Raw genomic sequence first — 110,300 nt, forward strand, 5'->3', positions numbered from 1 at the left:
GTATATCGATGGTTTGTTTTGTAAACTATCAAAAAATATATAGCTTAAAGGGGCAAATGATTTTGTCATTAAAATGGTTTTTAAAAAAACTAAAAGCTGCTTTTATTCTAGCCGAAACAAAACAAATAAGACTTTCTCCGGAAGAAAAAATATTATGAGACATACTGTGAAAATTTCCTTGCTCTGTTAAACATCATTTGGAAAGTATTTAAATAAGAAAAAAAATGAAAAGGGGGGCTAATAATTCTGACTTTAACTGTATATGTATACATTAATCAGTAAACAGAATCAATCAACATAATCAAATCAATAAACAGGAACAATATCACATCAATGCTCTTTTAATGCTTTGCAATCTATATTTACCCTTTGTATTGTTCAAGTTGTCTACCATTTCGTTATGCATAGATTTTGCTTCATTGTCTTTCATTATAATGATATTTTGTGATTGCTAAGCTATAACACCATATAATCATGCGTTCTTGGTTGTTGTTGGGTAAAAAAGGTACAATTTGTCATTTTTACTGTTAATCAACAGTTGGCACCATTAACTCTTTTAGTATGCAAAAAAAGTTTAAAACTTTTATATGGTGTTTTATGGAGTAAAACAGCTAATTATAGTGTGCATGCATAAAAACACTTAATATGTTTGAAAAAAAAAATCATTAAAAATATAACAAAATATAACCAAATATCTTCATTCACTCTCAGAAATAAAGGTATGCAAGCTGTCACTGGGGTGGTTCCTTTTCAAAAGGTACAAATTTATACCTAAAAGGTCCATATTAATACCTCAACAGTACATTTTAGTACCTAAAAAGTATGAAAGTGTTCCTCCTAAAATTTGTAATATGTACTTTTGAAGAAAGCTAGAACCTAAGGTTTTTTGCACTGCAACTGATGATCAACAGTAAAAATTACAATGTTTTACCTCTTTCTAACAGGGAAAACCATCAACAACTAGGAATACATAATAATGGCTTTTCAATCAAAAATGTCATTATAATGGAAGTAATTAGGGCAAGAAAAAAAAAAAAAAAAGCCATCAAGGGTAGTCAATTTTAGAGGAGTTGAGTTTTTGAAAATGTTTAAAGAATTTCCCAAAGTATGTATCAAAATAAGATTTGTCACATAAAATCATTCCATTGCTAATACACAGAGAATGTTGTGGACAAATTAGGACGTCCCAAACAGCAGGATGGGCAGTATTTACTATACAAAACTTCAAATACGTATTTTAAATACAAAGTAGTATTTTGTCATTTGTATTTGATAGGGTTGATAAACATGGGTTAATATTTTGTTTAAAAATACTTTAGTGTATTGTATTTTAGTATTTTTAAAATACTGTAAAATACTTTGTAAAAAGTCTACATGATGACATCATAAAAATGCGGCCCCAGAAGGATGCTTCCTCGGTTGTTTTACAAGGTTTGTGATCAGACTGGAAAATTGGTTAGAAGAAGAAGTTGATCAATGCAGTATGGATGGAAATAATGCATCACATATAAAGAAGGTAACAGACAAATAGCAGGGTAGATTTGGGAGCAAGTCAAAAAACATAAAGTCCTACAGTGGCGATACCTACAATACTTCATTGGCTGTTTCAAATGCCAGTAGGTAATCTGCAGGTGCTCTTTGTAGTCAATTACAACCTTTGACTAAGTTAATCAGTATAAGACAAAAATATTTAATAATACCCTAATCTACAGAATGGTCAAAAGCACCCAACTGAGGTTTTATGGCAGCAAAAAGAAATATTGATTTTTAAAATTTTTTTTTGAGATATTGTATTTATATTGCGTATTGAAGAGCACAACTGCAAAAAAAAAAAAAAAAAAAAAAAAAAAACTTGTATGGAACTGACTAAAACGGGAGATTTTAGTAGTTTACCGAAATCGTGATTTTACATTGAGTGTTGAGGATTTCAGTTGCAAATATTTTGAAGCATAAGACTTTTAAGAGACGGTGGCAATTTTCACAATCAAGAGAAATAGTGAGCTATATTCCAATTCATTATCTGCATTAATGGTTAAAAAGTATTTTGCAGTATTTTCAAAATCAAAATATAGAATTTATTTTGATACATTTGTGGCTGCTGTATTTTGTAGTTTTTGTAGTTTATTTTGAGACAATTCATTTTCCTGGTCAGCTTAGTCCCTTTATTAATTTGAGGTCACCACAGTGGAATGAACCGCCAACTTATCCAGCACATGTTTACGCAGCGGCTGCCCTTCCAGCTGCAACCCATCACTGGAAAACATCTATACACACTCATACACACATCCACTACTGACAATTTAGCTTACCCAATTCACCTGTAGCGCATGTCTTTGGACTTGTGGGGGAAACCCAAGCACCCGGAGGAAACCCACACGAACACAGTGAGAACATGCAAACTCCACACAGAAATGTCAACTGACGCAGCCGAGGCTCGAACCAGCGACCTTCTTGCTGTGAGGCGACAGCACTACCTATTGTGCCACAGTGTCAACCCTAATTCTATCTATCTATCTATCTATCTATCTATCTATCTATCTATCTATCTATCTATCTATCTATCTATCTATCTATCTATCTATCTATCTATCTATATATATATATATACACACACACACACAGTTGAAGTCAAAATTATCAGCCCCACTGAATTATTAGTCTTTCTGTTTATTTTTTCCCCCGATTTCTGTTTAACAGAGAGAAGATTTTTCAGCACATTTCTAAACAGTTAATTAATTAAAATTAAAGATGTAAATTAAAACAAAATAGTTTTAATAACTTGTTTCTAATAACTGATTTATTTTTATCTTTGCCATGATGACAGTAAATAATATTTGACTAGATATTTTTCAAGACATTTCTACATTTCTATACAGCTTAAAGTGACATTTAAAGGCTTAAAAAGGTTAATTAGGTTAACTAGGCAGGTTAGGGTAATTAGGCAAGTTATTGTATAACGATGGTTTGTTCTGTAGACTATCGAAAAAAATAGCATTAGGGGCTGATGATTTTTTACCTTAAAATGTTTTTAAAAAGAAAAATAAAACTGCTTTTATTCTAACTGAAATAGAACAAATAAGACTTTCTCCAGAAGAAAAAAAATATTATCAGACATACAGTGAAGATTTTCTTCCTCTGTTAAACATAATTTGGGAAATAAAAGAAAAAGAAAATTCAAAGGGGGCTATCTATCAATCTATCTATCTATCTATCTATCTATCTATCTATCTATCTATCTATCTATCTATCTATCTATCTATCTATCTATCTATCTATCTATCTATCTATCTATCTATCTATCTATCTATCTATCTATCTATCTATCTATCTATGTTTTTTTTTTAATAAACATTTTTGTAAACAAAAAATTACAAACATTCAAACATACTGCACAGTCTCGGGATGTGCTGTGTTGCTGTCTGGAGGCGGAGCTGCGCGAACAGCTGGACTGCTTTAAGTTCGTTTTCAGTCCACACGGCGGGACACGAGACAGCACTGATCTTCCGAGAGCAACGAGGCTCCAGAATTCCGCCGAAAAAAAAACACCGACGAGCGAAGCCAAAACATCCCAAAGCCGCTGTCATCTGGATGCTTGAGGAGTAAAGATAAACTTGTATCCGCTACCGATGATTGACGTTTCTTTTCTGAAGAGTCTGCGCTCCGTCTGAGGATTTAACAAAGGTGGGAGACGCGACCGCGGTCCCCAAAAACAAGGGGGAGGTGAGAGACACACTGCCCGCACTCGACACCGCACACACGGCTGTTACATCGAACTTCAATCGGCCATTTTGCTGGTTAGCTAAAGAATATTCTTCTGCACAGCAGTTAGGGTTAGAGATGAGCAGACAGAGTTATTAATGTTAAAACAAACAGAAAAAATCCAGTGTGTGTGCAAATAAGAATATAAAAGTGCAGAATATATGCATAATAAAACAAAACCATCAAATGCCAATTGTAGAGAACTGTTTATCATGGTGTCTTTAAAAAACAATTTCTTTTTCATCTCAGGTATGATCTTTAAGATAAGCCTATTTGGGGTCATGCAACGGCTATAAATGCACATTGATGAGCAGAGGGAGACAGGCTGGCGAAGGCGAAAGAAGTGGCTGTTTTGAGGGGAGCAGTAGAGGATCGTGTGCTGGAGATGTCTCTGTGGATGATCTTACCCGTCAGCCTCCCAGCTCTCACCATCACTGGAATATGGGTCGTGTGAGTGCATGGTATTTAAGGTCAAATGTGGGTTTTTATCCATTCATGCATATGTTTGGATGAGCATAGATAATACCTGTGCAGATGGCACGCATGCTCTGGTTTAGGATTACATAACTGATTTTTTAACTGGATGCACATCAGCTTAACAGTGTGTTTGGGTTAAAAATCTAATTTTGGTGTCTGCAACAAATTACCTTCATGGTATACACAGTTTTGTATACATTGAAAACATGAAATTAAGGTGTCACTGCCTACGCTGAGGTTTCAAATAACCTTTGTGGAAGTGAAAAGTAAAAAAAAAAATTAGGTGTCAGAAGGATACTTTGTCATTCAGTGAAAGTGATACATTTATTTAAACATAAAACTATAGTTTTTCTGAACTGTGTTCAATAAAATGTATTAATTAATGTGTTATTACAAGATTTTATTATTTTTTATTATAAATTATTGCCAGCCTAGTAGTTTGACAAATAGTTTCAAAATAAAAAACAATAATAAATTGTTTAATCAATACATAATCAATTTTATTATTAGTTAATAGTTTACTGAGTTCCCAAACTTCTTGAAAGTGCTTGAATTTCAGACATATGGATTCAAGGCCTGGAAAGTACCTAAAAACAAACACAGATCCTTGAAAGTGCTTGAATTAAATTTGAAAACAAACAAACAAAAAGGTTTATGGTGTTATTTCAACAATTGTACTATGCTGCTGTCAAAAACAGAATAAAAAAGCTGAGAAATGCTTTATTAAAAAATCTTACATTTAAATGTGCACAATAACAATGATAAATAAAGCATTTGATAGATTTTTTCAGAAACAGCATTTGAATATTACCAGTATTGTAATATAATTCAACACATTTTATTAAAGTTCTGTTTAAAACAATCGAATTACTCTGACATTTTTAATGTAAATATTAGGTGAAATGTTAGGTACAACAAGGACTTTCATAGCGCTACATTAGCTGGGGTATGAATAACTAAGAGGCTTGATTTAAAAATGAATAGTATTTTAAAAAGTCATTTGCTGCATCCCAGTTCACATACCTATACAACACCCTAGAAGTATGCACTTGTTTTGTGAAGAAAAAACTATACACTTTTGAGTGTGTAACAGAAGAGTGTGGAAGATTTGGGAAATACTATTTCTTTTTTATTAGATCGTTGTGTTTCTTAGTTACGAGCCATGTCAATCATCCACACATCATCCACATTTCTGTCATATTTAATTTCCTACCTTATTGGACAAACAGCAGCAGGTTAATCTCCCTTTCACGAGTCTTTCATGCAAAGAAATCACTCAGGTCTTTGTATGATTATCATTCCGACGTTAATGTCCAAACACGTCTTTATATAAGTTTAATATTGTTGTTCCAAATGGGATATAACACAGAAAATGTGATTTAAATATTTTCCAGTTGGCTAGATATTACCTGATAGTCAGTCAAGCAACTTTACCAAAGCCTCTCTACTAGACGTTTAATCTTGTGCGTCCATCATGTTTGTAGTTTATTTACACTTTTGACCCGCTTTTGTAGTTCCAATCGAATTCATGTCCAAAGCTCAATTTTCTGTGGGAAATATCAGTGGTTTGATATGGACGGTTCTACACTTAAACTTTTTTACCGCAAATAGTAAACCATCCTGGCACCTTTACTTTAAAAAAAAAATACTACGATTTGGGACATACTAATTCTATTTTAAAATACTATTCAGGGTGGATAGTATGCAAATTGAGATGCAGCAATTAAAAGTGCTTGAATCTAGTGTCCATGAAAGAGTGGGTACCCTGATTTTAATATATCATCTAATGCAATGTTTGTTGTTGTCTTAAATAAGCTTAGCAAGTTTTGTAGATATACAGTTGAAGTCAGAATTATTAGCACCCCTTTGATTTTTCTTTTCTCTTATAAATATTTACCAAATGAGGTATAACAGAGCAATGACATTTTCACATTATGTCTAATAATGTTTTTTCTTCTGGACAAAGTCTTATTTGTTTTATTTTGGCAAGAATAAAAGCAGTTTTTAATTTTTTAAAAAACATTTTAAGGTCAATAATATTAGCCCCTTTAAGCTATATATTTTTTCAATAGTCTGCAGATCAAACCATTGTTAATATTTGTTAATAATTTGGTAAATTATCCTAACATGCCTAGTTAACCTAAACAACCTAGTTAAGCCTTTAAATGTCACTTTAAGCTGTATAGAAGTGTCTTGAAAAATATCTAGTCATTATGGTAAAGATAAAATAAATCAGTTATTAGAAATGAGTTATTAAAACTATTATGTTTAGAAATGTGTTGAAAAAATCTCTTCGTTAGAAAATAGTGAAAAAAATAATTAGGGGGCTAATAATTCTGACTTCAGCTTTATATTGGAATATATTGTTAGACTCAGTGACATTTTAGTGGTTTTTTTCTCTAAGAAATATCAGTCTTTACTCAGAATTTATTTTTAAACTAACTGATGTATAAAAAATGCTGTATTACCTTTTTATCATTTAACCAAATACACAAATTGTGTGCTTGGTAAATTTCTGCATTATGGTTTGTTTTCACTGTGTGGTGTAGCTAATATATAAGAATATGTTGAAATGTGGTCTAATTTTACATTTGGCTTGCATTGAAATGAGTTTTATAGTATATACAGTGACCAAGAGATTGCCCAAGAGTCTGCTGTGCCTCTAGTTTAGTGTTTTGACACCAAAGTTTCCAGTGTAACTTATAATTAGTTGCGGTAAAGGATACATTTACTAGCTAAAGCATCTGAAACGCTGCCACTTTCAGCAGAATTCATAATCAGACACCTGAACTTACTTTTTTTTTACAGCAAAACTGCAATGTTGCCTGAACTTACCTGAAAAATGTTAAAGACTTTGAGGTCATTTTAAATAATGCTTTCATACTTTAAAAAAAATGGAGAGAGCGACCATTACTGCCAGCATGTGGCTTGAATGAAGAATAGTTTGATGTTATTGAAGTTGTAGGAAGACGGGGCTATGGAAAACCTTTTATGCAGTTGTATTTTCTTGAAGGTGCACTTATGTATTGCCGTCTTATTCCTTGTCCAAACTTCCTTCCTCTGGAATGCTTGCAGGCGCCCTGTTTCTACAGGGAGTTCAAGATTCCCTTCCTCTCCTGGAGAGCCTTGAGTTTGAAGTGACTGAGGTGCTTACATAAAGCCTCAGCGAGTAAAACAGAGGAGGGCAGCATCAGCGACTTATCATTTACCATGAGAGAGAGAGAGAGAGAGGTAGAATGAGAGAGAATGTTTGGTTTATTCTATCCGTGACTCCTGTAGTGATGGTCTGGGAGAGGTTCCCAATACAACATGAACTAAACTTGCCTCATTTCAGAGACTTTTTCTTCCATTATGCATGCAAGACAGAGCATGTTTTTATAGCTGAAAATGGAACCTCTAATTTTGACCTATAAAATAACTGAGTTACATTACTAAAAACAACAACTAAGAGTTCAAAGCACAACTGAGACAGTTTAGTGTGTTTTCTCAATTGACAAAGTTTTTAAATTGTATTTATTTGAACACATAGAGGCAGTTTTGAATAGTATGCCTCCCCAAGTTAAACCCCAGTGGAATGGTTGTTCAAATTATTCAGGCTACAATATAAAAAAAAAGTTTCCATTTAGTCAAGGGTAAGTTTCCAAGTCAGAGTTTCCATTTGGACATTATTTCTATACGTTGAGGCTGTTATTCGTGGTAGTGCTGCATGGTCCCACAATAACGTGCTCCTCCCTGCACAGTTGTGTTTATGCAAACAACACAGAATATTTATTCATAACAAAGGCTTTATATTTAAAAGCTTGTGCACAGTAACAGAGGAAACTGCCAGTGCTTGCTATCAAAGATTCGGATGTACAAGCAGTGTGCCTTGCTGTTTGTTGATGAAGCACTGTCTTTTAGTCAAATCACCTACATGATAAAATACTATAGTAATTTATAGTAAATACTGTAGTGTTTTTGAAACCTTTGATGCTAAAGTGAATTATACTGTATATATTTTACATTCAAAAAGATTTGTTAGTGCTTATTCAAACAGCTTATTTGAAATGAGCTGAAACAACACAATTCTTGATTTTTTTAGGACAACTTAATTGTTTTATGTTCAATTCACTTAAATTTATTAAAACCGTTTACAGTTCATGTTGGGACTAGGCCTGGGCAGGTATACGATTCTAATGGTATGATAACCTTGGATAGAAATATCACAGTTTAACTGTATTGTGATTACTGCTCTAAAATATGTTTCTTTTAAATGCTTGGTAAAAAACACAATAGATCTTATTTTGAGAAACATTTAAAGTATTTTGGAACAGTAAACATGTCAGGCTAAAAACATATAGGAACAGTATAGCAGAAAATTTTACCGATTTTAAAACCTTGACTTTTCCAAACCGCGGTATACCTTGGAAGCGGGTATTGTCGCATGCCTAGTTAGGACAACATGAAGGAATTGTGTGGAAGCCAGCATTTTTTGCAGTGCAGTTTTTACAACTCTTTGTTAATTAAAGCTACAACATAAGGTAGTAATAACTAAAGTGAACTGACAAAATGTTATTAATTCTGTAGCATATTTTTGTTTTTTACTACAGTAAACTGTGGTGTATTGTTGTATAATTTATATAGTTGTAGAAAAGCTAGTACAGTATTAGGTCATTTATTACCACAGCAGCAACAGAATTGACACAATAGATTAATTCAAGTACTTCACTATAGTATGGTTCAAAACCTCTATAGTATTTACTAAAATTACTATAGTATTTTTGTTCATGTGGCCCAGTTCGTTTTATGATTTTACTGTACACTGTAAAAATGCTGGGTTCTACACAATTGATTTGTGTTGAGACAACATGAAAGAATTAGGTTAATTTATATATATATATATATATATATATATATATATATATATATATATATATATATATATATATATATATATATATACATACAATATATATGAGCAATATCACACAAGAAGCAGTGCGATATCGCTGTATATCGGCACTGGTGGAAGGCGTGCGTTGGCTCAAGGCCGCAACTGAACTGATTTGTTTTCAGAAAATAAATACTGTTTTGGTGTGGATGGAGTGGCAAAATAGAAAGATAAAAAGCATTCTTTTTGTTTTTACAATTTTTATTTTTACTCATCTGAATCAAGAAGGTTCTAGCATGTTTCATCAGGCATGCATTACTGTTTCTTTCATTAATTCATTCATTTTCTTGTCGGCTTAGTCCCTTTATTAATCCGAGGTTGCCACAGCGGCATGAACCACCAACTTATCCAGCACGTTTTTACGCAGTGGATGCCCTTCCAGCCGCAACTCATCTCTGGGAAACACCAATACACACTCATACACTACGGATAATTTAGCCTACCCAATGTACCTGTACCGCATGTCCTTGGACTGTGGGGGAAACCGGAGCACCCGAAGGAAACCCATGCGAACTTCTTTCTATTCTTTCTAATTTGTATAAGAAGTGTCTTACTCTCACCAAGGCTGTATTCATTATACATGTACGGTATACTAAAACAGGTTTATTACAAAAAGATTGCGATTTTAAAGTAATAGTTTGTATTTTAATAGATTTTAAAATATTATTTATTCTTGTGTTGCGGGCGAGGCAGTGGCGCAGTAGGTAGTGCCGTCGCCTCACAGCAAGAAGGTCGCTGGGTCGCTGGTTCGAGCCTCGGCTCAGTTGGCGTTTCTGGGTGGAGTTTGCATGTTCTCCCTGCCTTCGCGTGGGTTTCCTCCAGGTGCTCTGGTTTCCCCCACAGTCCAAAGACATCCGGTACAGGTGAATTGGGTAGGCTAAATTGTCCATAGTGAATGTGTGTATGGATGATTCCCAGAGATGGGTTGCGGCTGCATAAAAACTTGCTGGATAAGTTGGCGGTTCATTCTGCTGTGGCGACCCCAGATTAATAAAGGGACTAAGCTGACAAGAAAATGAAATGAAATGAATTCTTGTGTTGCAAAGCTTAATTTTAATTTTAATTTAGCATCTATACTCTAGTCTTCTGATATGCCAAATTTGTGCTGATGTTTCCAAAGATAAAAAAGCATTTTTTTGTGTTTCTTTTTTAAGTGTTAGGCCTTAGTCAAATTTGTGGTAACAAAACAACGCAAACAGAAGTATATAATTTTATGTTAATTAATAACTGTCAAATTGCTGTTTAAATAATTTCTAAAAAAAATTTTATTAAAGAAAATGTTCATCAAAGAAAATGTCAATTCTGTCCTAGTGCTGGGCGATATGGCAAAAAATGCAATCTCGATAATTATTTTCCATAATGAGCGAAAATGATATATATAATTCTCTAATATCAAACACACTTTTAGATTCCCATTGTTGTACGTACATTGCTGCTGTGTGTCTTAGATCAGTATAGGGTGAAAAAGTCCAGAGCTAGGGCTAGGTGATTTGGTCTTAAATCTAAATGTCAATTAATTTAACATTTTAGCTTGATTACGAAGGGTGCATTACTTGATTTTAAAATAATTGAAAGAAACAAACACTCTATACAATAAAAACTTCAGGTAACCTGCATTCTTTAGTTTGGAGAGTGAATCAGTCATGACAGAATTACTGTGTGTGTGAGCTATAAGTTTCTTGTGGCCTGTTCAAAATCACAAATTATGAAAGTAACAAACATTTAGCAGCTATTGATTCCTGTCACTCCAGGCTGGGCCTGTTGGCATTTCTGAGTTGGCATGTTCTCCTTGTGTTCGTCTGGGTTTCCTCCATGTGCGCTGGTTTTCCTCACAGTCCAAAGACATGCGCTATAGGTGAATTGGGTAAGCTAAATTGTCTGTAGTGTATAAGTGTGTGTCAGTGTGAGAGTGTATGGGTGTTTCCCAATACTGGGTTGCAGTTGGAAGGACATCCACTGTGTAAAACATATGCTGGAATAGTAGGTGGTTCATTCTGCTGTGGCAACCTCTTAAATAGAGACTAAGCCGAAGGAAAATAAATAAATGAATGATTCCTGTCACAAGGTATTTTAGAAAGCCCATACAGATCTTCTGGTGAACTGAAGGGTTTTGCTATCCTAACTGGTTTTCTCTGAAGCAGGCCTGAGCGTGTTTGTGTGTGACTCTAGGTGATGTTGAGAGTGACCTGGTAACAGCCTGTGTGAATATTCACAACACCAGCCAGGGCAGATGGCAGAATGTTTGTTTACTAAATGTAATTTCCCTCTAAGTTGTGCTAAGTGTAGAGCAAGGCACAGGTGATCTGTCTTATAATGGACACACACACAAACACACGCACACACACACACACACACACACACACACACACACACACACACACACACACACACACACACAAGCACACACATTTACTAGAGAAAACAAGCCTAATTGCTGCTTAGCCCACTTTTGACCCTGCGTGTTGTCAGAAGCAGTTACACCGGACAAATGCAAATGTGTTTGTGTGTATGTCAACAGTGAGATCCGCTTGAGAGAAAGACGGGCTGAGATGGTATCCAGTGGCAGGTGCTGAGTGTGTTTACCTTCTGCTGAGTGCTTTATAGCACTTTCTTGTGCCGTTGTCCACTTGTAAGCAACTTTTGCTTGCTTGGAAATGCTCTTTCATCAGATTCTGTAAAAGTCGGTCTGCAAATGTTTGCTTGGACCTTTATCTGATAGTCCTGTGTTCATTGACATCTTATGAGGGTCAGTGTGACTGGATTAAGAGGGTGTTGACCTTATTTCATCAGCGTGAGTAAAGAATGTCACATAACGATGGTGTAAGCTAAAAATGCACAGGTCATATTGACTAATATTCCAGAGCTTGTTGGTTTTTGAGTCTGTGCATGTCGAAAGTCTTGTAAGAAGAATGTTTTATCAGTGAACGAACGTAGAGGCAGTTGCAGGTGTATAGGATGCTGGTTCTTCACACCGTTCCACCACCTAAGTGGAAGGTTCATCTTCAGAACACATACTATATAGAAGTCAAAAAATAAATTATTAAGATAGAACCAAAGAGCTTTTTTTTCCTCCATTGACAGAAATGGTCCCAAGATGTTACAGTTTTTTTGGATTGCTTAAGCTCGATTTTCAAAACAGGGCCCGTGTTTTCAAAACAGTACACACAATTAGCACAACCACACACCCAAGTAGCAAAACACTACACATCCTTTGCATAATTAAACACTCTTATAAAAACTATACACTTTTGTTTAAAAACCACACTTTTTTACCATAAGAAACACACATTTTCACATTTACTATACACTGTTTGCACGAGTTACACACTGCTGTGATAAACCTAAAACACTTTTAGCACTTCTACTTCCCTATGATTAGAGTAGGCTTCCATCAACAAAGTACAAATATAAAGTAAATTCACCAAACACTACTCAAGAACAATGTTGCACACTGGAGAAACTCATTTATTCCTCAACATGTCCAACATGTTGGCATGAAGATTCAAAGTACTGTAATATGTCACTTTACTGTATGTTTTGAACTGTAAGTTAGACATTGTCTCATCTCATGCTTGATCTCTTCTTCATCCATTCGTAAAACTACCTGAAGAACAGTGTCAGGCAAAATTGTGTAGTTCAGTGTAGATCTAGTATTACATATTACAGTACAGTAAAATATTATGAGACAGTATGCAAGATCACACTGCTAAAGTGAATACATTCCTCTGTATAATCATGCCACAGCCTTTTCACCCTTTCAAAATAGTGCTCGAAAGGCACTCCATAAATTTGCTTCATTTGAACATGTTTTTTTTTTTATGGTGTGTGCCAGTGTTGATATTGAGACCTGATGGTTTTCATTGAAACTGGCATTTTATAGTGCTTAAACACCTGATTGTTGTGTCTACAATAAATCAAACAAGTGTTTGCACACCTGATGACTGTGTTGAACCAGTTGGTTGAACGGTGCAGTAATTTGACAGTCAGTGCTTTGGTATTGCAATGATGTGACTTCATGATAGATTTAAGTGTGTAATGTATGCTAAGTGTGTTTAGTGTTTTGAAAATCACTGTGTGCAGAGTTTTGCAACAAGTGTTAAGTTGACAATGTGCTTATAGTTGTGCAAATATGGGCTGATGTTTTGATACTTGTGTGTAAGGTTTTGCTAATAGTGTACTACTTTAAATTTTAGTGTGTAAGCAATCCTAAAAAACTGTAAATGTGCAGAAAAGGAACCTAAAACATTCATTTTGCTTTGGCTTTATTTATCAGGGGTCACCACAGCAGAATGAACTGCTAACTATTCTGGCAAATGTTTTATGCTGCAGATGCCCTTCCAGCCGCAACCCAGTACTGGGAAACACCCATACACTCTCACAATAATTTATTTTCTTTTTCGCTTAGTCCTTTATTTATCAGGGTCGCCCCAACAGAATGAGTTGCCAACTAATCAAGCATATATGTTTTACGAAGCGGATGCCCTTCCAACCGCAACCCAGTACTGAGAAAAACTCATACACTCACATTCATTCATTAATTTTCTTTTCGGCTTAGTCCCTTATTCATTAGGGGTCACCACAGCGTAATGAACCACTTACTTATCCAGCATGTTTTACCCAGCAGATACCCTTCCAGCCACAACCCAACACTGAGAAAAAACCATACACTCTTGCATTCACACACATACACTACGGCCAATTTAGCTTATTCAATTCACCTAAAGCGCATGTATTTGGACTGTGGGGAAACAGGAACACCTAGAGGAAACTCACCCTAACAAAGGGAAAACATGCAAACTCAACACAGAAATGCCAACTGACCCAACCAAGGCTCGAACCAGCGACCTTCTTGCTGTGAGGCGCAGCTGTTCTAACGCCTGCTCAGCTGGAAGGGCATCTTCTGCGTGAAACATATGCTGGATAAGTTGGCGGTTCATTCCGCTGTGGCAACCCCTGATTAATAAAGGGACTAAGCTGAAAAGAAAATGAATGAATGAATGTTGGAGTATGATGCGTTTACTATGGCTAGTACATGCTTGCATTTTGTGCTGCCCATAGTAAATGCACACCCGGATATAGGCAAATAAAGTCTTATTTATTTATTTATTCATAAATTTTGCCAATATTGTTCTTGGAGCGGGCAACACGGTGGCTCAGTGGTTAGCACTTTCACAATTAGGCATGGGCCTGTTCTTTGACAGAATCATGGCTGCATATTTTATTTTGATTTAATTTATTGGATTTTTTTTTAGATATGATGATTTTATAAATATATTCTCAAGTATTAAATTACCCTTATTAGCAGTTTCAAGAAATTCTATAGAAGTAAATAAAAAAAAAAAAAAAAAAAAGTTCTACTGATGTAAAAGTACTGCTGTAAAAATGTATAAGTCATAATCGATTTAAAATTAGATGTCTTCTTGCGAGTAGGAATATGATTCACACTAAAATACTTCTTTGAAACTTTTGCTCTGGTTTGTGCTGGTTATATTACATTGGTTAATGTATTATTTCTATTTTTCCAGGTATGCTATGGCCTTATATAACCAGCATGTCTGTCCTGTGGACAACTGGTAAGTAATTCTTTAAAATTATGTTATAAATTATATTATGCTGTGATTCATTCATTCATTCATTTTCTTTTCGGCTTAGTCCCTTTATTAATCAGGGGTCACTACAGCAGAATGAACCGCCAACTTATCCAGCATATGTTTTTTGCAGCGGATGACCTTCCAGCTGCAGCCCATCACTAGGAAACAATCATTCACACTCACTCACACTCATACACTACAGACAATTTAGCTAACCCAATTCACCTGTAGTGCATGTCTTTGGACTGTGGGGGAAACCGGAGCAGCCAGAGGAAACCCCCTCGAACACGGGGAGAACATGCAAACTCCACTCAGAAATGCCAACTGACCCAGCCGAGACTCGAACTAGCAACCTTCTTGCTGTTGGATGTTTCCTGTGTTCGCGTGGGTTTCCTCCGGGTGCTCTGGTTTCCCAAACAAGTCCAAAGACATGTGGTATGGGTGAATTAGGTAAGCTAAATTGTCCACAGTGTATGCATGTGAATGAGTGTGTATGGACGTTTCCCAGTGATGGGTTGCAGCTGGAAGGACATCCGCTGCGTAAAACATATGGATAAGTTGGTGGTTCATTCTGCTGTGGTGACCCCAGATTAATAAAGGGACTAAGCCGAAAAGAAAATGAATGAATGAATAGTTTCATTTGCTTAAGAAACAAAATAGTTTTTTTGTTTTAACCCTAATGCTGACTAATGATCCTGGTTTTAACACATATTTATCTTTAATATTTGCATGTTTATTAATGTTTGCTTGTGCATATTTTCAAATTTAGACAGAAATGAATTTGTATGCTTTTACTTTGAGGCTATTAATGATTTACTGATTAGAACAAGCAACAGAGAGAGGGGGAGACCTTCTGGCTCTGTACCTTCACTTTTTCTTCCGTAATCTGCTCTAATGAGGGATGCATTTCAAATGAGATGCTAAACGAGTGTCCAGATCTGCTCTTATTAACTTTATTTGCTTCAAGAAGACCTGAAGCCCACTTGTTTTCATTGCTAATCGCAGGTTAAATTGTTCTTCATACCAAGAGAGCTTTTAGTCAAACATTAGCATATGACGGTGTCTGTGAAGTGTCTATCTTAAATGTTAGCACTGCTGTCTGGCTTTGGGGAGGAACCACACTGTGCCTTATTTATTAAAGCAGGAATAATGGCATCAGTGTGTGAGTCTGTCTCATCATATATATGTGGAATAAACTGTCTCAGAAATTCACAGAAAAATAACTATCTTTCATGTGTAGAGCAAATAAAGCATTTCTTTTCTAACTGCGCATAGTGGAGCTGAGGCTGAGCAAACAAGATCAAATTCAGTGTGTTTAATGAAACAGAACCCACAGGCTGCTTTTACCTTTTCTGAGTGCTTTGCATTCCTGTGTAATTTTTACACTCTGGAAACAACAGTGGTCTTTCTTCTGTTTTTTTCCCCTTGGTAGGAGGAGTGTTAGCGCTGTAGTGCGGGGTGTGTTTGCTTTAGTAATGAAGTGTAGCCACATTATGTTTGCCCGGAGTTCTGCATGGTGGAGTATGAATTGAAGTTATGGAGGCTGTCAAAAGCACCTTTCTGAGATATAAGGCCAGTTCACACCAAGGACTCTGATTGGTCAGATACACATAATGTTCTGTGATTTGTGGATCGGTTCCACGGCACCACAAAAAACATCACACGCTTTTAAGCATGCTCTTTTGCACTGAAACAATACGTAAACTTCCCATTGTTTACATACTTGTTTATGTCCTCCTACAACATACAGTTAATGTTAGTAACTCTGCATGTAATAGATCAATTTCAACAAATAAAAATACTTACAGGTTGTGGCTCACAATCCACAGCTTTGTCGGTTGGAGGAGATTTTAGTCGAATTCAGCACTGAACTACGAGAGATTCTGAAAGCTGTCCTTTGTCAAATGCTAGCTATATATTTTTAAATAATTATCTGGAACATAATTAAAATAAAACTGTAACCACTTCTGTCTTTGTGTTGTGTCCTTTAGAAGCCCAAACACAGAAAAAGAACAAGCTCTGTAGAAAAGCTCTATTAGCTTTCTCTGCTACATTATAGTATTGCAGCGCCTCTGGCCACGCCATTTTGCTGTGCGGGGTGTATGCTCATGGCAAAGAGCTTAGAATCACCAAGTGTCGACTCTGAAAAGAATGTTCCATTGCAACAGCAGCGCCAAGCAACAGCCTCGGGATTCCGCCATTTTGGATCAAAAGCGATTGTCCATCCATTGGATCTTATTGTTGTCGTGATGGCAAGCAGCTGATATAGGGGAAAGTGGGGCACAAAGTAACTTTCTGGTTTTAGTCAAATAATAACTAAAGTAATCGGGTTAGTCAGACTATTTGTTTTTTACCTACAAAACACAAGCCTACAAATGAGCACTGAAAGTATGATCGCTGGACCTATGATTTCTGTGCAGTAAAAATTTGACTATTTACCCCACAACAATGTCGCAAGTTGTAACAGAACGAGAGTTAGTTGTAACACATGTTTATAAAGGCAGATTTCACACAATTAATTTAAATTTTGTTTACTTTAAATAGTAGCTAAATTTTCTCAGTACCTTGCTCAATTTATTTTTTATTCTACATTGCACAGCATGCTTATTTATTTATTGGGTAAACACATTTGAATTTATTTGTATTATTATCCATTATGCATTTATTTGCAGTATTATAGCAATAAAATATATACATTTTTTAATTATTAAAATAAAAAATAATATTTTTTTGTGTTTAAAAAAAATTCTATTAAAAATCATTTTATTTAAAAGTTCTCAACATTATACTTAAAATTTTAAAATTATTTTGTTGGTTTAATTGGTGTGGTGTTTTTTTTTACATCTTTCAAAATTGTTTTATATTTTAGCCTAGAAGACAATGATCACAACAATATAAAATTTCACTAGCATACTTCTACAGATTTTTTTTTAAATAAAATAATATTGACCATAATAAAAAATACTTTTATGCTGCAAAAATAGTTTCACCTGTGTTTCTCATCCAAATTTCGCTGAACTTTTTCAATAATTGGCAGGAAAACGTCTGCCCACACAGTGGTGAAAACTCCGAAAGCATGCCATGATTAACCCTGAGCAAACACCTTAAAACTCTGTTACATTTTATCCTGCGCTACTTTGTGCCACGGTCAATTAAATTAACATGACTTTCAAAATGGGATGTTGATAGTCTGACAGTACACTTTTTTTGCTGTATTATGTTATAATTGTATATAGTATTTTTTTTATTTTTATAATAATAAATTTTTATGTCAAAAGCTACTTTGTCCAATGTGATTGAATTCTGACACATAAATTCATCATATATACACACACATACACATCTATGGTGATATTATTATAAATATGTCTCCTAATCTGATTCCACTTAAACACAAATGGGGAATTCTGAAGAGACATCACGTTGAGTATCTCTTTGAGCAACTCTAAAAGAGGGGTCATAATTGAAGAATAGAAAAGATATGTTTAATACTCATTTTTGCATCACCCTAATTTAAGTAAAACTTTTAAAAAATTGTAATTTAAGTTATTTTGTTACCTTAACTTTTATAAGTTAAACAGATATATTAAACTTAGTCTTGTCAGTATTTTGGAAATTGTTTTCTTTTCATTGAGATATTGTTTTAAATGTTGCTTTTCAATGGGGGTGGATAAATATATAATATCTTAACTTGTATTTAATTCAAAATTTTAGTTCATTCTGTTTAATGTTAGTTATCAGTGCTGTTCTATTGGAATTTTCATTCCATAATGGTCGCTGCTCGACACTAGCGGCATCTAGTGGCTGTTTACCAAATAGCAACAGAGTGCGGCCTCTTGATGATTCTATGCTCTTTGCTTTTTTGTACTCCTTAAACTTTGTTTCCTGTAGGCTTTGCACTGTAAAAGCCAACATCTCCCTTTGTATTGAACTTTGAGCATCTTTCAGAGATTTTGTTTATATTCACACAGCTACATTACACATCAACTAAAGTGTAAATATGTAGTGGACCACTCCTTTAAAAAAACAGATTCTATAAGACATTCAACATCGCAGTCTTGCTCTGAAATGCACAAATATTCTGCTCTGGATTTGTTTAGAACTTTTTTCTGACAAAACGAGACAAAAAAAGACAGTATTGCGTCTAAAATGTTTACAGTATTAGCTTTAAACAGTAACAGTGTTAACACTTTTTAACAGTATTAATCATGTAAATCTATGAGCTTGATCAGGGTTAGAGCTAAACTGCAGAAAAGTGGATCTTACAGGCCATTTTTGAGGATCCCACGTATAAACACTAACATCTGACTGAGCACATGAATGATCATGTGAGACGTGGGATTACAAACTAAGACTTCCATCATGAAATTATCCTCATCTGAACGCATGCGAGAAGCTATAGAGATTTAACTTGTCCAGACGTCCACATGAGAAACAATGTAATTAATATAACAGATAACCCATAGTATCAGTCTAATGATGATCTATGATTGACATTTATGCTAAAGTTAGCTCGCACATTGTTAAAACATTATTAACAACTTATTTTGCAAACTTCTACCAAGGTTAATAACTTTATTGTCAAAGACGTGGATTTAAAATTCCTCTAAATTTAAAAGAATAGCAGACTCCAAATCACAACTACAATGAAAAAAGAGGAACACTAACATTGAGCTAATTGTCTAAATTAATAAATGAAAAAAAGAATCTTTCCTTCTTGAACATTTAAAATGGTATACATGCTATTGTAGCTACTGTGGTAACACTTTAGTATAGGGTCCAATTCTAACTGTCAATAACTAATGGCTTTTACCTGCTTATTAGCATTATTAAAGTACATTTTCTGCATGATCTTTTTCCTTGTCTTTAATCTTAACAAATATCGTAATGCCAAAACAAAAACAACACCTTTATACCAATTAATATGCAGCAAATTATGCGTTTATAAAGATAAGACATAGTTAATGATTTGTTAATAGTGAGAATGTTCTTTAAAATATAAGTGGGACCATCATGGTTATATATTTTTTCATAGTTATCTTTCTTTGTGGTGGTGGATTGGTGCAGCAGCAGCAGTAATGTGGTCGATGTATCGGTCCATTGTGGTAAAGAAGGAGCTGAGCCTGCAGGCAAAGCTGACGATTTACCGGTCAATATAAATTTCTACTCTCACCTATGGTCATGAGCTTTGGGTCATGACCTAAAGCACAAGATCTCGGATACAAGCAGCCTAAATGAGTTTCCTTTGCAGGGTGGCAGGGCGCACCCTCATAGGGTGAGGAGCTCTGTCACCCAGAAGGAGCTCAGAGTAGAAAAGTCAGCTGAGGTGGCTTGGGCATCTATTTCGGATGCCTCCTGGACACCTACCTAGGGAGGTGTTCCAGGCATGTTCCACCGGAAGGAGGCCTTAGGGAGGACGGAGGACACGCTGGAGGGACTATGTCTCTCGACTGGCCTGGGAACGCCTGGGTATCTTCCCCGAGAAGCTGGAAGAAGTGTCTGGGGAAAGGAAAGTCTGGGTTTTTTTCCTAAGACTGCTGACCCTGAGACCCGGCTCTGGAAAAGCGGAGGAAAATGAATGAATGAATTAATAAATGAATATCTTTCTTTGTGTGAAGGGGCCTTAAATCTAGTCATCCAGTTCAGAGGTCTGGTCTAGTTGATTGTTATCTATTATTATTGAGCAAGAAGTCAAACTTAAACATCCACAAACCTGCAAGACTCACTTTGTCTCTGTTATAACTTTATGCTGTATGTGTTTATGTATTTATACATGGCAGTGTCTGTGTTTGTTTGTTTATAGGATGTATAACCAGTCATGTGAGGAGGATCTGGTAATGCAGAGAGGACCAACCTTGTGCTGTACTCTGGACAACGTCCCTCTCATAAGGTAATGACAATTCAAAAACTTTGGTATTTTAAGAATTTGCTGTAACTTACTAATTATTTAGGTACCAATTTTCACTATTAACTACTGTGTTATTAACTGCCTGTTATAAAGATGTTGTATGCTTATTAGTACTTGTAAAATACATATTCTGCATGATCTTATTCTACATTCCTAGTCCTACCTAATAAAAACTCCAACTACTATTTAATTCAATTCAATCAAGTTTATTTGTATAGCACTATCCACATTAGTTATTGTTCCAAAGCAGCTTTACAAAAGGTGCATGCATTAAATTACAGTCAAAATCAGAAAGTGTTAAGGTGTTGTGCCTTGGGTGGACAGTATACATCTGAAGTCAGAGGTATTAACGCCCTGTTTATTTTTTTCCCCAATTTCTATTTAACGAAGAGAAGATTTTTTTCAACACATTTCTAAACATAATAGTTTTAATAACTCATTTCTAATAACTGATTTATTTTATCTTTGCCATGATGACAGCACATCATATTTTACTAGATATTTTTAAGATACTTCTATACAGCTTAAAGTGTCATTTAAAGGCTTAACTAGGTTCATTAGGTTAACTAGGCAGGATAGGGTACTTAGGCAAGTTATTGTATAAAGTTTTTTCTGTAGACTATCGAAAAATATAGCTTAAAGCTATTATTGAAAAATAAAACAAATAAGACTTTCTACAGAAGAAAAAAACATTATCAGACATACTGCAAAAATTTCTTTGCTTTGTTAAACATAATTTGGGAAATATTTAAAAAAGAAATAAAAATTTAGGGGGAGCTAATAATTTTTGACTTCAACTATATAACATTTAGTTATACAATATATAGTAATGTACACTGTTAGACATTATATAGTATTTTTGTGGTAACTTACTGGCAGCACTTGCTGCCAGCAATTTATCACAACTGCCCCTTTACAGTATCTTACCTGTAAATGTGTTTTACAGTAGCAGGGCCCTACTGCGATTTATTAACAGTAAAAAGTGAAACCTGGTTTATACTTGACGCGTCCACTAGTTCGCTTGAGTGTGCGCGGCGAATGTGACATCATCGATGTGTTTTCTGAGGTTCGCTTTGGGTGCAACATGCATTTCACGATTGCAACGTGCAACATGATTTCAGCTGGCGTTCCTAGTTCCTATTATTGCCATTTTAGCATAAGTAGATGACAGAAACCAGCCAGACAGTAATGTGTTAATTTAGCGGGCTAAATCTAAAAAAAAAAATAAATCTGTATTTTTTAGTGGACCTTTTTTGTTTATATTCTTGCCACAATAAAAAATATATTTCAAAGCAACCCATGTTCTGTTGTCATTAATATTTTAACAAACTTTAATAGGTAGAACTGTCCGAGATATGAACAAAAGCTTGAATGGTAATAAAAATCCTTATAATCTTTAAAATAATTTTTAAAAATAATAAAAATTATTAGTTTAAAAATCTAGAATGTTATTAATGATATGACGTAGTTCCGGAAACTTTTTACTTCTCAGTTTATTTGTTAACTTTACTGTCTATTTTTTTTTGACCGCCCACTGTTGGTTTTAAGAATATCACAACGGCGAACGTAACAAGTAAAAAAGCCTCGTTCGTTTCTTAAGGTAAACGCACAGTCAGAGGAGGTGCTCGATGCGGCGCCAGGCAAAAGTATAAATCTAGCTTTAAGCCTCTCCACTGCTCACGACATTTGCAGTTCTTGCAGTGTCCGAAATAAAGGAGTGCAAAAGCCTTTTTTCTCTGTGCGTTCACCATGATTGAATGAATGAATACTAGAAAGTCATACACCACTAAAAATTTTGGAGGGAATGTGGAGACAACATAAAAAAAAAATATTTTTTATTACTCATTTATGAAAAGAAAAACAAAAAATACAGAAAAAAACTACTGTTTCTCATCTCACGTGCACGTGCAAATATTTCAACGTATCCGCAGCTCAAATCAGATCCAAATTTTCCGAATACCAAGATGATCATAACTCCACTCAGCTCCCGGACTCACTATTGTAAATGAATGACTTCCAATCTGTCGCTTGTCGTTTGTTGTGTGCAGTGGAAAGTCGGCTTTACCGCAACTTTTTTTTTTTTTTTTTTGTGGTAAAACGGCCTTTATCACATTTTAAATTTACAGTATGACAGTACTGCATTTTTTACTTTTGAATTTAATAAATTCCGAACAAGTGACGAGATCATGTACAACAGTATTTTTATTATTCATTGTTATCATATCCAATATAATAACAATGTATAACAACGCAATGTATAGTCATCTTTTAAATATCTGTTTTAAATACATTTTGTGATACAATATGTTAATTACAATTTTATTTTTTTGTCTTCAACTACAATAGAAGTACTTGATTACATTAATTACAGTCAAAGTCCCTTTAAGGCAAGTCATTTCACTTGGTGGGCATCTTTGAAATGCCTCTCAGGCCGTATACACAAGCATTCTGTTTGAATGAGGAAACTTAAATTTTCCAAGATTACGATTACATTACATATTACGACAACTGTCTATTTAGATTCAATTCTGAATGATCATATCACACTAAAATCTGCAGAAACTCACGTCTGGTTCGAGCCTCTCCCCCGGAGTATCGTCATTCTATAACGATTGGCTCCTGTACTAGAAGGCGGGGCTTCATTCGCCATATTGACAGTTACACTTTTCCCCATTCAAAAGTATACGAGTGACATGTCTTGTGTATTCTATAGGCTGATTCTCAATATTAATTACGCAATGTTCGGACTTGCATCTTGTAAGTTCAGACTTAAAAGGTCGAATTACCGAGGACACAAGTCAGGTACTTGTTCAAATGGAATGGCAGTGTACTTTATAACGTCACTTACCTCATCATGAATTAATCGGTTTCACTGTACATTAACAATAAAATGATTTAATTATATAAAGCATTGCCTTATAATTAATATTATATTGATATTATAAATCTATACATTTGATTTAAGAAAATGTAAAAAAACATAAATCACCATAAATGTGAAGTGTAATGGGTTACTATACACAGACTCGTGTCTTTGATTATCAGATTTAATAAATGGCAATGGACATTATACAAGTATAAAGGACAAGATGTACACAATAAGAAATAAATACAATGTTAAGCATTTTGGTAAACAAAGACAAACCTTGTACAACATGGTAACATATTTAAAGACAATTATAAAACATAAAATAACACTGACAAAATAATACACCTGAAAACAGATAATAGATTTATAAGACCAAAAACTGTTCATTAGATTTGCATAAAATGTATTAAATATCATGTTTTAACTACAATGGATAGATGCAACTCAGTGGTACATCCATGATGCACTGGTTGATGTAAAGCTGCTCTCGGCGGGGGAGGTGATGACGAAGATACCGCTGACAAGCTAGGGGTCAGAGTCCGCATAAGCTTAGGCTCATCACCAAAGACTCACTATTTTCATAAATAAACTGCTGATTCGAGTTTAAAACAACTACAACTACATTCTAGTGCATAACAGTGTCATAATAAATAAATAATTCTTAAAAATTTTATTGTTTTGTTTATCGCATATAGTTAACTATTTATGTGCTGTGGGTAAATGGTGTGTTTCATCCCAGCTACCACCAAAAGTATATTTCAAACCTGTGGGAAGCACTGCCTTGCATTTTACAAAATGTTCCTCACATTTTCAGAATTGTGGTTGTAGTTTTGTCCTCAAACACATTGTTTTCTAATTTGACTGTGTTTCATCATCAAAGTGCAAAACTGCAGAACGTGGAATAATTTACAAGATCTTTGACCTGAGCTGCTCAATAGAGCGTCTGTCTCCATTGCCTTCAGAGCTGTGTGCTTTATGGAGTGTGTGAGCTCAAGTTATAAGTTAAGTCTTATTTATGTTTGCCTTTGGGTGTGTCTGTAATCTGCATTTTCACTACCAGCAGAGAGTGTGTGTGTGTGTGTGTGTGTGTGTGTGTGTGTGTGTGTGTGTGTGTGTGTGTGTGTGTGCGTGCGTGTGCGTGTGCATGGGTTTATTTTGACTGCTACCCACCATAGTCTACAGCTCTTAGAGGTGCTCTGAAGTGGGTGAAAGGTTAAAAAATTGCGCACTCACACAATCTTGGAATGGCGTACACATTTCTAGCTTATCATTATAGAGCTCAACACCTCAGTGATGTATTTATAGAAGGAATAGCTACATGTAATCCAGTCGAGGCTCATTTGGCAGAGACTCACAATATGGTTTAGGGCAGTTGAGTTTGCTTCAGGGAGTTTTTAGAAATGAAGGCTTTTCAGGAGAACATGGCTTTGGGTTTGGCATTAAATGTTCCTTTTTGTTACACAATTATTTTTTTATTCTTCATGCATGTTTTTTATAGTGTCAATGTCATATTTTATTTACTTACAAATTTTTTTAGTGGGTGACATAGTGGCTTTGTAGTTAGCACTGTTGTCTCACTGCAAGACTGTCACTAGTTCAAGTCCCAAATGGATGTGTATGGATGTTTCCCAGTACTTGGTTGTGGAAGGGCATCTCCTGTGAACATATGCTAGATACATTTGCACTTCATTCCACTGTGGTGACCCGTAATGAATAAAGGGACTAAGCTGAAGGAAAATGAGTGAATGAGTTGTTCAACTTAGATTCATTCTGAAAATGTAGCCCGTATATACGTTTCTGGAGATCGCAAATTATGTAGCCAAAGCTACATAGGGCTGCATTTCAACTTTAAAATGAGCTATGACGCCGTAACTTTTCACGTTTACAAGCTGACCTCTTAACTGCATGTGGATGGCTTTTCTGCCTTTACCAGTTTGTCCGGTAGCTTGACATGTATGTTGGTGGACTTGAGATACAGAGGGTAGTTGACTGAGACGAAAGGGTTTGAGTCAGGTAAAGAACGGTTCCAGAAAGCAGGTAAGACTAAAACAGAAGCCAAAAAATAAAATGAACAAGTAAATTACAGAGTGAGAATTTTAAAATGTGATAAAAATCAGGGGCCTTTTCTTTTTCTGGATTGCTTTTTAAAACCCTGCGGTTGAGTTTAGGGAAGGGGGAGGGTGAAGGGACCGGTCGGTTGGTCAGTCAGTCAGTCAGTCAGTCAACAGAGGCCTCTGGTGGATTTACATGTGAACAGCAGACGTGAATAGCAATCACGAAAAAAAAAAAAAGTACACAGCGGCCTCTGGTAAATTCGACAAAAACTACAAAAAAAGTAGCTCCTGGGACATATTTTGCATTCTCCAGATATGTATATAGGGGTACATAATCAGAATGAGTCTGGGTTGGAATTGTTTTAGTTTTATACTTTTTGTTTTAGTTCATGAGAATAACCCTGTTTTGAAATTCTTGTAAAAAGCACATGAATATAATGAATCTTTTTAAAAATCCTTTTTAAAGGCAAAATTTTGCAATATCTACAATAAATCTAGCATTTTTGGCATATTTCAAAACAATTATAAACAATACTTTGCTGAGCGTGTTTTTATGCTGGTAGACCACTTGGATTTATAAATTCGACACCAAAGCAAGTCATAATGAATCATTCATTCATTCATTCATTCATTCATTCATTCATTCATTCATTCATTCATTCATTCATTTATTCATTCATTCATTCATTCATTCATTTATTCATTCATTTGTTTATTCATTTATTTGTTCATTCATTAGTTCGTTCGTTCATTCATTAATTCATTCATTTGTTCGTTCGTTCATTCATTCATTCATTCATTCATTCATTCATTTATTCATTCATGCATTCATAAATTTATTCGTCCATTCATTCGTTCATTAATTAATTCATTCATTCATTCGTTTGTTCATTCGTTTGTTCGTTCATTCATTCATTAATTTATTCATTCATTCATTCAGTCGTTCGTTCATTCAGACAATTCATTCAAAACAGCTGATTCATTTAGAAATGAAGCAAGTGACTGTCTCTGAGGCACCATTTGCAATACGCTTTAGTATTAAAACTGTTTCAGAACGAAAACAATCCACGTCCACACTGGAGTTTCATCTACCGGTACTATAAAGATCTCTGTCCACACTAAACCGCTAAAAATGCACATCACATGACCAAACACTCTCTGGCATGAGCTGCAGCATAGGCACACGTCTGAGCTCCAGGCAGTCAGTGGGTGCATTGAGCACACCTTCCCAGGTGACATTTCATCAAGAATCTGGATCTCATCTCACTGTAGTTGTTAAATGTGATATGTAATTTATCTAATTCTATCTAACTTTAATTCTATCTTTATTTCCTATAAACGTATTGTACGTTATACTCTTATTATGCCCATTATTGATTATTAAAACTGATATTCAGCAAAAGAGACAGGGTGTGTTTTATATTTTTCACTAAAAGTGAAAGGAGGCAGTTATGTTATAGGCTCCGTTTTGCTATAAATATGCGGACAGTGAAGATGGAAGTCATATAAATACAGTGTATGTAGCTACACAATGCCTCAACATTTTTGGTGTCTGTTAAGTTGTTAATATCAAAATGTTTTCATTTTATTGTTAATATAGTGAAACAACATAGCCTGAAGGGTGATGTGAATACTGTTATAAAGTACACTGTTCCCTTTGAAGATTTACCCGAGGTCTTCTTTGGATTTTGTTTTCCATATCAAACAATATCCAATGTTTGCAGCCATTTTGTCTGCCTCAGTTTTCAGATGTCTCATTGTTTTTAAAACCAAAATGGCCTCTTCAGTGTTTTCAAAATGCTCCATTTTTGGGGCTTCAAAACACCGGGTTAGCAAAGGTGTAACCATAGAAAAACGTATGTGTTTTAAAACTAAAACGTATTAGTGTTAATGGGACCTTAAATATCCTGTGCATTGCTTTGAAATATGCATTTTTATTTAATGTTTGACGTAATCTCAACCAAAACACAAAGAGAGGGTGGGCCGTAGCTCCTCCACTTTTAAAACAACAACAGCAACAAAAAACAATAGTGTTTGTTTTATCACAGCTCTGCCAGTGAGATTGGTTGAGCTCAACCACTCTCACTCGAGTCAAATGAAAAGCAAATGTGAAGCGTCTTGAAGGGGGTGGGGCATGTCAGATGCTAGAGAGCATTTAATTGGTTATGATTTAATGAGAAACTACAAGTATGAGGTGACGCTAATGAAACTTATTTAAAATTACAGGCTTCACATGCTGATATGAGTTTTATATCTTCTAAACGCAAATTTTGTCACTATGTTGGAGCACACCAGCTTATAGATATCTTAAAAACTAACAATACTGATACTACTAACATCTAAAAAACTTTATTTTGATTTCATGGGACCTTTAAAATAAATTATTGAATTATTGGCTCCCTCAGTTTAATCCAAAATGGTAAAAAAAACTGTTGAGATCCACAACATTTTCAATTAAGAATTTTATTTTTTTGGCTGAACAATCAGTTTAATGCTCAGTAAGAATCAAAAATGCGCTGCAGTCTTTGGCTGATTGGCTGCAAATAAACTTTGTTTAAACCATATCTTTACAGTCGCACCTCCCTTTTTAACAGCTTCATACCACAGTGACATGTTATACAAAGCTGAAACGCTCTTCAGTGAAGATCACCTGAAGATTTCCTTTCATGGAGAGATGCTTGCACAATCTTTCTTACTTGGAGGCCCTATCTTTGCTTATCTTTTGTCATTTCACATACATGGTAACAGCTGTGTAAGAAAGGCTAAGGGCCCTCAAGCCCTCTTCTACCTCAGTCTCTCTTTCCCCCCAATAATCCAGCGAGCTCCCAGACGGGCCTATTTTAGTCAGCTGCCAATGGGAATTCATCCCTCGGGAGTTTTGCTTTGGATTGTATGTGTGTGTTTATGTGTGTGTATGTGTGTGTATGTGTGTGTGTTTATTAATGTGGTGTGAACCGTGAGCTTCTAACCTCTACTCTGCTGTTCTGATCTGCAGTAAATGCGGGACACTGCCTCCAGAGAGCTGCTTCTTCAGTCTCATCTGCAGCACCGGATCCTTTATGGGTGAGTTTACAAATGAGGGTATCACACACTTGCACTGTCATTCATAAGATTGGGCACATCACGAGTTTTAAAAGAATATTGTGATTTTTTTTTTTTCAATTCAAAGCAAATGTTTTCTTTTTCAAATCATTTTACGTAAATGATACTTCATCACTGCATTACATTAAGCTTCAATTGGGATCTTTCAGAAATCATTCAAATAAGATAAGTTTGCTTTTGAGGATTTTATTATTATTATTATAATTATCATCATTATCATCAATGTGTATAATTTTTTTGGGGATAATGCTACCTTTTTCAGGGTTTGTTAAGTATAATGTTAACAGTTGTTATTACATTTAGTTCTTAAAATATGTTTTTGTAGGTTTTAACAAGGACAGATAAGAATCAGTTTAATGTGTATTTTTTAGTAAACAATTTCTTTGCGTATGTAAAATTACTTTTAATTTAATTTTGTACTGGAGCACATTTTTAACCCAATTTAAATTCTGACAAAATAAAGAGAAAATGTGAAAAAAGTATATAAAAAGTCCAAGGCACTTGAAAAGTAAGTAAAAAGATAAAAAAGCCTTTATTAACATGGCTATTGCTTAAAAAAACCCAACTTACTGCTCAATTGACTAACTAAAAGCTGCTCTAAAGTCCAGCATAGAGAGTGTTAGTTATACACCTATGCAGGTCCAAACGCTTACACATTGCTTAACAGGATGTAAAGCAATACACAAATATCTTTACAAATTAAAAAATTAAAGGATTAAAATGTTACATGAATATAAAAACCTCTGCCTGCATGCCTCATTTCGGGGGGAACATTACTGTTCATGTTTTAGTTTGCTGGAAATTAGAACTGAAATAGTTTTGAAACAAATCTTTGCGCTTAACAAACGAAATTAAATATGTAGGCTAATGGATTTCACAATCACCAGCGATCACAACTCCTTAGATCGCTGGATCTCTAACTTGATATACAGAATGTTACGTTTACTCACATCTACAAATTTCATTTGAATGCATCAGCTTTTTAGGCTACAGCGTAATACACTACTCACTACTCTTGAGTTCTTTTGAAATGTCTACTTTTACTTTTATAATACTTGCACTACATTTTAGGCAAGTAATGGTAGTTTTACTTGAGTATGATTTTTCAGTACTCTTTCCACCATTGCATATGACACAAATATCTAAACTATACAGAAAATTATATATCCAAATAGACTTGGTCAGTAATACGGTAATATGGTATGCCGTGGGATGGAAAAATAGCAACGGTGTCAGTTTCAATACCGTCTTAAAAAAACAATGCACTTAAATAAGAGACAAATATTTAATAATAAATATTATTTATTTAATGCCTACAAATGTGTATGTGCGTGATTGTCATCACGGGACAGTGTGGAGGAGAGAGAGAGGTGAGGTAAGAGGGCGAGTCGCGCACTAAGTGACCTGCAGTTTGCCAGTATTTTCAGTTTTGACCGCACGAGAAGGGAGACGAGAGGCCTGCATTCCCACTGCTGTACGGCGGGAGTTGGGGGATCCGACCAAATTTCTTGCGGTGTGTGAATAAATTTTCGAATAAAGCGGAGCGGTCGGTAACTCTAGTGTATTTGAAAGGGAGCAGGCGCGCGGTCTACTAATATTGCTCCCAAACCAGCGAGTGAGCATGTGTGCATCCTCGTGGATGCTGTTTATGTGTGTGTGTGTGTATGTGTGTGTGTATGTGTGTGAATGAGAGAGCGCATGGTGCTGTGTGTCGCTCTCTCTCTATGTGTGTGTGTGTGTGTGTGTGAATGAAAGAGAGAGAGCGTCTCTCTCTCCCTCCCTCCCTCTCTCTCTTTCTCTCTGTCAATTTGTCTCTCTGTCTGTGTTTGTGTGTGTGTGTGTGTGTGTGTGTGCGTGCGTGGGTGCGTGTGTGCGTGCGTGTGTGTGTGTGTGTGTGTGTGTGTGTGTGTGTGTGCGTGTAAATGAGAGAGAGCGTCCCGCGCAGATCTCTGATACGAACAAGACAAACAGGTAACCGTAAAGCTAAGGTCGCATATACGGTATTTAGTTTCTAAATGGTTTAGGCACAAGCCAACAGTTTGGTGATGCTGTCTGAGCCTTACGTCATTAATTATTTTTTTTTATTATGAATGGTCATACCGGATACCAAGGTAGAATAGGGAGGAGGTTTGATGGTATAAAAATTTGGATACCGCCCAAGCCTATATCCAACACAATATAGTCAGCTCAACAGTAATTATCAAATTAGTAATAGGAGAAAGAAAAGAAGAGAGGGAAAAAGTTCCTTGATTTTTTTTTTGTTTATCTTTATAAATCCCTTATCCAAAGAACACCAGCACAATAATTACCTCTGAAGCACTTTTTGTTTGGTTTTAGAGAGACAATGTTATTCAATAATGCCAAATAGTCACCATATTTAAAGTTTTCAAGTTAATAAACCTGTATGCGTTTATAGTTTTCTACGCTTGTATAGAAGAAAATAATGTAAAACCTGCTAGCTGTGGTCTTCACCTTTATGTGTTTTTACCATTTACATCATTCCTGAACTTTATTTTGTTATTGGCGTTTCGGATCAATCTCTGTTTCACTTCCCAGTAAATGATTCCCATCTGCAGCACAATGATTCACTGTCTGGGCCACAATTAGTTCAGGAAACTGCGGGCTTAGTGTGTTTTTGTATGTGTAATCTCAGTGCCACTGGTTGATGGACTAAGACCAACTATCTTAACCGATGTCTTCATGTTTACTCATGTCAGATTTTTGGAGCAAGACATTATCGTCTAAAAGAGGACGATGCACTTACTGCTTATTCGGTCACACTTTATTTTGATGATCCATTTGTTCAATTTAAGTTACATTGCATCTACATGCCAACTAATTCTCATTAGATTATAAGTAGACTGTTAAGTTAGGGTTAGGGTTAGTGTAAGTTGTCATGTACTTACAAAGTTTCTTATAGTCAGTTAAATGTCTGTTGAAGGAGCAGTATCAACATATTACACAGACAGTCTACTAATACTCAAATGGACTATTAAAATAAAGTGTTGCCACTTATTCTCTCACAAAAGCAGTTCTTTGATTGTCACTTTGATATTTCACAACTCAAAAGTTAAGTGCATTCAGGCATTTATAAAAACTGATCAGCCACTGCACATTAGCAACTGTTGTTGTCAGATACCAAGAGAGATTACCATTCAGGATGGATGAATCATCTCCTTAAAGGATCTGAATTCAATTTGAATCATGTCACATGAAAGCTAACATATTCATATTTGAGGTATATCAGGTCAGGTCTCCAAAAAACTGACATTGGGATATTTTGATCTTTCACAATATATTGTAATATGAATACAATTTTACCAGAAGGCTTGAATATCTTTATTTGGAAAAAATGGGTAATTTTAGATTTATTGGGATTGTTTTTGTAATGCAGTGCAGCTGCATAAAATATAATAAACTAATTACAAACATGGTTAAAACAGATCAAAAATACAAATGTATATAGTTTTATATTTGTAATATATACAGTCAGAATTATTAGCCCCCCTGTATTATTTCTGTTTAACAGAGAGAAGATTTTTTCAGGGTGAAGCAGTGGCGCAGTAGGTAGTGCTGCTGCCTCACAGCAAGAAGGTTGCAGGGTTGCTGGTTCGAGCCTCGGCTCAGTTGGCGTTTCTGTGTGGAGTTTGCATGTTCTCCCTGCATTTGCATGGGTTTTCTCCGGGTGCTCCGGTTTCCCCCACAGTGCTTAGCTTTGCACTGTTTTTGCACTCAAATGTGACAGGATACAGGCTAACCTCCACTGCTGTGTGGATATCTGTTATGTTATTGTACAAAATAAACCTAATTTAACGTCCAATAACCAGGATTGAAGCGTCTTCTTTTATACAATAATTGTTCTGACACGCAGCTGTGCTGATGAAGTAAAGCTGAAGTAAATCGCTGTACTTCATTACACTTGCGCACTGTTTTACAACACTTTAAACATGTGAAACTTACTCTTAATCACATTTGATGATGATTGCTGATCCTAGCGAACAGAACAGACCTTTTATTCCCGGTTGCTTTGCGTATGTCTGGTCTTGTTGACATATACACGTGACTACCGGGACATGTTAATGCGCGCAGCTGTCAATCAATTCGGTGGGCGGGGGGACTGCACTCCTATGTAAAGTTGCGGTCGGTCTGAAAACCGATCCAATTGGTCCACCGTTTTTATGTTGTTAAATTGAAAAAAAAAGGACTGGGTGTGTTTATATCACCCCAATATGATGGTATATACACTATTTATACACATATGTTTGTCCAAATAGCTTGAAAAGTAGATTTTTCACCATAAGTGCCCTTTAAAACTATCGTTCTCTCAATGTTTGCAAAATGATGAAGTAGAAAATGTCTTGTAATGTTTTTGAGATAAAAGATTTGTAAACATCTAAAAGCTTGAATGAATGTTTTAGCTTAGTGGATCAGTGAAACACATTTTGATTACTTCGGGTTTTTTCAACTGTCCGAAAACATCAATTCTACTGTATCTCGTGCAACCGCTGCCTTTTACTTCATGTAGGTACTGTCAGTTACAGTGGAGTGTGAACTCTACAGCAGGTCCGTGAGAGCAGAAACTCATTGGTTCAGTGTGACCTGTGACCTGAGCGTCTGGGTTTGATGGCGGTGTCCATGCTGAGAGCTGAAGGGTTGTATTGTTGTATTCAATCCTCCACCCTGCGCTACTAAAAGTGAGAGTGTTGTCCCGCTGAGAGACTCGGCCTCTGCCTGTTTGCACAAGGAAATTATTATTGTTCACACAACAATACAAGAAAGCTACATTTTGAAATATTTTTTGATTGTGTGTTATATAACACAACTATCAAAGTAAAACCACCTTGTATGCTACGTGATGATCTGCATCACTGTTTGAGCTTAAAAGGGACAAAATAAAGTTCTTTAGTACAAAAAAATATACAAAGCGTTTCATCACAGGTGACCGGTAGGGATGGACAATATGTACTGTACTTAGCTGCAGTTGAAGACAAAATAATTACACTGAGATATTTAAAAATATACATTTTTCAGATATTTTTATCTTTTTTATATTTACATACTTACTCCCACAGCCATTTATATCAAAGTTTATATTTAGCTTCACCATTTTGGTGTTTTGTAATAATTATTTTACGAGGTGGGTTGTTAGCCCAACGCTCAACCCCCAACCTGGTGGACCAGGACATGCACACATACACTACGGACAATTTAGTTTATTAAATTCACCTATAGCGCATGTCTTTGGACTATTGGGGAAACCAGAGCACCCGAAGTTAACCCACGCCAACACGGGGAGAACATGCAAACTCCACACAGAAATGGCAACTGACCCAGCCAAGGCTTGAACCAGTGACCATGTTTCCTCTTCCTCCGGATCATAATATGTACTTTAAGTGCATTTAAAATTGTTGCCTCATTTTCTGTAGTTTGCAGACTTAGTATTTATTTGTGTGTTGTAACTTGTAATCGATCCGCGCGGCTTGTAATCACTTATCTATTATAGATCAGTGCTTGTACTGTATCTCTCAGGTTAAATCTGTATAAGACTATTTACATATGGCATCCAAAACTATGTTAAAAAGTAATACTGGATTAATACTGAATATGTCACTGTTATTACTTGGGGTTAGGGTTAAGAGTAGAGTAGTATGCTGATGTTTCACTGCATTGTTTTATTGCATTCCTGCATTGGGCTCACACATACTCTGTGTGCTATTTCATAAACGGAGTGGGCGTTTCTCTCTGTCTCATGCTGAAGAATGTCAACTAATCACAACAGACTGGGTCATCGGACCAATCGGCTTCAGAGTTGAAGTTCAGTTTAGTTCAGTTCAGTGTGGTTTAATTTTCACTGCTAAAAGTCCAAACACTGAAGAGCAAATCCATCAATGTGCAGCTCAACAAGTTCTGAACCAAGCAAGCCAGTGGCGACAATGGCAAGGAACAAAACTGTATTTCTCAATAATTTAACGTGTATCTACTGAGAGCAGGGTCTCCGCGGGGTCTTAAATTTAAAAAACTGTAGGCCTTAAAAAGTCTTAAATTGTAAGTCTTAAGTAAAGTTTATTTATAAACTAATTTCGAGAGGATCATGTGCTTATGATTGACATGGCTTGCCCCGAGTCAAGCTAATGTAAGAACTACCAATCAGATGATTCCTAACTCAGTATAAATAACCAAGCATCTTACTTGTAGTCATCTTTGTCTTGAAGAATCCTCCCTTCCATCCCCTCTCCCTTTTTCCTCTATAGGGCAGCATGGCGGCCCAGTGTATACAAATATAGTAGAAATATAGTATTTGTAGATAATCTCCTTGCATTGGGATTTTTAGTAACAGAAACACAATATATAGGTGTTTCTTAATTATTGTTGTCCTCTAAACATTGAATAGGTGAGAACTATGTCTATTATGTCTGTTAATATTCATAAAACGTTCATTCAAAGTTATCTAGCCTTTAATGACCTTCTCAAAATGTTAGCACTGAATACTTTTATGAGATGTTTTATTTGGACTACGATCTAATGTTTTTTTTAAATATTAAACATCACTACTAACTCTTGATTGAAGTTGTTATTACTATTAACTTGGGATAGCTGATTCTTATTGTGCAGAGAATATTTATCAGTTTATCGCAAACAATAAGATATCACCTATTCCTGGCTACCAACAGTTTCCCAGAGCTGCATTGTTTTTGCGGGGCTTATATAACACTCGCTGTTCATAAATTGTGCTTTTGAAGTCAGCATGGCACTAGACTAGAGGAAGCATCTCTCAGCAGTGTAGCACTGTAGTCGAAGGGAAACAGGGTGGAGAGAGTTCACCGCAGGAACTGAGCAAAGCTAGTTTAGGCTCCCGAAGACCTTGTGACAGTACCACTGTTTACTTTTTTATCTCCTGCTTTTCTAATGTTTCTCTTGAAGCAATGCTGCACTGAGGTGGAACCTCGTGATCCATAAATACACAGGTGTTGTGGCGCTAATGTGTTTGGGCTGCAGTATTTCCGCTAGATTTCACCCCTCACAAACTGGAACATTCTCTAAGAAGAGATACAGGGAAATTAGGGCAGATTGTGTGACTGAGATACTGTATGAGCCTGTTTTTGATCCTCAGTGTGTTGAATGTTATTTTTCCACATTTTCAGTCCTTTAAACCAATGGTCCCCAACCTTTTTCTCAACATGGACCAGTCCACGATTAGCAATTTTAGGTGGCTGGGGAGAGGGGCATTTGTACATAGAATGATAGACAACCATTAACCATTTTCTCAGAGAGTGACAAGTTAACAAAACTTTACTCCAACTCTGATATAAGTTTAAAATTTGAAAAGCACTGCAGTGTTTGGCTGTTCTGAGGTTGTCTGATATAGTTGGACTACCGAAATATGTATATTCCATACGAAATATGAAGCTGATCGGTCAGTTCTTGTCGCGTGACTTGCAGAATTCTGATGATGTTTTCAACTGTGGTCACCTGGAAGGTTTGGCCGCATCGCACCGCTTGCTCGCATCGCTTGCTCGCATCGCTTGCTCGCATCGCTCCCAATATACGCACACAAGCCTCCATTGGAACTAACAAACTCATTCACAGAAAAGAAATATGTGAGTGGCCACCGTCCTTTGTGATCTCCCGTAGTTGATCATTTTCTTGCACAGACATGCTGGATTCAACTGATTTGTTGACAAATGGGTTGCGCATCCATTCCTTGGCAGTTTTTGGGTCCTTCACTGGGCCTTTTTCCTTCACAAAAAAACATTCCAAAGACGTCTGTTTCTTAATCATTTATTTTGGGTCAAATTTTGCCACCCAAGTAACCAACATGTAAACGAGAGAATACAGTCATTTTGCAAAATAAAAGATTTTTCAAAATAAAAGGTTGTTCAAACTCAGATGATAAACAAAACGTAAATAATTAATGATTTCTTCTGCAGCCGGGTACCAATTGATCCAAGGACCGGTCCGCGGCCTGGAGGTTGGGCACCACTGCTTTAAAGAAACACTTTCTTTGAAAATAGGCTTATTTTACATCCTCCCTACAGTTAAACAGTTGAGTGTACCATTTGTGAAGGTGTTCAGTGGATCCTTGGGTCTGGTGAAAACAGTTTTAGCTTAGCATAAATCATTGAATCACATTAGACCATTAGCATCTAGCCAAAAAATTACACAATAGTTTTTAAAATTTGAGGCGCTGGGTTAAATTTCACCTGCTGCAGCCATGGTACGGCAGCAATGATTATTACACCAGAATGAAAGAATAGTTCCTAGCCATAGTAGCATAGAAATTGGCAGCTTTACATTTTTTTTGTCAGTCTTGTAACATCTACAATGTAACTAAAGAAAAATCAAGCAGAATTAAGAGGAAAATTTAAATCTGATAATTATTAATCGCTGGTTATCTTGCTTTTAGAAAATGAAAGTTTTTTTTTTCTCCTTAAAATAAGATAAATAATCTGCCAACGGGGTAAGTAAAATAATAAAATTTTTGCTATTGACATGTAAAAGTGGAGTGTTTCTTTAAAATCGGCTTTAATTAATGTCGTAATACTTCATTCTTTTGTTTTAAAAGTAAAATTCTGCATTCTTGATTTTGAAATCAGTTTCTGCATTCACTGGATTATCTGTTTGTCATGTTGACGCCGGTCCAATGACATGCTCAAACCAAAGCACATTATATGCACCAACCTTGCAAAATCAAAACAATCCATCTTAAGGGAAGCACATTTGCAAGTTAACTGTTGCCATTAAGTTTAAAGTGTGTTTGCCTGGAGTAGCTTTGTTTTCTGTGAAGTTTGGGGGTAGTTACACAGCAGAAACAATAATTGCCTATATCCAATGGACACCACATGTTTCTGAGTCCCATTCTTGTGTCCCGCATTCTGATCTTGAGAGCGTATTTCCAGGAAAGCTCATTTACAAACACCTACACGCAAACATATACACAGACTTTTGGAAGTGACCTTTCGTCACGCCCTGTGCTTATAATTCTGGGGTTGTCCACAGCACAGGGAGATAAAGTTTAAAGTTAGTTGGCAGTACGCAGGTATATTTAGCCTTTCGCAGATTGCTGTGTTTGCTGAAATCTCATTGTTTTCCTGTGCCCGTATCCACTGAGAGCCCATTCATGAGGGAAACATCAACATTAGATGCCTGGGAAGGAAGACAGTCATGTGTAATGCAGTAAACAAGCCTTCGCTCCAATAATTCAGTTTCTGTTGTGCCATTTCAGCTGGATTTTATTAAACTGAGTTAATTTCCTTCGCCTGCAGACACACGGGTTTGTTTTCCATGCTCGTAACTTCTCCTACATGCTGTATCAAGCATCTTAAATTAGTTACTACTGGAAAAAGTCACACATAACCAATGTACGATTAGCCAGGATAGATTTGGTATTTTAGTATCACTGGCACTCTGTTACGACTATTAATGATAAAATAAGTCTTTTGGTTTTATTTTAAAGGGCACCTATGATGAAAATCATCTTTTCGGCGCTGTTTGGACAGAACTGTGTGCAGGTTTAGGCCAAATGCCAATTCTATTTTTGTACCCCTACCCCTTCCCCTTGGCCATTACAACCGAGGGTTAAGGGGAAGGGCTTCAAAATTTACCCCTAAGAATTGGGACAGCACTACGCCACCATATGTTCTCGCGATCTGATGCTTCATGTGAGATCAGATGTTCATGACTGCTGTAGTTTTTAACGTTGTGTTTTTTATTGCCATTTATCTTCAAGAAATCACTTAAGGCATTTATTATGTTATCATAACAATCTAATGTGGCAATAAGATCGTAACTGTACTGTGTGTTTACATAGTGGCCATATTCATCAATGTAAACACACCAAAAACAACATTAATATAATAGCAGACACTGTAAAATACCAATTGACAGCCACTAGACATTACTGACAGGGTATTCGAGTATCTGAATGTTGTGGGACTGCTGTACAGGAGTCATTAATAGGGATTATAGATCGCCAAATGTAGCATTTTTTTTTTGTGTGTGTTTTTTTTTTTTTTGAGCATGACGGTAAAACACAAACGCGGTTATTAATATATTAAAACGCATGTTTGTTTGTCTTAAAAATTCGTAATAATGACAAAAAATACTAATTTGTGGATCTCATTACTTCTGGGTTCAGCAATACTGCCTTTGTGGCAGGTGTATTCTGGGAAATTTTATTACCCTTTGGTTTCAAGTGTGGTCCTGAAAAATTTTCGTTGGAAGGGCTATTCACCCCTTCCCCTTAGCCCTACGCCTTCAAGCTAAAGAGAATTGGGACACCCCTACCCCTTGGCGTGCACGCACAAAACAAGGGGTAGGGGTAAGGGGAAGGGCTAAGGGGTAGAATTGGGATTGGGCCATCATTGTGTGTCCACTGTCATATTGGAGTGATATAAAAACAATAAGTCTCTTTTTAAAATTTCTTGACATAAAAATACGATCTAAATCCCTCCCATTTTGGCGCTCACCACAACGTGATATAGGAGTGCAGTTTCCCTGCCCACCGAATTGATTGACGGATGCATATTAACATGTTTACATGATGCATAGCAACATGTAACGTATGCGTATATATCATATTAACAAGACAGGATTTGGGCAAAGCAACTGGGATTAAAAGATCTGTTTAACTCGCTATGATCATCAATCATCATTAAATGTGATCATGAAGGAGTTTCACAAGTTTAAAACATTTTTAAAACAGTGCATGTTTGTAATAAAGACAGTAAAATCGCTACATAATTCATCACCACAGCTGCATGTCAGTACAATTATAAAAGAAGACAGTTTGTGGACTTAAAATCAGGTTTATTTTGTACATTAACATAACAGATATCCATACTACAGTATATAGTAATGTGTATCCTGTCACATTCGCTGTGCAAAAAAGTGCTAAGCTAAATGTGTGTGTGTGTTCGCTCGCACATGCACACGAGCAAACTTTATAAAGACATTGTGTGTAACTCATCGCTGCAGAAAGGCTTGAATTAACTCCAATTATCAAATAAATTCCACAAATATAACAAATAACCGTTGATTAAGTTCTTACTTTAGTACAATCTGCTTCATTCTTGTCTGTCACTATGTTGTTTATCTACATAAAGCGTACGACTCTGACACGCACATGGGAACAGTGAACCAGCTCATTTGCATTAAATGCACCGGCAACAAAAACAGCTACAATGCCATAACAGCTCAAATTTTCCAGATTTAAAAAGGTATAATAAATGATCTGATGGGTATTTTGAGCTAAAAATTTACAGACACATTCTACAGACACAAAAGATTTATATTAAATCTTTTAAAAAAAAGGTTAAAATAGGTGCCTTTTAAATGTTTTTATTCATTTATGACATTTTTATTATTTGTTTTAGTCTATATTGGTTTTACAAATCTATTTATGGCAGTTTTACCTTTAAATGTTTTAGTATTTTAGATTAAACTCAACCAAAATAAAATAAAATGAAACAGTTTACTGGTGCCAAATCTGTACTTGGTAAAATGGTATCGGTGCAAATTAGTTTCTGAAGTTACACTATATAATACCAGAGGCAAAACTATATTGGATGACGTGATATAAACATCAGGCTATGTTAGGGTGCATGTCCACCGATGTGCTTTTCCCCTGTTTTGAGCATATATTTTTTTACAATTGCTGTCAATGAAAGTGTAATGTTAAAGGTTTAACAATAATCACAGCTATATTACTTATGAGTAAATATATGATTTAAATATATATATATTTATTTTTTTTCCCACATATTTGAATCATACTTTATTTGATTTCAATCAGCTGGTCAGGCATTAATGTGGCTCAGAAATAAGGCTTCAGCCCAGTACATAACAGACTTTTGCACATAAAATACAATTATGGTGCAGATTATAAACCAATATAGTCTGATTTTTGTATGACTCTTGTACAGTACTATATGTTTGCATTACATTTCTGCATTTATAATGTTGGTTTTTCCTTATCTAGTCAGTTTATTCTTTAGCTCACATTTAAGGCATTGCACTTTTTGATGTAGTTGGCTCAAGTATGAGCTCTGTAAAACATTATTTGATAAAAGTTTTTAAAGTTATGTAAAAAGAATGTAAAATGAATAGTTGTTTCAAATATGCTGGTTTGTTTTAGCCCAATGTTAGGTCAAAATGGACAAACCCACTAAAATTTAAGTAAAAAATTTAACCCAGCATTGGGTTTGTCCATTTTTGACCCAACGTAGGGTTAAAATAACCCAGCCTTTTTTAGAGTTTTGCCACTTGATTAATTTTAGCCTTGGTTTTATTCTTTCTACTGGTAAGGTTTAGGGTATAGTTTAGCATAGATGATTCATAAAAACAACAAGAGTCTGATGTATCCACTGTATCCAGTATCCAGATTTTTTTATTTATTTTTTTTTTTTTTGCAAAATTACATCAAACTACTTTGTCCTTCAACTCAACTCTTCAGAATCACTATTAAATATGATGGATAACCTCAATCATCAGCTATAATCACCTATAAGTAGGGCCAGACAGAATCTGTGAACATTTTTTTTATATTTATGCGGAGAATTTTGTAAAAAATCTGCAGATTTATGCGGAATTATTTTGGGAGTATCATAAATAAAAACTTCTTTTATGAGATAAAAATAACAGCTTTTTAAGTTGTATTTATTAATATGCAATGCATATCCATGTAGATCAATGTATTTTTTAAACAAAGCAAGTCTATCATATAATATATCTACTAAAAAACAGAAAATATTACTTTACAAACTGTAGTATAAAAAAATCAAGTGAACACTTTCATATTAATCAATAATATTACTGAAATTAATTACTAAAAATAAAAACTGAATAAATATAAATTTACACACATTTACACAAGTAAATAAATACTCAATGATGGGGAAAAAAATCAGCCGATTCCGTGTGGGCCAGCCTTGAAGCAAGACTAACCAATAGATAAATTCATATGGTTATTCTTAAGTAATCGTGAGAGCTGTAATGTTCACACAAAACTACTTCTAGGAATATTCTGGTAGTTGGTTTGGGCTGAGAAAGGAGGGGCGGTTTATTGTCTGTTCCCCCCACTCTAACGGGCCACATCTGCCCCAGTCACTTTTCATTAAGCATTAACCAAGCAGTAAAACAGTTGAGCAGATTGCAGCCGCCTGATTTACGTTAAAGGTCTCCCCATGAAGCACCTCTTTTATCCACTCTCTCCTCGTCTTTCCATGTTGACTATATAGTAGACTTTCCAGTGAATAATGAATCCAAGAATACTGGAAATGGTGTTTTGTCAAAGTGAGTCAGACTAGGAGCCAGCTGTTTGAGAAAGGTAGAAAATAGACTTTCCTTCTTGTGTCTCGTTTGTTAGGTCACACTAACCTAGCATAAAAACATACCGTATGTCACCAAGAGTTATGGTATTTGTTCAAACATCTGATATAAAAAAGGAGCCAATAAATGTTTTTATGTTCTTCAAAACAGTGTTTTGAATTATTTTCAAGCGGTGGTCCAGAGTATATTTTTAAGTCTTGATTGTGTTTATAAGATGCAAAGCAACATGTGCTCATGCTTCAATTGTAAAAAATCAAGTTATTTTTTCATATATCTTACTTTGATTATATATTGCTAATCAGCTAACATAAAAACGGCTATTAAATTTCCTAGTTTCTCCGAAAGCCCACCCATTGGTCAGCTAACATAATGTGTTGTGATTCACGAATTGGCTCCACGTCACCAGGAAGTGTCACGTCCAGATACTAGCACACGCCTTGCCTCTGTTGTGTAAATACTATCAGTCAGAGTAGCTGTTAGCCATATCAGTGTGAGCCTGAATCAGATAAATGAAGAGGACACAGCTGAACCTCACGCCTGCTCTCTAAAATCAAATCTGACAAGTGTCTTTCACATACATTCAGGTTATAAGCATGTGTAAGTAATATGAAACATTCACATATCTTTTGCAATTTCGTTATTTGAGAACAAAGGGAAAGCAGTCGTATAGAGACACTGCAGCGTTGCTGAAGATTGTGGGTGTTTACAGCGGTTTGACGGATAAATTTAAATTTGTAGTTAAATTGTTAATGATGCCAAATATCAATTCCCATTGTTTAAATCCTTGTTTAAGTCTCGACTATAACATACCGTTAACGCTAGGCACTATTCATGTAATAGATCAATTTTAACAAATAAAAATTCTTACTGGTTGTGGCTCACAATCCACAAGTTCATCTATTATGGTTGGAGCTGCTCCTTCTTTGAGGAGTTTTTAGCTGAATCCAGCACTGAACTGGGAGAGATTCTGGAAGCTGTCCTTTGTCAAATGCTAGAGCTATATCTTTTTTTATGCAAGCACTTCTCTCTTTGTGTCGTATCCTCTTGAAGCCCAAATACAAAAACAGAAGAAGCTTTGTGGAAATAGCAGCGTTTGTAAGGCATATTAGCTTTCTCTGCTATAACATTACAGCACCTCTGGCCACGCACCTTCACTGGGCGGGGTGTATGTGCATGGTGAATGTGCATGGTGAATTATGATATCGAAGTGGACCACCCTTTTAAAATGTGTGGCTATGATCACTACTGTGACACAAATGTTTGGAACTAGAATACTTTTCAGTGAACACTTTAATTAAACAAGGATTTGTTAACTTGATGAAAAGTGACAGCAAAGATTTTACAATATTACATCAAAAGAGCTTATTATTTGTCAAAGATTCTGTTAAAATATAACATGAGGCGCGATTCAGCAAGTTTCATTTCAAGTCCATGAATCTCGTTGGAAAACCAAATGTTTCATTGTCAACCTGGGAACATTTTGGATTTGTGTACAAGAAAGATGAACCAATAATTTGGATGAAGCTATTTGTAGGGTTTGTAAAAAAAAAAAAAGTGAGCAAACACGCCAAATCTCCAGAGCCATCTCAGGTCATGTCACTCAGCCATGTATAATCAACTCATGTCTTCTGAACGCAAATGCCAGGTATTGCAGAGACCTTTTCAAAAATGACCTGATACAAAAGAGAAAATTGTGTTTTGAAGGTTGGAATGACGGGAGTAGTAGTAATTATTGACAGAAAGAATTTTCACTTTTGAGTGAACTTCTATCACAGATTATTTTGCAGTGTAATTAACCCAACCCCCCACCACCACCGCAACACCTGGCGGTTGTTGGTAATTTCCCACTGTTGTAGTCATTTTAGTAATTTATGAATGAAATTTGGAGAACAGAAACTAAATATGCATCATAGATATTATCCAAGATTTAACTCAGTGAAAGATTTACCAATGAGAAATTGAAGTCATAGAGAAGATGTTGATGAAGATGTTGTCAGGTCAACAGCAGAAGTTTTCTTTTTTCGATTGTTTTGAATTGCATCTATCCCCTACATTCACATGCATTTACATATTGTATCATGCTAATGTAACCTTTTACTTACAAAGATTTTACTACATGATTTGACGCTTATTGAATGTAATTTTGCATGTGTATACTTTAAATTGACCTGTCACAATAAGTAATATTTGTTGTGCAATATATTATCATAGAAATTATTGTGACAACTGATACTATTGTCATTTTAAGTCCAGTTTATCCTTGTGTTTATATAATGATTATACAACAGCATATAAATAGGCATAAACACATTCAAGGGACAAAAAACGACATGTAATTGACCGTGAATTGTGTTATGGCCAGCTCACTCCCGACCGTACCGTAAAAAGGAACAGATTAACAAAATAGTATATAATGAAATAAACATTTATTAAAGGGAATTACAAAGTATAACAAACTGTCTAGGATTTTGAAATAAATAAGAAATCATCTGAAATTCTCTCACCAAAATACAACACTAAAGCATAAGACGGCAAAACAAAAGACTTGGAACAATATGACCTCTCTGGGGAATAACGGTCCACCAGAGGAAGTGCAGTTCTTTACAACATATTTAAAAATACACATCCTCCACCCATAAATTAACTAATTAACTGTGACGTCACACTGCAAGGCCACTGAAAGGTAAGAAAAAGATACGACAGGGTCATAACAATTGTCAGTTTTCTGGAAGTGGACTGGAGAATTGAAACAGAACTTGTTTGGACAGCTTCTCCTAAACTGTCAATAGTTTTCGTGAAAATTAAAAAAAATTTCCTTTTCTTCAGCTGTCAGTAAGCATTGTTTGTAAAGTCGTTTCCAGTAGAGATTAGACAGAAGCTGCGCAATCAGCTACAATGTTGAAGAAATTCATTTTTATGTAATCATGATGGACGATATATATTGCGTCACCAAAAATAATTAAAGCCATGTCCATATATTGATTATTGTCACAGGAAAAAACTTGAATGAACTTTGTTTAATAGTGTCTAGCAAATATGAGCATGCATATGAAGTCACATAATTTAGATATTCTAGGCATTGTAAAACATTGAAAGCAAAAAAACATTTTCTTGATTGCTGCTATAATTCTTCTGATGGTTGCACAAACTTGTCCTGTATTTTAAAACCAGATTGCTGTAGTCTGCTAGGCATTTTTCATTATGGATAATCAATTTTTAAAAAAATGCCCTGTGTGCTTTAAATTTATGTTGGTTGTGGTGTTTCTTTAAATAAACTTCATTATGTTTTTCTCACCCTCAGTGATGGTGATTGTGTTGCTGCGCTATGCCCATGTGATAGAGAAACACCAGAACTGTGTGTTGAACACAGCAAGTCTCTCCACCGGCTGGATCTGTGCTGCTGGACTCATTATGGTCGGCAATTTCCAGGTACAGCTTGCGTAAACCTTATTTACTGTCCTACTTGTGTCCAGAAACTGCTTGGAACAGCATGAAGTTTTCTCTAGAGTCATCAGGTTGAACATATGACAGCACAAGGGGAAATTTACTCTCTTAGGCTTCAGGCTCTTTTAGATAAAGTTTTGGTTTAGAAACTCTATAACTAGTAATTTTGGTCATTTGTTTTAATTATGATAATTAGTTTTAGGAAGTTAAAGAATATTGTAGTGTTTTGCAGACTGGATCTGCTTTGTGTGCTAATGCAGTGCAATAATGGACCTGCTCCAACCGATATGCAGACACAGATGCTGCTGTGAGCTTTTAAGACATGCTGCTCCATGTATATGCATTTGGGGTATCAATTTAACATGTTAAATAGATTAATGAAGTTATTAGAAGGAAAGGTCACCTTGCTTTTTATACATTTAATTGGTGAATCACATGATGCCAAAATGGTGTGATTAAGTTACCCAGTCATTAAAGTAAAGTTTTTTTATAAACTAATTTCGAGAGGATCTCTTGCTTATGATCCTTTCGACTGGTCCCGCATTATTCAATGTATGATTCACCAATGAGACGATTTCTAAGCCACTATAAATACCCTAAGTTCCATATAATCATCTTCATTTTGAAGAATCCCCCCTTCCGCTCCTGCTCCTCCTTCTTTCCTAGATGGGTGGCTCGGTGGTTAGTACTGTTGCCTCACAGCAAGAACGGCACTGGTTCTAGTCCTTACCAAGCAAGCTGACTTTACTGTGTGGAGTTTACATGTTCTCCCTGTGCTCACGTGGGTTACCCCTGGGTTCCCCGGTTTCCTCCCACCGTCCAAAAACATGCATCTTGAGTTACTTGACTAATCCAAAGCGGCACAATAGACATGCTCCTAGTAAGCAGTTATCTCTTAAGACCAATCACTATCTGTTCATTAGCTACTACAGCAGGGGAGTTCTCGAGATCTACCAGAGCTCAAACTCCCCTCTCGCGCTGCAAACGGGAGGGAGCCCCGGGCTTGAGGATCTTATGAGCTCAGGGCTCTCTCTCGGGACAGCATGCCAAACAAGCTTTATAATCGATCATCAGCTAAGTGTGAACTCTTGAAAGGGTTATTCACCTAAAAACTCTCCCTCACAATATCCCAGGTGTATATGACTTTCTTCCTTGAGTCGAATCCAATCAGAGTTATTTTTTTTGGTCCTTTTATAGCTTTACAATGTCTACAGTCGGCTGATTTTTATCCAAAAAATGTTCAATCCATTGATAATAATAAGTGCCTCACGCAACTCTGGGGATGAGAAAAATTCTCCCTTAGCAAACCGATGCTGTTTTGTGAGAAAAATGTTAATATTTAAAACTTCATACATTATTTTTCATTGAACCTTCAGTCATTCATCATTGCCATTCATCGTCGTCCTCTGCTTTTTTTTAAGGTGAATTTTTGAGGTGCATTAGCACCAAAGAAGAAGAAGAACACAACAAACAGTGGTCCCCAGAAGTTACACAAAATGGTTTCTAAAGTTTTAAATATGGATGTTTTTCTTACACAAATGCATGAATTCACTGGAGTAGACATTTATTCAACCCCGGAGCCATGAGAGGCACTTTTTATTATGGATGGATGTGCTTTATTGGATTTCTTTTGGACTGCTAATAAAAATCAGTCGACTGGTGCCATTATAGAGCTTGAAATAGGCAAGACACATTTTTTTAAATAACTCTGATTGGATTTGGGGCAGCACTGTGGATCAGTGGTTAGCCCTGTCGCATCACAGCAAAAAGTTGAAGGTTCGGGCCCCGGCTGGGTCAGTTGGCATTTCTGTTTGGAGTTTGCATGTTCTCCCTGTGTTCACTTGGGTTTCCCCCGAGTCCAAAGACATACACTATAGGTGAATTGAATAAACTAAATTGGCCGTAGTGTATATGTGTGAATGCAAGAGTTTATGGGTGTTTCCCAGTACTGGGTGGTATGTACATATGCTGGATAAGATGGTGGTTCATTCCACTGTGGCGACCCCTGATAAGTCAATGGACTAAGCCGAAGAAAAATGAAGAATTATTGGATTTGACTCAAAGAAGAAAGTCATATACACCTAAGATACCTTTAAGTTGAGTAAATCATGAGAGAGTTTATATTTTTGGATGGATTAACCTTTCACATTCAGACATTTACTACCACCTAGTGGCAGTTTAGGTTTTTAATTATTTGACAACTCTTATATGCATAAATGATACCCATTGCAGATATAGACAGGTGGAGCTGGGGAAGGAGGAGGGTTTCAGACGACTATTTAAATATTGCAAAAGCAGATTTAATAATGTGATTGTTTGGAGATTGTATATAACAGTTATAATGACCTGTTTCAGAGTTTCATGACAATTATCTTAGTAAGTGTAATGCATTAAAACACAACAACCAAACAATGTCAAATGTAACATAGAAATTTCTTATTGTAATGCAATATAATGTACTTTTAGATTTGGCTAAAATTACTTCTCAAGATTGTTTTGAATATTTTTATTCTTTATTCATTCATTTATGCATTTTCTTTTCAGCTTAGTCCTTTTATTAATCAGGGGTCACCACAGTGGGATTAACCAACAACTTATCTAGCATATGTTTTACACTGCAGATGTCCTTCCAGCTGCAACCAATCTCTGAGAAACACCCATACACACTTATTCACACTCATACACTAAGGACAATTAAGCTTACTCAGTCACCTATAGCTTATGTCTTTGGACTTGTGGGAAAAACCGGAGCACCCGGAGGAAACCCAAGCAAACACAATTCTTTACTCAATGAACTCTAACAAGTTAATTTTGAGCATTTTAAGTTTAAAATCTAAACATTATTAGAAAAGGAGAACCATTCATTCAAACTTCAGAAAGCCTCGTCTGAAAGTTTAAAGTACTTTTAAAGTTTAAGTAACTAAAGTAGTTTTTAAGCAGCTTGACAGTCGGCATAGATGGATAATTATATATATGTAGCATGTTTCTAGTATGGATTAGCATATTTCTTGCTAGACAGTTGATAGGGGGCTCTGAATGGTTGCTAAGGCGTTGCTAGGGTGTTTGAGTGGTTGCTAGGCCATTGCTAGAGTATTTTGACTGGTTGTTAAGGTGTTGCTAGGTGGTTGCTAAGTTGTTTGCTAAAGTGTTGCTAGGCAGTTGCCAAGGTGTCCTGAGGGGTTGCTAGGCGGTTGCTAAGGCATTGCTAGGTGGTTGCTAAGGTGTTGCTAGGTGGTTCCTAAGGTGTTGTTAGGTGGTTACTAGGGTGTTCTGACTGGTTGCTAGGCTGTTGTTGTATGACAGTCTGGCGCATATTCATGAGGTCATAAAGTTTGGTCCAATGTTAAGTCAACGGAACCTTTGTGAATTATATGGGTCAGTTTTCGGAAAACCATAAGTCGGATCAATTGGAAAAGTTATTGCAACCCAAGTCAGACCAGTTTGGAAGTTTGGTGTTAGTTTGGTGGTTGTAGTATGAACCGTTTAGAAGGAGATGCATACATAGAAATTTGTCTCAGAAGAAAAAGACATGTATGTAGTATTATAACAGTATGTTGGCTTTCTCAAGCCACCATAAATATGTTAATCAATGAATTTTGTGATTCACTAGTATTTTTCATTTATTAACGGTTGTGAATTGGATTATGATACTTTGATCTGACTTGAAATTGACATTTTAGCAATTTAAATAATGTAATGTATAAGAAATAATATGTAAAGAAATAAGTCTGTAAAATAACAAAAATTGTACTGGCAGTTTATTGCAAGGTTTTTTATAACGTAATATAAACACCAACCCAGACAATATATCACTTTAAATTATTCAAAGTGTTCATAAATATTACTTTTTGCTAGTGTATCTTAGTGTGCATGAGGATATCTCAGAGTGTTTAGATAAGCACTTTCTGTTAAATATTTCTCTAGAATACCTGTGTCATCCACACTTGAGTTATACTTTACTCCCATTCTACCCTGGATCCTCCTCCAAAGTGTATAGGTGAACGGCAGACTCCATAAACCCCCTCATGCGGAGCCACATGCTCCTCAGAGACCAGTGAAACCAGCATCCTTTACCTTTATTCATAAATTGGCGTGAGCACTTGGCGACAGCATCTTTGCAGGTTGAAATGTTTGGACGTTTGGCCGAGTGCCCGGACTGCTAGCGATGTGGGGAGGTCGGCCAATGGGGGCATCGCTGGTTTTTATGGGCCAGTTGCCACAGAGACTGAAGCGGGAGGCCAAACTTTCTCCTGATAATATATAAGCGGCCGTGTCTTAACTATGTACTCCATCAAAAGCAATGCATAATCTTGTGTGTGAGTGCAGGAGAGCACAGGTTCAGACTTGTTTGTCCATCCGTCTGTGAAGCAAGCTGTATTAATGTCTTATTACCTTTCATTGGCAGGTTACGTAAAAGATACACAAACCTCCGTCTCTGCGGTGTTATGAACTTTAAGGGTTTTTTGGTTTCTGCTCCCCCTGCATATTTAAAATATTTTGAAATCTTTTTTAAAACCTCCCAGCAGGCACAGGACGGCAACATGACATCAGATTGACGTTGTACCCCAACATCGTGGGGACGTTGCATTTTTTTGTAAATAATATTCGGGTTGACATCAGAACTCAACGTCAAGCTGACGTCAATGTCCAATGTCAGACAGACGTTACATTTTGGTCACTTTCCAACACAACCTAAAAAACAACAAAATATCAATGTCCAATGATGTTACAGCTTGACGTTGTGTGGACGTTACTAATATGACATCTATCAGACGTTGGATTTTGGTTGCCATACCTGACGAATAAATGTCAAGATCTCATGTCAGTATGTTGGTTTAAGATGTTGGCTCGACACTGGACTTTGGTCACTTTCCAACACAACCTAAAATCAACCAAATATCAACAGCATTTCAGGTCATTATTGAATGTTAAAATAATCCTACCGGCCCACAATTGACGTCAAAAATAACGATATTTGGCCCCCCAAAACATGTTTTTGAATCATTGTTGTGCACATAGACACTTGTGGTTTTAACCCTCCACCCATTTGACATTTAAAGTACTGCACTGTATTACATTGTAGTTCTGTTTTACTTTCGTTTTTTCTCAGTGTACGGTCAAGAGAAACGCACACGCAGATTATTTCTGTAGCTGATTTAAACGTTGAAACAAATGTGCGTAACTGCTCTATTTTCATGAAAGCTCTATTTGTGTAAATATTAAAAGGTCATTTGATTATTAGCAGTTTTACACCATCTGTATTTTGTTGTGCAAACACTTCTTCATGGCTTGCACGTTATTCTGGTGGTGTAACAAATATGCAAATTTTGCTAATATTCGATTCAAATGGTTTCATTTAATAGATTTTCCTCATATGCGTATTGAGATTTCATCTATGAAAACAATGTTCATTTTACTGCTGATTGAATTGAACAAGTTAAAGTAAATAACAGTCAAAAAACAAGGAGAATAACCAAAAGTTGTTTGGAGGTATAGGCATCAGTGTTGCATTTATAAATGTGCTGCAAGGAAGGTTTTGTTTTTATTTCCAGCTATGAGAGCGCAGCTGGACTCTGACACATGACTAAAATATGTTTGTAGGGATCATTTTTCAACCTAGAGCTTTTCGCATCTGGAAATGGTGAAATCCGCATTTGCCGCTTGTATTCTTAAAAAAAAAACACGGCTTCAATTAGTGTTGATAGTCCTGTCTTTACAGATTTGGTAAGTGAGCGATCAGTGATCATTGTTTGTTTATTCAGATGGCAGTTAGTTTGTATCATCAGCAGTACTCTTTCAGTGTTTAAAGACAGACCTTAGTCAAAATGGTTTAGTTACTAAGTTTACAGTATATTAATATCACTACAATATTATGGACTGAAAGATCCGCTGTAAATGCTGCTCTCCGAGAGTAAACATGTAAACAGGATTTAAAACTTAGGATTGTCTATACACACAGTTTTCTGATGCTACCTACCAAGTGCATCTAAGTTACTGAGAAATGCAGAGTTTTTTTCTTCTCCCATTCGTCGTGGGGTATCAAACATTTCATTAAAACAACACTCCTCCAGCAGTTCCTCGCATCCAATATCTCGTTTGTCATGGGGGCATGCATGAAATGTTCCTAAACGAAAGTGAAAGTGTCAAACTGTAGTTAAAGTCCACAAATTAATAATTTGACAAATAATTCAATTACTGATGTCCATGTAAACACAGTCACTGTCTTTCTCCCCTGCGTCTGTGTGTTTGTTTTACCTCTGTGAAAATCAGCGTTTGCCCAAACCGAAACTCCCTGTCACTCCCACCTAAACAGACCTGGACACACCCACTTTCCTGACTTTTTCCAAATTAGAGGTGTGAAAACATCTTGCTGAGACAGGGGGGGGGGGGGGGGGGGGGGGGGGTTGTGTGTTTTTTTTTTTTCATAATTTTATTTTTTACTTTTAGATTATCAAAATGACTCCCTGGAAAGGGACAGAAATCAAAGTGTCATCGTAAAAATCTTCATGCTTTGAATAGGAATGATAGATGATGGATTAGGTTTAGAAGGGTGACAGGGTGACTCAACGGTTAGCACTGTTGCCTCACAGCAAGATGATTTAGTCCTAGCTGGGCTAGTTGGCATTTTTGTGTGGAGTGTGCATGTTCTCCCATGTTGGCGTAGGTTTCTTTCGGGTGCTCTGGTTTCCCCCACGCTCTAAAGACATGTGCTATAGGTGAATTGAATAAACTAAATTGTCCATGGAAGCGTCCACTGTGTAAAACATATGCTGCATAAGTTGGCGGTTCATTCCGCTGTGGTGACCTCTGATGAATAAAGGGACTAAGCTGAAGGAACATGTTTACTATCATAAGTTGTAAAAATATATATTGTTATACCTTAGTTATTTTGTTTGTGTTGTACTGAAGCTATTTTCAACATAAAAATTATGTCAAAATTATAATGTATTTCCCCTCAACTCTCTTAAAACAAAAAAAAAATATTTAATGTTACAATTTTTGAAGAAAAAAGTTTGAATTTTCAGTCAGTATGGAAATGTTTTAAGATATCTTCAGCATAAACTTGCCTGGAATCTCACACTGTATAAACCCAGTATTTTCAGCAGGGAACATGGGTTTAAAGCCTGATGTTAAGCCATTATGATGATACAGGACCACCGGTGCTGTGTAGAAAGCGGCAGTATGTGCAAAAGAGAGATAGATCCATGTTTGGGTCGCACATGTGAGGTCTGCAGTCCATTAGGTCACGTTTGCCAGCCCCCTCCCAACTCCACTCCGATGTTTTCCTTCATCTGTAGTCTGGAGCTGGTCAAAAAAAAAAAAGTAGTCTGCTTGTGAAGTCCCTCCCCTCTGCTCTGTTTGTGTAAGAAAAACGTGAAGGGAACGTTCCTTCCCACCACTGGCCACATCGTGATCCGGTCAGGCCTTCATTAAGATGAGCTGAAATGTAACAGAGATGCTGTTTGCCAAATAAAACTCCCTGAATTTCTGAGGAGCAAAAGCTGTTGCAGGGGAACGGTTTTATACGGATTGTAGAAACAATGTTTTGAAGATCTTGTGAATATAAGAGAGAGTATTGTGGCCTTCGTCTTTGAGAATGCTAATGTACTCTTCGTTATTTAAAAAGTAAACATTAACACTGAATTCTATTAACACTTTACAATAATAATGTTTTGCTGTATTTTGGAAAAATGTTTATACTTTTTAAAGTAAATGTTTTCATGTTTTACTCATTTGTTAATTTTCTTTCGCCTTAGTCCCTTTATTGATCAGGTGTCGACACAGCGGAATTTCCTATGACTTTTTTCGGTGACGGTATTGCATGTATCAGTTTCTCACGTTTGTCAGAAGTTAAGCCCCAAATTGACACAGGTAATACAGGGTGTCTGCAGGGTCTTAAAAAGTATTAAAAGTTGATAAATCAATTATGAGAAAATCAAGGCCCTTAAAGGGTATTTAAAAGCGTTAAATCGTTGTTTAAAATGCCTGACTCTAAAAAAGCATAAAAATATTTATTTTCTGCAACAGCGTGCTCGGTCCACGTGATTGCTTTGGGCTGGGGCACGTCCGGCCAACCTCCTCCGTCCAGGTGATGTCACGTAATTTGCAAAAAACACAGGAAGGAAATGTGACGCTTTCTATATGTAGCGAAACAGACGGCAAAATGTAAGTTTGCGTACTCCTGGTTGGAGAAAGACAAGTTTTAACAGTGGCTGAAGCCTGTCGTTGAAAACAACTGTGTAATTTATTCTTTCAAGCTTAGTTTCTTTCAAGCTTTTCTGAGTTCTGTTGCATGGCTGTGCTCCATTCATTTATTTCATCACAGCTGTTTATTAACAACTGTTTATTAAGTTAAAGGTTTGACACTGATTCGAACTTGAAGTAGCGATGAAGTCTTAAATATTCTGAAAAAGTTATTAAAAAGTCTTAAAAAGGTATTGAAATTACCTTTAGGATTCCTGCATATATCCTGTAATAAACAGGTTCAACCCCAGTCATGTTGTGAAAAAAAAAATGTTGATTATATTAGCCTTTTATTATCAATAGTGATTTTAAAACTTTTAATATAGGAAGTGCTCTGCTATTATTAATCAGAAGTTGAATGTACATAGTTTCACGTTTGAAAATGCAATCTTGAATTTACAAACAGTCGGCAAGTACCAGAGAACAGAAGTAGCACATTGATAAAATTTAGTTTCCAGTCACACTTATGTCAAAGTAATATTCAACTCGTTTAGTTTTGCTTTCATTTGTTTTTGTTTTCAGTAGTGACATAAAGCACAAGTCTTCAAACACATGATTTTTTACAACATGTTTTATTAACTAACTATAGGACGCCGATGGTTAAACCTAGGATTTAGGAGGAAAAATGCGTTTTTTGTCCAAGCTTTGGTAGACTGGACCAGCTCCATACCAGGGTGCTCGAGGGTTCATGGGAGTATGCCCAACCAGTCCACATGTGTTTGTGGACTTAGAGAAGGCATTCAACTGTGTCCCTCGTGGCATTCTGTGGAGAGTGCTCTGAAAGTATGGGATCAGAGGGCTGTCTCATCCCTGTATGAACAGAGTAGGAGTCTGGTTTTGCAGGGCAGGGCTGGTTTTTGTCACCAATTCACAATTTTTATAGACAGAATTTCTAAGCACAGCCTTGGGCTGGAGGTGGTCTGGTTCGGGGACCACAGGATCTCATCGCTGTTATTCGCAGACTATGTTGTTCTGTTGGCTTCATTGAACATGGACCTTCAGCATGCACTGGGGTGGTTTGCTGCAGAGTGTGACGCGGCTGGGATGAGAATCAGCACCTCCTAGTCCGAGGCCATGGTGCTCCACTGGAAAAAGGGGATTTGCCATGTCTAGGTTGGCAGAAAAGTCTTTACCCCAGGTGGAGGAGTTCAAGTATCTTGGGGTTTTGTTCACGAGTGAGGGAAGGATGGAAAGTGAGATTGACAGGTGGATTGGTTCAGTGGCAGCAGTAATGTGGTCAATGTACCAGTCCGTTGTGGTGAAGAGGTGAACTGAGCCGAAAGGCAAAACTCTCGATTTACAGGTGAATCTACAATGCTACTCTCATCTATGATCATCAGCTTTGGGTCATGACCGAAAGGACAAGATCTCAGAAACAAGCGGCCAAAATGAGTTTCCTTCTGAGAGTGGCAGGGCGCACCCTTATAGATTGGGTAAGAAGCTCTGTCACCCGGGAGGAGCTCGTAGTAGAGCCGCTGCTCCTCCACATCAAGAGAAGAGCTGAGGTGGCTCGGGTGTCTTTTGCGGATGCCTCCTGGACCCCTACCTAGTCAGGTGTTTCAGGCATGTCCCACCGGGAGGAGACCTTGGGGAAGACCCAGGACACGCTGGAGGAACTATGTCTCTCGGCTGGCCTGGGAACATCTCAGGATCCCCCACAAAGGATCTGGAGGAAGTGTTTGGGGAGAGGGAAGTCTTGGGAGCCCTGCTAAGACTGCTGCCTCCGCGACCCGGTCCTGGAAAAGCGGTTGAAACTGAATAAATGAATGAATGAATTTTTAAACATAATATGTTAACTAATTTCTAATAACTACTTTTAATATGTAATAATATAATATTTTACTATTTCCCAGAGATGGGTTGCAGCTGGAAGGGCATTCACTACGTAAAACATGTGCTGAATACGTTGGCGGTTCATTCCGCTGTGGCGACCAAAGATTAATAAAGGGACAGAGCCGAAAAGAAAATGAATAAATAAATAATATTTTACTAGTTATTTTGCAAGATAGTTGTATTCAGATTAAAGTGTAATTTAAAGACTTAATTAGGTTATGTTAACTAGGAAAGTTAGAATAATTAGTCAAGGTGTTGTTTTATTGTGTAGACAATCAACAACAAAAAAATTTGCTAAGCAGTTTAATAATACTGACTTTAATTATTTTTTTAAAAAACTGCTTTTATTCAAGACAAACTATAAGAAATAAGACTTATTATGACTCCAGAAGAATTATTTTTGTTTAAAGGGAATACTCTGAAAATCTCTTTGGTTTGTTAAAGTTCACTTGGGAAGCATTAATGTAAATTAACGGGAGGGAAAAAATGCACTTCAACTGTATTTGTTAAAGTTTACTTTAAAGGTGCAAAAATGTGCCTTGATGTACTCAAATGTTAAAAATATGTTATCCTACAATACAAAGTTACTTGTCAAATAAATTAACAAATAAGATTATTTTGAGTTTAAGTTATTTGATTAGCTTATGAGAGTGATACATTAAAAAAAGACTTTGAATAACTGTTAAAGTAGTTTGTTTCATAAAACATTTTATACTGATGTTTGGCTCAATAAAACCTTTTGTAACATTGCAAAACTTACAGTGACTTGAGATCAGTTTATAGAACCCTTGCTTATTAAAAGTATTGCTGTTGTTGTTATTATACATTTTCCAATGGTCCTGCTGACCTCAAACATACAAACTGTAGTGTACTGTACATGTTTTTCTTCAATACACAGTTTAACAAATTTTAATGCTTCATTTCAAGGAGAAACGAAACAAACAAACTGATGACTCATCCTGGACTACACAGATGTTTGCTAGATCAGATGCTGACTTGGGTCTCTTGCAAATCATAGTTCAAGGATTGTGATTGGAATTTATGTATTTTTTTTACGAGACAAAAAGTTCTGCTTCTAGATTCAGTAGGAAATGTGTCTACACAGAAAAGAACGCTGCACTCATAAAACTTCACAGGGTCTTAAACGTCACAAATAGTATTATTTTACTTCCATAAATGTGAAATTGAATATTCAACAAGAAAATGTGAAGTTTAAAGCCTGATCTTTTTTGTTTTTGTTTTTTATTGGGAACTGATTGGATTGTAAGATGTTGGTAATTTTGACCAATAAGCATAGTCCAGGTTTTGTTTACACCTGGGTAACAGATTAGTATTTGGCAGCAGTGGCTCTAGTGGCACTAAATTCTACAGATGATGGCAACAACACTTTGTTTGGTAATGCTGCAAAATTTTGATTTTACAGGTTTTATCCCTTAGAAATGCACAATTTACAGTAGCTTAAGTTGAGAGTAAAAGGTACGCAAGTTTCTTTTTATTCTCATTAAGAAAAACAGTACCATCTTCACCAATTATTCAAGAAACAGGAATTTTCAGAAATTCTTTTAATGATTCTCATTGAAAACGCTTGGTTAAGCCTACATGTTTGTGTAACCACAAAAACATACTTCAACATACGTTTGACTGCAGTTTCTAGGTAAAATGAACACTATGTGGCAGTATGATGCCAACAACTTGTTCCTTTCCACACTATTTAAAGGGATGTATTGTTGACAAATAAAGGATTATTTTCATGCAGATCTATGCACAACACCAAATAAAAGCCCCAAAACAACTTAAAGGTGAAGTCCTGCCTGCTCCGGCCAGTGGTCCTCAATCTTTTTATTACCGCGAACCAGTCAATACTTTGACAATTTGGGGTGGACGACCATCAACCACTTTTTTTCAGAGGAACAAGCTGACAAAACATTGCTGTCACTAGGCATGGGACGATAACCATTTCAAGGTATACCGCGGTTTGGAAAAACCAAGGTTTTAAAACCGCCAAAATTTTCTTCTAAATTTTTTAGCAAAACAGTATCTCCAGCAGAAAATATATTCAAAGTTGTCGTTTTAAATTTTAAAGAAATCAGTGTTTTTGAAACAAATGAAGACAGCAGAAGTCAATGATTCATTTTCATTATTCAGCCTGACATGTTTAACGCTCCAAAATATTTTTATATAAATATAGTTTGTTCTAAGGGGAAAATGTTATAGTTTTTTTACTCAGACATTTAAAAAGCATATATTTTAGAGCAGTACTCACGATACCGTGTAACCGTATCGTATTTTTATACAAGGTTATCATACCATCAGAATATTTTACCAGCCCATGCCTAGCTGTCACTCATACAAGCTTTATTTATAGAGAAAAATTATTACAAAGCACTGCAGTGTTTGGGTATTCTGTGTTTGTCTGAGAAATTTAGTCTAGCGAAATGTGCATATTAGGTATGGGGCGATAACCGTTTTCAAGGTACTGTTGAAGTCAGAATTATTAGACCCCCTTTGAATTTTTTTGAAGTTTGTCTGATATTTTTTTGTCTTTTGGAGAAAGTCTTATTTGTTTTATTTCGGCTAGAATAAAAGCAGTTTTAAATTTTTTAAAAACCATTTTAAGGTCAAAATTATTAGCCTCTTCAAGCTATATTTTTTTTTCCGGAAGTCTACAGAACAAACTATCGTTATACAAAAACTTGCCTAATTATCCTCACCTGATTTGTTGACAAATGGGTTGTAGATCCATTCCTTGGTACACTGAAAAAAAAATATTCAAAGATAATTCCTTGGATTTACTCAATTTTTTACGTTAAGTGGTTGTAAACAATTTATTTGAGCTGAATTTAAACTATTAAGTTAAACATTATTTAATTTAATTTGTTTGTTTAAATTCAACACAAATAAATTGTTTGCAACAGTTCTGCATGCAACACCTTTTTCAGTGTAGTTTGTGGGTCCTTCACAGGGCCTTTTCCCCTTAGCAAAGAAAGAAACCTTTCCCCACGGAAAGGTACTGGTCTGTGGCCCAGTGGTTGAGGACCACTGCCCTAAGTGACGTATTTCAGATTTGCAAAAAGATAGACAGTGCCCTCTAATGTATTTGTTATCTTTAACTTGCAATGTTACATACGAATAGCAATGAAATTGACGAAAATGTAAGCTGGGGCACATATTTCAGCTGAGCTTGAGATGGATTGATACCTTAAATTTAGTGCAGTCCAGTTATTTCTTCTGAACCCTTTTTAGATCACATTTGAAAATGCTTGTTCCATTCACATCACCAGCACTCAATGCGAAAATAGGCTCTTTTGTGGACAAAAAAAGGGATTGCTCCATCCTATTTTCTTGGAAATGGAGAGACGGTTACTGGAAATGTGGGTGAATGAGTCATGGCTTACCATGTGCTGTGTGTACAGAGCAAAGAGCTGCCATGATCTGACAGGCGGGAGAGGCGGGAATGAGCACGTGTCCTGAACGCCACATCTGCACCTCATCAGCAGTCCTGCCTGCCCTTCTGGAGCAGTGCCATCCCACCGCTGCAGTGTAGGATGACGAGGACGCAGGCAGACTCCCATTATTAGCATCAGGAAAAGGGGAAGTCACATTATGTAACTGTGGATACAGTGTTTCAGTATAGCAGATTTGATTAAACCTGATAGTCCTGATGATCTTGGAATATAAGTTTTGGAAATAAGTGGCTCCGCAGACTAGATTTAAAGAACAAAACCTCCTGGATTGTGTCCTGTTTATAGAAACAGGTGTGTGGCTGCTCTGTTCCAGTAAACCTGTCTGAGCCTGCTGAAAGAGTTTCCTTAAAAATGAAAGCACTAGATATTGAAATGAGTTTAGTTTTCCTGAAAATGCTTCAAAGTGGTTTGGATTTATTTTGATCTTTAGTATTTTTAAATATTGCAGAACCTAAAGATGCTAGTAATAATTACCAACAAGACTTTCGATTATTACAAATAAACACCTGATATCCCTCTCGTGCATTCTTTTTTGACTGATTCATTCAATAAACCCGCAGTTCATTATTCCACTCCCACTACAGTTGTCAAACTTTAAAGCAATATTCATCTAAAAACTTAATCTAAAAATTCACTTACTCATTTACTCTCCTTCAATTGCCCCTGGCCCGTTTGAGTTTTTCTTTATTCTTCTTTCAAGCCAGTTTGAGTTACCTGTTTTCTTAGACATAGACATACTCATAAACATGCCCTTACTGTTTATACTTTTTGTAACCAATAAAGCCACTTAATTGTAAATACTTTTATATAAATATCTTAATTTCTTAATTGCACAGTTAAAAAATTAAGCAATGTACATATTGTTCATAAAACATCTAGATGTGTATTTATAGAACTTTATCATTTTCATTGTTTATTTTCCACTTATTATTTAAAAGTGCAGTAGGTGGTTGAAAGTCTCTTCACATTCCAAAAGTAATGATTGAAGTAAATGATTTAAATGTGTTTATATGTATTTTTATATTCTGGGTAAGGCATAAGACTAAAAAAATGTTCATCCAATTAAAATTTGCCGGGCCGACAATTCCTATAATTCTGCACCGTGAACCCTAAATATTTTTACTTAAAGGTGCAGTAGGTGATCTGCCAAAATGCTAACCGCTTAGCATATCTTTGGACGGCGTGGAGGGACTGTGATTCAAAGCCACACCCCCTGACATCGCGTCACAACAGCAGACAGACAACCCACTAGTTTATGTCATTCGCCAGTTAGTAAATAGCGATATTCTGCCTTGCCTGCTTTACCGAAGTGAAGTTGGTTTTATATTCACATGACATTGGTTAATTTTTTAACAATAATAACCTGTGGTGCACTTCCTATATTGTTTACCATGCTACTTTAAATAGTCGGTCTAACATAGCATGTAAGTATGGCTCAGTAATAAGTGTAATTCCTGCATGCTCTCTGTAAATTGCACTACATAATCAAAAATGGCACATCTATACAATACAATAATAAAAATATCAGTTTTTAAATAATAACCAAGATCAAAATAAATAATAAAAATTGTGAAACATACAAGAACATACAAAACAACTTATCAAAACAAAGTACTGTCAGTTTTATATTTCCTTTTCAGATGCACTGTTTAAGGCCCAATCCCAATTCTACCCCTTAGCCCTTCACCTTACCCCTCATTTTGTGTGAAGGGGTAGGGGTGTCCCAATTCTCTTTAGCTTGAAGGGGTAGATAGGCCTTTGAACTGAGATTTTTCAGGGCCACACGCGAAGGGGTAAGAAAATTTCCCAGAATACACCAGCCACAGCAGCAGGATAGGTGCACCCGGAAGTAAGGAGATCCACAAATTATAGTATTTTATAGTATTTTAAATAATAGTATTTTTGTCATTATTACAAATTTTTACAGCAAATATGTTTTAATATATTCATAACCACATTCGTGTTTTACCATCTTGCTAAAATAAAAAGCGCTAAATTTTGCTATCTATAATCCATAATAGAAACTCCCGTACAGCAGTCCCACAACATTCTGACACTCAATGACACACAAAAACCCTGTCAGAAAAGTTTAGTGGCAGGGAATGAGCTTTTTACAGTGTCTGCTATAATGTTAATGTTGCTTTTGGTGTGTTTACATTGATGAATATGTAAATGTGCAGTATAGTTACAAGCTTATTGCCACGTTAGATTGTTATGATACCATATTATATGCCTTCAGCGATATCCTGAAAACAAAACGCAAAAAATAACACAACTGGAATAACTACAGCAGTCCCGATCGTCTGATCTTATATAAAGCATCAGATCACGAGGACGTATGATGACGTGTGCAGCTGCTGTAGTGCTGTCCCATTTCTAAGGGGTACATTTTAAAGCCCTTTCCCTTTACACTCGGTTTTAAGGACTAAGAGGAAGGGGTAGGGGTACAAAAATAGAATTGGGATTGGAGCATCTGTTGTATTTTCCAAGTATTTCAGCTTGTACTGGCAACACTTAAAAAATGTCATGTTTGTCTGTCTGTATTTTTTTTTTCAAATACAAAATATTTCATTTTGTTTTATTTCTTCTACATCTGCTACTGCTGCTTTGTTTCTTGACTATCTGGAGCACAATGTTGTGCTTCACCCCTGTGAAGTATTCTTTTAATCTCATCCAAATCAAATAGTGTTTTTCTCACATGAATGTGGTAAAATTACAGTGCAAATTATTTACAGTTATCTGGCAACTTTCAAGGTTTTTCTGAGAAATCAGTTCCTGAATGAAAACGTCTGTTATCTCTTTTTTTCTTCTTGACCTTCGTTGAATTCTGTAACTAATAACTACATTTCTTGTTACACCACTTTGTACACCTGACCTTGTTTACCACTGGCATCCCAGTAATACAGTCTTTGTTTGTTGTATCAATGAACTTCACTTTTTAAATTTGTAATGAAATGGAATTGGGGCGACGTGGTGGCGTAGTGGATAGCACGATCGCCTCACAGCAAAAAGGTTGCTGGTTCGAGCCTCGGCTGGGTCAGTTGGCATTTCTTTATGAATTTGCATGTTCTCCCCGTGTTTACGTGGGTTTCCTCCGGGTGCTCCAGTTTCCCCCACAAGTCCAAAGACATGCGCTGTAGGTGAATTGGGTAAGCTAAAAGTGGCCGTGATGGGTGTGATTGAGTGAGGATGGGTAGGGCATCCGCTGCGTAAAACATATGCTGGATAATTTAGCGGTTAATTCCGCTGTGGCGACCCCTGATGAATAAAGGAACTAAGCTGAAAAGAAAATGAATGAATGAGTTTTAGTCCTCTGTTAGATAAATACATTTTAGTCATTTCCATATATTCTTTTTTTTATCACTTTTATATATGTATATTTTAAAGAAACACAAAGTTAATGTTTTAGATGTATGCACTTTTTAATATAATCACATGCTCAACTGTAGTTTTTAGTCAAGTAAATGGTTGGAATGCGCCAGTTGCAGGAATATTGTGCAGACAATGATCTGATTACATGATCAATCGGATTCTACCAAACAAACTGTTTAGACCAATGATTAAAGACAATGCTTCATCATCTGTTTGCATGCCTGTATAAAAACTGGCCTCGAATAACTGCTCTTTGGGCAACCAGAATGGAACCTCCTTGTGTGTTTCTTCTGTATTATTGACTTGCTACAAAAACATAAAAATCTCAGAAAATGAATCTTCTTGAGTCTTGGAATATTTTTTGATCCTGAGATCTTCTTAAAGGCACAATACATCTAAAAAAATACCACAGACCTTTTTGAATTCTAATGCAAAAGAAAATATTATGAAAAATGTTCTATAGATAATAGATAGTAGACATCCAAAGGAGGAAAAAATAAATACTATTGAGGCTTAAAAATATCTTCTTTTGAGTTCAACTGAAGAAAGAAGTTCAAACAGGCCAGGAACATGTGGAAAGCATGTAAACGATGACAGAATTTTCAGTTCTGTGTGAACTATCTCTTTAATCCCAGCCTCACATGCAGATCTGTCTCCATCCAACCAAGAGCCAGTCCTGTCCTACAGTGTTTTTCCTTTTTGAATAATGTATATTGCTACTTGTGATACTTTGTTGCTTTAACTTCTACATTTCTCAATATTCACTTAATTATTTCAGACCACACGTCCAGTTCGTTTTATAATCCCATTCCTCTCTGAATAATGTCAAACTGAGAGTTCCTGAGAGCCACCAGAGTTTCAGTGTTTTATACGTGAGCGTGGATGTTTATGTTTATACGTGTGAGCTTGTGTGGTCCCCGTAAACATTTAACTACAGCCAAACACGTGTTTCTTGCTGAGAATGTGACTGGATGAGTCATGTGGGATGAATGAAGCACAGGGCTCTTCTTTAGTGTGTGTGTGTGCACCTTGTATTCCTATGTTTTGGAGACCAAATGTCAATAGCAATACCAGTAAATTATTTACCTAGTGGGCATTTTTTTGGACTCCATGTGGAAATTAGCTCATAAATCATGCAGAATCATTCATTCATTGGTTAATTTTCTTGTCGGCTTAGTCCCTTTATTAATCCGGGGTCGCCACAGCGGAATAAACCGCCAACTTATCCAGCAAGTTTTTACGCAGCGGATGCCCTTCCAGCCACAACCCATCTCTGGGAAACATCCACACACACGTTCACACACACATTCACACACACACTCATACACTACGGACAATTTAGCCTACCCAATTTACCTGTACCACATGTCTTTGGACTGTTGGGAAAACCGGAGTACCCGGAGGAAACCCACGCGAACACGGGGAGAACATGCGAACTCCACACAGAAACGCCAACTGAGCTGAGGCTTGAACCAGCGACCCAGCGATCTTCTTGATGTGAGGCAACAGCACTACCTACTGTGCCCTATGCAGAATCATGCATTATGAAAATGGAAAAATGCAGATTGTTTCCTGTGAGGGTTGGGCTTAGGGGTATGGTTGGGGTTGGTAGATAAAAAATATACAGGCTTTATTATATAAAAGTCGTTAAATCTATGGCAAGTATCAGTGAAGATAGATGTATGTGTATGTGTAAGTGCTGATGTCCCCATTTTCAAAAAAAGCTGTTTGAAAGTTTTGAAAGTTGGCTCTTCTAAAGCATAAAAAATATCATAATCTGTTTGCAGATATTTAAGAAATATGCCAAGTAAACATTCTTGTTTATCAACAAGTTAGATAATCTGCTTTGAAAGTGTGCATTATGTGCCTGAACGTCTGTTTTGTTTTTGACATTCATTCAGTCAGGAAGGCTCTCAAAGTGTGTGCCTGCAACCGAAATGCGACCTCCGGTGGACAGTTGCAGTGTCCGAAATGATATGCAGATTCAGTGTTCCACATGTGATGGTTATAAATGAGCAAATATTATAAATATTACTAACGTAAACATTGAGGGCTCTATTTTGATTGTCCATGCGCTGAGCGCAAAACGCAGGGCGTAAACGCTTTCAGGGCGTGTCAGAATGCATTTTTGGTAATTTAAGGGTGGGAAACTCCGCTTTGCGCCGCGGCGCATGGTCTAAAAGGTTTGAGTTTATTTTCTTAATAAGTTATAGGTATGTTTTGAGAATAAACCAATTAGAGTGTCATCTCCCATTCCCTTTAAGAGCCAGCTGCGTCGCGCCATAAGTGCATTCGCTATTTACAGGACGTAAAGTAAGTCTAAGTGGGAAAAACTGAGCATTTCACTAGCAAACAGTTAACAGTTTTTTTTTTTTTTACAGAAAACTGTTAAACAGAGCATCTACTGCCTGAGAATGAGAGATAATGGAACTACTTTCACTTTCCCTCTTGGATAGGGAAACCTTTACGCACAGACATCAATTAGTCTATAAATAATTAATTTCGTTTGTGAAGCGCAAATATTTATTTCAAAACTATTTCTAAATTCAGTTCTAATTTCCAGCAAACCAATAAATGAACAACAATAACGAAGTGTGTTTAAAAACCTATATCCTAGTTATATCCTAAAACACATGCTGTGCCCCATATGGTCTAAAACCTGACAGGTGGTCAAATCTAAGCTTGTTTTTAATAAAACAAACATAAATTTGTATATAATAAATAATATTGCTAAGAATAATAACATTATAAAAAAGCAAATTGTTACGAATGAACTGAAAAAGCCTCCCGAGATGAAGAAGACATAAAAGCAGTGATTTTTCATATTTATATAGGCTAGAAAATAATGTTTTGTAATATTTTAATCCTTTATATTTATGTCCTATCTACTTTTATTATATCCTATATATATTCCCTTAATATGAAAATATTTTCATATGTAAAGATATTTGCCTATTGCTCTCTTTTGCGTATTAAGCAGTGCGTAAGCGAGGCGCAACTCTGCGCCGGAGTTTAGACCGGGTTTGTTTTGGTCTAATGAAAAATCTATTTTAGTTTCTCAAAATAGCAACGCGCCAGCAGTGCGCCTCAGAACGCCTTCCTTTTTAGACCAGAACGCCTATGGGTGCACATATGAGCGCTAATGCATTTGCTATTTAAACAGCGTAGCGCAACTCATCAAAACGACTCTTGCGCCAAGCTGAAACTACCAAAAGACTATTGCGCCGCGCTTTGTGCCACATTGCGCTGGGTGTATGATAGGGCCCTAAGTGAGCAGGTTACACCCATAGACTGTAAAATATATGGATGTAGTATAAGTTTCTGAAGAACCTAAAAGAAGGTACCAGTAGGCGTGACCAACCGTCACCATTTTGTTTGTGTGTCTTCGGACTAACCGGAGGATACCAAACAAGGGCAAAGAGGTGGAGCATGAGCGGAGATACAGACGCCTGCTGGCATTTTGCTTAGATGGGCTTTTCTATGGGAGAAGTGCTTAATACTTAATTACCTGCAACTCGTTTGTGTTCCGACCACACATGCTAGGTTGTATACTACATCAATAAAGTGTTTAGACTTTTAAAAACACTCTTGTAATACATTGAGCCACTAAGCATTCTTATGACGTTTTTCTACAGGAGAAGAGTGCGAATTACTTCCAAACATTTCAAATATAGTCTGTTAGTAAATGCATGGCTATTGATGAAATACAGGCATAACACTGTATGACATCATTTCAGATTGACTGTTCTTAAGTCTACAGCTAATCAATCTGTCAGATTCTGGAGTGCTTTACAGATTTAAAGAAAATGATAAATGATAAATGATCTTAAATCAAACAAATACATTTATAGAGATGGTATATAAGTAGATAATTTCACTCACCTGGTAAATGGAGGCCACGTGAATGGATTTGAGCACAATTATGTGCACACAGGACGTCAAATCATCTGATAATTGTAAGAAATAATTCCAAAAGGCAACTGATGTGTAAAGCCACATAAAACAAAACAAAAATACTATGTATATGCTGAGTTCAGCGGCTAATCTGCCGGAATCAGCTGAGGTGATGTGATGGCAACCAGCGAGATCTAGCTGTCACTCAAGTGGCCACACCCTTAATCATGCAGACTTAATATAACCTAATATAAAGGAAATGGATGAGTTATAAAAAAAATTCACCCTCTCACAGTTGTCATGAAGGGAATATTAGCTATATGGACCAAAATCGTTGTTTGTCTGCTTTAAAGTTGGCCATTTTAACAGTGGGGGTCAATAGAAATCTGCTGCAAGAATTCAAGATCTGAGGTGAATCTGCTGCTGCTGCTTTTAGTAGTACAGCAATAAATGTCATGTAAAATGCCATTCAAACCAACATTATTAGCATTTAACACTGAATTCAGCACATTAGTTGTACCTGAGGGGATCATTGTCAGTTTATCCTGTTGTTCAGCTGCAAGAAATAGAAGCTGTTTTTAAAATATAGTTTTAAGGTGTTAGAACAAAACTCCTTTTAATATAGAAAATATTCCTTCTATCACGTGTCGTTGCTTTTATTTAGAACATGATTTAAATCAGCCTCTGTTAGTCTTGTCAATCTGGCAACCTGTTTTCTGCTTGTGTTTTGAACCAGGGGTGCAATACCTAGTTCAACCAAAGGGTGTCAAACTTACATACTGCACCTTTAAGTCATACATAATATGATTTAGTTTTTTTTCCACAGAGTAAAACTGCATACAGTTTACTGTAAGGGGTAGGGTTAGGTGTTGGGTTAAGGCAGGGCAATAGAAAATACAGTAGAAAATACAGTTACAGTTGCAGTATACAAAAATTGGAAATATATGGAATGTCCTCACAATTCACAAATACATCTGTGACTGTGTGTGCGTTTATGTGCACTGAGTTTCTCACCCGATCTTGGTCCTGATGATCTGACAGCTACTGGCGGCCAAAGCAAACTGTAGATTCCTTCTGCCAGCCTGTGAAGATCTTTCCTAATGCATTCCCAGAGCAGTGGAAGGGGCCCCTAAAGAAAAAAAAGAAAAAAATGCATGCACATGATGAATAAAATACCTACAGCAAATTCTACTTTTTTCAGGAGGCGCAATTTAACAGTAATTTAGAGCGGATATTTCAGAAAAAAAAGATCTTTGCTAAAAGTAGATGCAGTTAATGGTGCCCTGTGTAAATCAGAGCAATTCAAAACTTGAAGTTCTGCCTCTGAGCCTTTGCAGATCTCCTATTACTGCTACTACAGGCATCAGGCTTTGCCAAACCACATGTACAGAAAGTAGACTGCACAGAATGATTAAATGTGTTCACATGGGACACAGTCATGTATTCAAAACTAGTTAAACGGAGCTTAGCAAAACACAAAGTTCAAGGTTTAACTACATTTAACTATTCACACTTTTTCATCTTTAAAACATGACGCATGTTTGAGATGCTGAATAACAGCAGGACCTGACTTGAATTTGATTAGTCGGATATTATGTAATTTGATTAAGATTTAGTTTTGACAGACCTATTATGTGTTGGCAGACTGTTCAAAAAAAGTTTTATTGTTCTTAAGGTATCATCTGCAAAAACGAAGAGCCGGAGAAATAGAACTTCAAGTTATTTTTTCTTTTTCTTAAGGGCAGACATTCAACCACATGTTAAAGCAGGTCCATATGAAAGAAGCTATTATGCAAATTTGGCAGCCCAGGGCTAGAGAAAATAACCTGCACTTGCAGTTCTGCAACTGTGGTTAGTTGAGAGAGCAGGGGCCTGATCATGCAATGATCCTAAACATGAACATACTGAATTGAAATGCTTTATGAAATGTCCACATGCATAGAAATAAATGCATTGAGGCTAATGAATTGTAGCTCATCTTAGAGAGGAGGCATATGTAATATGGTTTGCTTATTGATCCTTTTTTGTTGCCAGTAAATGAAAAGCTAGCCTGTAAAGAAAATGTAAAAAATGATCTATCCTAACAATTTGAGGTCCTAAAATGTTGCCATTAAATGACATAATGTCCAGTTTTCTAAACAGCTACAATAAAAGCAGTTTTTAATTTTTCGAAAAAACATCTTAAGGTCAATTTTATTAGCCCCTTTAAGCTATATATTTTATCAAGAGTCTACAGAACGTTCGAGGTTACTAAAGTAACCCTTCGTTCCCCGAGGAGGGGAACGGAAGCACTATAAGTGGATTTGATGTTCTAAATCCACGTATGGGAGGATTCGGTTCAGAAGCCGCTCATCTGAAAGAGTATTGAACGGGCCAATGAAAGCAATGAATTGGCAGCGCAAGCTTGCGCAGGTGTGCTGCATCGCCAATTAACTGAGCATATAAGCACACCTGGCGCCAGCAAACGCTATCCTTTTTAAGCTGAAGAGACTTTTAACAGCTAAGGGACAGTCATTATGGCGACAGAGTATAGTGCTTCCGTTCCCCTCCTCGGGGAACGAAGGGTTACTTTAGTAACCTCGAACGTTCCCCTTCGGGGGGAACTCCAGCACTATAAGTGGATTTGATGTTTTAAATCCACGTATGGTAGCCCATTGAAAGCGCCATAATGACTGCACCTTACCAACACCCACCATGAGAGGGCAGTCAGGCAAGCGTGACGCACCCAAAGCATGAGAGGCGCGGTCCTCCAACGTGCCCTTGGCCCTAACTTATCCCACTTCAAAAGAAGCTTTACGGAATAGGTATATATATATATATTTTTTTTGGGAGTCGCTAGCGTCTAGATAATTCTAGGAATATACGACAGTACGTTGGGAAGCGTGCCATCCCAGTAGGGAGGACGCTGCGGACACCATCCGCACCCAATAGGGAAACAAATGGAATTACATATGGACTAACCCTGAGAAGGGGGAGTGCGCATAAGAAGGTGATTAGCAGATAGGGAAAGCACGGGTCTACCCAGGGGGGGGAACTTAACCGTGGCGGAAAAGCATATGGGGATCACCAGCGGGGATCGGCCATAGCAGGCACCTATAGCCAAAACGCGGGCTGACCAGCGGGTAGACCTACAACATAGTGGGCCAGCAAGTGACTCCCCCTCTGAGTCAGTGCTGGGGGCCTCAGAGGAATCTGCAGGGCTCACCGAATGGGGAACTTTACTGACAGACAGGAGGGTGCACATCTATCCATGTTAGGGAAAAAAAGGCACCGCAAGCGTGCTATAACACCTACCGAGTTGTTTCCTCAATCACCAAAGGTCCTTAACACCCTTGAGGAAACCGGCTCCACTCGCAGATTATAAAACCTTGCAAATGTGTTGGGTGTCGCCCAGCCCGCAGCTCTACAAATGTCTGTTAAAGAAGCGCCGCGCGCACACGCCCAAGAGGATGCAACGCTCCGAGTGGAGTGCGCACGTACTCCCGGGGGGCGCGGCTGACCTCTGCTCAAATAAGCACATGAAATGGCCTCCACAATCCAGTGGGATAAACGTTGTTTAGACACGGCACTTCCCTGCTGCCGTCCGCCATAACAGACAAAGAGCTGCTCAGAAGATCTAAAGTTCTGAGTACAGTCCACATAAATGCGCAGGACGCGAACTGAACAAAGTAAGGACAGGGCTGGGTCTGCCTCCTCCGGGGGGCAGCGCTTGCAGGGTTACTACCTGATCTCTAAAGGGAGTGGTAGGAACTTTGGGCACATAATCCGGGCGGGGTCTCAGGATAACGTGAGAAAAATCCAGCTCGAATTCCAGGCACGAGTCACTGACCGAAAATGCCTCCAGGTCCCCGACCCTCTTAATGGAGGCCAACGCGACCAGCAGAGCTGTCTTCAGGGACAGAATCTTAAAGATACTGTATCGAGTGGCTCGAAGGGATCAAATCGCAGGCTCGTGAGAACGAGGGCGAGATCCCAAAAGGGCGTAAGAGGGGGGCGAGTTGGATTAATTCGCCTAGCGCCTAGGAACCGGATGATGAGGTTATGCTTTCCCACGGTGCCGCCAGCCACCGCATCATGGTGAGCGGAGATGGCGGCAACGTACACCTTGAGAGTGGAGGGCGACAGCCTGCTGTCCAGCTTCTCTTGAAGGAAAGAGAGCACAACACTGATCTGGCAAGATCGGGGGTCTTCTCTGCAAGAGACACACCATTCAGTGAATAGACTCCACTTCAGGGCGTAGGCGCGCCTCGTGGAGGGGGCTCTAGCCTGAGTGATGGTATCAACTACCGCGGGCGGCAGGTTACCTAAGTCTTCCTCGCGTCTATGGACCACACGTGGAGGTTCCAGAGATCGGCGAGGGTGCCAGATGGTGCCTTGTCCCTGAGAAAGTAGGGCCTCTCTCAAAGGGATCTGCCATAGGAGGGCCATCGCGAGGAGGGAGAGCTCTGATATCCAGGTCCGGTTGGGCCAGAGGGGCGCAACTAGCAGAACCTGCTCCTCGTCCTCCCTGACCTTGCACAGTAACTGCGCGATCAGGCTCACTGGGGGAAACGCATACTTGCGTATGCCCCGAGGGCAGCTGTGGGCCAGTGCATCCGTGCCGAGAGAGCCCTCGGTCAGGGAATAAAACAACTGGCAATGAGCGTACTCGGGGGAAGTAACAGATCGATCTGGGTCTCCCCGAACCGCGCCCATATCAGCTGGACAGACTCGGGGTGGAGTCTCCATTCTCCAGAGTGAATCTGCTGCCGTGAGAGCACATCGGCTGCACGGTTGAGCATACCTGGGATGTGAATGGCGCGCAGCGACTACAGCCGCGGGTGACTCCAGAGGAGCAGACGGCGGGCGAGCTGAGACATGCGGCGAGAGCGCCTACCCCCCAAGCGGTTGATATACGCTGCTGCCGCCGTACTGTCCGTCCTGACCAGCACGTGTTGCTGCTCCAGCACCGGAGAAAAGCGGCGGAGAGCAGGGAACACTGCCAACAGCTCTAGGCGATTGATATGCCAACGCAGCTGGGCACCTACCCACAGGCCCGCAGCTGCATGCCCGCGACACACGGCTCCCCAGCCTGTGCTGGAAGCATCTGTTGAGACAACAATATGACTGGACGCCTGTCCCAGAGGCACACCGGCCTGCAGGAACGAGGGGTCGTTCCAGGGGCTGAGGGTGCGGCGACACAGCGTAGTAAGAGAGACTCGGTGTGTGCCCGCATGCCATGCGCGTCTTGGAACTCGATCTTGAAGCCAGTGCTGAAGTGGTCTCATATGGAGCAATCCGAGCGGCGTGACAGCCGCAGCGGAAGCCATATGCCCCAGGAGCCTCTGAAAATATTTCCGTAGGACCACTAATTTGCTGTCAGCAATTAGCTGCAGTTCAGCAGCAGGCGAGCGCGCTCTCCGGAGAGGTGCGCTACCATGGGTGACCGAGTGTAGCTCCATTCCGAGAAAAGAGATCCTCTGCACCGGGGCGAGTTTGCTCTTTTCCCAGTTGACCTGCAACCCCAATAGGCGGAGATGCCGGAGCACCTCGTCTCTGTGCACAGTCAATTGCTCCCGAGAGTGGGCTAAAATCAGCCAGTCGTCGAGATAATTGAGTACGCGGATGCCCGCGAGCCGCAGGGGCGCTAGGGCACCCTCCGCGAGTTTGGTGAAGACCCGCAAAGACAGAGAGAGCCCAAAGGGGAGGACCTTGTACTGCCATGCCCGACCTTCGAACGCAAACCGCAGAAACTGACGGTGGCGTGGAAGAATGGAGACATGAAAATACGCGTCCTTCAGGTCTATGGCTGCAAACCAATCCTGAGGACGAACGCATCGGAGGATGCGCCTCTGCGTAAGCATTCTGAACGACAGCTTGTGAAGGCAGCGATTCAAAACACGCAGATCTAGGATTGGCCGTGACCCACCGCTCTTTTTGGGTACGATGAAGTACGGACTGTAAAACCCGCTCTTCATCTCGGCTGGAGGTACCGGCTCGATTGCACCCTTCGCCAATAGGGCAGCAATCTCCTCTTGCAAGACAGGGGCGGACAGGGGCTATTGACCTTGGTGAAATACCCGCCCGTGAACTTGGTAGGCCGTTTCGAGAACTGAAGTTCGTAGCCGAGTCTGATCGTGCGTATGAGCCACCGCGAGGGGCTGGCCCGCGCTAACCAGGCAGGCAGAGCCCTCGCTAATGACGTCATCGCAGCAATCGCTGACGTACCCGCAGAGAGGCAGCGCAGAGCAGGTGTGCTGATCCGGGGAGCGCGAGGGTCCCACAGAAGAGCTGGAGGAGAGCGATTCGCTCTGGCTCCGTACCCTGACTCCAGAAAAGGGGCGTGGGGGCTGGGAGAAGGGAGACTGTCCCCCCAGCACCCGTGAGCCGCTGGCGGAGCATGTAGACCCTGCGAGCTGAGAGGCGGCGCGTCCCAGACTGGTAGGGCTTGCAGTGCTCGTGAGCCAGTGGCGGAGCGCACCGAACCTGCGAGCTAGAGAGCACAGTGTCTCAGACTGGCAGATTTCGGGCTGTCACATCCGGGGAAGTGAAAAAGTGCCCTTTCATTTCATGGCAGTAAAAGGTGCCGTTGGAAATGGCGCCCCGCCCTCCAGCGGGGAAGAGCAAGTTCCCTCTTCTCCAGATGACCTGTCCCAGGGACGCTTCTTGGTCCGTTGCCAGACTTAGCGGCGTTCCGGGCAGGGGGAGCTGCCTGCTTCCGAGGTGCTCGACGCGCTCGCTTCGCCAGAGGCGTGTGCGGGGGCGGTGCAGCTCTCGTAGGCGGGCGCCTTCGGCGAGGAGCAGGTATGGATGGCACGGCGGGCGGAGCAGGCTACGGATCTCACTGCCTCGAATTCCTGGGTGTATTCGCAGACAGTGTCGCCGACCAGCTTGGGATATGGGCGAGTCAAGAAAGCGGACTTTGTCGACTTCGCGCATACCAGCCAAGTTCTAGTCAGGGGTGGCGCTTCTGGATCACTAGTGTGGACATCGTCTTCCCCAAAGCACACGCAGTGGACTCAGTAGTCTGAAGAGTTTAGTCGGCTGCGGTGCGAAGCTCATAAGCCTGGGTTGGACCCACCCTCGTGCAGCTCGGCCAGCGCCTGCGCTTGGTAGCGCTGGTAGGTGGCTATCACTTGCAAGGCGGAAGCAGCCTGGTCCGTAGCTTTGCAAGCTCTGACTCCGGGGAGCAGAAACTTACAGGCTTTGGATGGGAGATGAGGCGGGCCCCACCAAGAAGAGGCGCCGCGCGGACTAACCGCCATAGCGCACTCAACCTGAGGAATTGCCACATACCCCCTGGCCACTCCACCACCAAGAGTGGTGAGGGTGGAGGGACACGCAGCACAAGCAGAAAAAAGTGCTCTTTAAGACCGCGTGAGCCTACTGTGCGTCACCGGGAAGAAGGGAACGCCCCTCTAGTCAGTCCGGCCGCGGAGCTGGGGGATAAACCATCTCCAACCCACGGCCGAAGCAGCCTGGGAAAGCACGACTAACACGTCCGTTTCAGTATCCGTTTTGACAGCGCTCACCTGCCCGAAGGGGGCGAGCAGGTCCGGATCATCGTCGGACAATGAAAGCCCACCCTCCGGTGCCGCGGGGGACATCTGATCTCCGGTGTCAGCGAGCGTGAGAGCTACCATCTGATTAGACGGATCACTCCCAGTACCCGAAGCTTGGATGGAGCGCTTGGAGGAGCGAGAGGTCCGCGAGCCCTTAGGCGGCGGATTATCTCTCGCTGGAACCCTCAGATCTGCCCGAGCGCCCGCTGCAGAGCAGGAGGCGACTAGGGTGGCTCGCTCTCTTACGAAAGCTAGCCGCGATCTCAACCGCGCGACGATCATGGCATCGCAGTGACGACATGAACCGGCCCCGAGCACCACATTAACATGCTGGACCCCCAAACATGTAATGCAGTGAACGTGCCCATCATCCGGAGCCAGGAAACCCCCGCAACCAGAAACGCACAGTCGGAGCGCCGTCCTGAAAAGCCCGTTCAATACTCTTTCAGACGAGCGGCTTCTGAACCGAATCCTCCCATACGTGGATTTAGAACATCAAATCCACTTATAGTGCTGGAGTTCCCCCGAAGGGGAACAAACCATCTTTATACAATAACTTGTCTAATTACTCTAACCTGACTAGTTAGCCTAATTAACCTAGTTAAGCCTTTAAATGTCACTTAAAGCAGAATAGAAGTGTTTTGATACACCACTGCACAGTGCTCATGCACAATATACTGACACCGAGGAGAAGAAACTACTTAAACTACGTTTAAACTACTTAACTTAGTAATTGTTTTTGGGATGTGAAGAGACTTTCAACCAGCATAACAAAATGTTTTTGATGGCAATCACACCTTACACCTGCAGTTCTCCATGATGGAAGTCCAGTGTTCTCCAGCTTTCGGCGCCTAGACTGTAGCTCCACACAGGAAGCTTGGCCTGGTTTCTCTCAAGATTTTTTAAATTCACTTCATCATTTGGTAAAGTTTTTTTCCTCGCCACTGCTGCCACTGGCTTGCTCGGATCGGGAATTGTGTAGCAGCGCATCGGTGGATTTACTCTTCAGTGTTTGAACTTTCAGCAGTAAAAATTAAAGCACAATGAACTGAACTAAACTGAACTTCAACTTGAAATCTGGACTTTACTAGAACTATGTTAAGCTGCTTTGACACAATCTACATTGTAAAACGCGCTACATAAATTTACATGAATTGAATTGAATCACCTTTTGGACCTTGTTTTTGATTTCCACAAATGTTCCATATTTTTTAAAAATCCAAAATCAAACCAAAAGTGCTTTAGGGGTCATAAATGTGTCGGTTTTGGGTAAGGGATTCATAAAGATAAACAAAACTAAAGTAAGTGAATTTTTGAATCTTTTATTCACATGGCTAAACAGCACCTATGCATTTCTGCAACACTTGCCTTCATCAAGGTGCTTTGGTCTTACGATTTTGTCGTTCCAGATTGTTTGTTTGACCTTCTTTACACATTCAATTATGTTGAGTTTTGCAAGTAGGAACCAATTTACTGCCACACATTTCAGAACACAGCTTTTGCACATTAAGTCCTATTTATTTACTTAATTATTTATAAAATATTTAAGGTAATGTAAAAGATTATTGTAAAACTGGATGTTTGTCTAAAGAAACCCATATTTCTAATTCAAATTAATAAAATCCTACATATTTAGGATCAAAGCTGATCATACATTGATTTTATAAATGAGTGCCCATGCCTTTTCTTATTTTAAAAAAATGTAATTATAAATTAATACTATAAATTACAATAAATTAAACTCTTAACATAGGTATTCGGTTGAGGGTGAAACATGAGTGTCTTTTTGTCTGTCTAGAATAACACATCAAGTGTATTTTGATGGCATACGTCACATGGCCGCAGACTCTTCCATTGTATGTTTCCCACATAAGGAAGCTTTCAGATGGCTTTGATTCCTGTCTTTAAACCTGAGATGTGCACTACATAGCTTGCGCATTACAGAGCTGAGAACATGTCCTGGTCCAAATGACAGTGCGAGAAAAGCGGCAGCTTAATATTTAGACAGAAGTGAAGGGGAAGTCTTCACCTGAAGGCATCATACAGGATATCATTTGCTGAGATAATCAGTGGTTCGCTGACAAAGCCTGGAGTTGATTTATGGTTCCTTCCCGCATCACTTGATACTTTGCTTTTGTTTGTGTGTCAGAAGGAAATATATAATAAATGCAAAGTAAGTTAGAATGGATAGACACATTTACAGTGTTATGAATGATTTCTTTTTAAAATGTATTTATCAGTACAGTTTTTTACATTTAGAAAAGTGTAACAACCTAAATGTTTTGGGACTGTGGGTGGAAACCGGTATAACCCAGAGAAACCCACGCGAGCACAGGGAGAAAATGTAAACTCTGCACAAAAATGCCAACTGACCCAGTTGGAACTCAGACCTTCTTGCTGTGACCTTATTGTCAATTCTAATAAAAAAAATTTATTGTAATATTATGTATATATGTGTATGTGTATATGTATATCCAGTATGTGTCTGAAGTCTGTCCATAATCAGTTGTTGCCTCTATAAGTCTGTGATGCAATGAGTCAGTTTTCAAGTAAGCATTCAGAGCGTGCCCTCTGCTGGTGGTGTAGATGTGGCTCAGGTTGCGTGTGTGTGTGTGTGTGTGTGTGTGTGTGTGTGTGTGTGTGTGTGTGTGTGTGTGTGTGTGTGTGTGTGTGTGTGTGTGTGTGTGTGTGTGTGTGTGTGTGTGTGTGGCATTGTGAAGTCACTTTTCTCTGCCTCGTGCGCTCAGACCATAAGCACACCACAGTCATGCGTGGCAGCACAGCGATGCTTGCAGCTTTAAAAATGGAAAATCAGCATAAACAGCAATTTTCTTGTGTTTCCCAATAAGACCATTTTGAGTCTGTGGTTTTATAACTTGACCAGATCTACTGAGGCATACTGTACGGAAATACTTTTTCCTGTTTTAACAAGAAAGCTAAGTTTCAAGCTAATATATATGTATATGTTGGATGTTTGTGTTTATACATTTATATTAACTTAGAACTTGCACAGATTATAAGATATAACTTTGATTACTGAGTAGTCTGCTCTGCATCTATGAAATATGTTTTCAGTGTTTAGTTAATGCTGCAATATGAATCAGTTTTTGTGTGGTTTTAATTAGTCGTCCCATAACCGATGTTTATTCTAGTTTGTACTGAACAGTTGGAGCTCTGTGAATGTGATTTAATCACAGCTAGGAAAAATGAAAATGAAGAAACATTTCCAAGAAAATGGGCTATTTTTAGAATGGAAAAACCAATGTAGAACGTTTTTTGAATGGTAACCACAGATTTCCTATCACATGTTAAACTACTTCCCTAGTATGTGATGTGTTGTTAAAGGGATAGTTCACTCAAAAAGTTGTCAACATTTGTTGTTCATCTACCATACAGCCTGTGACTTTTTTGCCAGCAGAATCATTTTTAGCTGTAAACATTTTATCTGATAAGAAAAATGTGCATGAACTTTGATGGAAACACATTTCTAAAATAAATTTCAGCATGCACATAAGAAAGTCATGTAATTTTAGTTTAACAGATCATGTGATAACAAAAATGAGCCAAATGTGGATGACATTGTAAAACAAATCAGCAGACCGAGCAAATTGCACAATGTCTGAAATGTTATTTTAAACATTTTAAAATACTTAGCCATAGTCTGTCATCAAAGTGGTTCAGTGGTACCTGTCTTGAGTGGCTACGCTGCCAAAGCGTGGTCTCACACCTGAAAAATCCACTGCAAGTTCAGTGGGTTTCATCTTCTGAGGTGCAAATTATTTATTATGTAAGAAAAAAGGCCAGCAGTGGCTTCTCTTCTTCAAATTCAATTTTTCTTCTTGATATTTGATGCCAGTTCATCAGGAAATGGCGATTTTATACTTTTTGTCTCATCAGATGGAAACAGTGCTTTATTTGCAGTTTTTAATGCAATTTTGCTATTTAATTCACATCTTTAAATGAAAACATAGCTAATTGCTACCAGCACTCTGAGAGTAAAGAGAAAACATAGTGTACAGTAAAAACCAAATGAATACTTGTGGCATAAAGCTAAATGTACAAGAAACGGATCATTATCACCTTTAAAGAGCTCCTATTATGCATTATAAAGGGTCATATTTTAGTTTTAGGGGTCTCCAACAACAGGCTGATATGCATGCAAGGTCAAAAAACTTTCATTGTCTTATAATATGCATTTATTTTTACCTAATTATCTCATTGACTCCTATATGATTCGTTCAGCGATTAATTTGTTCCTAACTCCCTCCTTAGCGCAATGCTAATCAGCGCTGATTGGTCCAATGACCCAGTCTGTTGTGATTGGTCGACTGCATTCAGCGGGAGACAGAAAGAAATGCCCACCACAGCTTTTCAACAATTTTGAAGTAGTCAGAGTGCAGAGTGTTTGTGTGAGCCCAATGTAGGAGTGCATTAAAGCAATGCAGTTGAACACCAGCATATTAACCAGAAGTAACACATTTAGTTTTAATCCACACAGTGGCAAAAGCTGAACTATTTTGAAATTTGACTGCCGCACATGTGTAAGAAAAGCAGACAGTGGCCATAGCAATGACAAATGGCAGTAGATCGTGAGCTCACAAATGCATTTAAATCTGTAAACAAAGCAGCATGCGTCACATTTTTAGCGTGTTTTAGACACAATATGAGAATATAAAGAGTTAACCTGATACAGAACAAGCGGGTCAGCGATTCATTTGTTCTCAAACCAAACAGCTGGACAGAGTGTCTGTGTGGGCCCAATGCAGGAGTGCATTAAAGCAAGGCAGTTAAACACCAGCATATTGCTCTATTCCTAACCATAAGTAAAAACAGTGGCACACATTCATTATTAATCCACACAGCGGCAAAAGCTGAACTATTTTGAAACTTGATCGCTGTGCGTGCGTAGGATTAGCTGACGATGGCCATAGCAACGACAAACAGCAGTGGATTGTGACCTCACAAACGCATTTAAATCGTAAACAAAGCTGCACGTGTCACGTTTTCAACGTGGTTGTAAAGAGTTAACCAGATACAGTACAAGCGGTTGCGGCCGACGAATCCTCCATTGTAAGTGCGTAGATTGCTGAAGCACTTGTCAGAAAAATGACCGGAACACAGCACAAGGCTGGGGCGATAATGTTGAGGTATTTCTGTAAAAAAAAAATTTAAATACTGACTCTTCACAGCCTCTTCACATCTTTGGGTAGGGAAAGTAACACTAACTTTCCCTCACACTTCAGAGCACAGCATCTATGTGATTTGATTCAACCGAGATCTGCTACAGTGTTTGTGGGTGGGGCCAGGGGTTTCAATTTTGCCAGGTTTGCACACACAGCAAATGTTCCATTTTGACATCACTCCGGCATGGCTAAAGACTCATTACCTCGATGATTCATTCAAACTACTTTGAGTCGACTCCTTTATAAATGAATCAATAGTTTTAAGCACTGTGCACTTTCAGGTTTAAGCCTTAGCTGGATATTTCACTTCACTTAAAGTTGTTACACACTACAAGGAAGGTCATTTTCAAAAATCCATAATATTGGCTCTCTAAGCAAATTGACTGTATAAAGGAACTATCAGGTATATACTATACAGGGCAAACCAAATAAATATCTGAGGCGTAAAGCTAAATGTACAAGGAACTGATCATTATTATCAGCTTTAAGTAAATCGACTGTATAGATGTACTAACCCTTTAATTGTATCAATTGCATAAATTGGTGATCTGTTCTTAAAGTATATTTTTCTGTCATTGTGTTTCCCCAGGTGGATTACGCTAAAGTTCTCCACTATGTTGGAGCAGGTGTGGCCTTTCCCACCAGTATGCTGTTTGTGTGCTTGCAGTCTGCACTGACCTACCGCCTGGCCAAGACTCAGGGAGAATATAACATGGGTCATTTGCGCCTCTTCATGACCCTGCTGGCCTTCGTAGCCTTGGTGCTTAGTATCCTTTTACGCTATTAGTCATTCTCATTTTATGTAGCTATGTTGTGTATTTGTATTAGGGCTGCCAATAAAATAGGCTGTCACATTGTTAGATTGTCACTATACAATTAAAGTTGAGGAGATCCAAGCCACCCCCGTATCAAGTGTTTGACCGTGCAGAAAAGTGCTTTATAAATGTGACAATTTATTAATATTTGATAATAAAGTGGCCAAGATACTTAAAAACGCCAATATGATTGAAGCATGCAAAAATATTTTGGGTAAGTGACATTCTCAGTCAATGTCAAATACAGAATTACCACTTAAGAAATTAAGAACACAATATAAAAAATAATGAATAGTGGGTGCGATTTATGAATTCAGGTCCTACTGGAGCAGGCATGCAATTACTTACTTTGTTCCCTCATTTTAAGTAAATCGTGTACTCGATTTTTTAAATTAACTTACTTGATTTACTAAACATGTACATGGTAAAGTACGCTGTCAATGAACTAATATAATATTTTGCATGACTGATTGGCCTAGAACAGTGGTTCCCAACCTTTTTTTGCCTGAGACCCCCTTTTCCCCTGGAAACTATTGTAAGGCCCCCCTCCACATTTAATGATATTATCACTCATATAAGTTTGCAGTAAGAATGACAAAAATGTTGTTTTCAAACAAAAGGTATGTTTAATACTATATTTAGATATGTTAATGCACAAATAATAGCCTAATGTAAAATAATAAGCAAAACATCAGCAGGCCATTTGTAGCTGAAAAAACAAAAGCCTTTCGCCTTTACATTTGCCCTATTTGAAATTCAATAACTAAAATATCAGTATTCACACTGGTGTATAAGGGAAAAATATTACAATTTAATACTTGCATGTTATTTGTTATGCTCTAACAATTAGTGTGATGATTGTTGCGAGGCGAATCAGTAAAACTTTGTCCTTTTTGTGGAGGACGGATTACAAATTTGTCCATTTTTGGTCAGCTAGGGCAGTGGTCCTTAACCCATTTATCACCACGCACTGGTCAACGATTGACAATTTTACCACGGACCGGGGGGAGGGGTGTGTTTTGTAGGTTGTAGGTTGCTAGGCAACCATCAACCATTTTCTCAGAAAATGACAAGTTGACAAAACATTGCTGTCACTCTGATACAAGTTTTATTTATGGAGAACATCACAAAACACTGCAGTGTTTGTGTGTTCTGTGTTTGTCTGAGAAAATTAGTCTTATCGAAATGTGAATATTCCATACAAGCTGAAGCTGATTGGTTAAATCTTGTCAATTCTTGACTCGTGGTGCGCTCACGGGATTCATAAGAGTGAGCCACTTGTGCGCGTAAGCCGCACACCTTCATTGGAAATGACAAACTTGTGCAAACTGTAGAAATAGGCAATATGCGAACAGCCCTTAAAAGGCCGTCGTCATTTGCGATCTCTATTAGTTGATTTTCTTGCACAGCCATGGTGCATTTACCTGATTTTTTGGCAAATGGATTGCGAATTCATTCTTTGGCAGTTCGTGGGTCCTTCACTGGGCCCCCCTAGAAAAGAAACTTTCTAAAGACATCTGTTTTTTTTTGCTGCTTGTCGGTTAAATGTGGGTGCTCAAGTGACCAAGATGTAAGCGAGACAATACGGTCATTTTTCAAAATAAAAGATTGTTCAGACTCAGATAATTAATAAAACGGAAAAGATTAACGATTTCTTGTACAGATTTTACCATTTGATCCACGAACTGGTACCAGTCTGCGGCCCGGTGGTTGAGGACTACTGAGCTAGGGGATAAAATGAAATAAGGCAACATGATCATTCTCCTAATTGTTCACTTCTAAGAAACTTTTACCAGCGACCTTCTTGCTGCGAGGCGATCATGCTACCCACTGCGCCATCGTGACATCTGGCAACTTTAATAATAATTCTAATGTAAATTGTTTCAAATATCATTCACTGATTCAAGATTTTTTTAGTTATATCCTAATTACAAGTCTGCAAAGTAAAATAATTAAACATGTTTACTCCATTGATGTTGCAATAAGAAGTTTTATTTAAAATTACATTCATAACAAAGCAATTTTTCTTATTAAAAATAATATTCACATATAAACAATTTTGTAATTAAATTTGTGTTTCTTGATTGCCTAACTTTATTTTAACCAAAAGTCGAAGTCAGTTATAGCATTAAAAAGTAAATGCATTAACATAAATTGATAATGCATGAATTTAGCAGTTCTAATCTGTATGTTATTTTGCCATGTGGTCAGCTCACACATTCCCAGATTGTTTAAATTTCCCCAATATGCTTTTCTTTCTCAGTAACTGAGTTCCTGCATGTTCATCCTGTAATGTAAACAGGCCTGAGCATGACTTCACAGTATTCACTATGATTCCTTGACGAACATTTCCTCAGGTGGGGTGTTTTTTGTCCAGGAGAGTTTTATCCTGCAACATGCTTCAGCCATTTTCGAGTGGGTCTTCTGTGTCATTATTATGCTATTCTATGGCACATTCGCTTTTGAATTCGCCGGGATATCTAGTGACACCATGATGGTGCTGGCCCGAGGACAATCTTTACCCTCCGTAAGCCGAGACCACAAAATGGAGTCTCTAAGTGGAGCCAATCAGCACCAACCAGAGAGTCTGTCCATATTATAACCCCAAGCTCTTTTAACACTAGAAGAAAAACACTTCAACCGCAGAGGGAAAGTAACAGAAACTGGTGTACCTTTGCCAAAGAATCCAGCTCTGATTTTGCACATTTTGGAGAGACTTCTTTACTCTCTGGGGACCTTTTGAATCTAACATCTTCCATGCTGGGAAAAACAAAAGTCATCGCCTGGATGTGTCTCTTAGAAGTCATTGGGATTTCGAAGTGGATAAATTAAGAACTACTAGTTGGCTAAACTTTCTGGTGAAACCAGAGGAATGCTACATCAGTTGCTTAATAAAAACCCCAACACTAAAGCATTCTAACATGGTGCCTTAACAAACGTTATAGTGCCAATTTCAGACCTTTCAAGACAATGAATCCAAAAATGCTGTTTTCTGTGCCTTTGTTTTTTTTTTTTTTTTTTGTCCAAAGGTAGAAATGGTTAAATCTTATAATGTTTTGTCTGTCCGTCTGTTAACTGATCAAAGTGTTTCATTTTGCCTTAATCACCATATGCTGTCTGAAATGTCTTGTTCAGGAGATTGTCATTACCATTGTGCCTTAAACCAAAAGCCAAATACAGCTATTTAATAGACATATACTGTACGTCCATAGTCTAAATCTGAAAACTGCCTTGAATATACAAGGCATGTATATTTTCATATGCATTGTAAAGAGCAAAGCTGAACGAGATCAGCAAAAACCTCTCGCGAAACAGGCGAATAAGCTTATTATCACGTTAAGTCGCCTGTAATTGGTGCCATTCCAGAAGTCATGTTAGAGGCAATGAATATTGCTGTACATAGTGACCAAATGTAACTAAGAAAAGAGATAGTTTGTCCTGAGGTCATTGTGATTGTTCCCTCTTTCTGTCAATGTGGGAACTGTCATGTGTTGTGTTTTGGTTGGTTACAAGGAAGCGTAGCTATGAAAGTTGCCCTCTTAGAGAGTGGCTAGTTTATGTGTTCACACAAAAGGTCTTTGTGGGCTGTTTTTTGCAGACAAAATGACATGCAGCAGGACTGCTAGTTCATAACTGTTTTTGTTTGTTTTAAAAATAAGAGATGAATCTTGGTTTACAGCGGTCTTATGTTTTCATACTAACAACATGACAAACAAAATTTTTTTTTCAATCATTATCATGGGAGTTTAGTCATATCATTTATCAGGATAAGAGCCATATTGATGCTTATCACCATCTGATCTACCAGTGCCGTCCTGAAAATATCTTTCATTCTCTGTGCTCAGGAAGATCTGTTTCTTGCTTTCATAAAACTTATTTCCATGCTCATGACTGTGTTGATCACCCACACTTAATGGGTTCAACCAAAAATTACAGTTCTGATATTAATTACACACCCTCGTGTCCTTTCAATCTCCTGAGACAATTATTAATCCTTGTAACACAAATTAAGCAGCCTGATCTTACAAGAAAATGTAAGTATTTTACGTTTTGTCAGTTTTGTGGCTAATTCATACGAATTTGTACAAGTTCAGTCGTATGAAAATGTACGATTTAAAAAACCCAACCCCACCCTTAAACCCCACTGTCATTGGATGATGAGAAAATCATACTAAATTGTACGAATTAGATCTTACGAATTTATACGAATTAGCCACTAAATCAAAAAGTTACAAATTGCCATGAGATTGCGTTGAACTGACATATTTTAGATATAATTCGAGAACCCTCTCATCCTCCATAGAATGCAATGGCCCAGAAAAGAAACAAAGAACATTGTCAAAATTGTGTTCAAGAGTTCACTCTTAGATATAGCTTGATAATGTTAGCAGGTTTGGCTTGCTGTTCTGGAAGAGAACCCTGAGCTTGGAGATAAGTGAGTTCAAGGCTTCCGCCAGGTCAGTGAGCATGTAAGTGTGTACGAGATCAGGTCCTCCTTGATTATCAAGGGGCAGCCCAAGATGAATAGGCCACACCACACCAGCACATACCCAAGCGATGAAAGCTCAGTACTAAAGTACTCATATACTGTTCCTATTGGTTTATTTAATTATCTTATGTCACATGTCTTTGGACTGTGAGAGGAAACTGTAGTAACCGGGGGGAGACCCATGCGAACTCGGGGAGATCATGTAAACTCCGCACAGACATGCCAACTGGCCCAGCCGGGACTCGAACCAGTGACCTTCTTGCTGTAAGGCAACAGTGCTAGCCACTGAGCCACCATGCCACCCAATCCTGGATTAATCTATTAAAGCAGAGGGAGATGGGGGAATAGTTTTTTTTTTTCTAGACGGGGCATTTATATTAAGTGTGGAATGATCCGATCGGCTTGCTAATGATCACAGATGGGGGACCAACCTCGATCAATCATATCTTGTGATACTCTCAAAATTAGTTTGTGAACTTTACTTTTAGCGCACAAAATTGTTCAGAGAAGAAAGCTCTCTGATCTCATCTAAAATCACTTATTTGGGTTCCAAAGATAACTGAAGGTATCAGGGTACTGGAATGATACGAGGTTGACTAATAAACAACAGAATTTACATTTTTGGGTGAACTAATGCTTTGGGTTTTATCTTCTTAAAGTAACTTAAATACTATCTTGAAAAAAAAACATAGTTTTTTTTTTTTGTCATTTAAACCAATCTTTAATGTACCTCTAAAATATTCTTAATATTGCTTGAAGAAACAGTTTATTTATAAATAAAAACAAATCACTGTTCACCCTTATGTTGTTTCAAAACTAAATGCTGTTTTTCCCCTGTGGATATGAAATGGACAAATGTAAAGATTTGGCAGCTCAATTGTGCACACGACAGTTCTACAATTGTAGTGATCATAATATAAAATAGCTCATAAGAATTGTTTGGTATATTATCAGCACAATTGCTATGGATGAAATACAGATGAACCTTTTCCGTTGGCTGAATTCATCAAATCTAATTTCCATCGCGTTTAGCTTGCAGAATAAATTGTGATTTTCCTCTAAATAATTAAGTTTCGTTGTCTCCTCTTTTAAATCAAGTATTTAAAAAAAAATAGAACGTAACATGTGCTGTGCTACAGCAATGTATGTGTTTTTGGAGCTTATTGTAAAACACTTTGGCCAGATAAATGAAAGCAAACCAGTTTTGGTGTGAAAACCCTATAGTCCAGATTTACTAAAGGAATAAAATAAAAGCAATAATGAGGAAAGGATACTTTTTTATTAATGACTTTATTACATTTGCAGGAGTTTCCTTTTCAGATGCAATTTTTGGAGTATTTAAATTAATTATGCAATTTGAAATAAGGATTTAGTCAGTTCTCTTGCATTTGCATCATTTAACACCCCCAAAAATGGTTGCAAACCTTAATGAGTTTTGGTTGTTGAACACAAAAGACATTTTGAAAAATGTTGAAAACTGGATATCCATAGTAAAAAATGCTGCTAAAAAAAGTTATTAAAAATTCCTAATCAAAATATGTCTTTTTGTGTTCAGCAGTAAAGAAACTCATACAGATTTCTCATTTTCAGTATTTCTTTAAAATGTAGTTTGTTGAGTTCATTTTCCCTGTCACCTTTTGCCTAGACTGGTGTTCCTCCATGTATTATCTACTAGTTTGCTTAAACCTGGGCTCCTGACAGTCAATAGCTGTAAACCTGCTGCAAACCTGCTGACATTCAACTAGACTCACCTCTTTAATGTCATAGCAGAAAGCAAAAATACCTTCATGTGCCTTTGTTTCAACCAAAGACTGAGTCAATGATTGGAGAAATGTTTTGATTGGCAGGATGTGTTTGATTGTGCTGTAAATTTGCCTTAAAATATATGGAAATAAAGCAGAATCAAACTCATCACACCGTGTGCACTGAACTTTGCTTAAGTCAAGTCATGTTGACTTGTCACACAGCTCCTGCTTCTCACCATGGACTTTGAGATTACTCAAATTCATTGAATCTGTTTATTTTTCTTTGACTCATCAGGCGTTTCTTAACTATTGGTGACCTGTTACAAAATTTAGTACATGTTTTTTAAATTCATTGTAATGTGCAGTTTAACTGAATGATTGTTTGTCATACAGGTATAGTCAAATTTATTAGGCCCCCTTCAATTTTTTTTTTTTTTTTTACTTTTTTAAATATTACCCAAATGATGTTTAACAGAGCAAAGACATTTCACAGTATGTCTGATGATATATTCTGTTCTGGAGAAAGTCTTATTTGTTTTATTACGACTAGAATAATAGCAGTTTTTAATTTTTTAAGAATCATTTTAAGATCAAAATTATTAGCCCTTTAAGCTATGTAATTTTTCAATAGTCTACAGAACAAACCATCGTTATACAATTACTTGCCTAATTACTCTAACCTACATAGTTAACCTAATTAACCTAGTTAAGCCTTTGAATGTCACTTTAAGCTGTATAGAAGTGTCTTGAAAAATATCTATAGTCAAACAATATTTACTATCATGGCAAATATAAAAGAAATCAGTTATTACAAATGAGTTATTAAAACTATTATGTTTATAAATATGTTGGGAATATGTTCTCGCAGTTAAACAAAAATTGGGGTAAAAAAAAATAACAGGGGGGCTAATAATTCAGACCTCAACTGTATACCAACAACTGAGTTGTATTTGTGTCTAAAGACATCCATACTGACACCGGACAAGTATAAAGAATTTTCCACACTTTAATTATTCACAATTATTTACATCTTAAATTCAATCTTAAAGAAAAAAAGTTGAAAATCTGAAAGAAGTATAGGATGGTTTACAGTGTTTTTGAAGAATTAATACCGATGTTTAACTTACAGAAGTCAACAAATGCAATTACACAGTGGCTTCCATGCACACATAAAATGCGCAACTAAAGCTTTTTTAAAAACCGAAGTACATTCACACATACATACATACATGCTCACTCTCCAGTGGTGAAAATTAATATAAGAACAGAACAGGATCTGTATGTACACAACAATATTCTCATAATAACATACCTCTTTCATTATCCAACATTAATGAGATGATACAGTCAAAACGAGGCATAAACAAGTAATGTTTGTGCAAGAAATAGGCACACAAATTAGACCCTTTTAAGACTGTATGATGAGAGGAATATGGTTCTCAGATAGAACCTAAAAAACCTAAAGCTTCAGTGGTCCACAATATCATGTGTATGTCTCCTCAAAACACACTCACAAATTATAAAGTCGCCTATAGGCATAGTAAACTTTTTTAAAAGCTGAAATGTGTTTCTGAGCCGCCATTGTCACCCAAAATATTGCAAATTATTTTTGCACTTTCCCCAAATACTTTTAGGCCTGCTCCATCTAGCAATGATACGAAAGCCCGCCAAAAACTCGCGCCAAGTCCAACCAGTGTAGCTGCTGTGACAGTAATTTTTTGAAAGCCCCACATAGTCACAATACTTAGCCTACAGGTAAGCAGGTAACCTTAGCAGGTAAGTAAATTATAAAATCATTAGGCCTACATTAAAATTGTCTCTATATGCTTATCTAGCATAGGACAATGAGAATTAAAAAAAAATGCTTCTGCTTTAAGGAATGATCGCTCGTCATGCGTGTTGAGGGATCGTGCAGGTTTCTAAATAAAAGACTGATTACAATTTCTTAACATTTACAGTATATCCATCTAATCTATTATTTTGTGTATGCGAAAAGAGAACAAAGGGGTAAAGGAGCACTGAAGTGGCTGAATGACTGAAGGTAGGGCTCGCACCTCCTCTCGCTTTAAACCTTGAGGGTTTTGGCCATCTCCCAGGGGAACTCTGACCTCCCGAAATGACCATAGCAGGCGGTGTTCTGGTAGAATGGCCTCTTCAGGTTCAGATCCCTGTCAGGGGAAAGTGAGTTAGTTTTCACTTTACAGCCTGGTTCTTGAACTAAAATGCGCATAATTTAGTAAACTGTCACTATATGTAGTAATTACATGAATGTACAATTGCATAAGGAATTGAAATTGTTTAAAACACAAGACGCTTATTACAATGTAGTACCGTTAGGTCTAGTAGGACTACATTGATGGTAGTGGAACGCCCCCTGGAGGAGATATTGGGGACTGTTAAGAGTAAGGTTTAATTTTATTATTATTATTATATGATGTTATGACTTTATAACGTGTCGTGTTAGCAGATTAAACAACGCATATTATAAAACCATATTACAAAGTAATGTACTCTAAATTCTTTAGATTGTGTGAGAATGCTAAAACTACTAATGCTAAAGGATTTTTCAGGTGATTATTGGGGATTTATATTGAATATAACGCAACATAAATCTTTTTTTTTTACTTAATACATAAGTTGGTTTCATTTTACACTTTTAACATCTGGATCATTGACTGAATTTTTTTTTCATCCTTTTTAAGTTTTTGGTTTTAGATTAATCAATGATGTGACATCACATGTCCCTGATTAGTCATAAACAAACAAAAACATTTTCCTGAATTTGGAGAACATTAAAAGAACATATTATCTTATTAATTGATTACCTAACAATGACACCTGGTCGGAGGTCAAAGTTCTTGTTGACAATATGTAGCAACTCCTTCTCTGTTTTTTCCGATGAGCCGTAGGTGAAGAGGGAGATTGAGAGTGGGTGGGCGACTCCAATGGCGTAAGACACCTACACAGCAAATATATTATTCGTGACCCTTACCAGAAAACAGCTCACCCATTCCAGTTTAACCAAGTCAGATAAAATTGGACAGTAATTTGGTGTGTTGCTTGAATCAACATTTTTGTCCAGACACAAGGCAATGGCTCAAAATTATTTTGTCTCACCTGAACCAGCACTCTTCTGCACAGTTTGGACTTCACCAGAGACTTCGCTACCCAGCGAGCAGCATAGGCAGCAGAACGATCCACCTTAGTGTAGTCCTTTCCAGAGAAGGCACCACCACCATGAGCTCCCCATCCACCATATGTGTCCACAATAATCTTCCTTCCTGTAACACCAGCATCTCCCTGGAAAAAGAGATTATTTTACTCTTTAAATCAATGGTTTCCAACAATACTGGTAAACTGCAATCTTTTTGCAGTTCTGAGTTAAATATTTCCAACCAGCTGTTAAATATGTTCCGCTGATGTAAATATGCAGTGGCATTTAATAAAAAAAAAAGTGGACTAGATTGAAACGTCCAAAGGAAACTTACAACTTCCAATCACTATGCACAAGCATGAATAAAATAAATGATTAATTCTGTGAAATTTTAAAAGGATGAATTAATTTATTTTGCAAACCTCCTGCCCTAGTCCCTAAATCTGTTCCCTGAGGTCCAAAGTCCTACTGGGTTCAGTTTCAACAGTTTTAAACACCCGAACAATCTAATCAAGGTCTTCATTCATTCATCTTCTTTTCGGCTTAGTCTCGTTATTAATCTGGGGTCACCACAGCTGAATGAACCACCAACTTTTCCAGTATATGTTTTATGCAGTGGATGCAGTTACTAGCTGCAACCCATCTCTTTGATAAACATCAATACACATTCATTCGCTACGGACAATTTAGCCTACCCAATTCACCTGTGTCGCACGTCTTTGGACTTTGGGGTAAACCGGAGCACCCAGAGGAAACCCACGCAAACGCAGGGAGAACATGCAAACTCCACACAGAAACGCCAACTTAGTTGGCGGTTCATTCTGCTGTGGCGACCCCAGATTAATAAAGGGACCAAGCCAAAAAGAAAATAAATAAATGAATTAAACTTGCCGGTTCATTTCGTTGTGGCGACTTCCAGATTAATAAAGGGACTAAGCCAAAACGAAAAATATTGAATAATTGAATGAAAAGCACGGTTGTCTCACAGCAAGATGGTGACTATTGAAAGTCCCTGCTGGACCAGAAGGCTTTTCTGTGTGCAGTTTGCTGTGTCTTGTCTGGGATTTTTCCAGGTGCTCTGGTTTCCCCCACACTCTAAAGGCATTCAGTATAGGTTATTTGGATAAACAAAATTGACTATAATGAATTTATGAATAGAAGATTTTTTGTGTATGTGTTTCCCAGCACTGAGGGTTTCATTTTCAGTGCTGAGTTGCGGCAGAAAGAGTATTTGCCACTAAAACATACGTCAGAGAAATTGTCGCTGTGGTGACCCCTGATAAAGCAGGGAATAAGCCAAAGGAAAGCAAGCGAGTAAATAAATTGCACTGTTCATCCCACTAGTGTGCTTTAATGTTCAACCAGGAAATTGGTACAAAATGGCATAAAGTCACACTTTTTTCTGGTGCTGCTAGTCAAAAATTACTGGCCTACAAAACATTTGCTTATGAACTTCACATTATGTTCTCTTCCAATAACGGTATGATTGTTTTTGTGTTTATTTGTAGAACTGATTAATTTTAGCCGATAATAGCGCTTGATCTGAACTTACAAAAGTTTTGAGACATCTGCCTGTACATGCACATCTTAATAAATAAGTTTATATAATATACAGGTTCAAATATAGAGTGTATAGGAGTGTGTTTATTGGACTGCATATGACACTTTTCATTTTACTTGGTGATGCAAGGCTTGGATGCAGCTGCTTGGCCATGGAAACCCATTCCATGATGCTCTCTGTGCACTTTTCTTGATTTAATCTGAAGGACACATTCGGTTTGGAGGTCAGTAGCTATTGAATCTGAAGAAAGCAGCCTATCATGCACTAATCATGTTTTTCTAAATTGCTTTGGCTTTGTTATAATATAAAGGGTTGACTGTGAAATACTTACTGCTGAGGAAATTTCACCAGTGGACATTGCCATGGAAGTTATTGAAACACCTGAATTCACTGAACTGAATTTGTATTTTATAGCGGTTGAGTCTACATGGGTTTTATACTTGGAATTAAGGGCACATGAGAATGTCCATAAAAATTTCAGACACCATTATAAATGGCTGATCCCTTAAATAGTCCACTATACAAGGGTGTAGATGGTGTGTTTGGATAAAGCCTAAGGTTGCATCTAAAACCCCATACTTCTATACTATATAGTACAACAAAATCAGTTTGTGACCCAAGTAATATGTCCAAATTCAAAGAATAGGAAAAACAGTATGTGAGAAGTACCCGGGTGACTTACTACTTCCGGCAAGACTGTAAAGTGCGCATTGGATGGACGCTACGCTATCCCGTGATGCACTTCAAGAGAATTCATGAATGGGAGTGAAACGACGCAACTGATGTAGGTGGGTCATGTGATAATGACAAAACAAGGGGATGTAGTACATCCGAGTTCCATTCATCTTACTTGCTTAGTACTATAAAGTCAAATGCAGTGCCTAATGAATAGTAGGTTATTTCGGATGCAGCCGGCATCTTCAGGATTAATGGAAAATTACAGGCAGGTGATTTTGATTAGAAATGGAGCTAATTTTACCCACTCCTTGGTTTGGTTGCCGCAACACCATTCTTGTTTACATATAACTGTCCTTGTGGTTTATAGAGAGAATGAGCTTACCTGAGGTCCTCCGATGACAAAGCGTCCACTGGGCTGCAGATGGTAGACTGTCTTATCATCAAGATATCTGGCTGGCACAACAGCTTTGATGACCTTCTCCTTCAGAATACGCTGCTGCTCCTCCAGTGAAATGTTGTCATCATGTTGGACAGAGATGACAACTGTGTGGACACGCAAAGGAATCACAGCACCGTTCTCCTGTTTGTAGTGCACAGTGACCTGGAGTTGTGGAAAACATGCAGAAGTGAAGTAAGGCTTTGTTAAGTGTGATTTTACCTATGCTTGACATTGAAACCCATCCAAGTGCACACACACTGAGAAGTGAAAACACAGCAAACATACACCAAGAGCAGCAGGCAGCTATTGCTTTGCTATAGCTCACTTTTCCAGCGAGGTTAGGTACCTTGCTCAGGGGTACAACAGCTGTCAGGACTTGGGATCAAACCTGCAACCTTTGGGTTACAAGTCCAAATACCTAACCATTAGGCCACATCTGAAGTCAACGTTTTAATCTGTGTGTATACCATGGGGATTGTGAAGACATTTCCTGCTGTATGGTCTGAAAATATCAGAACTCTAAAATAGATCCGGGGTTTCAGCTTCCTGAGAGCTGCCCAGCTTGAGTTGCTGGCATGCTCCTGAGATTGACGGGTGCACAGCCGTGTCCTCTGTCCCACTGTGAAAAAAGTGAGGGCCAGGGGCCCTGGATGTCACGCTGGGGGTCATTTTTTTACAAGCATTAAAAGAGACCGCCTCATGGTCACTGTCTTGCTCAATAGTCGTCACACCTATTGGCCAATGTACTGGTTCAATGAACAGTCGGCTGATAAGATAGCTTGGTCAATGTCAATCAGGGGCTCTGAACCTGCACACTGTGGCTTAGCAGACTCACAATCATATGTGTAGGAATAGCTTAAACATTATTTGTTTTTATCTTCTAAACGTCATGTTTTGATTTTGATTTCCCTTTTATACTGCTGACCTGAGTCTTTGAGTCCGGGCGAAGCCATGGGATGGTGCCGTCCCGCCGCAGCTCAGCCATTTTTGAATTGAGTTTGTGAGCAAGGACAATGGTGAGAGGCATGCACTCTTCTGTCTCATCAGTGGCGTAGCCAAACATGAGCCCCTAAAACAGAACAGAAATCCAACATGAACAGGTTGATCACAAATGAACCATTTGAACACATTTGAATTTCTTTTGTGTACAGACCTGATCTCCAGCTCCAATATCTTCCTCATGCCTGTCAACATGGACACCCTGAGCTATATCAGGAGACTGCTGCTCGAGAGCTACCAGCACATTGCAAGTTTTATAGTCGAAACCTGAACAGGGAAGAGAAAAGAGTGAAAAGTGATCAAAATTGGTGAATAGATTTAACGGATGATGCACGGAAAAACAAAATATGTATCGATCCTGACCTTTTTCAGAGTTGTCATAACCAATGTGTTTTATGGTGTCTCGCACAATCTTCTGGTAGTCCACATTGGCCCGAGATGTGATCTCACCACAGAGAAGCACCATACCAGTTTTGCAGACAGTCTCTGATGATTAGAACAACAATAATTAGCCAAACGACCCATAAAAAAAAAAAAAAAAAAAAAACTGTCACTGTGTAACCCATTGCTAGATTGAATTTGGAAATAGAGATGTTATTCATTTAAATGCCGTTAAACTTAACAGATAGAAAGTGCTAAAAATGGTCACTCGATAACCAAGTGAAGATTGACCAACTGTTGGACTGTGGACTTTCAAATATATCAATGTTTATACAAAAAATAAAAACATAAACGTGTTTATTTAGTTTGCAATTAAACTGTTCACTCACCACAGGCTACTTTAGCATCCGGGTCCTGCTTTAAGTGTGCGTCAAGAACTGCATCACTGATTTGGTCACAGATTTTATCTGTAAACATAAGCACACTATTATAAAACAAAGTTATGTAAGGACTCTGATTAAGGTTCAAGTGTATGTTTCAGTTTAGTGTAAGAGTTTCAATGCCTCCCCTATAGTTAAGACTCACTAAATCTGACACAGGAATCTCAACAAAGCAAATCCACAGATGAGCAGCTGGAGGACAATGCCAGTGGTCCTGTCCTTTCAGGCTCATTCACTCTATATTTGGCCTGCTAGCTGAGGCAACTGTTTAGGTGAGTTACATCAGAAACTACAATGTCAGAATTTACATCTCAGGTGATAACATGAAACAACAAGTCAGATCACTTAAGTCTGGATCAGTGCAGAATAGATTTTCTAGGTCTTTCACATGCACACTTATTGATTGATCTGTTGAAACATACACTGATCAAAGATGATTAGTGAAACTCTTTACATTTTTCTTTTCAAGTGAACCAGACATAGTTTGCAGTGTTGCAAAATTTGTCTAGGAGGAAACCAGACTGGATTATCCACTTAGAGTCATTATAAGTCATTAAGAGTTATTAAGTTTGCTGTAAAGCAGCTTTGGAAAAAATGCATTGTTAAAACCAACATATACATCATATTGACTTGGCATTTCAGAACTGCAGCACTTTGGCCTTGTAGCTTGACATGAGAGAACCGCAATATGGTTGATAAGAAACGCACAGTCTGGCAAGTTCCCACATGAGGCAGAAAAAACCTACTGAAGAAAAATTTGTTGGCATACAACTGCGACACTTTTTGACTCAATAGATGGCAATGGGCCAGTGTCATAATCAAATACCTTGTTATTATCAGTAAGTTCATCATGAAATAAATTGAGTTGTAAATATGTAACTGAGAAAAGCCTCCCAATGAAACATTGTCATTTAACACCTTCTTTAAAAGTCATGACCCCTAACTGACTATTTTGGTCTACTACGCTTTCACTCAATGAAATACCAGCTGAGCACATGGTACTGTGGAAGTATTGTTCGTCAAATTGTGAATGAACCCTATTGAACTGTTGCTAAACAGTTATAACCAGCTTACTTCTACATGACCCATTGCTCAACCAGCTTACCACTTCAGCACGCTCCAATGACTTGTCGAGAGAGGTGAATTAATCTAACCATGTCTTTAGGCTTTTTTTCCATGCAAGTAAATATATGTGCAGAGTTATTAAATGGTGGAACTGTTATAAATGGCACACACTACCAAATTTAAAAGCACATTTTAGAGAGGTTAATGTAAAAAATGCATTATTGAAAATCACCTGGATGCCCTTCTCCCACAGACTCTGATGTGAACATGAAGGATCCGTCATCATGAACATCATTCAGTCCTTCCATGTTTGCCAGCAACTGAACAGATCTTGGAAGTCAGCAGTGCAAAAAAAATGTATTAAGGGCTTAATTTTCCTCCAACCGTGGATGTGAAAGGTCAGGTATGCAGAGCTCCTTATAGTCCCGAGGGTATAAAAGACAGAAAGGCAGAAAGTAAGAGAGGTTTGCAGGCAGATCACAGACTATTTAGCACACAACCTCGCCTCAAAGCACGTTTGCCCCTTTATATGGCAGAAAGAAAACACACACACTATGCTTTACTCACTCACAAACATACATACATACACACACGTGTCATGTGAACGAGTGGGGCAGACCATTCCAGGGGGTGTTGTTTGGGGGGAGGAGATTCAAACTTTCAGAAACTCTCTGTTAACCCTTTGTTCACTCAGCTCTGTCATAGTAAAGCTTGTGGAGAACTAAAGACAAGTTAACTTCAAAGTTATGACAGGCAGTATTAAATCTGAAGAGGTGTGGTGATATGACATTCATCTTTTTCGAAAATAACGTGCTTGCAAAAACAATGCAGGGGATTTGGTTGTATAATAAATGCACTGCAAAACTCTTAAAAACATTGTAGTTTAATATATACCAATCCAGATCAGTTCCAAGACATGCCTTGAGGTGATCTTTGTTCAATTTTGAGCTTAGACTGTGCTTATAATGTCTTTTCCGTCTTTACTCAAAAATTATATTTGCTGCTTGTTTAAACTACTTATTTAATAAGTGTTTTATTGGGCCAACTTAATTTTTTTAATGCTAAATCCTCTTAAATTCCCAATTTCTGTTGGGACAGTATGAAGAAATTGTGTGGAATCCTGCATTTTTACAGTGTTCTAGGTATGAATTTTAAGTGTCATGATATGCAGTTCTTTTAGTTGTAGTTTAAACCTTTAAGGTGCCTCGTTGCAATAATAATAAAGCTGGCTTGGTAAGGACTAGATCCAGTGACGTTCTTGCTGTGAGGCAACAGTGCTAACCACTGGGCCACCGTGCCACCCATCTAGGAAATGAGGAGTAGGGTTGGAAGGGGAAATGGCAGTTATATGGAACTTAGGGTATTTATAGTGGCTTAGGAATCGTCGGATTAGTGAATCATAAATTGAATAATGCGGGACCAGCTGCAAGCAATCATAAGCAAGTGATCCTCTCGAAATTAGTTTATAAATAAACCTCACTTAAGGCACCTCGATGCAATAATATGGTAAAGTCTTGACCAAATAAACCTAGAAAGAGTCACTGCATCATTCCAAAGTCATCTGGAATATTGGAATAGATTCATTCGTATATATTTTATTTAGCTGCTTAATTATTTGATCTGGAATGTATTTTAATATTCAATGAATGTGCGTGCCAATATATCTTTCAAAATACTCAAGGAACTCTAATGCATTAGGTAATCTATCACTGAGAGGGGACAAGTGTAATAATAATTATTAGTTTATTGTCATTTAGTAAATGCTTACAATGCAACTTTCAGTACAGTACTTAGGGCTCTCCCCTGAAATATTTTCATGTGCTGACAATAGTGACGGGGCAGGATTGTGATCTTAGTTACTCTGCAGTTCTTTAGGCAGCCTCACACGGGATTAAACAGAAAGATAAACTAAATCTATAGGATCCTATAGAAATGACCTATTCAACTTCGCTGAACTGGCTGAACTGTGACAGTGACATGGCAGCTGATTTTTGGAAAATATTGGGAGAACAAATAAGTCAATTTCTTGTTGAACTCTTAACCTGAGGCATATGAGATGAGAGAACAATCAGATATTGGTCCGTTGGCTATTTCTGAAGATTAACAAAACAGTTGAAGAAAGTTATTCTAAATAAGTATCACTGAATTATGAAATTATTCAATACCATTGATTTTAACTATGAACTACACTCACAGACGAGCATGTGAAGCCACACTACATGGACTATGAACCTTCAGCTGTGAGTAGATATGTGGTATAGCTGTTCTGCAATGTCCCAATGATTTCGTCTGAAAACTCAACCAAACAGAATTAGATAACTGAATAGATGCAAACAAGGCTATAAATGGTCGTTATTAAAGGGGTCAAGACATGCGAAATCAAGTTTGCCTTGATCTTTTGATAAATTTAAAGATTTTGTACATTAAAGCATCCCACAAGTTTCAAAGCTTAAAATCTTCTCCTCTGTATAAACAAAGCATTTATTTCAAGGTTTGACATCAGGGGGTACAAACAACATATGTACTCTGTCTCCAGAGCAAGGCTTTAACCAGGCTCTGCCCACTGCCATCCATTCAGTCAATCAGGGGCTGACACTTATGTTTACAGAATGTGATCATCAAAAGCAAACAAGTCGTATTATGGTCACTGCTGCTGTCTACAGTGGATACTTGTGGTATTCAGATGCTGATTCAGTTTCTGATGTATTCCACTGACAAAATGGACAATTTAGTGGTGAAAAGTAATGAATTACAAATACTCAAATTATGATATAACTGAGTAGTTTTACTCAGGAGTTGTAATTGTAATTCATTTGTTTAAAAATATGTGCTTTTACTTGAGTACATTTTTATTTCTGTTTATTTCTGTAGTTGTACGTCACTGCTTATATGTTTGTTTTTCTTGTTTACAGTGATTGGCTCTATAATGTCCAGCTGCAGACCCGCAGAACCATACATGTTTCAGGCACACACAATCCAGCACAATCAACTCAGACATAAATATATATATTTTTATATATTGTTGATATAATCGCGTAATAAACAATAATACTATGTCACAAGCATGGCGATCGAGATGGGCGAATGGGGAACGTTGTTTCCGATCGCCATTCAATATCATAGACTGAACATTTTTCTATCAATCATCATAGATGATCAGTCATTATTTATCTGACAGAGTCCATGTAGCAGATAAGTAGAATAATCAGTCCAATAATTCTCATCAAATAAAATTGCACATAGAAACATGCCTTAGTCCCAACCGTAAAACATGTAGGCTTTGTCAATGCAGCATACATGTACAATGTGAAATCAATAAAAGTGTACAAGACGATGCAAAATCATAAAATAGACTGCATGTCACTGATGTAAGATGAAGGGTGCCTACTGTATGATGACATCAATCCAAATGTTTTTAAAACAATAAGTTTTAAACAATAACTAAATACACTACAGAATATTACGTTTTCAAATACATGCACAAATTGCATGTATTCTATCAGTGTTAGTCAGGATCCAAATTGCATAAACTAACCCAGTGTTTTTCAACCTGTGGGCCACAGCCATGACAGTATTACATGGAGGCCACTAGATTTTATCAATAGAAATACAATTTTTAATATATATAAAAATGTCTTGCCAGAATTTGACTGTTGTGATTTTTAAGTAATATTAAGTATATAAAAAATTGTGGTCCCATTTTTACTAGATGTCCTTTACTACTATTTACATCAAAAAATAAATACAATATACTGTACTCATTGTGTTCATAATATGTTGCAGAACATTTCTGGTGCTCTTGAGGTGGGATATGGGTATGGTTAAGGACAGGTTTGTTGGTATGGGTAGGTTAACTAATTAAAATTAAATGCAAAATGTTTGTAGAAAGACAAAGCAGTCAACTGTACTGTACAACTGTAAAAAATGTAAGTAAAATGCTTTATTTGTAAATGATGGTTTTTATATGGATAATAGCATTGGATAATGTTGTCAAAACACTCAAATGCAATAGTGAGGTTAATATGGCTTTGTTTGAATAATGTCAGCTAATCAAAAGAGTTTAAAGGACCTACCTTTTAAAAAAACTGTTCATTTTAGAACAAGGATTGAGGGTTTCAGCACATATACAGCATACTAATTTAAGTAAAAAGTTAATTACCAAGAAGAAGAAAAAAGAATACTCCTGAATACACCTAACAGAAATATTTATTGTGCAATAATCTAATGCTAATGCTGCAAGAATCACGTAAAGAGAAATATAGAATAGTCTGAATTTTGTTGACAAATATTATGACAACAGTGAACAGTCGTTTGGAAAAACTCTTTCAGTTTTGGGAATTTTGATCCATTCCTCGAACCAATCACCATCCAATAAGGAAATACCACAAGTGGACTGTGTTGAGGACGATAAGGACTTTTTTTTTTCATGTGTCAAAATAGTGTTCAGTAGTCTTTATTAATCCTTTAGCTTGACAATGTTCTCAAAAGCATGACAACATCTGCTGGCTACAATATGTCACAACATACAAGATATTGATTGAATTTATTGACTAGAGGTGGCCATAGATTATTTTTTTTTAATCTAGATTAATCTCACTGTAATCTTGGAATTAATCAAGATTAAAATGGCTCATTTGAATTCTGCTGAAGGCATTAAGAATATGTGTGCTGCCAAAATAATGACTAAAAGTAAGTCTTTGAGAATGAGTTTCTTAAGCCAGGTGGCGCAACAGTCTCCTGTTTCACAATTTGCTTGAGAACTGTTCTACTATGATAATTGTTGATGAAAAGAAATGATGTTCAATAGGATGCACTTGTGTTTACTAACTGTTTATTCAGTTAAGCATGAATTTTGAACTGTAGGCCTACATAAGCTTGAAACAGCAATCTTTGATCAGTTTAATCCGACTAAAGTCATAACTGAACTAAACAGAAAAGTAATTAAGATGTGGAGTACTTATAATAGTGGCATTATTGAAGTAAGCAATGCAATTAAACTTTTACCGTCATGTAGGTAAAATGCGGAAGTTTTTTTCTTTCCAATTGGTGTGTGTTATTAAATTCTATAACACTCTCACCAGTCCTTACTCCTTATTTGCGTCTAAAACCCCAGTTTTTCACGGGGGCATGAATGAAATGTTCATGAGTGAATGAGAAACGGCCGAACTGCAATTAAAGTAACCCAAAATTACAGGAAACTCTTACATGAAAGCACTTCACATAAACACCTTAATTATATTATTGTCTATTAAGGCAAATAACTAGAATACAGATGTCCATTTAAATGTAGTCAGTAGTGTCTTCGAAGTTAGTGAAAGTTCCAGAAGGGCATACTGCTGATTTGATTCAGAAGGGCACTTTTTTGTCAGACGGCTCACCAAATTGACTTTCATTCATTGTCATTTATTTTAAAAAGCACCTAGTCCATTTTATTTGTATATGTTTTACTTGAACGCATAAACTCTACAGGTGCCTGATAGTTAGATGTGGAGCTAACATTAATCAAATTTACTCTAGTGAACTGCATCCATGTTAGCATGTCACATTTCATGTGGTAATTTCACAGAAGGAATGCACACAGGTTTGAAGACTTGTTCTCAACCCCTACAGTGCAATTCGGCCAGGTATACATCCGAGCGAAACTATTAAGGTGAAAGTCATTATAGCTTGCATAGAACAGACCCAGCTCCCAACCTAACTTTGAGAATAGATTAATGGCGATATTTTTTTATCGCCCGATAAAAGTCTTGCGTTAACGTAGCATGTTAACGCCAATAACGACCCAAGACTAGTATTGACGTACAATATACTGCTTTTTGTTGTTGTTTTAAATCACCCCAACTCTCAACGTTAAATGAAATTGCCAATATTACACTGATTCTGACATACTAGCTTTTTTATGATTTCCTGCATTCTTCCTTGATTTCAGCAAAGTACATATAGTTCTTCACAGAAAAATGTGATTCTGTTGTTGAATTACTTTTATCATTATTGGATTCTAACTAAATGCTCTGTTTTGTGGTTATCTGGCTTGTCCTGCATTGCTGATGGTCTTCTTGGCAAACTCCAGATTTGGTTTCTTTTATATCACTCATACAAGCCAGTGAAGCCTCTCTTTTGCAGAGCTTTGTTGACCGGTGCATCTTTACAGAATAGTTGGTTACCGAACTTTGTGACAAGTACAAAAGGATTGTTGACTTGTCTGTGGCTTTGCTTACAAGTTTTGTTCCTCTAAGGGAAAGTTTTGTTGACATTGCAGGTACTAAACCTGTCAAAATCTATAACTTTTCTTTTTCTTTTCTTTTTCTTTTGTTGTGGCCATGCCTACTCTTCAACAAACTCTTGGTTCCTGATTGATTACCCAATATGGTTTCAGATTGCTTGGTCAGGAAGTGAAAGTGTTATTTTTGTATTATTTTTTCTGCTGCTTTTGTGAAAGAGGGAATGCGTACTTTTGCATAATTTTTTTTTATCATAATAATATATTATGACATTACTGATAACAATACATTAACTCTTAGTGTATTGCAATGAAATATACTCTATAGCAAACAGCATTGTTGATATATACATTGGTCGTTTGCCTTATCAAGACTGTGATGTGATGTAATGTTAGCAGAAATACACAGGTTAAAAGATTGGTGTTAGCTGAGGTCACAAGCATCTGTTTTTGCAGAATTTTATCACATTTCTCTCTGTACAAAAGGTACATGGCTGCAGCTGTTTGGTGTTTGGTGACAAACAAAACCAGTTACCTGCCCTGGCCCTTATTTTGCCAAAGTAAACACTTATGATAAGCATGGAGGAGTGAATCACATCAGCCAATTGCTAACTGTATCTAGCATGTTTAGTAGGTGGGGTACGAATGCTTACTGCTGATTGGGTTGTAAGCCAGACACGCTAAGAGAGAACGTCTTGAAACCATTCCAAAGAGGAAGGTGGATTCACTGTATCTTGTAAGTACGACTCTTCATTATCAACACAATGGATTTATAAACTCGTGAAAGACAACACACTGTGGTTTTACCACCATTTAGAGCATTCAAATTAAATCTGAAGTCACTGTGAGTTGAATGCACAACGTTGCCGCGTTATTTCTTAGCTTTTGGAACCGGAATTACCACAGGACTAACAGATGAAGGAGGTTTCCCACATTGCCTGGGTAGTCGGCAGGAATGCAGCAGCTGCAGTAGAGGGTGGGATGTTGGGACAACTTTCATCTCAGCACATTCCAGCCTACAACGGCCAGAAGCAACTGGCCTCTGCGCCCTGCCCTAAAAATAACTATTACCACCAAAACAGAGCTGGCCCAGATCCACTAACCTAACTGTACCATCTTACATAATCAAGTACTTAACACTTGTAAGCAAACACACCCAGGACCCACTATATATTAATGCGGTGGAGAAAAAAAAAACTCATAAAGGATGAGAAAAAGGTTAACTACAGTATAACTCAGTGTTTTGGAGCAATGCAGAGCTTCTCACCTCTGCATGTTTATGTTTTGGTGACTCTCTGAATCTGAAGTAGCTGTTCACACTATTTTCTATCTGGTGAATGGTTTTTAAGGCAGTGTAAATATGCTATTGGTTGAATGAGTTCTGGCTTTGTGTTAATGTCACACAAATTTTCACAGTGCACATGCAGTCTATTCCAGTCCTGAGACACAATAGCAGAGAAAGGATTATATGTGCAAGATTATGTGTGCACAGATCACAAAACTTATTGAACCCATTTGAGTTTTACACAGAATGCTGTAATTTGTAAGGTAATGTATTTATTTATATAGCACATTTATTGTGCATGGTTGTAAACCCAAAGCGCTTTACAATCATGAGAGGGGTCTCTCCACACCACCACCAGTGTTCAGCATCCACTTCGATGATGTGATGGCAACCATAGGACAACGACGCCAGTGCGCTCACCACACACCAGCTATTGGTAGAGTGGAGAGACAGCGATAGAGCCAATTCGGTGGATGGGAATGACTGGGAGCCCATAATTGGTAAGGGCCAACGGAGGCCCTTACCCATCATTAAGGGCCAATGGAGAAAATTTGTTTTTCAAATTTTGCTTTTTTTGTGGTCAAAAATTTTTTAATGACCACAGAGAGTCAGGACCTCGGTTTAACTTCTCATCTGAAAAACAGCACCCACTGACAGTGTCGTGTCCCCTTCACTATACTGGGGCATTAGGACTCACTCAGATCGCAAATTGAGCACCCCCTGCTGGCCTCACTAACACCACTTCCAACAGCAGCCTAGTTTTCCCATGTAGTCTTCCATACAGGTACTGGCCAGGCTCAGCCCTGCCTACCTTCAGTGAGTTACTAGTCTTGGGCTGCAGGGTTATATGGCTGTGGATTTGGTAGATATTAGAAAGTAAAACATTGCAAAAACATTTTTTAATGAAAACCGTGGTGCATTGAACTGATGATGCAGGAATTGCCACTATTGGCAGCTAAGATGGACATTCTTTGTTTTTTTTTAAAGAATTTTCAGAACCTTATGAAATCGGTATAATGTATGTTTAATATCGCAACATACATTCAGTGTCACAGGCAGTGATCTTGACGTCTGGATTAAAACAGAATAGACCTTACCAGGACCCATTGTGCGATCTGTATTTTTAATGCTTTGAGGTTTATGTACATGTTGCTGCTGATTGGGGATTTTTAACACACTCGTCAAACAAGCATAAACTTGTAAAAAACAAAAGAGTAATAGAGTATATGAAACCCTGTTGCACAACACACTGTTTCCCGAAAGCATTCAACTTGCAATCCAAAGCAAAAACATTGTGCTCTAGCTTGAGCTTGGACGAACCCCAGATCTGGCCAGGGTTTCCCAGGTCAAATGGCCAAATCAAAATTAACCCAAATCTCAATGGCGAATCAAAACTCATTTATAAAATACTTATTTTTTTATTATTTGTCTACTCATATTTCCCATCATGTTTTAATATGACACACTCAGGAGAGCACATAATGTAAACCCATGCAAATCTGCACAGAAAAAGCTGACCGTTTTATATTAATAGTATAATAGTAGTGGGGGCGTCACAGTGGTGCAGTGGATATCCCGATTGGTTCACAGCAAGAAGGTCAGTTGTTCGAGCCCCGATATATATATATTTGGGCTGTCAAAATTAGCGAGTTAACGCACATGATTAATTTGAAATATTTAACATGTAAAAAAAAAATAACGCAAATAACGCAGTTGCAGTTTTTTTATTTCCTGTTGTGGTTGACGTGTGTTCAGGGCCAGCGCGTCCATAGAGGCGATCTAGACGGCTGCCTTGGCCAGCAGAATATTGAGCAAACCCCCCGGTCCTCACATTCATCCGCTACACCCACCCCCTCCCTCACGGTCCTCGGTCTTCCATACGAATAAAACGGCTTGATTGTCATTTGCCTAGAACGCCAATTCTGCTTACTTTGGCCCTGTGCGTGTTTAATGTGTATAGAAATATGGATTAGACCAAGGACGCACTTTTAGAAGGAATGTTTTAGTATAAAACAATTAATGTCGCATCTTCAGGCTATCCCGCGTTTCCTCTAGAGTTTCATGCAATTTCGGGTGTTTCACTTTTAATATTTAGACTTTAACTGCATTTCACCAGTTCACTCTCATTCAGCATATTTTCATTCAGGATGTTTTAATGGAATTTAATACCGCATGGTGAATGGAAAGAAAAACCTATGCATGTCGGGACTCACGTGGTTATTTAAGGGAATTAAAAATCGCTGTTTACATGGTCAACTCTTGATCAGTATAATCTTAATCATCAAAGCTGAGTATTAGTATCCATGTGAATAAAAGTGCCAGATGAATTCGCAAGCTGTCAAAGACTTTTCTCTTGCTCACCAGCACTGCGCGTGTTGTCTCTCTGTGCGTGTGCGTGTGCGCGTGCGTGCGTGCATGCGTGTGTGTGTGTATTACACTTACAATCAAACATGGAAAGCATTTTTGTGTGTTATTGGCATGGATTGTTTTGAAATTTAAATGGCACTTACATACCTGTGTATTTACTTCTATAATAAACACGGCATTTGGTGAATAATCATTATTAATCATGATTAATTACAAAAAAGTGTGATTAATCACGTTAATTGTTTTAATCATTTGACACACACACATATATATATATATATATATATATATATATATATATATATATATATATATATATATATATATATATATATATATATGATTTCATTAATAGGGATTTGCAAAGAATTCTTTTCTGAAATTATTAAAGAAGAAAGTCCAAATGTGTGAATATAAAAACGAACTCCACCTCAATCTATAGTGTGATTTTCTTAAGTACAGTTTAATATATCACTACTTTTATAAATTAAAAATAAAATCATAAATTAATTAATTCGTTTGTTTTCTTTTCAGCTTAGTCCCTTTATTATTAACCGTAATGAACCGCCAACTCAACGATCGGGTTGTCAAGGTCCTAAGCTTATACCTCCACCCGTTCCACAATGCACCAGCCCCTTATGGCTCCCTTAGTGGGTGGTGGGCCTGCAGGAGGATGGTGCCACATTGCTCCTTCGGGCTGAGCCTGGCCGGGTTCTGTGAGATAAAACCCAGCCACCAGACCCTGGCCTGGCTCCAGGGTGGGGCCCCAGCTGCACCATACCGGGTGGCGTCACGGTCCTTGCTGTTGTTGTACTCAAAAGGGATTTTTGAACCGCACCTAGTCTGACTCCTCACCTAAGACCTTTTTGTCTTGGGAGAGCCTACCAGGGGCTTTAGCCCAGGGGACCACAGGGTGTGCTCCAACTATAGGGGGATCACACTCCTCAGCCTCCCTGGCAAAGTCTATGCCAGGGTACTGGAGAGGAGGATCCGGCCGATAGCTGAACCTAGGATCCAGGAGCGTCAATGTGGTTTTCGTCTGGGCCGTGATAAACTGGGCCAGGTCTATACCCTCACCAGGGTGCTCGAGGATTCATGGGAGTATGCCCAACTTGTCCACATGTGTTTTGTGCACTTGGAGAAGGCATTTGACCGTGTCCACAGTGGCATTCTGTGGAGGGTGCTCTGGGAGTATGGGGTCAGAGGCGTTCTGTAAAGAGCTGTCTCGTCCCTGTATAAACAGAGTAGGAGTTTGGTTCGCATTGCCGGCAATAAGTCAAACCTGTTTCCAGTGCATGTTGGGCTCCGGCAGGGCTACGCTTTGTCACCAATTCTGTTAATAATTTTCATAGACAGAATTTCAAACCATAGCCCTGGGCTGGAGGGGGTCTGGTTTGGCGACCACAGGATTTCATCTCTGTTATTCGCAGACTATGTTGTTCTGTTGGCTTCATTGAACATGGACCTTCAGCATGCACTGGGGCGGTTTGCTGCCGAAAGTGACGCAACTGGGATGAGAATTAGCACCTCCAAGTCCGAGGCCATGGTGCTCCACTGGGAAAAAGGTGATTTGCCATGTCCAGGTTGGAGAAAAGTCTTTACCCCAGATGAAGGAATTCAAGTATCTTGGGGTTTTGTTCACGAGTGAGGGAAGGATGGAAAGTGAGATTGACAGGTGGATTGGTTCAGTGGCAGCAGTAATGTGGTCAATGTACCAGTCCGTTGTGGTGAAGAGGTGAACTGAGCCGAAAGTCATTTCTAATAACTGATGTATTCGATCTTTGCCATGATGAGAGTAAATAATCTTTGACTAGATATTTTTTCAAAACTCAACTAGGATTAACTAGGCTAATTAGATTAACTAGGTAGGTTAGAGTAATTAAGCAATTGTATAACGATTGTTTGTAGACTATCAATTATATATATATATATATATATATATATATATATATATATATATATATATAGCTTAAAGGGCCTAATCATTTTGACCTCAAAATGCTTTTGTTCTAGCTGAAATAAAATATAAGACTTTTTTTCAGAAGAAAAAACATCTGACATAACATGACAATTCCCTTGCTCTGTTAAACATCGTTTGGAAAATAATTAAAAAAGAAAAACAAATCAAGAAAACTATTGCACAAGAGTTTGTTTTAGACAAGTTATTAGCTGAATAGGGACCTTTAAGACGTGTTCATTTACACTGATGGCGAAGCATCTTTTCTACTTCAACAAAGCTTTTCAATACGAAGTAGTGTGAGGACATCTAGTGGTCACAACACAAACCAACACAGATAACGATTGATTCCTGCAAACCAACGTTTCACTTTCCGTTCAACACAAGATGTATTTGTTGTTGTATAAAAAACAAACTCATTAGTCGGGTGGCTTAGTTTAGTAAGAGCACAGACTGAAAACACGAGATTTAATAAACTACACCAATAAAACCTAATATCATATACTTAATGTGCAGTTAATTAGGTATGAACATAACTTCGGCAGCTCCATTATGCTTTATTATAATAATGAAATCCCACCAGGGAACAACATCCACTTCAGTACCAGGTACCAGTGCCAAACAAGCGTCATAAGCGCCATGTGCATTTTATCACATCGTATTAAATTGTATAACATATGTGATGCCACCTGCTTAATTCGTTGATACACATCATTCGTACGGCTAGCTTCTTCTATACTTTTACATTTCCATTCATTTATTAATCTATTTTTTACCAGGTTAGGGGGTGCACCGTTCCCGGAGGTACTGCAATACCGGGTCGATGCGTGGAGTGGACGGAGCAAGCCCCTATTCCATCTCCCTGTTCCAAAAATCAATTTAATATATGGTGCCCGGGTAGGGCACGTATCAGATATTAAACTGATAAGAACAGATACTACACTTGATCTTAGCCAAAAGGCCGAGAAGCGATACCTATTATATAATAGAAAATGGGACCGGACTCTCCGAGACTGTAATCAGAATAACGGTAAGTATATAATTGTTTTCATTTATGCACTGAAAGCTGCTAATTCACGATTATATGAAATTTAACGTGTACTACAACTACTTACATTCACATTAGCTAGTACTTAGGCTTTAAAATGTACTCCTTTCTTCGACAAGAACTGACTGGAGGCGTGGATATTATAATGAGCTACTGCGGTTTTCCAATCAGAAGCATGGATAACGTTCGCGGAGTGTTAAACAATAAAACGAACGCCATTACTGAACAAATCATATTGAGATTAACACAAAAGCACGTATAATAAGTCAGCGGGGATAAACCTTTACTGAATTTACGAAAATAGCGTAAAATAAAGCAATTACTGTTTAAGTACGGAAAAATATGACATCTGGTGGACAAATGAAGAACTGTAAGCTAGGAAAAAAAGACATCTTACCACTGGCTCCTCCGACAGGGATGTCTGTGAATAAAACAACGTTTTAACTAAATAATTACATACTTTGTGCAGTGTAAGTTCCGAAACAATGTTGTTTGTTCGGTTGTGCTTAAAAATTCCCTTAATTAGCCTAAGTATTGGAAGTGCATGCAATCTCAAATCCATCAATGCATTCCTACCACATTTTGAAAAGCATGTTTATTGTTAAAATAATGTGTAGTTGTATTATACATTAATTGGATAGCTAATATACATGTTACCACATAAATCTCATTCACAATTATCAATTTCTTAGCTACTTTAGTCACTATCAGTGGAGTCCTTGTTCTCTTATTTACACTTTTTAAGGATAGTGGAATTGTGACTAATTTGGATTTGTGAAATATGAGTTCAAGTACAGTGTTTTTTTATAAATAGATTTTCATCCATAAGCTTGCCGTTCAATTTTATTTCAGTTCATTAACTATTAAGGATGTTTAATGAAAAAATATGGCAGAAATTGACAAAAACAAACATTTATAATTGTACCTGCATGTGTGTAAAAGTTTAACCAGTTATATTAAAGCATCAGAATTTCATTATTTCTCCTTATGTTCATATAGGACTGATTCAATCTTGTCGGACATCAAAGGCACTTTATAGTGATAATGACCCGTCTGCACCCATAAACCCCTTGGAATTAAACGTAATCACAAGTGTCATTAAAGTAAATCAGCAATTTAATTAGGTTAACTTGGCAGGTTAGGGTAATTAGCCAAGTTATTGTATAATGATGGTTTGTTCTATCAAACATATATATATATATATATATATATATATATATATATATATATATATATATATATATATATATATATATATGACAGCTGATTCCCATAGAAAGCACACTCATGTCTTGTTTTGGTTTTTCCAATCACATGATCATATGTTCTAATAGAGGACTCTTAAGGTTTTTGAAAGAAACAGTGAGCACATCAAAGAACTCTGTCACCAATACGTCCATGTAAGATTATGCAATACAGTCATGACTGTACTATACACAGTGTGTTTTGCAGTAAACTACTCTTTAAACCTGGAGTTCATTACAGCACATATACAGTACAGCATTTGCATACACTGTGTCTAATTACTTTCAGAGAGTCATGAAGTTAGAGGCCAATCAAGTACCACATGAAATTTTCAATGTTGACAAGGCTGGGGATGTCGCCGTAGGAAAACCATAATAGGCCAAAGAGCCACAGTTACCGTGCCGGGCCACAGAAGATATTACAGTTTTTTACAATTGCTATGACACTTTTATCAATACATTTAACAAGTTTCCTAAACTCTTAACACAGTTAGCACAACATCCGTCTTCGTGGGGTATACAATTAACACATTTCTTGTTGTTTTGACACAAAATGCATCCAGTTAACACAAATTTAAAATGCTTTAACTTCTTTTACACACAAGCACAACCAAGAACAAAACAATGTAATTTTACAGTCAAATTTACAAATGCTTTAACATAGTATGTCAGAACAGATAACACCATGTTCTAAACAAAAATTATATAGGATAAGGTCAAAGTGAACAGCTGTTCTAATTGTGAATTGAAACACAAATATATTCTCTGTATTTTATTCAATTGCCAATGCGAAACATCATATTGCGGTTATATAAATAAATAAACAAATAAATGTATGTATATATATATATATATATATATATATATATATATATATATATATATATATTATCACTATAAAGTGCTATAAAGTGTCATTATCACTATAAAGTGCCTTTGATGTCCGACAAGATTGAATCAGTCCTATATGAACATAAGGAGAAATAATGAAATTCTGATGCTTTAATATAACTGGTTAAACTTTTACACACATGCAGGTACAATTATAAATGTTTGTTTTTGTCAATTTCTGCCATATTTTTTCATTAAACATCCTTAATAGTTAATGAACTGAAATAAAATTGAACGGCAAGCTTATGGATGAAAATCTATTTATAAAAAAACACTGTACTTGAACTCATATTTCACAAATCCAAATTAGTCACAATTCCACTATCCTTAAAAAGTGTAAATAAGAGAACAAGGACTCCACTGATAGTGACTAAAGTAGCTAAGAAATTGATAATTGTGAATGAGATTTATGTGGTAACATGTATATTAGCTATCCAATTAATGTATAATACAACTACACATTATTTTAACAATAAACATGCTTTTCAAAATGTGGTAGGAATGCATTGATGGATTTGAGATTGCATGCAC

General features: G+C 37.6%; 2 protein-coding genes, 1 long non-coding RNA gene and 1 other non-coding gene across 15 annotated transcripts; 1 reads left to right on the forward strand and 3 right to left on the reverse strand.

Moving 5' to 3' along the window:
* Nucleotides 1-3,470: 3,470 nt before the first annotated feature.
* Nucleotides 3,471-86,211, forward strand: zgc:154058. 10 transcript variants are annotated; one of them, XM_073920015.1, is made up of 8 exons: nucleotides 3,471-3,720; nucleotides 4,009-4,236; nucleotides 14,692-14,739; nucleotides 20,561-20,647; nucleotides 28,584-28,651; nucleotides 45,318-45,445; nucleotides 79,581-79,758; nucleotides 82,164-86,211. In XM_073920015.1, coding segments are annotated over exons 2-8 (756 nt in total). In that variant the 5' UTR covers nucleotides 3,471-3,720; nucleotides 4,009-4,234; the 3' UTR covers nucleotides 82,409-86,211.
* LOC141377003 (uncharacterized) lies at nucleotides 53,980-58,990 on the reverse strand. 3 transcript variants are annotated; one of them, XR_012388749.1, is made up of 3 exons: nucleotides 58,736-58,990; nucleotides 58,249-58,291; nucleotides 53,980-55,440 (listed from the first exon to the last, which is right to left on the reverse strand). It is a non-coding gene; the product is annotated as an uncharacterized lncRNA (long non-coding RNA). The 3 variants fall into 3 exon arrangements; XR_012388751.1 differs by lacking the exon at nucleotides 58,736-58,990 and adding an exon at nucleotides 58,468-58,587; XR_012388750.1 differs by having other exon boundaries at nucleotides 53,984-55,440; nucleotides 58,235-58,291; nucleotides 58,736-58,826.
* Nucleotides 86,212-87,032: 821 nt separating the features above from the next.
* mat1a (methionine adenosyltransferase 1A) lies at nucleotides 87,033-95,257 on the reverse strand. Its single transcript, NM_199871.1, is given in 9 exon segments — nucleotides 87,033-88,208; nucleotides 88,866-88,999; nucleotides 89,158-89,340; nucleotides 91,816-92,034; nucleotides 92,798-92,941; nucleotides 93,026-93,138; nucleotides 93,235-93,357; nucleotides 93,642-93,719; nucleotides 94,990-95,257. Coding segments are annotated over 9 exon segments (1,173 nt in total). The 5' UTR covers nucleotides 95,066-95,257; the 3' UTR covers nucleotides 87,033-88,105.
* A 12,111-nt stretch (nucleotides 95,258-107,368) lies between these two features.
* Nucleotides 107,369-107,559, reverse strand: LOC137487460 (U2 spliceosomal RNA). Its single transcript, XR_011006056.1, has one exon. It is a non-coding gene; the product is annotated as a U2 spliceosomal RNA (small nuclear RNA).
* Nucleotides 107,560-110,300: the final 2,741 nt, after the last annotated feature.

This window comes from Danio rerio, chromosome 13 (assembly GCF_049306965.1).
Source record: "Danio rerio strain Tuebingen ecotype United States chromosome 13, GRCz12tu, whole genome shotgun sequence".
Classification (NCBI taxonomy): domain Eukaryota; kingdom Metazoa; phylum Chordata; class Actinopteri; order Cypriniformes; family Danionidae; genus Danio; species Danio rerio.

Coding starts and splice junctions, on each gene's coding strand:
- zgc:154058 (XM_068212961.2), top strand. CDS start 4,066: ATGAGCAGAGGGAGACAGGCTGGCGAAGGCGAAAGAAGTGGCTGTTTT. Junction 20,648..28,583: donor GACAACGTCCCTCTCATAAG/GTAATGACAATT, acceptor TCTGATCTGCAG/TAAATGCGGGACACTGCCTC. Junction 79,759..82,163: donor CTTCGTAGCCTTGGTGCTTA/GTATCCTTTTAC, acceptor ACATTTCCTCAG/GTGGGGTGTTTTTTGTCCAG.